Source organism: Melozone crissalis, unplaced genomic scaffold (assembly GCF_028551555.1).
Source record: "Melozone crissalis strain CALT ecotype California unplaced genomic scaffold, PUWL_Pcris_2 ptg000107l_1, whole genome shotgun sequence".
In the NCBI taxonomy this organism is placed as follows: domain Eukaryota; kingdom Metazoa; phylum Chordata; class Aves; order Passeriformes; family Passerellidae; genus Melozone; species Melozone crissalis.
Genome location: NW_026535884.1, coordinates 1,382,309 through 1,490,382, shown reverse-complemented (window position 1 = coordinate 1,490,382; position 108,074 = coordinate 1,382,309). Strand labels below are relative to the sequence as shown.

The following is a 108,074-nucleotide window of genomic DNA, read 5'->3' as shown; positions in this document are numbered from 1 at the left end:
GTTCTTTCAGAAAGCTGTTCCAGTGAAAAAGATTAATTAATATACAGGAGTGGAAATACACAATTACAGTCATTGCAGAACAGCCCCAAACATCCACAGCCAGGTAAATGTGCTTATTCAGTTTGTGGATTCACAAATTGGTGTTCTGTAAAATGAAGTATGTAGTGAAGTTAAAGTAGATGTGGAAAAGGTCAACTGAAGTGACCAAGGCAGTGGAGCATCAAACTTACATGAGTAATATGAAAAGGTGGGACTCAAACTTCAGGCTTAGTGCAATCAAAGCTGAGATACAATCAATCACAAAAGCAACTTGGTTTAAAAAGAAAAAATAAAAAGCAACTCACTGACTTCTATAAGGCAACAGCTAGTGACATTCACTGAAATAAAGAGGCCAGTTCCAAAGTGCTAAAAGTCCTTTACACAGTGCATGATAGCTGTAATCTTTTGCCACAGGTGCTTATGGAGGCAGATTGTACTTGGAAATTCAAAAGAGAGAAGAAATGGTGATATAAGGGAATAACAAAGGCTGAACCAAATTCTTTGACATCCTTAATCCAATGGCAGCTGCACCTGCAGCACCATGATGAATGCAAACAGCAGCTATGGTGTTCCTAACTAATCCAATCCCTTCCTGCAACTGTCAGAGCTGAAATGTTGGGCTCAAGCTCCAGTCTGGCCCAAGAAGGTGTTTTTGTGCCCTTGTGCTCACTCTGAGACAGAAGTCACTGAGCAAGCAATGGGTTTTGTGGTTCCCTTTTTTGATTATTAAGACACACTTTGTCATATTGCTCATTTTCCATTGGCCTGTGCAAACCTGTAGTCAGCACTATTACATTTACAGTTACTGAACAAGCAGCACTGAAGATTTAAAAATAGCAGAACACAGGCCAGTTGGCCACCAAAGAGGTTTGTTTTTAAAGGATATGCAAATCAGTGTCACCCTGATGATTATGAACAATTCTAAAACAAGTAGATTTTAACAATGTTCTAGGAAATAACTGCTGTGCCTCTTTTTTCAGCAGAAAAATAGTTTCTTTTCTTCATTTCTCTTTTTACAGGCTCCACATTGGGCTTAACCCACAGTTCATTTAATAGCCAGATGCTCAGCCAGTTTGGCTTCCATCAGAAGAGGCTGTTTTGTACACTTACTAATGATTTGATGGAGTAAAAAAAAATGAATTGGACTTCAAAACCTAGAAAGAATAGCCTAAAGTACAGTGGATGTCAATTGGTTTTGTTTGCCTTCTATTTTCAGAGCCTGTGTGGCACCTTTTGATCCTAATTCCTCAAGAAACATGAAATCCACAAACTTGAGAGTTATGTTTATGCTAGGGAAAACTGAGATTATTATAATTTGCAACCAAAAGTTGAAGCCTTGAGTAAATGCCAGATGTTGCAAAATATATTACAAAATTTAATGTATTGGAGTAGAGACAACGTGGCTGAGTCTCAAGCTTGACTCAGAATCCTGGCCAGAATTTTCACAGCAAATTGAAGTAACCAGACATAGATCTCAACCCATTCCTTCACACTGGGAAAGCAAACTGTGAAACTTCAGCTGACACCCAGATGTCTTCTAAATTAGGCAGCTTTGATTCAAATTTGTTGTCAGTATGATACTGGGAGACGGGGAAATGGGAGTATTTGATGTCAGCTATAAAGGCCAGCATTTTGGAAGATCCTCTCCTTCGTTAGATGAAATAGGCTCTAACTCCTTGTTTGAATGTGTTTCAGTGTTTTCCAGGAGTTTCCCAATAATCCAAGGCACACTGTGTGTACCCCCCTTGTCACAAATTCAGCCTTAGTGTCACCCTGGATGATTCTGAGTCTCCCCACACCCTCTCTGCGGGCTGTCACTTCTCAGTGGCAGTGGTGGGGTGGTGAAATTCCTTTCCCTCCTCTTCCACAGGCACCAGGACATCATTCCCTGGAAAAGACTCTGTTTCCTGCTCTGGGTAGTGCATTTCCAGCTCCTCTTCTGTGCTCTCCTGGGCATCAAGGGCACTTTCACATCCTTTAACAGCACAGTTCTTGCCACTGGGCACCTCTGAGACAGACCCCACGATAACAGTGTCAGCTTTCATGATGTAGAGTTTTTCTGAGGAAGGAAAAGAGTAGTGCTGAGCATGGTGAGCAGTCATTGCTGCCCCAGAAATGGCTGTTTTTCATGCAACATTTTTATTAGCACTCTGGATGTTTCACATCAAGTAGATTGTGCTTAAACCACTGAGCTAGAGGTGGAGCTACACAAGGAAAACAAAGTGGGAAAGGCAGATGATATTCACAAGGATCTGTTAGAAAAAACAACTAATTGGGATCTAAAGAATCCAAGGTTTTTGCTCCTGCTGTTTCAAGAAACAGCACCATGTAAAAAAAACCTTTGGGTAAAGATCAGCACTGCACAGAAGTTCTGGGTTCTTAGGACCAGCAAAAAAATTAGTGTCTTTCTAAATGAGAGTAAACTACAAAGTTTTCTGAGTCTTGGGTCCAGCTTGTTGTTGTACTCCTTCACAGAAAGCTAAATAAAGTCTTTTCAATGGCTTAATTCAGAAGGATGCTGCACATCAGACAATGTAGGGAGATATCTGGATATGGTAAATCAAATAATCACATTCATCCCAATCCATCACTGTCGTGGTTTGACCGGAAATGGGACATCTGGGATATTTTGTTTTGCTGTGATTACCAATGGGTAATTGGAATTTAAGATGGGCACTTAGTTTGACCAGTGGGACATTTGGATCCGCCTCTTGAGACTACGAACTCAAGGGGTTAAAAGCAGGGCTCTTGGCCTTCGGAGCCCTCTTGGGATTTCCGGCGTGAAGAAGTCTCTCCCCCGGCCCAGTTTCTGGCTGGGCTGGGGGAGGGGAGAGCCACGTGGGCCATCTACGGTAGGCCCGGGTTCGGAGGAAGGGTGGCGGACCCTTGAGCGACCTGTTTATTCCCCCCCCAGAGAATGCAGCCCGTGCTCGAACTCTATATCTTGAAACTTGATATCATGTGCCGGCAGGCAGCACGGCTGGGAGGAGAAAGGGGGGGGGCAGCGGGCAGTCCGGCCGCCTGGCAGAGCTTTAACCCTTCGGGGAATGAAGGCTTCGCAGAACATTGCCTTTCCTGGGAAAGGGACAGGAGTGGAAGATGAAGGAAGAAAATTAGGCCAGTAAGGAGGGTCTGGCAAAGGGAGAAGAGAGATGTTGAAGGAATGGAGGAAGATGGAGTGGCAGTTTTTGCTGGACTCTTTTTTGTTGTATTTCCATGGACTGTTTCCTGGTGAGGCAGAGGCTGTATTGCAGGGGGAAGCGGAGGCTCGGCGTCAAGAGAGTTTGGTTTTGAGACCCCTCGGCCCCAGGGGGTATAGAAGACATGGGGGGGACAGAGGTCCCAGGATTGTGACTGTACTCTGCTTGGAACGAGACGAGGCATTCTTAAAAGGCCCTGAAGGCAGGCCCCTGCCCCATCCCATGCCAGGTGGTGAGAGCACCTCGGCATGGAAAGGAGATGTCACGAGGTAGCAAGATACCGGGCGGATTGCTGATTGTGACAAGAAGTCCGTGGCACAAGGAAGGACTCCGTCTATCCCTTATGAGCTGAAGATTTGATTTTTTTTTTCAAAGGGTGGTGCCAGACCGAGTGTGGATAATTTTTTGGGAAATGTAAATGTGTTTGGGAATTTGGTGGGAGGAGGATAAGGAAGTGTTTCTGTGTAGTTCTCATTCTCCTTGTTTTTTTCCTTGTGTGTGTGTAGGTTAGTAATTGTGTGTGTAGTTTAGTAATTGTGTGTGTAGTTTAGTTAATAAACTTCTCTTTATGTTTAAGTTGGAGCCTGCTTTGCTTATTTCCTGGCCACATCTCACAGCAGATATCAGGTAAAAGGTATATTTATGGGGGCCTTGGCTTTGCCAGGCCTAAACCATAACAATCACTCACAGTAAAAATCAGGAAGGGTGTTTAGGAAGGAAAGGTCAGGGTTTTGTAATATGAAAAATAACCTCAATTAACCTCAAATTGGGTTTGGAAGCACTGCCAGAGTGTCTCAGGTAAGAGTTCACCCCCTGTGAATGAGCTCCTTGCCTGAATTTATCTCCCACCCTGTGCCATGGTCAAAGACTTCATGGGAACACATGGAAGATGCATTTCAATCCATTATTATGAAACCAGAGAAGAAAATTACAGCTAAGTACAATTCTCAGTCAGTATGACAGCATCACCTTCCTGCTGACATATTCAAATTTCTTCTGTAAAATCTGCATATTCCAGAATGAAAAGGAGGAAGAAGGGAATTTTCTGTCAAATTCATAATGAGTAAGACAAAGATGAAAAAAAGAAAGCATTATATTCATACGAATAGGTATTTTTGTGTCAAAGATGTGGACACTGAACTTTACTAATAATCTTGGGATGACAGTATGTGCCATGTTTGAAAATTGGAAAAAAGAAGATGACAAAAGGAAATAAAAGAAAGCAAGACTCACCAATTCTGTTATTTGTGTGGTCTCTGACTCGAGGATCCACAGGGCACTCTGGGGCATTGCCACTGCTTGGTGCCACCTCAGCCACACTCCAGGGAGGACTCTGGGCTTTTTCTGGGCTGGACACCAAGTTATTGTTGGTTTCCAAAGGAAGGGTTCTCTCAATTAACTCCTCCTCTTCCAGCCCACTCTCTGTGGTCAGTATGATCTTCTGCCAATAGAAACAGGAGAGCAGGAGTGGGGTGAGTGTAAAAGCACCTTGGGCATTGCAACAGGTCCACAAGTCAGGATAACAGAATGTCCTTCTTGCAGGAGAAAATTAACTCCTACAAAATCAGGGAGCAAAATTCAGCCTCAACCTGAGGAGTCTCTGCAGATAAAAACTTGATTTTAAAGGTGACAGAAAAAGCAAAAGTTCTTTTTTTGTGTTTGTGGTTTTTGTACCTGATATTTTATACCTGTTTGTGATTTTTATGTCAATGCCTTTAGCATCGATGTCCTTTTTATCCTCTTTTATTTCTTTTATTCAGTCCTCCTGTTTGAGACTCAAAAGTAGACCAGAAGCTGGATTTAAATACTATTAGTGTTTAAAATCTTCAGGAGATTGTGTTTCCTCACTCAAAAATAGCAATGTTCCAAGGCACCCAACAGGTGTGGGAACTTCAAACTCCCTGCCTGACTCAAGACCATATTTCAAAATAGTGTTTCTAAGCTGAATTCACAGATTTCTGATGGCATTTTCAGGAATGTACCTCATTTCCACTGAAGAAAATATGTTTTAGTTACCTTTTGGACTCTGCAAAGACCTATCATGTTCCTATGGAAGAACAGAACAAGCCAGAGGCCAAACTGATTTGACTTCAAAAGGTAATGTCAAATAGAAGACACAAGCTCAGAATACCTAACACATGAAGAATTAATTACAAGCAAGAATTAATTATATACAAGAATTAATTACAAGCAGTTCTTTAAAAGAGGAACCAAAATCTGAGAGAGGGTAAAGGTCCTGCATCACAATTTTCTGGTGGTTCTGATCTTCTTCTGTTTCCACAAAGCTGAGAAAGGAAAAAAAAATTGAAATGTGCACTTTATAAGCCTTGCTCATGTCTGACTCTCTATAGAGGCAAGAATTGAAGCTCCTCACAATTCAGGAATTCACAATTACACACTGAAATTATGACAGCTGATTGCAACCAGAGTGACTGGAAAAAGTCACAGACAGCATCTTATGTGTGTGCAGACAGACAACATTTAAAAGCAAGCTCATTTACAACAACAAAAAAAAATTAACAGTCTGAAGTGTGATTTAGCAGATCTGGGCATGTAAAGATAAAAAGCCTAATAAACTGAGAAGACTCAGAGAATGAAAGTGGCTGTAATTTCACCGACAGAGGGGAAATCAAACAAACAGTGACGATTTCAGCTGCTTTCTGTTGCCATATTGACTGGTGTTTGTCCTGTTCATCTGCAAACTGTGCTGGAACACCTTTGTCCTGAAGGAATGGCAAACCAAACCCTCTGTGCACCCACACCACAGCCATGCCAAACCCTGCAGAGGGACAGAGAAGAAAAGCACAAATCCCATCTGTGGGACTGGAGCAGGAAGATAAAATGGGACTGACACACCAAGTTCTCCCAGAAGGAAGAAAAGTCATCTTCATGCTGTGATTTCAGATCTTGTACCATGGAATGCACCACAAATGGCTGAACACCAAACCAGATCCAGTCACAAGCAAGGTTGGCAGCTGTGGAAGAGGTTTTACAGCAGCTTCTGTCAGCCAGAGAGAAGCTTGATAAGGGATCCATGTTCACCCCTGAAAGAATTTCCTACCAAGGTTGTTGACATAGAAACCAAGAAAGAAAGAAGGATAAATTACAGAAAACTGCAACTGCCTGTTCCAATGAGCACTTTATTTGTCTTTCCTGACCAATGAGTAAAGTGTAAACTTAGTTTTGTAAGAATGTATAAAAAGCATGCAGGCTAGAATAAAAACAGTTTGAAGCCTTTTGAAAATGGAGAGTTGCTTTGTATTGTGACTGTCTCAACTACAATATTATTTAACACCACATTAACCTCAGCTCAAGGCATGAAAATATCAAGTCCTAATCTCATCCCACCTAAATTATTGCATATTGTAGAGGGAAGTCCAAACTAAAAGGCTGGCACTTTTTAGACAGGACATTTGAAAATAACATTATTTACTTTGGCATGGAAAGTGATCTGTTGTGGAATATTGTTCACACTTACTGCACATTTGTTCACGAGATCTGAACCTGCAATGGAAAGAAAAAACATTATCAGAAGAAACATCATAAATATTTTATGAAGTGACGATGATGATGATGATGATGAATGTTAATATATGCTCTAAAAGATCACCTAGCAATGTACTTCCTGAACCACCCTATGTGCATGATGGTTTTCTTAAACCATCTCAGGGCACACTGAAATGAAAACTCAGGTTCATCTCACACTCCTGAGGTGAACCAGCAGCAGGTTCCTGCCAAGACTGTGATATCCTGCTGTCCCCAAAGCCTCTTGAATCACTGTCCCCACACCACAACTGGTACTCATATTATGAAAAAATGAACTGATTAAACTGTCTAGATAAGAAGAATACAAGCTTATTAAAAAGAAAAAAAATTAATGACTTTCTGCTGGATTAACAAGTTTGGTCAGTTCATAAAAATGTCAGAGGATTATTAAGGGGTGGGATTTTATGCACAGTTCCATTAACAGGGAACTCTGAGCAAAGAAGAGAGGTGAGAAGGAGGGAGTGTACAACACTTGCAGCACCATGAAGGTAGATGGGCTCAGCCTTACTAATTTCACCCTGATGTGCAATCACCTTTCTTTGCAGAGCATCAGCTCTGTAATGCTGCACAGTAACAGTTTCTATTGTGCAAGGCAACTGAGGGAGAAAAAATTCCATTTAGAGAAAATTAAGCTGCACACAAGTTTTTAAATTGCATTCCTGAAGGAATGAATATAGAAAGCTGTGCTGTGTGGTGATTAGAATCTGACACGACAGAGAACAGATCTGGCAGTGGCAGAGAGGGGATCAGCTAAATGGGTAAAATGTTTGCACTTTATGGGATCTGGGCAGGTTTTTTTCTGAACAATCTCTCATATTTGACTGACTGAAATCAATCAGGTGTTTTCCAGCACTGACACATCACCCAGCCCTCAGCAGCAGTGGGGACAAAGTGCCATCTGCTGGCACCTGCTCACACCCAGCTCAGGAGCAACAGCACTGGCCTCTGCATGGGACAGCAGCAGGGACATACATGGGACATGAGAAGCTTCCACTTTTTATAAAATTCTATAAAATAAAATCCCACGTTAAGCTATCTATAGTAGATATTTTTGCCCCCAAGAAAGGAGAGGAATGATGAGAAGGACTCCATCTTAGAGAAGGCTAATTAATTACTTTATTATACTATATTAGTCTATATTATATTACACTATATTATATTACATCTAAACTGAATCTGCCAAATGGTCAACTGCACAAAATCTCGTGACTGTTCAGTGACAGTCCTGACACACACACACCCCTGGATCCAGTTGTTCAGTGAATCAAAACACTCACACAGAATCCAATTAAAAATTCCCTTCAGGTAATTGATCAATTCCCTTCAGGTAAGCAATCTCCCACCATGCATTCCACTTGTGAACAAACACAGGCACACTAAATGAGATAAGAATTGTGTTTTCTTTCTCTGAGCTCCAGAGAATGTGAAAACCAGAAATATTCTTGGGAAGAATTGTGCCTTGCTTTTCTCTGTGAAGAGAAATGTGGTGACAACTGTCTATTTATTCTTCAGACACAAGGATGGCCCTGCTGGCCCCTCAGTCACTCACCTGGAGGCTTGAGCACGTATTTGTGTGCGATGACCGAGTGCAGGTGTGCTGGTAAAAGAAACTTTCACTTAGTCCAACTCACCATGGAGCCTGAAGGCTCCAACAGCTTCACCACACCCACAGATCTACAACCAACCTACAAAGGTTCTATATCTTTCTATAAAAGAGGGAATGTGGTTCTGCAGACACACCCCACGTGTAACTGCAGGCAAAGCTACGGGGAGTCAGTGTTAGTAAAAATCACCCTTCCTCTCATGCCCAAAGCCCAGTTCTGTTCCCAGAACCAAAACTACTCACACAACACTTCAGGTATCATTTAATACTAATGTCTGAGATAATAATGCTAATCTGTACTACTAATAATACTGCCACTGTCATCTGGCAATACTAATAGTAACGTCTGAGAGAAGAAACACCAAGTTACCTTTCCCCCTCTTGTACATCACCCACGTGCTTCCCTCCCTAAATTCACAGCTGCATCCACCTTTCATGTTCTCCAACATCCTGCATGAGCAGCTTGCCTTAAACCCTTACCTGGCCTATAGAGAACATTCTCTTCCTCAAAAATTCCCATATTTGAGTTTCCCATCTGCTGTTTGGCAGATGCAGTGTTACAGCTTGAGAAACTCACGCTTTCTCCTGAGGACCAGGATCCTCTTCTTGCAAACCTTCCACTTCCAAAACACCAGCATGGCCCCAAGCAGCACTGCCAGGGAGAAAACCACTGCCCACAGCACCACACCTGCAGCACAGAGAGGGAGCACAGGACAGGCTGAGAAAAGGCAGAGGGAAAGCCCTGAGTAGATCCATGGGTTTGAACACAGGACCATAGACATCAAAATTCAGAGGGGATTTGCAGGAAGTTCCCACATAAAAATTGTGTTTACCAAAGATGCTTCCAAATAAAAAGTGCTGGAGAGAATAAATGTTAAATGAGTAAAGTTAAATGAGTTAAATGAGTTAAAAGAGACTAAATTCTGTGCCTGTGTTACCTCCTGTTGTCATCTCCCCCTTGGCTGAGGTGGGAGCCTGAGCTTTCTCCTCAGGAGTTGAGCTGGGATTTTCAGTTGTTGTGACACTTAGAAGGTCACCACTAGCTGAGGTCGCCAGGTTCTCCTTCATCATCCTCAGGTCAAAGTTCTTTGTTTCATTGCTGAATCTCACGGACAAAGTGCTTGGGGTGAGGTAAGTGGGCAGCTGCTCCAGGCAAACTTGGTCGTGGGTGGCATTTCCTTTCCTTAGGGTGGCTTTGTTCAACTTGGCGCAGCTGGGTGTGAAAAACAACAGGAACAAGGCACACGTGTTTGCCATGTCACAAACATCCCCTTGGTCATTTTTGTACCAACCACAACTATTGCTTTCTGTGTAAAAGTCATTATTCTTCTCATCCCTGTGGCATTAATTCTTGGCCTGTGCAAAGCTGCTGCTCACACAGGTGTGCAATTCCACTGTACTTAGTAACTAAAAATGAGGCAAGCAGGACTCCTTTTTCCTTTCCTTTCCTTGAAATTTCCTTTCCTTGAAATTTCCTTTCCTTTTTCCTTTCCTTTCCTTGAAATTTCCTTTCCTTTCCTTGAAATTTCCTTTACTTGAAATTTCCTTTCCTTTCCTTGACATTTCCTTGAAATTTCATTTCCTTTCCTCTTTAAGAGAGGCCTTCTAACCTCTGCACATGAGCCCACAGTGATTCCCTTGCTTCAAAGATGAATTTGTTTACTTTGCACTGACATACCCTATTTCATCCTTCATTAATTTCACTCAATTAGCCAGTCCCATTAAGGAAGCACAGACTTACTTGGTGTGGGGTTTGCAGATGTCAGTGCTGGAGCTTTGATCAGAGAAGGTCCCAGGAGGGCACTCTTCACAAGTCACATCATTTGTTGCGGTGCCTGAATAAAAATCATGATTTAGAACCAAATAAAACGCATCAGGCCAGGCCTATGGCCAGGAGCAGGACAGGTAAGGTGCACAGGTGGGATTCCTACCCCTGATTTTGACCCCAAAGCCGGGTTTGCAGGCAGAGTGCTGCTGGCAGCGGGAGCAGCTGTACTGCACGGGCACCTGGCAGAACAGGCCGGGCCGGCACTCGCACACGCGGCTGGAGCTGAGGGAGCACGGCTGCGTCTCCACCAGGTCTGGGGACAGCAAACACACACAGGGACAAAACACAGCCATCTTGTGGTGTGATCTGATCAGGGTTTACCTCAGAACCCCGGGTCCCTGCCCTGATAATTCCCTGCCAGGTGTGTCAGTCACCTCTCCTTTCCCCTCCCAGCACTGTCTGTCTGTCCTAGAATTCCTGAAGGGCATTGAGTGATCAGGCAGATCTAGAGGATGCCCTCTACCCCTGGTGGGGGCATTTGGCCATCCAGGTGTCCTTTGTCCCTTGTACCTGGTTGGTGGCTCCCTGCCCCTCTCCCCAGGGTTAAAAGCAACAGCAACCACGGGCTCAGGGAGTTCTGTTGGAGCTGTTACTGGATTCAGAGGCCTGTGGGCCAGAATAAAGCTCTGGATCCAAACCCTCCATCAGAACCAACTCCTTTCCTTCACCGTTGCCTTAAAGCTTCTCCACCAGAGGGAAACCTGAGGAGCAGACCCTGTTAAGAGGGCTCCATCTTCAGCCACCAGAGCTCCTGCAGGCCTGGACTTGTCTCCATGTGCCAACTGCAGCACCCGGCCAGACAAAAGTGTCTCAGGGTGAAACACCACACACCCAGCCAGCCAAAAGTGTCTGTGGGGTCAAACACCACACATCCCACAGCCAAAAGTGTCTGTGGGGTGAAACACCACACATCCAGCTACCCAAAAGTGTCTCAGGGTGAAACACCACACACCCAGCCAGCCAAAAGTGTCTCAGGGTGAAACACCACACACCCAGCTACCCAAAAGTGTCTCTGGGGTGAAACCACCACAGTGCTGCTGTTTGGTCCAGCAGCAAGGGCCAGACAAGCTCAGGCACGTCCCATCTGCAATACTGGTAATTATTCCAGTAGAGCACCTTGCAAGGTGGTCTATTGGAATAAATGTCAATTTTGCTGTGAAAATTCTAAATGAATAAAACACACAAATTAAGTGTAAATAAAATATACAGAGAGAGAATGTAACTGTGAGGCATGTGTGGAGAAAAGCAAACCTTTTGAGCATGACACACAGGCATCACATTGTGGCTTTTTGGATTTATTTCTCAGATACTGATCAGGTCCACATGTCAGGCAGTCTGCTGGATCCTGAGGACATGGTTTCTTTTCAACATAGCCTGGAGGAAAAAAAAAAGCAAAATATACAAGATACCTATCAAAAAAATGGGCAGAAAACCATCCTGAAACATTCTTGTCTGCTTGTTTACCTGTTAGACATTCCCACAGTCTTCTCTTACTTATTTGGTTTCTCTGGGACATTTTTATTTGGTTTCTCTAGGGCATTTTTGCCTTTCCCATTCAAGTGTTAAGGAACAGGTCCAGGACACAATCCCAGCTGGAATGGACTGCTGCAGAATGGGCAGTAACAAGTGATTTGCTGACAGAAAAGGCAACCAAAACTCCATGAGGGCCACTGTCCTGCCACTACCAAGTTCCCAGGGAACTGGGTTTCATGTTTCCTTCTTTTCTTCATTTTATTAAAAGGACTTTTAGAAAAGCTCCTCTTTCTTTGCAGTGAGCAGCTGAGTTAGTAGCAGATTTGAACAGGTTATTGCTTGAAGGAGTAGTGGATGATTGAGGTGGAAAAGGATTCTTATAACTTTTATTGTGGAGGGGCCCAGGACTGACATGGGGATGTAGCAATGAAGAACCAGCAAAGGTGAACTCATTACAACCTGGTGTAAATAACTCATCACAGCCTGGTGTAAATAACTCACTACAGCCTGGTGTAAATAACTCATCACAGCCTGGTGTAAATCAGATCTCTGCTTCTCACCCAACCCCACCATGACATCCCTGATGACAGGAGCTTTGGTATTGAAGAAGAAAAGAGCTTTTCTTGGGACTGTCAAAGTCACATCCCCACCCATCTTTTTCTTTTATTGGGCCATTTTCTCCATCCCTTGCTCTGATTTACATCTCCAACTTCTGAAGGACTCTGGTGGTGTGCCCAGGATGTCCCAGTGGGAATCCTGATGGAACTGGATGCAAATACAAATACTGGATGCAATCAAAGACTAAAACCCTCTGTATTATCAGGACACAAATGCGGGTCAGAAATTTCCTTTCAGAAAAACGAAAGACAAAGCCTTCTGCAAGAAGCTACAGATGGTGGTGAATAAAATACCCACCCACTGAGGGGGTTTTGGCCAGTGGGGCAGTTTCAGACATTTCCAGAGCTCTTGTCTCACCAAGATGTTTCCTGTTGCTGACCTTATGTGCCTCTGAGTCACAGCCAGCCTCTAGCCCAGCAGAATGTGTCCCCTGACAAGGGACTGTTTCCTCCCTCATTTGAGACGCTTTACAAACTGCTGTGACTGTGAGAATAATGTCAGATTTTCCATACCTCCATTTTATATGTTTTTATCTCTGAGAAGAAACTAATTTAGCCTAATTTCACTGTGCTAATTCACACACAGGGGCAAGTGTTGGGAAGGATGAAGGTTTGACAAGAAAATCTCACAGATCTGTGTGCTTGGCAGAAAGATTTTTAAATGTAGAGGCTGGTGAAGGAAGAGAGATGGAAGCAAGTCTGGATATAGAAGAAAAGAACTGCTGAACCAGTCTTACTGGATAATTAATATGTTAGTTAGAAGGGGTTTTTATAACTTAGAGCAAAGGATAAATCCACCCCAAACAAGATGTTTTTACCAAGCAGAAAGATAGCACAGGCAAACAAGCCTGCAATGGTGCAAGTACAAAAAAGTTCTCAGAATTTTCTACTGAAAGAAAACTGGAAAACAACTTCTAGCTTAAACTGTAATGTACTAACTTGTAATGTACTAACTTGTAGTGATTGGAGAATAATAACATGAATATGGTAATTATAGTATTTATGATGGGCTATAGGTAAAAGTTAAGGTATAGATTGGTTCTACTGTGTTAAGATGCCCAGCAAAGAAAAGTATATAATGCATTGTGACCAAAAGAAAAGTATAGAATGCATTGTAACCAAAAGAAAAGTATAGAATGCATTGTGACCAAAACCAAAGGGTCTCCAGGCCTGCCTGCAGTTGGAGCTGACAGCTGTAGGCACAGGCTCTGGATAGAATAAACTGCATTTTGGAGAGCCCCTGGAGTCCCACATCTCTCATTTAGGCTCTTAAGGGAAGTTTGAAATGAATTCTTTGACCCGGCTACTTCAGTGTCAAGTGAAGTGATAAAATCCCACAAAAGTTCTATCACTTTATCTGGTTTGCATGCAGACTGCACAGGAGCAGGAGAGTGGAAAATTGATTCACATCTGGAGCCACGTTAGAGAGTTATTAATGAAGCTGCCCCTTTCTTCAGGGACAAAATACAACTCTGCAGATCCACAGGGGTCCCACTGTCTCCATGAGAAGGGCTCCATATAAATTATATCATTATAAATTGAATTATAAACATACCTGAGGGACACTGGTAACAGCAGTTTTGTGACGTTTCATCATAGATCCAATTCTCTCGTGTGTCACAGGAATGAGATGGAGTTAATGATGTCTAGAAGTTGAAAGAGACAGAAGACACGATTAGAAAACAATTAATTAATTAGAAAACAATTAATTCTATACTAGAGCAGATCCCAATGCCTGTCTCAAGCAATGGTGGTGGCAGATAGTAAGGAAAAGCCCACAGTTTTTTGAAAATTCAAGTATTCCCAAAGCAACTCAATTATTGTCTGCATTTCCTTTAGAAACATTGCAAAATTGCAATGCTAATTGCAGTTAGCAAAAAAAAATTGTCCTAAAAATAAAAAAAAAATAAAATAATTACTGCCCTAAAATTATTTCATGTTAATTGGAGCTAAGGATTTGGTGTAATCCACAGAGGTCACTCCTGTTTGCAGTATCCAAGTTTTCTGTTATTTATGCAGTCACACTGTTTGAATTTAGCAACCTAAGTTTCTATTATAAACCAATAAATTATTTTATTTATCATTAAGAGACAAATCCTGCAAGAGGATTTTGCCTTGAAAAGAATGCAAATACACCCATGATGAAGCCCTTATTCAAATAACTAATCCCACTTCTGTTGTGAGTGAAGGTCTTCAGAAATAACCTTTCATCACTACATAACCAATATTTATTTAGTTTTTTAAAAAAACCCATTAAATAGTTTTGATATTAGCTTACAAAATGAGACCCAACTACAATTTGTAACATAATAAGATTTAGTTTTTGTATGGCTGGGCCGTTACATGCTCTGGGAAATTACAGTGCTACAAGTGTTCTGATGAAAAAATCTGATTTTTGAACTTGGTATCTCCCTTAAGAATCCCCTAAAAATGTTGTTATCTGAAATTCATTTTGAGTATTTACTAGAAGATATGAATAGTGATTGTTTTTGTGGGGGGTGTTGGGGGTTTTTCTGTTAAGAATTGATAAATCCCCTGGAGATTTTCCCACACGATACTGGTAGAGCAGTTAAATATTTCAGAAACTCCACGTCTCACTTTCTGCCAATGAATTTCCCACTGGTCTTTGAAACAATACTTGCTGTCCCTGTGCAGAATCTCATGCCTAACTCATTCCACAGCCTGTTCTCCTATTTAATACACACAAAATATAAAAAATTATGTAATTTCCATCAGAAAACAGGAGCTTTCAGTCAAGGAGGAAATTAACAGAAGAACAAGAAACAGAAACACATCGAAACCATTAAATTTCATCCAAGCCCAGTAAGAGAAGTGAGACCTGTGACCAATCCCTGCACTGTGAGCCCTGGGCTGCCCTACAGGCACATTTTGTGCTTGAGAGGAGCAGGAGTTTCTGCCTGCTCAGCCTGACTCAAACCACCTCCAAAAGGTGCACCTGGTGTTTTCCTGCTCTGAGGAGGAAGCCCCAGACTGGAGGAGGAGGAGGTGATGTCTCCTCATCACGTGTGATATTCATATCCTCTGAAAAATCCCTTCACCCAGGGTTTTTCTCCTGGGAAGCTGAGAAGCCTCAGAGAAAAGGAAAATAATTCTTATTTCATTTGCTTCTCCTGTTGTGCTCATGTGGAATGTGTTTGAAAGTTGTTTTCCCATAGGTAATTGCCTGATTAGACTCCAGTGTGAGTTGTTTTGACTCATTAGCCAATTTCAGAAATAACCTTTCATCACTACATAACCGATATTGTTGTGTTGGGACTCTGGAAAAAGTCACGAGTTTTCATTATTATCTTTTTAGCATTTAATAAGTATCCTTTCTGTATTCTTTAGTATAGTTTAGTATTCTTTATATATAATATAAATAGTATATATATATAAAATACATAAATTATAAACTATAAAATAATATAAAAATATATAACTTTATATACATTATTTTATAGTTTATATTTTTATATATTTATATATAATTAACTTATATTTATTTATATATAAATATATTTTATATAAAAAATATATTTATATATATTTATATATAAAGAATTTATCATTTTAGATATTTATATACAAATATATAAAACATTATTTATAGATATAAATTTTATAAATATATAAATCTAGTATATATAATAAATATATATTTATATATATAAATCTAATATATCTAATATATATTTTATATAAATATAAAATATGTTATCTATAAATATATTTTTTATATATATATAAATAATTTATAATTTTTATATTTATATATTTATATATAAAACATTATTTATAGATAGCATATAAATTTTATAAATGTATAAATATAATATGATATAATATAATATAATATAATATAATATAGTAATAAATTAGCCTTCTAAGAACATGGAGTCAGATGCATCACTCCCTCCTTTGTTGGGGTGCCCTACAAATACAACACTCACCTCTGTGTGCAGGGGAGCCATTGCCACACAGACACTCCCAGAAATGACCAGTCAGTCCTGAGTTACTTTGTGAATTAACTGTTTCTATAAAGAAAATTCAAGAAACAGCACCATCCTGGCTGTGGCTAAGTCAGCCTGGATTAGTTTCTCTGCAAGAGCTGTGGGAAGTCACCACAAATACCCAATTTTTTCTTCCTGGCTCTCCTGAGCAACAACTCTGGCTGCAAATGAAGCTGAATTTTAAACAAGAGTACAAACCCTTGAATTATTGAATTACTAATGCAGCACATAAGCTTACAGCTTATTTAATTGTCTGGCTTGGGGTTTAAATAAAAGAATAGTGTTTGTGTAAAAATCTGAGAGATCTTTTTTAATGTGTGAGAGCCTTTTTTAAAATTTACCATGCCAAGAATATGAAAATCAGGAGTTTAGTATTAGATTCTGCTCCTGGTTCCGTCAATGCACATTCTGATTATGGGTTTGACCTGGTGGTAGTGCAGGGATACATCACTGCACAAACAGGCCTACAAACTCAACAGATTGTGCAGACATACAAATGAGAGTACTCAAATTTATTTTCCCCCTTTCCACAGGAGGGCAGCTCTGCTCTACAGCCACCCACAGCACACAGCTCATCCCTGGCAACTCCACAAATGCTGCTCTCAAGTGTCCAGCTACAGGCACAGCTTTGTACCCACTTGTACTGCTACTGAGCCAAACCCAAGGGGCTCTGCTCTGAAAGGACACCTCTCAATTACTGTGAAAAATGAGTATTTTATCATTGGCTTTTCGCTAATATTAAAATGAATATTATATGTGTTATGTTAGAAAGTTATGCTGTGTTAATTTTCTTAAGTAGTGTGTTGAATATAGTTTAGATTATAACAAAATGTTAAAATAGAAACTGTGCTATGTAAGATTTTTTTTTTAAGAAAGGACTCACACCGAGATAGCGGCCACAGGACACCTGAATCTTTCAGAGAAAGAGAATTTATTGCTCCATTATCAGGAGAAATGAACTTCTTCCTGCCTCGATCAGCTCCTGCCCCGTCAGGATTCAGAGGAAGAAGCTGACACTGCCCAGACAGAATCCTGTGTTTGAGTGGAATTTATGCATCATGGATGAGGTGTATGAATATGCAACAGGCTGTTGCTTTTAAGGGTTAATCCTCTGTTAACGTGGGTCCTTTTTTGGGCTTATTTTGCCCAGAAGGAGGTACCCAGACTGTCTGTAACTCTTTGTTTTTATTGTCTCATATTGTCCTAATCCTAATTGTCCAAATTATTATTACTCTAATTTTATTACTATTTTCATAACTATTTTATTACTATTAACCTTTTAAAATTCTAAAACCAAGTGATTGGCATTTGTCACAATTACCCTATCTCTAAATAAAAAAAAAAAAAAAAAAAAATCCAGCAGAAATTCATTATAACAAATCCCAGCAGGATGTCTGTGACTGGGAAACCACGTTCTGAAGACCCCATCACATCTAATCCATCAGCAAAATGCTTGTAAGTCAGCATCTGCTCAGTAGAGGTGTTTCTTGAGTATAAAAATTAGCATAGATCCTTTCAGTGATAAATAACATTCATGTCAGTGCTCAGCATCAGTCACCATGCCCCCATCCTTGTCATCTTTGTCCCTCCAAATCCTAAAGCTGTTTGACTGCTAACGTGACCTGTAACAGCAACACAATGACGCAAAGTTCTGCTCTTAACTCAGCAGGAAGGTTGGTCCCAGCACTCCCTGAGGGATCAATGAAGAACTATTAGTTTTATTGCAATAACATCTGCTATTGTCATTAGAAGTTAGCCTTCTGTTTGTAAATGTGTATTATTTTAAAAAACCCTTTAACTCTTTAACATTAACCCCAGCACTCCCTTATGAGTCAATGAAGAAATACCAGTTTGATTGCAATAACATCTGCAATTGTCACTAGAACTTAGACTTCCATTTGTAAATATGTATTATAAAAAAACCCTGCAACTCTTTAACATTAACCCCAGCACCTCCCTCCTCTAAGGGGTCAATGAAGAAATACCAGTTTTATTGAAATAACATCTGCAATTGTCATTTGAACTTAGCCTTCTGTTTGTAAATGTGTATTATAAAAAAACCCCTTTAACATTAAAACCCTTTAACCCCAGCACCCCCCTCCTCTAAGGGGTCAATGAAGAAATACCAGTTTTAATGAAATAACATCTGCAATTGTCATTAGAACTTCAACTTCTATTTGTAAATATGTATTATAAAAAAAAACCTTTAACATTCCAAGATCACACACGTTGCAGTAAAGCATGTGGTGGACAGTAGATCTTTGTCCTTCTCTCTTTCTGCTCAAATAAAGGCTTTGGATTCAGCAGGAGCTGGAACACATCTTGTGAAATGCAATTCCTGCCCTGCTTGGGCTGCTCTGGGACAGCAGGCACTGGTTTAGAGCTTTCAGTCACTCAGCAAGTCAACAATTATTTTTTTCTTTTCTGTATGCATCACAGATCAAGGACCAATTAAATAAAGCAAGCATATAGATCAAAAGCATTTGGGTTTTTCAGCACTTGCTTGAGAGATTTTGTTTTTGGAAATAGGCTTTTTACAGCTCTTCTGACTTTCTACCGAAATGTTTGCTATTCCAATTTAAATAATGGAGTTGTAAAAGTGGTGCTGAACTCAGTGGCTACTCTGCAATTCAGTCAGGACAAGGTTTGACTCATTTATTTATGGTTTTTTGAACTCATAGAGAAAAAGTGACTGTGAGGCAGAGTAAGAAATGGGGCTTGCTACAAATGAGCTGTAAGTCAGGAAGAAAGCATATTACGGTAAAAAAGAAAAAAATCTCCCAGCAGTGGCTATTCTAGAACTGACTAATACTGCAGCAAAACAGTTAACTGTCTGTCAAGCCTCTATCCAAATTCTGACAGCACAGAAAAAGCTGATAATCTACAGCTTCAAGTAGTCAAGCTTCATTTGCTTGATAGTAAAGACATTATAACAAGTGAGAGTTCTCTGAATATAAAAAGAAACAAAACCCAAACTGAGGTAAGATGGAACGTGGTTTAGAAATATGACCACTGAACAGTGACTTGCTCACATGAGAAACTATCACTTGTGCTCCATTAGCAGTCCAAGAGCAAATATTGCTGCAGGAGAGGCAGTGCAGGACAGGGCAAAGCCAAATCCTCATCCCAGAAATGTCTGTGAAAATTTTACACTGAGTCTGAATATTGACAATGAGATCAGAAAACCAAATTTTCTCCCCGCCCCATTCATTTTGTGAACAAACCACCCAAAGTGATGTCAAAGAGAAAGAATATCATCTTTTTGTTTCCACTGGCTTTTCTCCTAAAGAAGTCTGCATTCAGTACTGGACAGGCTGATCTGAATCCCTTCCCAAGAATTCCTCAGGGGAGCAGGAATTCCAGACTCCAAACCCACAGAACTCTTATCCCTCTGTACCTCAGGGAGGAGACTGTGCCAGGACAGATAATGTGGGGAAAGTAAACCAAATTTACAATGTGGGAGGGGAATTTACAGCAGAAGACACAAGAGCAAACTCCCACTCCTACCAAAAGAACCAGGGGGATCTTTTTCAAATGTCTCTGAAGAGGGCACAGAACTTGGTTATTTTCAAAGATTTAAGTGGAGTCAGTGCCTTGTAAAGAAATCTGGCAGCCCAAGTGATGTGCTGGATTTTTCAGTTCCCATGTGCTGGCAGGTGTTTTAGGCTAACACATGCTTGTATTTCCACTCTAAGGAAATAAAGTTCATTTCTGACCCAACACTCCATGCAAAACTCACCTGCTTGACCTCACCTGGGCAGCCTCTCTGTGCCTGACCTTTCTGCTCTTTAAATGTGAATTTTTCATTGTCAGCCAGGGAAATCACCTGGATTTCTGCCAGGTGCTGAGGGCTCATTGCCGTGTGAGCCACGGGAGGAGAGGACCAGTGGCAGTGTGTGGGTGGAAGCAAACCCACAAAGAGCTGATAGCATCAGAGCAGGGAGCTGCTGTGCATCTACAGCATCAGCTGAGCACAGCTAGTGGGTTGTGCCTATTTGAAGTGATTTTTGATTCAGAAATAGTAGTGGATTCTTGAGGAAGTCAGTGTTAGTAAGGTAGGGGAGTGTAAAGGAAAAGGTCTATTATTGTTTAGCCTCTACACCTGTCAATTGAGAAATAGTAGTGGATTCCTGAGGAAGTCATGAATGTCAGTAGGGTGGGGGGGTGTAAAGGAAAAGATCTATTATTGTTTAGCCTCTACACCTTTCAATTTGCCTCTCCTGACTTGCAGCAGCCCTCTGACCCAAGCTCTGCAAGGATGTGCCTGTCACCAAGCACACAGGAAAAATAAAACTCCCCAGCCCTATGAGAAATAAAACCCTCCAGCCCTTTCCTCCCTCCCAAGCTCTTTTGTTTCTTTTCATACTCAGAGAACTCTCACTTGTTGATAATGTGCCTGGAGCTGCAGCAGCTCCATCAGAACCAACCAGATGCAGATCCCAGCTCATAACCCACTCTCCTGCCTGCAAAGATCCCAGAGAGGGCAAATTCCCCTGGCTGCTCTGCTTCGTGCCTTTATCTCCTGAGAGCTCTGCTCACCACCTTTAACCCACAGGGCTGCACAAACCCTGCTTCTGTGCCCATCCCACACCCACCTCAAGGGCTCTGCACCCCCAGGTGCCCCAGATTTCACCAGGCAGGCTCCTGGTGTCCCCCTGCCTTACCTGTGGGGATGTCTGGCTGTCCTGGAGCAGCAGCAGCAGCCACAGTCCCAAAGGAAGGCTGCAGGCAGCCATCTGAGGGGGTGTTAGATGTCCCTGGCTGCCAGCACTGCAGGTGACACAGGTGGGTTGTCCCTTCTGGAGGCTGAGACCCTTCCACAGCCCCACCAAGTCATGCTCCTCGCCTGTTCCTTCAGTCCAGAGACATCCCAGCTGCCCAAGGCAAGCAGGCTTTGAGACTCAAATTGAGCTGAGGAAACAATTTAGAAGGAAGGGGGAGGGGGGCTGCCCCAGAAGAGAAAAAGTAAAAATAGAACAAAACAAAACTGCCTCAGTGCCCAGCCCTGGCGCTGTCGGTTTCTGCCAGTCGGTTGTGAGAGCCCAGGTTGTCACCCAGGGCACAGGGCTGGCTGTGCTCAGGCTCCTGAGTAATCTGTGCTGCCCTGAGAGCTCCTCACCACCCCAAAGCCTTGGCCAGGCACTGGTCCAAGCCCTGCCCCAGCCAGCAGCCACTTCTTCAAGAGCTGCAAGCCAGCCCCAAGGAAGTTCCCAGTTAAACACTCTAATTCTTTCAGCACAGTCATTCTACTCCTGTTTGGATGAGTGGGTGCAGAGTCACAACCAACCGTGGTGACTGCTCTAAGATTCAGGCTTTGCACGTTGCCACTTCAAATACCAACACACTGCAGACCTTCCCCTTGAGAAAGCTTCCCTTTCCCCTTGAGAAAGCTTCTCTTTCCTCCAATCCCAGGAGAAACTAATAATTCCTGGTGATGACAATCATCCCTAAGACTGCACTCATCATTTCACTCACTTTCATTTGTTAGTCTGGATGGTTTTTGTTCTGATGCATGGAAATGTTTCAGTTAGTTGAGGATGTCATGAAGCCTCCTTATCTGCCCTAGTATAGTCAAAAGTGAAGGTTAGCCACTTCAAAAAGGCAAAGAGCCTTGAAAACCCTCTGAGGTACACAGGAAAATAATGACAATTTGAATTCTCACACCTCTGGGTTGTTTTTTCTTTGCTTCGCACCCTTATCAACAACAACAAAAGAAATGAGAAAACACTGAAAGTCAGATAAATTATTATTATTTTACTAAAGACCTGCAGCCACCTCACTGCTATACACCACCAAACACCAAAGATGAGCATTCCACAGGGACCCTGTGTAAATATTTTCAACTCACAGCTGCAGCAATTTCAATTACCTCAATTTCTTTCTCCAGAATTCCATCATACAAACCCCAGGAATTTTCAGTCTGATGTCTGTGACACACAGTGCATCTCTTTGCTCTGCCAGGGCACTGCTCAGTTTCTCAGCTCTCTTAGCTACAGAAGCTCTTGGGGTAGATATGCCCTATAGGTCTAGAGACAACTAAGAATTTCAATGCCAAATCTTGATTTTCCTAATTAAGTAATGGGCTAGAACACACCTTAATCTTCTGTAACAATATGCCATTAGGCAATTATCCCAATTTATTAACGCAGTTTCAAATAATATAATAATCAGGACAATTGATGAGATCTGTTTGTATTTTTTCCCTCCCCTCTGTGGTTTTTTTCCTCTTATCAATCCCTATCCAAGCTTTTCTAGCTAAAGGATAACACCAACATCACAGAGAGCCTGGAAGGTTTAAGTTACACTGCTGAATCAAAGTATCTGATGCAACAATTACTGATGTGAGCACAAAAATCTGTGTGTAAAAGACTTTCCCAGAACTGGTACAGGGAGAGTTTTCTGGCCTATTTTCCATAGGAAAACTGAAATGAGCATACCAAGGATTTATATATATATATATATGTCTATTCATTCCTTTTTAGTGAATGATATCAATAATTTTTAACCCATTGGATAACTTAATTCAAATTTGTCTGAGAGGGCAGTGCCATTCAGTTTTACAAAGGTTCATGGAAGAAGGTGATCTTGGATAAAGGGACAAGTGGCTGGTGGCACTCACTGAGGGAAAGGCTCCAGGTGCTCCTGAGAGGAAAAACTCCACTCACACCTCCAAAGTGAAACTGGACTGCCCAGCTGCCATTCTTCCTTGAACTTCTTGATCATTCAGTTCTTTCTTGATTGAACCAGATATTTAAAAGGATAGGAAGTGAAAAGTGCTTATTGCTGCTGCTGGCTTTTCAGAAAGGCTGTTACGTGACAAAATGTTATTACAAGTGTGCAGTAAAAGCAACACAAATAAAGAGGGTGAAGAGGTTGTGCCACAGGAGCATCACAGCCTGTGTGCATTTCCAAGTGAATGCATTTTTTTCAGACTTGGTGTATTTTGATTTCAAATACAACAAAAGGGGCTTTCCAAAAGAAGCCCTATCAGTAACTGGAAGAAGCACCTCCATTTTATAACAAACCCACGCTGCTGTTCTCTACATGGTGGCTCTGTTTCCTAGAAAATAACCTCCTCTGTTAATATGAAAAAACCCCACAAACAGAACAAATAGAAGCAAATAACCAACCCCTCATTCTCTGGCCTTCCATCAAAGGACAATGTCTGTCAGGAAAAAGGGGAAGCCCCTGTGAGCATGCTGTTATTAATTATAATATTTATTTTATATTTGATTACACATATCTGTCTCTGACGCCTGGGTCACTTTTTGCTTTAGGTGTTGAAGGTAGTGATGCCCTCACACAAGCTTTCTTGGCATTTTCTATTTTAATTCAGAAAACCCTGTAAGTCAGGGGTTGTTCAAATGCCACTTGGTACCTGGAGCAAGAGAATGCAGAGACCCAAATAAGCCACAAGGGAAAATCTCCAGCACATGCCCAAAACATCCCTTCAGCAATGTCTAGAGCCTAGCAGCAATGGAATACTCCAGAAGGATCATTGGTACACACACATGTGCTCAAGCAAAAGTACTCATGACATTTTCTAATTTTGAAATAGCTCATGTTGTACTTTTACCATGGTTTCTTCTGCTTTTAAATAGGTATGTTCTGTTAATATATATCTAGCTGAGTATAAGAGGGGAAAAAAAGCCACCAAGAGAAGTGTCATCTCTAAACTTCTGACAGATAAAAGAGACCATGAAATTTAAAAGGATACATGTTAAAATACCTTGCCTAAAATTTGTATTTCAGCGTCTGTCAGTGTTGCTATTCAGAGTGATGCCAAATTGATTTTTGCCTTTATATATTCTCTATATTCTTTACAAATATATTTGTAGCTCTGTAGCCTATTATTGTATTCAAAGCTAGCATTTTACCCACTCTATTAGACAGAAATGAATTCCCTGGGGGCTCCAAGCCCTGGGTATGCAAGGTTTGGCTCTCTGGGAGCCAAGGTTGAAATCAGCTCCCTGAGACACATTTTCATCAAGAAAATTCAGTTCCTATCTAAGAGGGTGGAGGGTTTCACAAAAGGGTAGAAGCAGGGAGGAGTTACTTCATCACTTATGCCTCTAATTGGGGATTCTTGTCAGTTATGGTAATTTGCTAAACAAATAAAAATTGTATCTGCTTTATGTTACATGTGCATCTCTGGCACTTTCCATGGAGTGTTTTGTGCGCTATAAGGATCCTTATAAAGCACAATCTTTATCTATAAGGATATATTTATCTATCTATAAGGATATATCTATCTAATCTATCTATAGGGATAACCTTATATAAAGAATCCCTTATAGGGAACCCCTATCATCACCTAATTCTGTTTCTCTTGTACTTTTACGACCACTGGAACAGCATCAAGAGCATTTTGCCAGCAGTATGCTGACAAAAAAAAATCACCAAATTATTTCCCATTACCAGATGAAATAATGCCAGAGCTCAAAACTTCATGAGGAGCCCCAGGAGCACTAAAGGCAGGGCTGGTTGAGATACAGATTACACACCTTGGGGTGTAAATTAAAAAACAGAAGAGAAATGAAGGCATTTCCTGCAATGAGGAGTGCAGAGAACCTCATGTTTAAGAAGGAAAGCAAGAAATTAAGAAAGCCAAGAATTACTTTCTTGCTGCCTTTCTTGATCTGTTTAGGCATTTTAGCCATGGGAGAGCTCTGTGCCTGGGTGTCCCAGATAGAGACACTGTGGTAACAACACACAGGTCTTGATGATTTTATATATACGGAACTTCTCAGTAAATATATATATATATTAAATATATATACATATAAATATATAATATATCTATAAATTATATAATATATAAATATATTCTATATATCATATAAATATAATATACATTATATATTATTATATATCATATACAAAATATAAAAATATATATCTACATATAATATATAATATAAATGTATAATATGCATTCTGTACTTTATATATTATATATATTATATTTTAAAAATATTTTTATATACTGAACTTCTCAGTAAATATAATATCTAGAAAATATCTATATTATATCTATAATATATAAAATATAAGAATAGATATAATATATAATGTATTATATATTATATATTGTATATTACATATATAATTTTAATTATTTTTAATACATAATACTGAAATTCTCAGTAAATCTTTCCACAGCCACAGAGGACAGAAGGAGGGAGAGCAGCACTGGTGCAATGAGATCTCACCAAGATCCATCACACAGCCCCAAATTGGGGTTTGAACTGGCTGGAGCTGACACAGTATTTGAAATTGCACATGGAAGAAACAGAACCTCATCTATGCCACAGACTGACAAAATTCTGTCCCTCTCTGCCACTCTGGTACTGATATTTATTTGGTGACCCATGCAATTCTCATTCTTAGTATTAAATATTTGTTAATCCATTCAATTATGTGACTTTAATAGATTAAATACACTGCAAGTACTCTTGAGAACATGATCTGAGAGCTGTCTTGGTTAAGCAATGGCTTAAAACAGGGTACCCTCAGGAAAAAAAAATGTTACCATATTAATAATAAATATAACAAGTCTTAATTGGCACTTACACACCTTTACATGTCATTTAGATAAATTTTATGTGGACAAAAAAATCTTATAACTTTGTTTTCATTACCTTAACTAGTACTACTGCCTTACATATAGGGACAAAATAACTAATGTAACAACAAAAAATCTGTATAAAATATCTTTTACTGCCCCATAGTAGCCTCAAAACTAAAGTACATTTTGAGTCAGACTGAAAAATGAGAAGAGCTGACAGAGAATTCTCTTCTGTTAAGAAAGCAGGGGCTTCCATGAAAGAAACCAAAATCATATCACAGAATTACTGTCCACAGGCTGAGAGAGACAGGGAGGGAGAGGGAGGGAGAGAGAAATGACCTCAGATGAGAGATCACACCATGTCTGTACTTTCAGTAATTCTGACTGCAGCTTCTGGAATGGTGGTACAGTTACACATGGTCACTCTCCATAGCAAAAGCTCTTGAAAAAGTAATTTGGAAAAGCACCAAGAGCTCCAATTCTGTGCATTTTAATCCCAAGTGAAAAATAAAAAAGTCTGGGGAACACTGGCCAGGGGGTTAAAACACTGAAGTTGGACTCATCAGTTCCCCACAGTGCCACAGACCTTTTGGGTAGCTCATATCCTTTCTTGGTACTCTGCTTCTCCTCATCTAAAAGCTGAGTTTTAAAGTTTACCTAATAACAGAAACCAGATGAACTTTCCTTTGTGTGCACAAACAAAAGACACTTGGGAAATTTAAATATTTTTTGCAAAAGAATCAAATGGGAAGATTTTCAGGATGTAGTTTTTCCAAATACTGTAAAACTTCTTTTCTTTGACTTATTGAGCATCTCAGCCCTAAAAATTTAGGGTGTTGTTTTCCTCTTCCTGGCAGTTTTGCTCTGGAAGGGAGAAAACCAAATCCTTAGTTTTGGTCAGCCCTTATGCAGGGAGCTGGTGAAATTGAGGCGTTTGACTCCAAAGAGAAAGGGCAGAACTTCTCTTGTGTTTTCAAATTTGAGACACTCTGAAAACAAACCCTTATGGGCTTTGAAAAGACAAGTTCCAAAGAGATAAAAGCCCCCAAAAATCAAAGTTTGTAAATGGTTCAAAAAGCAAGTTCAAGCCACCAGCAGCTGTTTCACCTGGGAGTTCTGGGGAGAGTCACTGCTTGATATGCTGATAACAAAACAGAACACATAAATCAGAAAACTCTTGATATTAATTCTTACTGGCAGCAAGAAACACCCGATCCTGAGACACCACAAAAATTATCTTAGTTGGAGAAGACAAACAAATACTAAAGACTGGTACTGAGAAGTAGGTGGGAGCTGTATTTTAACAGCTGAATTACATTACTTTGTTAAAGCAATCACAAACACATCATTTACTGCATATAATTTGTCTAATTAAGGAAAGCTGGATTTCCCATCTCATGAATCAGTGTTATTTATGCAATACAGTCAGAAAGGGGAACTAAACCACCAGTTTTACTACCAAAACATCAGGCAGAAGAGAACTGACACACAGAGCCAGCCATTAACAGAGTACACAGCTGCCCAGAATAAATCAGCATGTTCCTAAGTGCTAAATATGGGAAAAAATATAAATCCAGGTCAAGGCTACCTCCAGGAACAGCAGACAAGCTATCCCATACTTCTGTGCCTACACAATCAAGTCCAGTTTTGTATTATTTTGAGGCTTAGGAAACTCTTGGCCTCAAAACAATTCAGTATTCCTAACTCACAATCCCAACAAGCCCCACATACCCCCCTCTCTGTTCTCCCTGGAAATGCAGATCCAGCACTGGCTCCAGCACAGAGTCACTGTCCAAGTGCAGAAGCTGCTTTAACACTGGCTGAAATGCAAGTTTCCAAGCGGTAAGAAGATGTGTTCCTTTACAGTGTACCCCCAGGTGCCATCTCAGTCCCCTCTCCTGCATGGAAGCTTCTGTTCTCCAGGATTGTGTAAGGTGCTGCAGGACAAAGGCACCGTGCAAACCTCATTGCTGCAGAACAAAACATTCCTGTACCCACACTTGTTCCAGATTGCAAGGCAAGATTTATTCTATTGCCATCTGTATGGCAGTTGTCTTTTGTCAAGTGAGCAGTTTTCCTTATCTCTTCCACAATCACTCCTCCCTCAGGGGAGACACCTGCTGATAACAGGCTATTAAATGTCACTGCATGGCTGATAAGAACTAGAGCACACCATTGGGAGATGTGAGCCCAGAGGGAGGAGCCAAGCATTCCTACCTGGATATAATCTGGACATTCTGGAACACCAGCACAGCTTCTCCACTGGATTCCCCAGAGGAACAGCAGCTGCCTCTGCCCCTGGATCTTCAGAGGCAGAGACTGCACCTTTCTCCAGGATCCCTGCTCCAGCAGAACCAGCCCTGACACTGCAGGAGGGCTGAGCCACAATTCCAATGGGACTGCTGCCAACAGCCTGACCCACAGCGTGTCAGGTTGGGTTCTGACTCTGGCAGTGTTGGTTTCGTTTACTGCATTGTTTATTTTATCCTTTTATTTTCTTCCCTATTAAAGAATTGTTATTCCTGCTCCCATATTTTTTGCTTAGAGCCCCGTAATTTCAAATTTATAGCAATTCAGAAGAGTTTACATTTTCCATTTCACAGGAGGCTCCTGCCTTCCTTAGCAGACTTTCCAACACTCAAACTGCTCCTCACAGCAAGTTCACCTGTGCAGGTCTGCCCTTTCACCACTCCAGATGCCATGCAGTGGAGATGGGAGGAGAGGAAATGGATTTAAAAGAGAAGCTCCACAAACAGGAGCATTTTCAGGCTGTTTGAGCTTGCAAATGAAGGCAGGGTCACACAGGCCAGAACCAACACACAGAGACAAACATCAGTGAGCATGGGCAGCATCACCACCTTCTTTCATCTGTTTCTAATGGAGGGTCTTAATCACACCTCCAACACTTCCACAGGTGTGAAAGACTGAATGTATTCCCATCTATCAAGAGATATTTTGAATTTGATGTTGGTTCCAACTTGCATCCACCAAAGAGATCTAACATAGGTTACCCAATCTACAGCATTACCTTTTCTCTGTTTATATTGTGGATTAGGCTTGCTGTAATTTACTTCAGGATAAATTAAGGAAATGTTTATGGTGTCTTGAGTTTGAAGGCAAGGTAGCAAAAATGTTGAATTTTCCCTATTTGGTATAAAATTTGGCACCTAGTGTTCTATAGTCACTGGATTCGTTTATTTTTAAATTAGTATTTCCAATAATGGAAATTATGTGACCAATTCCATTCAGTTGACCCTACAGATACATAAACCCAAGTTAAGCCATGCTAAGTCACACTTGCAATATTCCTCTCCTTGTTTAAAAAAGCATTTTCATGCATTTGATTTAATAAATAATGTATTTCATATAAAAGTAAGTGAATGCCAACAAGCTGCACAAACCAAATTCATTCTCTCAAGTTAGCTCCCTAAAATACATCTGAGGCAGGAATTTCTGTTTCAGAAAATTCAAAGCAAACGAGCAGTTTTATTGTTTTCAGACATGGAAAGTAAGATCAGTCTATAAAGTTCAAACAAATCACACTATGTGAAGTAGTTTTGGTACAATTTTAAAATTTTTAAATGGTTTTTTGGTTTATCTCCAGAAAACTTGGAAAAGTAGAGGTAAGCAAAATGTGCAACTATTTTAAGGCATTATCTAGCTCATTGATGAATAAAATCTCAATTTAACTTTTTTTCCCACATTCAAAGTTACTCTGATGTACTACACTCTGTAGCTACACACATTTCATTGAGAATCAACTGAATTTTAAAAATTTTTACAAATCATTGAGGAACTCAAGTTTAACACACTAGAAAACCGTATGTATCACGTTTCAAATATTTGGAAATAAACATATTTGTGTCACTCCACTGACCCAGGCCAATTCCTCACCCTGGCATTTAGAGTTAGTGCTACACTGCTGGTCACTCAGTTGAGGATGCACCAATGATCCTGCACTCATGACTTTATCCAGCCCTGGCTGGGACACTTCATGCAGCTCTCAGCAGCTGTAAAAGGCAAAAAATGCAAAGTGAACTGTGCAAACTCAGACCTGTCTATTGGCTGCTCACATAAGCACATGACTATGAAAACTGGGGAAAATCTGTCCAAAGATTTATTTTTATCCAAACTGCTTTGTTTCTGAGTTGTTTCCATGTGCTGTGCTCATCCCTTCCCAAGGGCAGTCATGATCCAGAGTGTTGAGGGAGTCTGAGCTGAGGGCTGCTGCCTGCTGTCCTGGTTTGCTCTGCTAAACCTCAGGTGTGCCAAGTGAGGCAGTGCAGGATCTTGTCAGTTCTGCCTTCTCCTGACAATCTGGACACTGGATCCTGAAATCCAAATAAAGAGGATATTAATCAAAGAATGCCAAAGGGACTTTTCCCATTTTAATGAAGACCGGTGAGCTGAACAGGCTTTTTTCTGTTACTCAGCTCCATTTACTTTTTTGCCTCTGTGCACACCAGTCAGCAGAAGGAAAACATTTCCCAGTAGTGATAAGGAGATACTCTTCCAGGCATTTTTGTTTGCTCAGCCCTCAATAATCACACCCTTTGGAGATGGAGCAGCAATTTCCATTTGTGCAATTCCCAACTGTCACCACCGTATTTTCTGAAAAAGCCCTTTTTGTATAATTAAATAAATAAATAATTAAAATAAAAAGAAACTGTGTTGAGCTGTCTGGGAAAACTCAGGAGGTTCTTCTGTGTTCAGCTTTGGCTGTGAACTCTGCCCATCTTCAGGATCTGTTCTTCAGCTCAGGTTACAGCCAACGTCTGGTGTCACCATTTGTGGTATTTTCGGGGTTCCCCATGGCAGGAAGGAAATGATGAATCTGACTCCATGTTCTTAAAAGGCTAATTTATTATTTTATGATATTAAAGAATGCTATACTAAACTATACTAAAGAATAGAGAAAGGATACTGAAGGCTTAACAAGATAATAATGAAAACTCGTGACTCTCCAGGGTCCTGACACAGCTGGACTGTGATTGGTCATTAAGTAAAAACAATTCACATGAAACCAATGAAACAATCACTTGTTTGATAAACAATCTCCAACCACATTCCAAAGCAGCAAAACACAGGAGAAGCAAATCAGATAATTATTGTTTTCCTTTTTCTCTGAGGCTTCCCAGCTTCCCAGGAGAAGAATCCTGGCAAAAGGATTTTTCAGAAAATGTGATGGTGACATCCAGCATCTCCTGGGACTCCAGAGGCTGTGCTTACCAGGTGAGGGTAGGGAGAAGGTTTCTCTTCCAGTGAGGCTCTCAGATCCAAACTGCTGAGCACGGTGCTGCTGGAAAGAACCATGTTTTCCCAGCCAGCCAGGCAATGCTGTGAAATAAAATGGGAATGTTTTTCCCTTTTTTATCTATTGTGGCCTGTTATTATTTAGAAGTAGCTTCTGCATAACTGAGTAATTAATCTATTGTTTTTTATATGACTAACAGGAAATAAATGAAATCTCAAACAAAAGAAAACTAAACAGTTTTCTTCCACTTTTCTAAACTGATCTTTCACTCTGAGAACTCAAGCACCTGACCCCTCTGAACCTGTCTCAACTGACTCATCCAGTTCCCTAAACCACAAAACTGAGCTTCCTCCCACCTCTTCCCTGGAAATCTCCAGGCCAGGGCTAGGTTAAATTAACAACACTGCCTGCAGCATTGACTGAAATAGAATACAGGACCAGCAACACAACAGCAGTTTTAAATCCACCCTTGCCACTACTGATTTTGTGAATACTTTATGTAGACACTTGCCTTTCAGACTTATTAATGTCTGTGGAAACAAACACAGGTACTCTTAGCTATGTAAGAGGCCAATGCCTGAAACAAATCAGCCAAATCTCCACGTGGCATTTCCTTTTGTGCAGTGTAAAGCACTGGAAATATGTCATACACCAAGGGATGAACTCAGAACACCCCAAAGGATGTTCTGGCTATCTCACTGATGCTTATCAAAAATTTTAATGGAAACTCTGCCAAGGGAATAAATCCCAGATTCTCTTTCCTTTTGCTATAAAGCAAGGAGAGCTGGGGCTGTGCCTTCAGCAGGAAGGCAGTGACTTACCGAGGACAGTGCAAGGTCATCTGCTGGCTGAAAGCTCCTCCTGCGATGGGCTCGGTACTTGTGGGCTGGCAAAAGGGCCCCCCTGGGAATGCTGACCCTGGAACCACACAAGGGAATCACAGAATCACAGAATGATGAGGTTGGAAGAGACCTCTAAGATCATCAAGTCCCACCCATGCCCTAACACCTCACCTAGACTGTAGCACCCAGTGCCATGTCCAGTCTTTTTTTAAACACATCCAGAGATGGTGATTCTACCACCTCCCTGGGAAGAGCATTCCAGTACTTTGTTATTCTTTTGGTGAAAAATTTCTTCCTAATATTCAACCTACACCTTCCCTGACATAGCTTGAGACTGTGTCCTCTGGCTCTGTCAGAGACCAACCCCACCTGTCCCCAACCTCCCTTCAGGAATTGTAGAGAGCAATAAGGTCACCTCTGAGCCTCCTTTTCTCCAGGCTGAACACCCCCAGCTCCTTCAAACATTCCTCATAGGCCTTGTGTTCCAAGGAAGTAGGAAGCTGTAGGAAGTAACTGCCCACACCTCTGGCACAGGGAATCTGCATGCCCTCCCACTCAGAGTCCAAGGTCTAACCCCAAAGTGAGCCAAGTGAACCATTTTGGATTAGGGCAGTAGACACTTTACATGTACATTCAGATTCTGGATCAAATTCAGACAAAACATGCATTTCTCATTGATTTCAAGACTTATAGGAAAGATCAGTAAAGAGTTTCTAAGCAAGAGATCTCTGCCTTGAAAACAGCAACCTTCTACAGAACTGTTGGGATGCTCTTTTCTCCTACACCTGATCAGATTTTCTTCTCTATTTTTTTCCTTGATTTGTGCACATTACAAAGCAGGAATTCTTATTTACCTGACATGGGTTGGCTCCTTCAGAGTCCCTGGGGGCTGGTGGCTACGTGGGACCTTACACACAGGGCAGGCAGCTTCTGAATCCACAGGGATGGTGAAGAGACGCTCATTTAATCCATAACAGTAAACACCTGCACAGAACAACAAATCTTCATCAGGGTTCTTGTTTGTCACAAGGTCCCTGAACCCAGCCACAAAAGCTGTGTTCTATCACAGCACCACATCTGCACTCTATAAAAAGAGCTGCTTTTCCTGAAATATCTTATACATTTCCTGTCCCCAAGTAAGTTCCTAAAAAGCAAAACCAAAACTTCAACCTCTTCAATTTAGAAACAGAACATCAGCCAATTACAAGAAACCCTAACAAATTAAGATGACACTGAGAGTGGATCCCTAGAAGACTCAAGTATCTTTGGTATCTTTGATTCTGGTTGAAAAGCTGCAGCTGAAAATAACACATTCTTGCTGGTCTTGCATGACGTGGTGCTCTCTCAGGTGAAGAGGTAAAGACTGCTTAGTTCTTTATTCACAGAAATTGAATTAGGAAGAAATATGATCTTACACTTATGAGAACCAATTATCAAATCCAGTTCTTGTTCAGGACCTGTGTAATCCTCGGGCCTACAGAAACACACAAGAAAATCAGTCAGTGACAGAGGGGCTGGCCCTCTGAACAGCACTGCACACATGACTGAGAGGTAAATAAAGACCCTCACAATGTCCTGCTCCAATCAGACTATGCTTATCATTACTACAGGGATTACTAAGGGATTGAACATTGCTGCTTCAGCCCTTCCCCATCCCCACTTACTCCAGGTGCTGCTGGTGAATGCAGGTTTCTCTGTTGGACTGTCGGAACTCCTGCAGCTCAGCAAAGTATTGCTCAGATTTTTCTGTTACTGGAGACTTTGTATCAAGAAGCCCTGAGAATACCAAGGAAAGAGAATGATTTAATGATTTTCAGTGATTTACAAAATTTGGGAAAGTACCAAAGCAAGCCTCACAAGGTACAGTCCAAACAAAATAATGATAATGAGAAGGGCAGATCATGTCAAGCCAGAGATTTACTGTGTGGTTTGGGTCCTTACTGCACTCATTCATTCCAGGTATTTGCTATCCCTTCTGACCTCACCAGGCTTTGCCATTTGCTGCCTGAATTCCCATGATACTGCCACCTCACCTCACCTCTAGTCTGGAGAGGGGCCTCAGACAAAGCTGCAGCCCCTCTGCTGGGACCTGCTCCCTTGGCCCTAGGACAGCAGTTCCATCACACCCCAAAGGGGTCACAGACTGTGTTGTAACTCTAAATATCACCACACCACTCTGAGAGCTTTGCTTCAGAGTTAGGATTCACCTGCAATCCAGTCATAGCCCAGGAAAGGATGGGCAGACCAGCTGCTGACAGGTATGGCATCTTCTTCATGGTCAGGCTGGAAAGTCACACGGCGAGTTTCCTTCTGAAAGAAAACAACTCATAACAACTTCCTAATCACCTGCCAGGACATTCAAAGGCACAGATGAGGAGACAACCAGAAGCTGTTCAGATGGCACAGCTGTGGCTGAGTTTGAGACTGGATTCCACTATGCCTCTACCAGTAATTTGCTCTCCAGCTCTTTGCCTTGTCAATAAATAAAACAGAAAGAGGAGGCAGGGACTTGCCCAAATAAAGCAGGATTTTTCAGAGCTTTAAACAAAATGCTGAGCTGCATCACACATCACCAAAGAGAAGGCAACCTGTGCTGCCATGGAGGATGATCACAGGCAGGGCCTGCCCTTCATGCCCAAGGAGACAAACTGTGGAACAGCAGCACTGCAGCTGCCTGCTCTCCCTCAGCATGGGGATGGCATGTGCAAAAGCCAGACAACACTTCCCAGTGAAGTGTTACAGATTTCTGGTCTTTCAGATCACTGAACAAACTGCCAACAGCCCCTGGCTGCTACAGCTGGGAACAGCTCTGACCCCAAATTTCCAACTCACACAGTGGGAACAGGGGAAGTAACATTCACCCAGCCCTTCCTCCTCATCATTCTGCTGACTCAGGAAAATAAGAAAAGCATTGGTTTAACATGTACCTTCAAGTCTTTGGACTGAGGCATCAGCAAGACTGATTTAGGGCCGTGGGGCTCTCTGATGACCATATGATGCTCACCAGTCTCTTTATTTTGCACTCTGCTCAGTGATGGCCCTGGATGACATTTCTCATGGAAACCACGCAGCAGAGCAGCCTGTTTTCTGTTCTCTCCATGCCCCAGGAAGGAGGATTCTTTCTCTGGACCTCCTTGAGCACCACCATCCCCATCCACTCGGGAGTTTTCTCTGCCACACATGACTGCAGACATTGGCATAACATTCTTCTCTTTCCCAGGAAAGTTGGAATCAAGACCTGCTCCTTCCTGTGTCTTTGCTTGTTGTTGCTGCACCCCTCTGGCACTGCTGCTGTGTTCTGGAGATGAACTGAGGGCTGGGCCAGCTCTGGGTTCCACAGACACCTTTATTCCAGGCTCAGATTTTACTGCATCAGCCCGATTTTCCTCCTGTAAGGACAGACTCTCTTAACACATTATCAACACTCAAGACTACAAACACCTTTTGTAAGAACATTTCACTCACTAAATCAATCTCTCTTTCTAGTCTGTTCACTCCTTTAAATTCCTGCAGGGGAAAAAGAAAAATCCCTATGTTCTGGAGAGTGTAAGAAAGAGATCCAGTGGAAGAGATCCACTTCCAATGGAAGCTTTTCCCTGCTTTTCCCTAAATGCAGCTTTTCCCAATTTCAGGAACCATTGAACTTTCAGCCCTTGTGCTTAGAAGAAACAGAAGGATTTTGTTCCACAACGCTCATTCCTATCTTAGAAGAAGAAACTTGCCTTTCTTAGGCAGGAACTGATCTCCAAACCCAGGAGAAGAGATTGAGACCACAGAGTAAACAATAACCAAAGGACAGCTGCTTTTCTAACAGACTCCATATTCCACATACCACTTTCTAAGAGCTCTTCCAGGTCCAAATGTCTCCTTGAGCACACCAAACCACAGGCAGAGCTGCTGTCTGTCATAAAGGCCCATTTGCTCCCTGAATTTCTAGCACATACCACTCTCCTGGACAAGAGGCTCAATCTCTCAGCAGATGCAGTGCCGTGATGAGATGCTGGAAGGAGCTGCTTTCTGGGAAGTTCTTTTCTCATCTTCTCCTGCTTCACTCTCAGCCTCTGCAGAAGGTCCTGGCTGGCCTGGCGCAGCCTCATCATGAGCTCTACGTCCATCCTACAAAAATATTTTAATGTAAAGCCAGAAGGAGAGTGAACTACATGAATTCACTACATTAAGTGAAGCAGCAGACACACTTTCAGGGGAATTTTCCTAAAAAATACTTACAGCTGTTGAAATGTTGATTCTTGCTCCTGAGAAATCAGCCAGTCTCAAAACTCCTTATGCTCAGAACCAGCACCACAAGATGCTTCTCTGGATAAACTGCCAAATATTTTGCACTCAGAAACTGAGAGCTGACAAAACGAGGAAACTCTGACAGAGGAAACAGTAAACATGAAAAATTCACATCAAAAAGCTCAATAAGAGACATTTAGTTTAGAGGCTGTTATTTAGGACATGCTTATGCAATTCTGCTGTAATGTTCTTTTGAAGCATTGAAATTTATATTGTGATAACACCAGGATGCTTGTAAGTTCAAAGTATAACTAATTAATGTGAATATATCTGCTACATCCAAAAGATATATAGAGTCAAAGCTGTCCTCCATGTTCCCTGGCCAGGAAAGCTCCAAAAGGCTCAACTGTGACACAGGACTACAGTTCAGGCAATTCCAATCCCACAAATTAATTAAATTAAATCCCACAAAGGGATGCCCTTTTATTAGAAGAGGGAGGTGAAAAGGAGTTAATAATCAGATAAATAATAAAGCCTAGTTTGACTGAAAGGCTGTCACACTGTTCAACAGCTTTACAATATCACAAGTGCCTCTAAATTTGCAGAAAGTGGATTTTTAAATAAAACAGCTGCAAACCCTAAACCCAAACTCCCACATTGCTTTTGGCTAGACTGATAAATTATGCTCTCAAGAAGACTTTGTGTTTCTCTGAGACCTTTTGTTCTAAAGGATCCCCAAAACCTTCTGCAAAGCTCATATAATTTGTGTTTGCATCTGCTACCTTGGCAACTGGACATGAGGAATCAAATGCACATGTGATACAACAGCAGTGGGAGGAATCAAGAGCACTGCTAACTATCAACAAACTACAACATCTCTTTGTTACAAAAAATAAGGGAGAGGTGCATTACAAAACATAAAACAGAAATATCAGTGTTGAGGCATTAAATTTGAGACAATTTGAAAAACCAGTCGTTCTCACAGCCTTCACAGGACAAAGCTAATAGATTTGATGAGCATCCACTCATCATTGCTCATCAGAAAGCAAATACTCGGAAAATAACAGTCAAGGGACTTTCTGGAAGGGTTTTACCAGATGAGGTCCGCTCTTGGCATAATCTACAAATCCTTCATGTCCAGCCCCGGGGGCTCAGGTTTATGGATCTGCTGTAATTTGAAATTTTTCTGAAAAGGAGCTTTGCCTCCCGCAGTTAATAAACAACGGTTGTGCGGGGAGCTGAGAACCCTGCGAGGGGGGTGTTTAAACTGCGCGCTGCTTCTGCACAGGTGCGCTGGTTCGAATCTCCCATGCTCACAAGCGAGAGCCCGAGCAATGTAAAATTGTAAAATTGCAAATTTCCCTTTCCTATCCGAGAGGCCGGTCGGGCAGCGGCAGAGATCGGTGAATTCTTCCTTCCCTCCCTCCCCGGCAGTGCGGGCAGCCCGCGGCTCCCGCCCGGCCCTGCGGCCCCGGGGCTGAGGCGTTCAAAGTCCCCGCGCCGGCCCCGCGTTCCCCGGCCCACCTGCGCCGCCCCCGCCGCTCCGGGGCTGCCCGCCCGCTCCGGGAGCCGGGGGATGCCCGCCCAGCTCCAGCCGCCGCCGGGATTCCCGCGGGCGGCCCCGGCGCGGCCGTTCGAGCAGGCGGGCCCGCCCCACGGCTCCCGGCATGCGCGGGGCCTGCCCGGCACGGCCGCGGGCCGCAGGAGGCGGGGTAGGGCTCGGGCAGAGACTGGGCCCGGCCGCGGAGTAGAGACCGGGACGGAGCCTTGATGTGATCCTGAGGGGCTTGCCCGGCTCGGGACAGAGCCCTGGACCGGCCCGGCTGCGGGACGCGGGGTAGAGCTCGGGACAGAGCCCTGGTGCGACCCTGAGGGGCCTGCCCGGCCCGGGACCGAGCCGTGGTGTGGCCCTGAGGGACCTGGCCCGGTTCGGGACAGAGCCTCAGCACGATCCTGCCCCCAACGCTCCTACCCCCGTACCCCCAGCACCCCCTCACAGGCCAAGGAGTTGTTTTTGACAGGAATAGTGGATTTGGCTTTACAAGCTGTGGGTCTGCTGGTAGATAAAACCAGCACTGGAAGATAAAAGAAACAATGGGAAGGATTTCACTTATTGATGAATGGAAAAAGATATTTGCTTTTAAAAATAAACTTTAGGTTTGCTGATAAATGAAATTAGACATTGAGAGATGGAAGAAGCAGTGGGGAAGAAAAACCCAAGTTCTGTAAGAATTAAAAATGAAAAGGGAGGGTTATACATTAGAGAGGAATCGTTGGTATCAGGCATTCTGAGAAGTCTGAACCTCTCAAGTACCTCAGCCAGTGGGGAAAGAGAGAAGGGAAATGTGGCTGGGAAATTGGGATAAAAAGGAGGCTGGGTCCTCCAAATATTGGAGACATCCCATGGGAATGCCCCATGGCCTCTCCCTTTATTGGAATAAAGTCAAAGGACTCCTCTGTCTCCTTTTTGGACATAAACCTCTGGTGTTTGTGGATTAATTTTCCTGACATTTTGAAGCCTCATCACGGGAAATCTGGCCTTCTCTAACTTTGATGTAACTTACCAGCTGAGGATACTGATGCACCAGAGTTTCAGGCCACCAACTCAGTAGTTGCTCACTATTATTTCCAACAATATTCTCAAGAAATCATTGATTCAATACTGACAATTTGAGTGCAACTAAAACTTCCCATCAGGCAATTCAGTACCATTGGTCTCCTTGTTAATTTGCAAAGTAAGAACACAGAAAAAGGTCACAGGTGTCAAAGATGCAATTCAGTAACACAAAGCAGCAAAGCTAAGCATACTGATGTGAGCTGATATGCTTACACTGGGAGACTGTATCACAACATGCAGGACACAGCAGGAGAAATGTTTTTCCAATTCATTTTTATTTTGGTTTCCATTGTTTACAGCACTGTTACAGGACTAACTCATGCAAATTTATCACCTTAAATACAGCAGAGAAAACTCACTGGTAAGAGTATTTCGAAGAGCTCCATCAACATAATACAACAGGAAAAGTAAGTAGCAGCAATAAGATAAAAGTGCATTTAGCTGACCTTCTTTAAATGGGAGTTTGGGGAAGACTGTTTCTAGAATTACCTGTTTTAAGGAATAGTTTAGCATTCTTTATGAATATCAAAAGAGAACAAACTCATGATAGTGTTCATTCCTCCACCACTCTCAGTTAAAGAAGTACAGCTGTAATTTGTTTCAGAGGAATCCAGCCTATAAGCCTGTCTGTTAAAAGTTTGATTCTCGATCACTTGGGCTTCCAGGACAAGGTTACACTCACACATTAGCAGTTTTGCTTCTGAAAAAGTTCAAGTGGTTCTTTCTCCATTCTGTAGGTCAGGCTTCAGCTCTGCAGTGAGAATGCCAACAGCACCTGGTCTGAGCAGCATCACACACACAGCAGCAAAACACTGGGTTCTAGGAAGCCATCAGTCTCTTTTCCCTTCACAGATAAGACACTGGCTTAAAGATCAGCTCATTTATCAGATTTCCCCTGAAGGCCTGAAAAGATAACACTACCTCATCAAAATAAAGCAGTCATGAGCTGCTAAGCAGTAGAACATCATCCTCTGCCTTGACCTGGAATTGACAATGTCCTTTTGTATTGAGGACTCAATAGAACAGAACATGGCTGTGTATGTGACAGCTTGAGAGACCAAAGATTCAAATTTATTCAACCAAGACATGCAGCAGAGTAAGACTAGATGATTCCACTTACTCCAATATACTTCACCACAAGCTCAGAGTACTCACTGCCAAAAGCAAGGAGTTGAATTTCTTTCTTGCTCATTCTCAGATTTTATCAAATCTATGTTCCCATCCTGGTGGATACCTGAGGAACCCAGTCAAGGCAAAAAAACCTTCTGATAGAAAAAGCTTTTCAATTTGAGCTGGAGTCAAAGCTTTCTACTGGAAGGAAAGGTTTGTTTCCTTTCTGCATTTTAGGGATGTTTCACCGCCAGCTCCTACACAATCAAGATACCTCAAGTCTTTCTACAAATCTCAGTACAGCCTTACCTAAGAAGTACTTACTGACATTTCACTATTTTTACTCCCTCAAGTATCAGGCAGCTTCTTTCTGGAAGTTCCATGATATGAAAAACATGTGACTGATCACAGGCACATATATTCATACCTGAGCATGAATGAGAAATCCTAAAGCCATTTTCAAGGGAAAAGTCTGTTTGTCAGTATGAAGAACATCCCACTGCTCAGCAGTTCAGAATTCAGCTGGGACCTGCTCAAGGACAGCCCATATTCTGTGTGTGTGATGCTGGAGAGATACAGGTTGTCACTAACCTCAGGACTACAGGATCTGATTCTGGATTCCTCAGATATTTTGTAGGTAACAGAAAGATGATAACCAACACATGGCAAAATACTGACCTACAAGGAGAGAAAGAAGCTTGCAGTAGAGGAACTTAATCCTACTCAAGCTCCTAAAAATCAGCCAGAATTTCTTCTCTGCCCATTCCTACTGGAAGAGACTCAAGTCCTTACAATTCCCAATTATTAAATTCCAAATGCATCAGAGCAAAACTCAACAATTAATTTCATGTATTTGCAAATAAAGAATGTATTTTAAAAACTAATTTGCTTTAAGCCATTCTTGCCCTGGCATGAACCACAAGAGCCACAACTCCCCCCACCCCAGAGGAGCTGTACTTGCCAGCATGTTCTGATACTTTTAACAGCAGTCAAAAATACCAAATCCTATTGCTGCCCAGACTGTACATCCTGTGGGAACTCTACATGAAGCAACATCTCTTCCAGCGTGTCATCCACATGCTGTTCTTGTGGCCAAACAGTGGTAATGGAATTCCACAGGCCTGCTTCCAGAAAGACAGCTGTGCTTTTCCAAAAAAAACCCCATATTCCTCAACTGAGCTCATCATGCAGTGCTTTACATTGTGTCAACTGGCTTCTCTTTCCTAGTTTTCTTCTTCAACAAGCTGCCAAATTATCAGCACTATCTCCTTCACAGGAACTAGTTCTGTCTTTGCAAACTATTTGTCCATGATGGGAAGTGGGCCAGACTGTTATTAAAGAGCTTTTAAAAGGAAGAAACTAACTCCAAATTCACTAAGCTTACCAAAGCAAAATCTTAATCCCTCCTGCTCCAGAGAACTGGTTTTTGTTCACAGGTTTAAGCATCCTGAGAGCAACAAACCCTTCTATGCAGTGACACTGTGATTTTGTTATGTTCTAGAATAACGGAATGTTAACCTCAGACAAGCCTGTGTGGGCCATAAATGCTTTGTGAAACCACCACCATGTCTGTGTGCGTGGGATCTGTGTTTAGTCAAACAGCTGCTTGGCACACATACTTCAACCTGGGGCTTCAAAAGTTCTGTCTTTATGGAGTCATTTGTTTTACTTCATAAAGATGGGTCAGAATAACTTTTAACCTGATAAACATTTGCTTGATTGCTTTAAATTTGTTTAAAGCAAGATGAAGTACAAGAAAAGCCCCCTGTAAATGTATAAAGCACACACTCCTCCTGAAGTAGCCTGGTCTCACAAGGAAAAAGAAGAGTTATTAACAGGTAGTGTTTGGAGGTGGGACACAGAACAGGGAAGCAGAATCCTACTGTTCACACAGCAACTGGAAACACAGCAATATCCTCTTGCTCATTCCCTTTAGGGAATTCCATCACCCACCATGTTCTCTGCAGTAATTAAGAGAGCACTGAAGGGGAACTGTTGTTTTTCTCTTTTTCTCACACTATCTGCTTTGCTGCAGGTACTGGTGTGTGAACATGTTGAGCTCACTGTCAAGCCAGCCTGCTTTGTTCCTGCAAGGACAGAAAGTTTTGTTAGGTGAATGAAACAGTGAAGGAATTCTTTGTGATTTCTCAAGCCAGTCAGAAAGAAGTGCAACAAGAATGAGTACACAGCAAGGCATGGAGTGCCAGAGGTTCATCCAAAAGGCTGCTGCCATTCCTTTGCAGGTCAAGAATGCTTGCCTGCTGTCAGTCCCTAAGTTTTGAGGTTTAAACAGAGATTTTGGACACAACTTCACATTGGTCTTACTGTGCAGGTAAGGAATGTTTGAAAAAGTCTTCCCAACATCCTCTGCAGGGTAAAGAAAGCAGCAGAAAACGGAGTACAAAGGTGAAGGCAAGACTTTTTGCATCATTTTATAAGGGCCTGAAGGAGCTTGTAGGAGTGGAAGACTGTATGGTTTCATAAATGGGAAGGAACTGTAATCCCAAAAAAATAAAAAACAGGAAGAAAAAGGTGCTTTGTGAGACAGAAGCTTTAAATGACTGTCAAGAGTCCATAGGAAAGTACCTAGTGAAAGGGAACATGACTTGGTAGGGAAAAGTGCTGACACCTGCACATCAAGTGCTATGACTAAGACAGAATGAACTCTAAGCCACAGCTCATACGAACATCCTGGGGCAATCACATGAAAAACAATTATATGGAATAATCAAATCTCACCTGAGCAGTTTTGCTTTGCTCTGCAGTGAATCCAAAACTTCTATTTTTTTATTCATGGCAGAAATTTCTTGCTCAAGATTGTCTCGTGTGACATCCACTTGCTGACACAAATGAGCAAACGTTCCAGCAAGCTCTCTATGAAACAACAAGAGTTGAATGTAATGGAAAGTAAGAGCAAGCAGCACATTCAAGGAATAAATCCCTTTGATGTACAGGGATGATGGTATCGTGATTCAGACACTCTTCCTTACACTTCTGCACAATATGTCAGAGCATTTTGAGACATGGAAGTATATTAATACTAATGCCTAACAGCACCCAAACACTACATATTCAAAATAAAGTAATATTATATATTAACACTAATGCCTAACAGCACCCAAACACTACATATTCAAAATAAAAGTAATATTATTTTAAAACATGTGTCATTATATTTCTGAAAATATGGAATTCAGCACAAATAGAAGGAACAGCACTAAAAAACGCCAAACAGCAGAATTTCCATAAAGTGTTAGCTGAATAGAGGGAACTCACTGCTGGACTTGGTGGCTGCAGTTGGAGCCCGTGTAGCTGACAATGAGCTGCAGTTTCTCCCCAGCATACTCCACAAACTGCCTCTTGAAAGCTCTCTCCTTGGCTTTGGTGGTCCAGGTGAGGCGCTCGTACACATAGAGCAGCCCATAAAGGCCAAAAGAGAGAGCAATGAGTCTCCAACCCACAGCCTTCCAGACCTAAAGAAGCACAAGGATAAAGAAATTACACAATATTACTGATATTCACTCCCAACAATGGTGCAGACAGCATTGCAAAATCAGCTCACTGTACTCACGTGGAAGATCAAAGGAGAAAATAGAAAATCTATGTGTCAATAGCAAATATCTACAGGATTTGGCAGTGCAAGTGCTTTTTACATCAGCGCTCCAATCAAAGTTATAAAATACCACCTAGAATGCACACATACCACACCACCAACCACGATGATCCCCATGGAAGTCCGGGAAGTTAAAGAGGCCAGTCCAGTCACCATGGACACCATGAGTTCTTCCTGGGTCATAGAGCCCTGAGGCAAAGGCGGCAGACTGGGATTTGCTGGTGTTAAAGGGCGCTGAACCTAATTAGAAAAGCAGGGACAAAACAAAATCAAAGAAGAGAATAAAAGGAGGTGAACTACTGCTCTTCCCACCAAAGGAACTTCAGCAGCCATTGAAATAATGAATATCTACCCCAGTCACTCAGTGAGGTATCTACCTGGTCATTATAGCCCATCAAGGCCCGACGACCATTCTTTGGTCCCAAAAATCTGTTCACCAGCATTGTCCATCCCAGAGAGAAATGGAATTCTATGTCCTCCTGGAAGTCAGCACAGAGCTTGTCACAGTTCAGGTCGTAGCTGAGCCTGAAGCACTGCCTGGGAATTAACAGGTCTATCTGGCCCCGCACAGACACTGGGAGGAGGGGTTTTAAGCCATCTACACAGAGAGAAAACAAAAACATGCAAAAAACAGCTCATGAGTTCACAAGAATTAACTTGTCTTGTACTCTATAATCAAGGTGCTTATGGCTTGTTTCATCCTCTACAGTCAGTTTTCTTAGTAAGTTAAATTTTATAAGCCAAGCATGTTGCAAAGTAAGAGATGCATTATCAATTATTATTCAGTTCTTGGTTCTTCAGACCAACCAGAAGGAAATCTTTCGATGAACCTTTCAAAATTCTTATAGGCAGCTGGTGAAGTTTACAGATTAGCAAGACCTTGGAAAACAAAATCTGAAATCCAGTACTTTAGGCACCACGGTCCCATATTCAGACAGGCACCTAGCTCCAAGTAATTTGTATTTAATTTGGATTTGGTTTGAGACTCTTCCAGATTTTGCCACAGTTCCACTCTGTCATGAGGATTACACTGTGACTGTACATATTCATTAGGAAATCACTGCCTAAGCTCAGACACAGAACTAGTCACTGCACACAACAGCATTACTCATCAAGATGGAAACTAAAATGGTGTCAGCTGCACGTCAGCCACTGGATTAATGAGAAACCCAGAACATGTACCTAGGTATTTCAAAATGCAATTCAAGGGAAGAGAAAGGGCAGTACTGCCTGTGGAACTGACCTATCATTTCTTGCTGCACTGTCTGCAGGGAAGTTGTGATAGCACTGGAGCAACGATCTGACATGTTACGGCCCAGGCCTTCCTCGATGTGTTTATGCAGCTCCTGACAAAGAAAGAAAGGTTACTGAGATTAAAATAAACACAGCTAAGATGCAGGCTGAAGGTGCATTAACTAGAGCTTGCTAGTTAAAAAAGACCCTCCCAAAACAGGAGCACACAACCTGTCTGCCCAGTTTTTTAACATTAATATCATACCTCCCCCCATTTTTCAGTGAAAGGGATGAAAAGGCAAATTAAAAAAAATCTCACATAGACTCTAGTTCAGGAAAAGTTCTGTTCAATGTATATAATATCATATATAACACCTATCAATTCATTATAAAAATCTAAAGCTTTAGCTCATATCCTAGCTGGAAGATTGAAACGTCTAACAATGAGCTGGCATAATTACTCAGAGCTAAAAAGGTCTCTTAAATTGCTTAAGCAAACATCACTTACAGTCTTGTACACTTTAAGAACTACTTGAGATGGGTGGAAGTCTGCTTGGTATTCATCTACCAACACTGAGAGCCGTCTGATTTCTTCTGCCATTGCATTTGACACCTAGAGAAACAGGAGAGAAAATGGAGCTTCTGAAAGCTTTTCTCCTCTTCCCATAAGTAACTCCCACATTTTTAGTACTTCAGAGCTTTGTCAGCACTGTGCATTTCCCTCACCATGCTTGTAGCTGTTTCAAACAATCAGTTTTCTGCAGACACTCTTCCTTACCTGCCTCTCCACCTCTTCAGTGATTTGTTTGATTTTCCTCTTGTAGTCTTGAGTAAGGAGCTCCAGCTGTTTGTCAATGAAACCCAGACGATCCTGACGGTCCTCTCGCATTTCCAGACAGTAAACTCTGGTGAAAAAAAAACCCTGTCCATCAAAATGCCAAATAAATGCAGTTTTGATCTATAAATATATTTGAGTTCCAGAAATAAGACAGATTTTCCTGCTCAGTAACAAAGCATGGTAATTTCTGCAACGCATTACACATTCAGGCACAGGACAAAAGCAAGGTCCTTTTCCCAATATTTCCATCATTCACTAGAAGCAACACCACCAATCCATGTCCTTCCTGCTCTCAAACATGCTGGATTCTGCTTTGCATTTCCAACATTCATGTTCCCTCACATTTCTCCCAGAACACAAACTGCAGTTGTGCAAGCACCAGCAGAGTTCTCACCGCTGTTCCTGGGCAGCAACGTGCACGGAGTCCATGATGAGACGAACATCTTCCGCAATCTGCTTCGCTCTCACCGTGTGCTGCTCGAATTTTGTTTTTACTGCTGACTGTGAGATACATTCCTGGACACAAAAAGCAGCCCATGATTTGCAGATACTAACACAATTTCTCCTTCCTGTACAATCTATTTCCAAAGTATGTCCCCACAAGTGCCAGTTTTTCAGGAGTAAAATCGAACCAAAATGTTGGCACATAATACTCACCTCAAACCTTCTCTCGAAGCTTTGAAATTCAAGCATTCTTACTTGAAATCCATCTGCCAATGCTCCACCTGAGAAGGAAGGCACAAAACAACCACTTAAATCTTGAGAAAGCAATCAGATGTTGGACCTCAAGAAATGCTCTTGCTTTACACTGAAGCCAATGTAAAAGTGCTACCAAGTCATCCCTTCTGTTGTGACTGCCTTATTAATAATTTGGCCTACCCCAATTTTATAAATTTTTTTGAAACAAGATACTGTCTATTTTCATCTCTATGAAATGGAAAGTTTCTGCTAGTTTTCCTCACCTCCTTCTGGCATCCCTTGAGCCCTCTGAATCCTGGCATTCAGCACCTCTTTTGCAGACACAAAGAAAATTCGATCCCCTGCCTGGGCTCGGTCCACCACACCCAGCTCATCCACCAGGAAACTGGTGCAGCGCTCCATGTGCTGCCGGCGCACCTGAGTACAGCCAGGAGAGACCATACATGCAGTTAAATCCACATTATCCATCTCTTAAAGGTTACACCAGGCACCCCAATGCCCTCTGCTGGTCTAAGCTACCAAAGAAGCATTGAAGAAAAAAAATTTGTTATTTTATGGAATTTTCCAGAGGTTTTCTAAAGTGATCTAACTTTTGTGAGACTCTTGATTTCTGAGCGTCTATGTTCCCTCGAGTCTCCACACTAAGGTGATAAAAATCCAACCTGTAAAACCATCGCACACAGCACTGATCGTATCCCCAGACCAGAGTCAAAACAGACTCCATAATACCCATGCAAAGAGAAGTAGTTTAAACACATCACAAACCTCTTCCATGTATTCTGGTTCTGAGGCAGATGCATCCCAACGATTATTTAAAATAAATATATTGGGTCGAGACAGACGCTCATTCACCTTGTGAAAGAACTGCTTCTCCTAAGGAAAATGAAACAAAACCTCTTTAAATTAATATGTCAATTATTTTTAACCTATAGCCAAACTCATTGAACAAGTGGACTTGCACATACAGTTTGCATCAGTGTTGATTCAGAATTTGCCACCAGAACAAACACATCAGCATCAAGACAGAATTTGTCAATCCAGCTGTCCAGCTCTGTGGTTACATCAATGCCAGGACTAGAAATAAAGAGAAATGAGATATTACTGCGCTGTGAATACAGCAAAAATAGAACTTAAGAAGTTAGTAAGAGCTTTTCAAAGCATTAATTTCCCATGTCTGAGCTACACTACCCTGAGGTGACAGAGTACAGGCTAAAAGGAAGTAATGACCAAGAAAAACCTCACTGTTAATTACAGCAAGGGACTTTGGTCACTGTCTTAGATTAGAACCCTTGAGGTTTGTTAAATATATTTGAAAACATTTCCATAATTAGCCTGTGATAAGCAGGAAAGGAAAGAAAGCTATTTCTCACCTGTCCATCAGCACCAGGTCGTCCTTTAAGAGGGAACACTTGGAATTGGGCCACATTACACTGACCAGGCTGCCAGCATTCAGATGTTCATCCTGGTGAAGGGCATGAGCCAGCTGGTTCACGGTCTAGGAAGAGATGGAAATAACATTTCCTGTTTGCCAAGACCCACTAACACATTTATCTCCCTTCAAGGCTGCTCACAGACTGAGATAAATAACCTGAGATATAGCCCAAGTTCAAATTATTTTCTCTCTGGAAGGTTTTCCACATAAAATCTTCTTGAGTGTCCTAGAAAAAAGGCAACTGCTAGTGAGAATTTATGAGAGATTTTTCCTGTCAGGAAAGGACACTGAGGAATTACCAGGAAGTCTGTGAATCTGTCAGTTACACAAAGCTCAGAAGTTCCTGAGTCATTGTTCCCTGCTATCTCTAACAAATACAACATATCATCTCTTCCATAAAATGAGCAAGTCTCCATTCTGCAATTTGCTTCCAACATCTAATAAAGACTCGTTCTTCATCTCCACTCCTTTAATGATTAAAATCCTTAACTGTGAATATTTTTTCCCCTTTCCTTTTCTGACATTTCTGAAGAGCTCTTAACCTTAAGTTTAAGGAAACTGTACCTTTACACTCTTCTTTTCCTCTGAACCTTCAGTCAGCAGGAAAGCCTCATGTCCATCTGTCCCTTCCACACGCAAGAAGCAGTTAGTGGTGTGTCCAATTCCTGAAGGGAGCACCTTGTCCCACAGCATGGCATTTATCACAGTGCTCTTCCCATTGCTTGTCCTGCAGTCACATTAAGGACAGGGTTTCAGGCCTCCAAGAGCCAGGTGAGCTCATTTTGATGTTGCAAAAGCAATTTCTCTACAGCCAAGCTGTATCAGAGCCATTAACAATTTAGGTGCCACAGGCAAAAAGACTTTTTTATTTCCCTATTTAAAGAATTCTTCAAATTGAAGAATTATGTGATACAATATTTGTTTCCAATTTACAAGAGCACCTGTATCACGGACATTACAAGCAAAAGCTAAAGCACCAGTGTTTATATAAATATTTTTTACTGGCTGCAATACTCAAATGCTTTACTGAATGGGCAGCAAAGGCAACACAAGCATGTGACTCACCTCCCAAAAAAAGCAACTTTCATGTGTCGTCTTGCCAACACTTCACTGATACCACTGACTTTTGACAGGTAGCCTTTGACTTCCAGTACCTGCTCTTCTGTGGTGACAGGATCAAGCTCTGCATTCTTGTGTGTCTCTAAAATCAAAATAGATCATGTCTCTGAATGCCAGAAGCCATCTGGGTCAGACTGGGTGAAACCCCTCTCTGGGATGGTACCACTTAACATTTATCTGTGTCCCACAGCTTTCATGGGTGTTCCTGACACAGGCAATGACACCCTGAAGCAATTTTACAGTAGCATTTATCCAACTGACTCTTTTGTGTATCTCGTAACTGTTCATGGCCTTGAACAGAACAGCCTAGAGTGCAAACAGACCAGCACCCTTAGAGATAAAATCTGTCTGTGCCTTAAGCTATAAAAGGCCAGCACCCTTAGAGATAAAATCTGTCTGTGCCTTAAGCTGTTAAAGCCAATTACTGGTGTTTGTTACATGTCAGTGGCAATGATGTGTCCAGGCAAGAATAGTGAAAGGATTACAGGCAAAAAATATCTGCTGGGGTTGTGTAATTAATTAAAAATCTCCCAAACATAAAAATTAAGTATAGCCCCCTAACTAGCTCCGTTTCTTAACATGCACATGAACTTGAACTCTACCCAAATTCAACAAAATAATTTTTGCTTTTTCTTCCAAACATGAATGCACAAACAGACATGCATGTATAAATAAACACAGATTTAGCAGTGCTGTTTAACTGACTGAGGGGGCTGGTGTGTGTTTTGGGGAAATAATAAGTAGGTAGAGCTTTGTTACACACTCACAGTCCAAGAACTCAAATTACCTTCTAGGAATGAGGAGCTCTCGTTGATGTATGCAGCCAACTGTTCAAAGATACCATTGATTTTCTTCTTTGCAGTGACAAAATGTTTAAGTGGAGAAGCATTTACCTCAGCCATGTGTCTTTTATCCTTCTTCACTGCAACTATTGAGTTGGAACGAGTAAACAGCAGGGACATTGCGCTACAGGGAAAATCCAGCAAAGAGCAGTGTCACCAAGTGTCACCACCTGTCCAAAGAGTGACAGGACAAAGGGGAAAGGCTTTCCATGTACAGAGGGCAGGGTTAGGTGGGATATTGGGAAGAAATTCCTCCCTGTGAGGATGGTGAGCCCCTGGCAGAGGTTTCACAGAGAGGCTGTGGCTGCCCCATCCCTGGAAGTGCTCAAGGCCAGGCTGGACAGGACGTGATCCACCCTCTGTGCCAGAACATGTCTCTGCCCATAGCAGGGGGTGGACATGGATAATCTTTAAGGTCCCTTCCAACCCAAACCATTCCATGACTCTGTGATGCAACCAAGCATCTTTACAAGAACTAGATAAATATGCATTTTAAGGATTATCTTCTCTCTTTCATAAAGAAATTGTTCCACTTCATCAGGAAAAAAAACCCAAAACTCTTTCTTTTTCCCTTTCAACAAACAGGCTCACAGCCACCACTCCTCCCCATCCTCTGCTTACTTTCAGGATGAGTTACGTTCTCACAAGTCACGCATGGCCAGCTTGAGGCCCTCTCGAAGACAAACGACAGCAGCTTTCCCTGCCTTCTCCCTCGCCCCGGCCGCACTCGGTCCCGCAGCTCCTTCAGCGACGCCGAGCCCAGCCGGTCTCCACCCCTGTGGCAGAGTGAGTGAGGATGACGGACAGAGGGCACCGAGCTCCGCCATCCCGGTGTGCCCGGAGAATGTCCCCGGCTCTGCTCCCCCGCCAGCCCTGTGCGCCTGGAGAATGCTCCCGGCTCCATTCCCTCACCATCCCGGTGTGCCTCAGGGATGCTCTGGGCTCTGCTGCTCCGCCATCGCGGTGTGCCCGGAGAGTGTCCCCGGCTCTTCCCCCGCCATCCCGGTGTGCCTGGACAATGTCCCCGGCTCTGCTCCCCCTCCATCCCGGTGCCCGGAGAATGCCCGGGCTCTGTTTCCCTGCCAGCCCTGTGCGCCTCAGGAATGCCCCCGGCTCTACTCCCCCCGCCATCCCTGTGTGCCTGGACAATGTCCCTGGTTCTGCTCCCCTGCCATCCTGTGTGCCTCAGGAATGCCCCCAGCTCCATTCCCTCACCATCCCTGTGTGCCTCAGGAATGCCCCCAGCTCCATTCCCTCACCATCCCGATGTGCCTCAGGAATGCTCTGGGCCCTGCTCCCTGCCATCCCGGTGTGCCTCAGGGATGCTCTGGGCCCTGCTGCCCCGCTATCCCGGTGCCCGCAGAACGCCTTGGGTTGACGCCCCAGCCGGACGCCGCCTCCCCTCAGCCCTCAGGGGCGGGAGAAACGGGCGGGAAGTGCCCCCCTCGCGCCCCCTCAGAACCCTGCCCCAGCGGGTCCAACACTCACTCGTCCCTGCCCTTATCCCTGTCCCTATCCCCGCTTCTCCAGAGACGGCCCTCGGAGAGTTTGGGCCGGCCTGGAGCAGCTGTCGGGTCCCCTCGGCCCGGCCCCGCCCGTGGCTCACCTTCACCGCCGCTCCCGCACGGCCGCCATGTCACCCCGCGGCGCCGTCGCCCGGGCGGTGCGGAGAGGGGTTTGCGTCATCGCGGCGCGCCGGGCGCGGGGCACGCTGGGAGTTGTAGTTCCGGGCCTGATGGCGGGCGGCGGCCCGGACCCAGCTGAGGAACAGAGCCCACAGACCGGGAAAGGGTCACGGGAAAGGTTTAATGAGAGAACTCGTGCTCAAACCGTACAGCTCGTTATCGCCACCACCGAACCGGCCCGAGGAAACACACAACAAAGTAACAACAACAAAAACAAACAAACAAAAAAAACCACCCAAAAAACAAAAAAAAACCCCCAAAACAAACAAAAAAACCCCCAAAACCCCAAAAACCACATCCCAAAAATAAAAATAAAACAAAAAACAACAACAAAAAACCCAAACAAAACAAACAATCCAAAAAACCCAAAACAAACACCCAGGAAAAAAAACCACAAAAAATCCCCAAAACCAAAGCACTGAAAAAAAAAAAAAAAAAAACAAAACCCAAAAAACCCAAGAACAACAAAAAAACCCCCGAAAAAATCAACAAAAAACAAAGCAAAAAACCCACAAAAACAAAAAACCACCCCCAAAACAAAAAAAACGAACAAACAAACAAAAAAAAAAAAACCAAAAACCACCCCCGAAAAAACCAAACCAAAAAAAAAAAAAACAACAAAAATAAACTACAAAAAAAAACCCCCAAGCTAAACAAAACAAGCTGCTGCAGAATAAATACATAATACACATTTTGGACATCTCTGACATGCTGATCAATCATTTGGTTACAGGCAGTTCTGCATTTCACGTAACACGACTTTAAGTACAATTTTACTTCTCAAATGCTTGCCCCTGCCTGGATTTTTCTCTCCTGGGCACAGGTGAGTGTATGGCCTCAAAACAGACCTAAAAAGCTCAAGGAAAGCAGCTGGGAAATCTGTCTGTCCCCTTCCATGTCTGAAGCTGTTCTGCCCCATTAGAGTGACCCATCCCAGAAGAAGGGCTCTACTCTGATAATCAGGCAGCAGAAGCTGGAGACACACAACTAAAAGGCACATAATTTTTTTTTTTTCCCTAAGGACAATCACTGTATGAATTTATTGCTTGTGAAACACACTATTCTGGCATAATGGTGTCTGATAAGCAGAGCAGGTATCCCACAGGCACAGGCAGAAAAGGGTTCTGCCCCTTCACTCTCTAACCACAGGTCTAGTGTAGATATATTTTTATAACTACTGGCTCACCCCAATCTCTCAGCACTTCCCAAGCACTCATTTCTATCAGCCTTGACCCCATTGGAGAAGCTTCTGCAATGGAGTGTTTTGGTTTTCAATCTCAAATAATAAAAACACTGAATAATTATTTCCTCTAAGAACCAGAGAGCAGCTCTTTCCATCTCAAGTGAACGGACCATCAAAGAAAATTACTAAAACAATCTTTGACAAAAAAAAAATGGAATGAGGCCACCAAAGATCTCTGGGTTATTATCTGGAGACTGATCAGAGCTTTTGGCTATTGTAACATGGTATAGAACAGAAAATTCTGAGAGAAGCCCCCCTGACTGATGGAGCTGTTCCCAGCCTTCCTTTTCTTACATTTAATCTACATATTGATATGACACGAATTTATGTGGGTATGCCTGCTGCTCTTAGCTGGAGAAACAGAAGGTAGGGGAGGTTTTTTTATCTCTTCAGTCCAACCCAGAGGTAAAGCACCATCAGAGGACCTTCCCTTAGCTAACCAGAAGCACCTATGTTGCCACATTGAACTTTGTGATTTGCTTGCAAGGACAGCAAAGAGGTAAGGAATCAGATGATCTTCAGGCTCTTCCAACTCAGCTTCATTTGGTGTAACTGCTATGACTCCTGGAGTCAGCTCCCTGATTGGTTTATATTTGGAATAATGTCCAGGAATTATTGTGTAACATCCAGTCCTGTGTATGTTGTGGATGAAATCAGGTTTCCAGCTTGTAACTTGCCTCCAAAAAGCTGGATTTCCGTTCCAAAAAACCATTTTTTAAAGCCAATGAATCACTGATGAAAGTTCAAGTAAACAGCACTTTCAAGAAACAGTGGATGAGGAGCAGAATCAAAAATGAAGGCACAAAATCTCCTTTGGACTTCTACAGCAATATTCCTAGATATTACCTGCAGTATCAGAGAGTGGAGTCCTCCAGCAGCGGAGTCTTAGAATATCATTAAAAATCACATTAAAAATCATATAAAAATCGAATCCAAATATCTCTGAACAACGCCTCAGGAATTTTCAGCAACATTCCCTGTTTCTACTCAAAGTCAGCGGTGAGCAGGGCCAGGGCCAGGGCAGCAGAGCCCTAGGGGTCGAGGAAGGACACGGCGATGTAGCGGGTGCCCCTGGTGGTGGGCAGCCCCTCGTGGTAGTGCGTCAGGCGGCCGGGGTGCATCAGGCTCCAGCCCTTCCTCGGGGCTCGGATGGAGCAGTTGTAGCGCAGGAAGCGGCAGCCTCCGCCCTGGGGGACACAAGGGACAGTCAGAGACACATCTGCCTCCACCAGAGACACATCAGTGTCCTTCCTGGTGGGACACCAGAGACACATCAGCCTCCACAAGGGACACATCAGCCTCCACCCCGGGGGCACACATGAACCTCCACAAGGGACACCAGAGACACATCAGCCTCTGCCCTGGGGGACACAAGGGACAGTCAGAGACACATCAGCCTCCACCAGAGACACATCGGTGTCCTTCCTGGTGGGACACTAGAGACACATCAGCCTCCACAAGGGACATAAGGGACACATGAACCTCTACAAGGGACACCAGAGACACAGCCTCTGCCCTGGGGGACACAAGGGACACATGAACCTCCACAAGGGACACAAGGGACAGTCAGAGACACATCAGCCTCCACCAGAGACACATCAGTGTCCTCTCTGGGGGGAACATGAGACACATCAGCCTCCGCCCTGGGGGACACAAGGGACACATCCAGAGACCCATCAGCCTCCACCAGGGACACAAGGGACACATGAACCTCCACAAGGGACACCAGAGACACAGCCTCTGCCCTGGGGGGGACACAAGGGACAGTCAGAGACACGTCAGCCTCCGCCCTGGGGGACACAAGGGACACGTGAACCTCCACCAGAGACACATCAGCCTCCTCCCTGGGGGGACACAAGGGACACATCAGGCTCCAGTAGAGACACAGCAGCCTCCTCCCTGGTGGGAACACAACTGACACATCAGCCTCCTCACTGGGGGGAACATGAGACACATCAGACTCCTCCTCCCTGGGGGGACACAAGAGACACATGAACCTCCACAATGGACACATGAGCCTCCACAAGGGACACATCAGCCTCCTCCCTGGTGAGACACAACTGACATGAGCCTCCTGCCTGGGGGGACATAAGAGACACATCAGCCTCCTCCCTGGGGGGACAAAACTGCCACATCAGCCTCCACAAAAGACACATCAGCTTCTTCCCTGGTGGGACACAAGAGACACATCAGCCTCCTCCCTGGTGGGAACACCAGAGACACATCAGCCTCCACGAGAGAACATTAGCCTCCGCAAGAGACACATCAGTCTCCTCCCTGGGGGAACATGAGACACATCAGCTTGGAAAAAGCACCCCAGGGAAGGTGCTTAAAAGTCTCCTGCCATGAAGTATCGCCCTCTTTTTTCCAGGTTGGTGGGGGGGTCACCTGGATGATCTGGTGTCTCCTATCACGGAAATAAAATAGGACTTTGTCCCCATATGGAGAAGAGTGCTTCTTGTGTGGGCTGGGGTCCATAGCAAGCTGGATTGGACCCAAACAGCATCCTATGAATTCTTACAGCCATTAATTGTAATACTTAGTGTAAAGAAGGCTGATGTGGATCAGGGAAGGGTTTGTGTGCAGCCTGATGTGCACCAGGGCAGGGTTTTCAGCTGCTGCAGGTGCTGTGCTGCACTCCTGAAGCCCTGGCAGGCACTCACCTCGTAGTCAATGCCCACCCTGTTCAAGGCAATGTTGATGGTGAAGGTGGAGGCGTCGTGGTGGGGCACCAGGGATGGCTGCTCGTCAGGTTTGTAGCGAACCACAAAGGCCAGCTCAAACTGGGTCTGAGAGAGAAGGACAAAGAGCTCTCTGTTAAAGGGCTGCAGTGGTTTGTGGCTTCTGAGCTGCAGAGCAGGGGGTGACACTGAAACTGCATCCACTGCTAAAGGAGGAAGGCAATTTCTCAATGACATTCTTCTGCCTGATTTTTTTGCCTATCTCCTAATGCACATACTTGGGTCACACTGCAGGGTCAATTCCTCTGTGTTGGGAAATAATGTGTGTATTCCTGGAGGATTCTTGCCACAAAGCTGCAGCTGCAGGAGCTGAGCATGAGTTTTGCTGTTAAGGTGGACATACTGTGGCCTCAGCTCTCTTTACAGAGAGCAGCAAGCACAAGCTTTCCCAAGGATTTTTCCTGGGAAAGCACTGAGAAGCACAGAGAGGAGAAGAGAAAACAATTCTTATCTCTATTCACTACTCCTATTGTTTTTGCACATGTGCAATTGTGTTAGGAAGATTGTTTACCTGAAGGGATCTGGTAATTGGATTCTGGTGATGATTGTTTATATTAATTGGCCTATTAGGTCCAAGCTGTGTCCTGACTGTCTGGAGACAGTCACAGGTTTTTCTTTAGTATCCTTTTAGTATCTCTTTAGTATACTATCTCTCTAATATAGTATAGTATATGTATATATTTAATATATATATACTTGATAGTATATGTATATATACTATTAAGTATAAATACTTAATATATATGTAAGTATAGTATATCTATATAGTAATATATAGTATATATATACTATATATACTTAGTGTATATATATATAGTATATATATACTATATATATTATATAGTATATGTATATATAGTATATATATACTATATACTGTGTGTGTGTGTGTATATATATATATAATATGTATACATTTAATATAGTATAGTATAATGTAATATAATATACTTTTAATAAAGCAGTTGTTCAGCATTCTGAATCAATGATGGAGTGAGCTGCCAATCATTCCCAGATGCTGGGGTTGTCCTGCATACAACAGACATACCTTGGTGTAGTATCCTGGGTACAGCTTCTCTGTGATGGGTGCAATATAGTCCAGAAGAAACTTATACCACTCTCTTTCAAAGCCTATTTGGTTCATGTGTATGTCAATAGTTGGGACATTCTCATATCCTCCTTGTATTCTGCTGTCCTGAAATAGAATCAGCACAAATACCTGTAAAGATGGCAACCTTGGAGTTCAGGAAGGAAAAGTACTTGTTCCTGGTAACTACAATAAATATGGTGTTTGTTTATCAGAATTTGCAGGATGGAAAGCTCATTTCAAACCATAATTAAACCCTAAGGGAAGCAATATTACCATCAGAGAGGCTGAACACTGGAACTTCAGAGGACACTAAAGACGACTCAAGGAAAAATCAGAGTTAGTCAGGAGCAAAATAAAGTATCATCTGTACTTTTCTGGTTTAATTCAGGATCTAATGCCTTCCCACAGGAGGCACTGCTATCACCAGAAATGCACAGAAAATGGTGTAGCCCAGAACTCAAAGGAGATCCTGCTTTTACTTACTGTGTTGTCACCTGTGGACCACTGGCCATAATGTTCCATTTCTTCCACCAGCTCATCACAGGCAGTGTCAGTGAAGATGGGGAACCAGTAAACATCTGGGCAGGGCTGCAGACAGCAGACAGGTGAGAACAGCAGAAACAAGGACAAAAGAAGTTTAAGGCAAAAGAAGTAAGGCTAAAGGAGGAAGTGGAAGGAAACTAAAATATTGAGGATAGAAATTTGTCTTATGATTTATGTGCCCCACTCCCACTTAGTAGAGCCAGAATGATTTGGCTCTAAAAGTATTTCAAGGCCATGTTTTCTATGTTCAACTGCTTATTCCTGAGAATTACAATTATGATGATAAAGCATTGTCCTAAAGTTCATTTCCCATTCTGATGGATAAGAGTGATGTTTTCTTACCATTTCTACCAATTTCCCTTTCAGAGCTGCTGTGTAGTTTTCATGGATGTACTTTTCTCTCCAATCCTGCAATTAGAAGATAAGCAAACCAGTAATTTCTGTGAGGCTCCTGCTTAAAAAGGTAATAAAAGGCCAGGCACTCATGCAAGCAGTATTTCACAGGCTTTGATCCATGTGTTATAAGTCCCAAAATTTTCTCTTCAAACTTTGTGCCTGTGCTCCTCAGCCCACCTGAGAGTCACCATTATTACAAAGCCTGGGCTTCCCACAGTGATGAAACTAATATCAGATTTTCCCACATTGCTGTGCCTTCTGAATGTGCCGGTTATCTCACCTCAGGATTGCTGAATATTTGCCAGAGGTCGTTGTGGAGGTGACTTGTCTGGTAATTCTCCAGGGACAGTATGTGCCCAAACTGATGCTGGTTTGTCAGGTACATAAAGACTCCCTGCAGGATGGAAAGAAATAATAAAGGCCTCACATTTCTGAGAGCCACTGTCAAACCAAGCACTGTTAATTAACTCATTCTTTCTCCTATGTGCTTTGAGTTTTATTTGCACCCTGGATATGACAAACTCTGAAGGGTTACAGAGACAGTAATTCTGCGTCCTGTCAGCCAGGCAGCTGTGAGATTAGGGTCTTCCTTCCTACCCTCTCAATCCCATTTAGGGCAGTCCTGAAAAGGCCTAAGAACCAAAATGTTATCCACATTTAGTGGTCCATGGCTTCAAATGGTTTCACAGTAAGACAGAAATGCCAAGCTGTTCCAAAGTCTGCACTGTACTGACTAGTAAGTTATTTATGCTTAGTGGTCCATGGCTACACAAGGTTTCACAGCAAGACAGAAATGCCATGCTGTTCCAAAATCTGCACTGAACTGACTAGTAAGAGTTATTTACATTTAGTGGTCCATGGCTACACATCATTTCACAGAAATCCCAATCTGTTCCAAAGTCTGCACTGTACTGACCAGTACGAGTTATTTGCATTTAGCGGTCCATGGTTACACATCATTTCACAGCAAGACAGAAATCCCAAACTATTCCAAAATCTGCACTGCACTGACTAGTACCAGTTATTTACATTTAGTGGTCCATGGTTACACATCATTTCACAACAAGACAGAAATCCCAAACTATTCCAAAGTCTGCACTGTACTGACTAGTACCAGTTATTTACATTTAGTGGTCCACGGCTACCCATCATTTCACAGCAAGACAGAAATGCCATGCTGTTTTAAAGTCTGCACTGTACTGACTGGTACGAGTTCACCCTCTCCCTGCCCTGGCAGAGCTGAATGCCTTGAAACTGCTTAATCCTGTCCCCTTGAGGCTGGCAGGCAGCTCTCCCCTGGCAGGCTGTCTCCTGGACTGACCTGGCTGCGAATGTTGTGGCACAGAGCCATGTCAGCATCCAGCTTGCCACTGTGGAACAGATCCCCCTGCTCCAGCTCCGAGCGCAGAGCCCTGCCTTTAACCATGTAAACACTGCTGATGTAGGGAACGTTCCAGAGCCCACTGAAACACAGCAGAAAAAAGTGAGATAGCACTAAGGATGACAGGCAGCACTGCAGCATCAGCCAGGCTTGCCTAAATGAGCCAGCTCAGAACAGTAGGAAGAAATCCATACCAACAGAGATTGGCATTCCAGAAATAAAATCACTTATATTGCAGCTTTTAAGCTGCACCAATTCTAGTACATCAGGAAAGCAATTAATTGCTACTGTGTGTTTTTGCTAGGGATGTAATTAGTGGCTTGAATCTCTTCCCAGAGAGATCAACATATTTTTTGCAGTGATTTAAAGAAACTGAACCAGCCAAAAGTGCATAAGCTGATTTCCAGCATTTACTGGCCTATGAAATAGAGGGTCTCTCTTTTTTATAGGTCAGTAAATAAAAACAATTTATACTGGTCTATAAAAAAGAGGGTCTCTCAAGAATATGAATGAATCAACAACTCAATTTTGTGAATTTTCCATTCAAAGATCACCTGAAAATTGATCTGACAGAGATTAAACAGCACTTTATAGGATTTTAAGAATCACACTAACTATAATTCCCAGGTGGGAAAACATGTCATGAGTAAGATGAGATGATTTCAGCAGTCAGCACTCTCAAACCTTTACTCTGATCATAAGTCTGCCCCAAGTATGTTATTGTCTCTGCTCAGGGGAGAATATAAAGCAACTTCCAAATGGGAGCAGAGACTTCTTTTCCTTTCCTATACACAAAGACGTTTGCACTCTCTGGTTCTTGGACATTAGCTTGATGACAATGTGCTGCAGGAAACTTTACATTTGAGGGATTTTATCACTGAAAAGCTCTCTGCACACTCACACCCTCCTCCTTTGAACAATATCCACATAATCCTCCGAGCGGGCGTAGTATCCATCGGGGCTCAGGGCTCCCCAGAAATTGGACCACAGCTTCTCATGACGGCTTACCAGGGGGGCAATCACCAGCCTGGAGGCATGAAGGAAAAAGGAATTGCAGGACAGGATGTTACCACAGGAAGAAAAGGAAAATATTTACAAACCACAGTACTGTAAGAGATGTTTCCTTCCTCACTTACAGAGCTGCTGTTTTGTTAACTCTGTTGGAATGAAATGCCACGTAAGAAAGGGTAAATATGGTCCCAATCTCTCCTCTAACTACACCAGGTCTGTTAGAATCCAATTTTTTCTAGTGACTATATAAAAAGAAAGCTAAGGATGATTTACATCCCCTGCCTAAAATCCAGGGATTACAAGTACAGTGGAAAAAAAAACCAAAACCAACACATAAGAAGTATTTGGCTAACATCTCTGGCACAGCTCTGCTCTCCTGGTTCCTTAAACATCTCAGGGATGTGCAATGAATTCCTCACGTGAGATGAGCAGTAAACATTGCTCAGAGCAAAGAACTCACTTGTTCTGTTCAATCAGGATCCTCAGAGTCTCTTTGTTCTTCAGAACCACCTCAGCATCCAGGCTAAAGTAATAGTCACAGTCAGGATCCTTCCTGCACAAATCCCTGCAGGCAGAGAAAAGGAAAGTCACACCCTAAATCAGAGGAAGACAAAGGACAAAGCATCAAGAATTCCTTCACCTTGTAGTCTAAATGTCTTCTGGATGCTCAGAGAAGTTTGGTTTAATGTAACAACCCAGAGGGCCAGCATAGTACAAGCACATCAGATTCAGTATCCAATAACAGATACTGAGACACAGGCAAAATCACATTTAGCAAACTAAATGTTCCTTCAGCTCAAAATGAAGGTTTGTAAATAGGAATTGAGGTTCCTATTTACAGCTGGCCCAAATCCACAGCTGAGCTCAAACCTCCTGATCACACACAAGATACTCTCCTACTAGTTCTTAGTTTTGCCACAGCACTTCTCCTCTTCAGATATGGGTGCATACCCTTTGTGCTCTGTGTCTGGGTATATAGATGAGGGCAGGAGATACAGGGTTATCCTTCTGTCAGAGCAAAGGACCAGTGAGAACTTGGTTTCTGAAACTGACCAGTGAGAACTTGGTTTCTGAAACTGGACAAAGTGAGCTGGTATGGAAGCTGATTTTTTCCCCAATATATAAGGGCATCAGAGTTAATGCTAGAAAAACTGAAAGGGTGACTGAGAAAAGAAGAGCAGCCACTTGATAGGGATGATCCTCAGAACAAACTGATGTCTTAATTTGGACACAGGCTGTCTCTGCCAGCTGTCATGTATGGCCTCTTCACTTACATGCCCAGGTTACGTGCCTCAGCATTCTCCACCTCATCATCTGGCCCGATCACTTTGACAGCGAGATATTCTTTGCCATGCTCCTCTACAAAGGAGTCCACCTCCATCAAGTGATGTTCCTCCTATTCCAAAAGTAAGGAAAAACACTTAAGATGGGTTCATCCAGGCCACTCAGCCTCTTGCCTTCAAAATGAGTAGCTGGGCAACAGCCCTTAAGCCCATTTCCATACATTTACAGCTGGGTGGTGTCACTGCAGATAAGCATGCAATCTTGTGGGTGCTATTGCAGACAATAACTGTGATTAAACAGCCTGGAAGCCTAGCCCAAGGCTGCAAAAGTGCCTAGAGTAGAGGACAAGGTGTACATTTTCCCCACATTTTCTAAGACCATCACTTCACTTACATGGTTGTGAATGAAGAGCTGGATTCGCTGCTTTGGGTAATGGAGGTCACGAAGCCGCAAGAAGAACTGGGAGAGGAAAGGGGTGGGCTGCTCGATGAAAATGCCAATCAGAATCATTGGCAGTGCCTCATCCTGCATTCAGGGACAAGAGGAGAGCAGTGGTGGGTGATGTTCAATATCAGACACAGAACTGTAAGATTTGTTTTGAGAGTTTGGAATAAACACTGCAGCCTTACCTTAAACCCCGAAAGGCTCCGCAGACCCTCATCACACACCGTGCAGCCAGTCTCAAATGTCCAAATTTGAGGAATGTAGTTTCCCAGGTAGTTCAGCTGCAGCTGCAAAAGGAAGTTTGCCAGATTATGCATTAGAGGGCAGGAGAGTTTCTTTGTGTGCATCCTCACTGTGGGGTCATATTTGAACTTTGTTTACCTTCTCCATGAACTAAACAATCTGAAAATCCAACTACATGTGGGTCTTTGAACCAGATCCATCTTGCTGCTATGATATTATTATTATTATTATTATTATTATTATTATCATTATTATTATATTGTTTCTCAAATATAAATCTACACAGGGAAAGTCAGTCTATGTGGAGGCAATAACCTGATCCATTGAGCCTAAAGGGTCACTTTGCAACAAACACAGAACAAATCTTTCTCTCAGGACAGTCCACTTACCTTGGTGGGTCCATTTCCATGGATCACCACAGGCAGAGTGTCATATAACAAGTTTCTTGCTCTCACTCGTGCGTTTTCAAACTTCAGAACTATCTCATCTGGAAATGACATTACCATCATGTTAAGGCTTTTATTGATAATTAGAAGCACAATGCCTCATCTATACAGAAAAACTGCTGAAAAATGAGAGTGTGGACAATGGATAACCGTGCACAAGTAGTTTAAGGGCTGCAGAGAAAATCTTTAAAGGAGAAAAATTTTCAGAATGATTCTGTGAAGTAACAGGAGGACGTCTGGGAAGCTGGACAATGACTGGGAATTGCAGAAGCCATACTGAAAGGTTCTTTCAGAACTGGCAGTGAGGAGCAGCTACTGATGACAGGGACAGCAATTGATGGGAGGACTCAGGCCCTTCTCACCTAAGTGTTCTATGCACCTGATGTCTCTCTCTGTCACCCCTCACAAAAGTCCATTTGATCATTGAGGACGTTGAGGACGTTTCCTCAACACAACCATACAGAATCCTTTGGAAAAAGGACTAGCACAGACACAAGCTGCAGTCTGATATAATGAGCACAGGAGCCAAACACTACACTGCCATGATCACTTTTTACTTGACCAGAATAAAGATGAAATAGTGCAAGACTGAAAACATGAGGCAGCATTGATAGGAAAGTAAGTGAATGCCTCTTGCCAGGACTAGCAAAATCAATGAGCAGGTCAGGTCAGAAGCCTGGTACAGCCAGTGAGTGCTCACAGGCATATCTGGCTGCTTCTCACCTCCCCTGGCATTCCAGCATGGCTCTGAAGCAGAAAGGCAGGCAGCCCTAGGCACGCTCTGTGTTATTACTTGCACTGCAAGTCCCTCCCAGTTTCAATCCCCAAGGCTAATGCAATCCGACATGCCTGGAGATCAAAGGGGCTGCGAGGTGTGAGATGAAAAACCTGACCTGTATTCCCTCAAGTGGAGAAGGAATTGCAATGAGAACGTAGCTGGTCTCAATGGAATTGCAAACAAATCCCAGAACTCTGGCACAGACTTTTACTAAAGCTTTTTCTGTGGGGACAGCCATTTCTGAAATACAATCCCTTCAGCCACAACTTTATTTCTGGTGTCAACATGCAAATTGCATTCCAAGGAGAAATTAGCTCCTTCCTTCCATCTCACCTAATGCTCCATTTAGGTTTTGGAAGATCCGGCTTCTGTGGTCTAGAGTGATGTTGATACTTTCCTTTAAAAGAATTAGATAAACAACCTTAATTAGAACACAAAACCCTATGCTCATTGAAGATATATCCCATTCCTATAGTCATTTGTAAACTCTACAAACTCTGAAGCCTTGAACGTTGCCAGATAATCATAATTTTCATTCAAATCTGGGACAATTCACCATTTTCAAGAGCAAGTTAAATATATTCTATTAGGCAAAACTATGCAAACCCCCTCTCCCCCTTTTTTAAAGCTGTTGTGGGTGTGTCAATAAATCTGCATCATATGAATGAAGTAGACTTGCACACAGTCATATAAACCAGAATACAAAAAATACACAGGAATGCCAGACAGAAAAAAACATCTGCTGTGAAAAGTTTCTTGCCTTCCATCCACAGGGCAAGTGTGACCCCCAGGTACCAGTGTCAAACCAGAGGACAGTAAGGTGCAAGATCAGCTTGTGCAATCTTTGTTTTTATCCCCTGCTGGAAGTCACACTCTGATTGAGTGGGACTAAAATGCAGCTCTGACTTAACAGAATCCTGTGTCCCTGCAGGCATCTGTAAGACTGATTACTGGAAAGGACAGCAGGGTGCTAACATCCCCTGTCTGAGTGCCAAGTCAGGGGAATTACTCAGCCCTTGCATGGCACAGGGCCAGAACTGCAGATGAGAAGATTAAAGGGACTGCTCATGTGAAAGTATCACAGGCCATACTCAGATTTGGGGAACTAAAAAAGTTCTAAATTTTCTACCAGCTGTTCTAAATTTTCTACCAGCTTTGCTGGCAAAAAAATTCAAGTGTCTCTCTAGTCTGATAGCAGTTCCCTATTTCAAATGTTCCCTCTTGATTTAATTGCTGTTACAGTTTGAGTTCTCCAGGGACAGACTGGCCTCTGTAATGCCCAGCTGGGCAGGGACACCAGAACCAGAATGACCTGCATGGTCTGGCCAGTGCACCACACAGTGCTGGAATCACAATGCTGCTGCCAGGGTCCATTCCAGGCTTCTGTAGGATGTTATATGGCATTTTCTAAAATGTACTTCAGTGTGTCTAAGCCAGCACTGCACTTTGCAGTTTCACATCCTCTGGGAGGAGGCTGCTTAGTTCCTCCACACTCAATGGCTTTAAACACCAGCACCTACAGATAATGGTATGAACCTCCAGTAAGATTTGTTTTCAGACATCTCTCTTCCCATTCACATTTTATGCTTAAATATAAAAACTGCTAATAACAGAAAATGGGAGTACTGGCTAGAATGCAAATTTTCACAAACCCAGAATCTTGATACACCTACTCTTTTTTGTGGATCCAAGAAGATTTTTGTATAGAAGAGCTGGTCACTGTCATCATCCTCTCCTTTCCAGTCCTCCACAAGCTTCTTCAGGTTTGGAGCATAACCTATGAAGCCTGTGGGAATAAGAATGAGGAGGTGTTTCAACCCAGATGACCAAAAAATAGAAGTACTCCTGTATCCATGCACTTTCACTTCTCTCACATGAAATCTCACTACACCCTGTTGCTGCAGAGACTCATCAACTTTCAGTTTGCTTTGCCACTTCTCCCACAGAGGTCAAGCAGGAGGAGAAAGCTGAAAGCAAGCTCTGTGTCTCACCTCCAGAACCCAGGAAGCGCTTTCCATCTCGCACCTGAGGGTACTTGGCTTCCAGCTTTCTGTCAGGATAGATGTAATTCTCTGCTGAGAAAACCACCTTACTTTTGGCTTGTTTGAACTTCTTCAGCAGTTCTGTGGGGCCTGAAGCAAAGAGCACATCGTAGCTAGAGAGAGACAGACAAAAAAAGGACAAAAGGAAAGGAGTCAGAAAAACATGTCATTGAGAAAAGTTTCTAGAAGCTAATTCTTTGGGAATCCCTTTCTTTTAGTTCTGTTTAACAGTATTACATTTTTGGTAATGCAATTAATTAAAGTGTAGTTTTATTTGTATGCTGGGCACATGAAAAGACACTGAGACTCCAACCCATCCTTTTCTCTCTTTACCTCTCTGGAGACTAATTCTTGGCTCTCAGGATGTGCTGCAGCCTACTTCACCTTATAAAACAAATAACTCTGGTAAGAAAGGCCTGCCCAGTTCCAAAGGAATTGTCTGCTCATTCTCTGCAGATGGAGGCAGCCAAATTCCACTGTGGCAGAATCAGGTACAACACTATCAACTTCATGCAGGAATTGGCATCAGCCTGCTCAGATCAGCCCTTCCCAACTGCCACGGATGCAGCTCTGAGTAATTCCCAAGAAACCACAGAGAATTCAGGGAAAAAAAAAAACAAAACAAAACAAAAAAAAAAAAAAAAAAAAAACCAAAGATCTGGACACACTCTTCAAAAGCAATTGATTTCACAGCTCATTTCTTCTCAGTGAGAACCCATCCAAACCACTGTAAGATTCAGTTCATGGCAAATTCTTTGCAAACCATTACCTTTCCACAAAAAGGATGATCAAATCCTTCTTATCCCCATACTGCTTCAGAGCTGACTTGAGCAGACGAACCTTCTGCCCCCCTCCAGCTGGCTGCTGGTCATCTCCACCCTGCCACTCCTCATCCAGCCCCAGCACCTGCACAGCAACAGGCACAGGGTTACTGTAGTTATTGTATTTGCATTCCCCCTAGATGATAGAAGGAATGATGAATCTGACTCCATGTTCTCAGAAGGCTATTATTTTGTGGTACTATATTAAAGAGGATATTTATCAATTTATGGTACTATATTAAAGAGCTGGTCACTATATTATATGGTATTATATTAAAGAATGCTGAACTAAACTATACTAAAGAATACAGAAAGGATATTTAGAGAAGGCTAATTTATTATTTTATGATACTATATTATATTAAAGAATGCTATACTGAATTATACTAAAGAATACAGAAAGGATCCTTACAGAAGGCTAAAAAGATAATAATGAAAATTCGTGACTCTTCCCAGAGTCCCAACACAGATTGACCCAGATTGGCCAATAAATCAAAATAATTCACAGCAGAATCCAATAAAACAATCTCCAAACACATTCCAAAGCAGCAAAATACAGGAGAATCAAATGAGACAACAACTGTTTTGTTTTTCTCTGAGGCCTCTCAGCTTCCCAGGAGAAAAATCCTGGGAGAAGGGATTTTTCCAGAAAATGTGAATGCCACACAGGGTCACCTCAACAGGGCACTTTCCCAGCAAGGCTCACAGGAAAGAACCAGAACCCACAAACTTAGTGGTTCTGATAACTCCCAGTGCAAATCACAGCAAAAATAACAGCCCCAGGACAAATGGACTAGGTAGAGGCAGCTTTTGATCCAGTCTCTGGGCTGGACAATCTGTGTCACAAGGTAACACAAAGCACTCCTGGCCACAGGGACAGGAGCACACTCTGTACTGTGTGTCCTGGCAGTGCAATGCAAAAGGGCCATGAGCCTCCCTTGAGCAGGAGTTATGGATCTCTCCCCAAGCCAACACTCAGGACAATGCAGAAATGATCCAGTCACAGCACTTTTCAGCCAGCTGAGCAGATGTGTGTCCCCTTTTGAGCTTTTATTTCATCACTGTGGGGCCAAATCTGACCCATTCCACAATTTGAAATTCCCTTTGACCAACTGTCACCAACATTTCTCTTCACAGAGAAAAGCAAGGCACAACTCTTCCTGAGAATATTTCTGGGTTTCACATTCTCTGAACCTCAGAGAAAGGAAAAACAATTCTTATCATTTGCTATGCCAAAGTAGAATGCAAAATGGAGATTGTTTACCCAAAGTGATGGTGTTTTGTTTCCTTGGCCTATCAGGGTGTGTGTGTGTCAGGACTGTTGGCTGACAGTCACAAAATTCTGTACAGTTGTGTGGAGTTGAGTGCTTGGCAGATTCAGTTTAGATGTAATATAATAAAATGTGATACAGTATAGAATAATATAGTATAATAAAGTAATTAATTAGCCTTCTGATAAGATGGAGTCAGATGCATCTTCTCTCCCCCTTGTCAGGGGCAAAAAATATCTACTATATTCAAAAATCTCTTTCCTAGCCTAAGCCAGTCATTAATGGTAATCCTTAGTGCAAAGAAGCCTGATGTGGATCAGGGAAGGGTTTGTGTGGAGCCTGATGTGGATCAGGGCAGGGTTTTCAGGTGCTCCAGGTGCTGTGCTGCACTCCTGAACCCCTGGAAGTTGTGTGGAGTTAAGTACTTGGCAGATTCAGTTTAGATATAATACAATATAATGTAATATAGTATAGAATAATAAAGTAATTAATTAGCCTGATAAGATGGAGTCAGATGCATTATTCCTTCCTTTGTTGGGGATTTCCCTGCAAATTTGATAACTAACCCCCATGGAAGGTGCTAGAAATCACCTGGATTTTGTAGTTGAAGAATTGGGCTGATCTCCTGAAGCGTTGGAATCCCTCAGTCTGCTTGGTGGCCACAGTCAGAACCAGCAGGTTTTCTGCACACAGGGAAAAGCACAAGAGATACTCAATGTGTGTGGTTTTCACAACCTAACTTGACTGTGGGTATAAAATGAGAGATTTTGTAAAGATAAATTTCATTGCCTGAGTTCTGAGCTAAAAAAAAAGAAAATAAAATATATTTAGTGGGGTTTTTGCCCTGCTAGTGAAAGCTACAATTCTCTCACATAGAGTACAAAAGAAATTAAACTTGAAGATAAAAAATAGCACTACTACAAAATGCCCATCTGAAAGTCATCAATTTAATGCAGTTTTGACTTTCTGCTCCCCACAGAGCTGCTTTTTTGTCACTCAGCATTGCCTGGATGCAGGGAAAAGAAAAATTAGACTAAATGGTATTTTTCTCTCTCCATGGCTGCTTCAATTTTCTACTCCATTCCTGAGGCATTTTCCAGTTTTTCATACATATTCAATGTGAATTTAATTGTGCTATAATTTTAATTTACATTCTCCTCCCAAACTTGCTTTTCATTTCCAGTCCCTTAAAAATTATAAAACTTAATCCTGAAGTTCTCTTTCAGAAGTTTCTCTGTGATACCCTGGAATATGATTTTTACGTGGAAGTTCTGCTTTCCTCATTGCAATGATGAAATGTTATACTTCACAGTTTTGCTGAAGCAGGAATTTGTATAGGTTCTGGCAACAGAGCTTAAATGCCAATCCTGGCCATCCGTTTTAAACATCAGAAAATACCAGGAAAACTGAAAGGACATTTTCTTGGCCTCAGCAGGCACTTTTGGAACAATGATTTTTTTCAATGGATGCACCAGATGGATCTCCCTCATGTACCCAAACTGATATTCTGTTTAGTCTTAGAGAGGAAGGATCTAGAAGCTGGAGTTTTAGATGGACCTCACAAAGGCAACAAAAGTGAAAAATAAGTGTAAGACTCCAAGTCAGGAAGAAAGAAGATATCACCAAAGAAATTCCTGAAATCCTTTACCTGCATCAGAATAAAAAAGAGAAGAGAGATTGAGAACAATCAATAGGTGAGGTCTAATTGTATTTATTAGACAACCCTCAAATTCTAGTACATGAGGGGAGAAAGCATATGGTAATAGGAAGGGAAAAGGGAAGGGGAAGAAAAGGAAAGGGGAAAAGGAAAGGGGAAAAGGAAAGGGGAAAAGGAAAGGGGAAAAGGAAAGCAAAGGATCCTGACTGCTGTGCAATTATTTCAGCCCACAATCTCAGGCCTCTCACATTAAATAAATCACTGATTCATTTTCGTGCTGCCATCCCAAAGAAGCCACACGCTGTTTATGACTTGACTGCCAAAAGTTTGCTGGACAGGATGAGTGCTAAAGGCTCACACAGAACAGGAAGCGGTGTCCTGTTTCTACGACAGAAAAGTTCTCCCCATGCAGTTTGTGAGCTCAGAGGAGCACAAAAACCAGCACAAAGAGCACTCTCATCCACAGCAGAATGCCAAATTACAGATTCCTGTGGGGTAGGACACAGAGACACCAAGCTCAGTTTCTGTTCTAATAACTCTGTGCAGTAGCCAGAGCTTTCCATCCCAGGAGACATTCCTCCAGCCCAGCACTGGAAGTTTGTGCTATGTTGCCTCCAACTCCTTCTGCTTTAACTCTTTAGTCTCTTTCCCAAAGATTTTGCTGAACACTCATGCAGCTGATAGATACTTTAAAGGACAGAGCAGTAAACTCTCTCACTTTCAATATCACATGCAAACTTTCCAAAACTCCCTAAGCAGATGGATGCATCCCTGTTTCCCATATCACAGTCAGTTTCCACATGTAGAAAAGCAGCTTGTTCTGCTGAGCCAGGCTCCTGGGCCCAGAGGCTCCCTGGGCCACACTAACAACCAGGAATTGTATAAATACATTTAATAATCGCATGGCTGCAAAATACAAACACACAGTGGTTAACAAAGCAAGCACTGGACCCAGAACCAGGGGAGCTGGACTGTATTGCTGGTTCTGCTATTCAACAAGGAGCTAATCCAGCTATCCCTGTTTTTCCATCTGTAGAATGATAGAAGAGGACATTTATCTCTTTTGTGAAGGTTTTAGAGCTCTATAGATGAAAAGTAAGAACAAAGCACTGGATCAGGAACCTTAATACCAAGATCTCAATGAAATGATTCAGTAAACATCTGAGTTTTTTTAAAGAATGAAAATCAGAGACCAGATGAGTTCAGAAACAAAAAAAAAAAAGAAAATTATTTACTTCTGCCCTAAATCTACAGGGAATGCACAGCTGCAGCTGCATTTCAGGACAAGGAATGAATTTATCCTCAGGCTGTGATTTGGGAAATCTTACTGTGTCACTTCCTGTTAAGACAGTGTCTAAGAAAATAACATTAATATAGGGATCTAATAGAAAAAAAAAAGTGCACAATTTAAAATTGGGTAATATAATCTCTGTATTATATTTACAGAAAAATTTTTAAAAATTCTATCAACTACAAATAACTGTGTTGAGAGCTTTTGCACCGATATAAAAGAACATCCAGGAGAGAAGACAGGTATCATTATTCTCACTTTACTCTGGAGAAGCTGAGGCACAGGAAAGATGAGGCATTTTCTCTTTGAGCCATGCCAAAAGTGATGGTTCAGAAAACAGGTAATTCCAAATTCCTCTTCCTAACCAATTTACCTCATTCTCTTTCCCAGCCCTCAGTTTTATACCTCTAGTGCATTCTAAAACCTTCTTAAAACCATGGAAGATTTGGGATGGGCAAGGAAGGCAGGATAGCACAGAGATTCTTTGTTTTAATTATGCCACTATAGCCAAAGAACTTCCAACACCCCCATAGATGCACACTAACCGTATTAACTAATGTACATAGTTATACCAGAATCTCACTGTGAAGGGAAATATTACACACAACAAGACAAAATCTCCTCCTAATTGCCACTTCTCTAATGAAGACAGAGATAATTATCCAAACCTCTTGGCAGAGTGACAGTGAATGAACCACTCTGTCAGTGCAGCTGACATTCTGAAGCCGCCCTAATCCTGTGCTGTTCTACCAACCACTCTAGAGCTTCTACTGAATGTCTACAGAGGGGAGACACAGACTGATGCTATTTTAGGAGCATCCCTGATCTTGAGTCACAGCGTGGCCAGTCTGGAATCAAACGCTCTCTGGTAATCCAATTCTTGAACCACCTGAGCTCAAAACCACGGAGGGACTGACCCAGGTGGGATGAAGGACCGAGAGTCCCTCACGGGGCTGGAATGATGCTGTCTCACCACAGCCAGAAGCTCCAGGTGCTGCTCACGGTGCCACAGGCTCGGCTTGGGCAGCGCCGGGCAGCCAGGGCAGGAGGCAGCGGCCACAGCGGCACCGGGGCGGCTGTGCCCGTCCATCAGCCGGCTCCCGGTGCTGCCGGTATCCCCCGTGCTACCAATGCCCCCAGTGCTGCCAATCCCTCCCAGTGCTGCCGGTCCCCCCGTGCCCCGAGCAGCCCCCAGTGCTGCCAATCCCTCCCAGTGCTGCCGGTCCCCCCGTGCCCCGAGCAGCCCCCGGTGCTGCCAATCCCTCCCAGTGCTGCCGGTCCCCCCGTGCCCCGAGCATCCTCCCCGTGCTGCCGGTGCCCCCCCAGTGCTGCCAATCTCCCCCGCTGCTGCTGCCGGTGCCCCCCGTACCCCGAGCAGCCCCCAGTGCTGCCAGTCCCCCCCAGTGCTGCCGGTACCCCCCCAGTACCACCAATTCCCCCCATACTGCCAATTCCTCCCCCTGCTGCCGGTATCCCCCCGGTACTACCAGTACCCACCGTGCCCCGAGCAGCCCCCCGTGCTACCAATCCCCTCCCCGTGCTACCAATGCCCCCCAATGCTGCCGGTACCCCCCCCAGTGCTGCCAGCGCCCCCCGTACTACCGGCTCCCAGTGCTGCCAATCCCCCTCAGGCTGCCGGTAACCCCCAGTGCCCCCCAGTGCGGCCAATCTCCCCCGTGCTACCAATCCCCCTCAGTGCTACCAATCTTCCCGGTGCTGCCGGTGCCCCCCAGTGCTGCCAATCCCCCTCAGGCTGCCGGTACCCCCAGTGCTACCAATCCCCCTCAGTGCTGCCAATCCCCCCCAGTGCTACCAATCCCCCCCAGTGCTACCAATCCCCCCCAGTGCTACAAATCCCCCCCAGTGCTACCAATCCCCCTCAGTGCTGCCAATCCCCCTCAGTGCTACCAATCCCCCTCAGTGCTACCAATCTTCCCGGTGCTGCCGGTGCCCCCCAAATGCTGCCGGTGCCCCGAGCCCTCCCCGTACCTTCCTGCGGCGAGGCACGGCCGCCGCCCGGCCCGAGCAGCGCCAGCAGCGCCCCGAGCAGCAGCAGCGCGGCCGGAGGCACCATGGAGGCGGCTTCTCCCCCGCGCACGGACCGGGAGCGGTGCCCGCGGCACGGAGCGCGGCTGCCGGAGCGGTGCCACGCACCAGACCCGCCCGGGAGGAAGCGGGGAGGAGCCGGCTCCTCCTCCCGGGCAGCCCCCGCAGGAGGCGGGAGGGAGCCGGGGCAGGGCCGGGAGATCCTGGAAAGCGAGGGAACAGCGGGATGGGCTCGTGGGTTTGATCCTGGAGCTGCAGCGGATTAAAAATAATAATTTTTTAATCATAAAATACTTATTTTTCTACTTATTTATTCATAAAATAAGGCTTGTTTAATCATAAAATACGTAGTTTATTATTGGCTTTTTGCAAATATTAAAGTGAATATTATACGTGTTCTGTTAGAAAGTAATTGTCTATTAATTCTCTTCAGCAGTGTGTTAAATATAGTTTTAGTTTATAACAAAATGTTAAAATAGGAACTATGCTGTGTAGGATACTTTTTTTAAAGAAAGGACTTGCACCGAGATAGCCGCCACAGGACACCTAAATCTTTCAGAGAAAGAGAATTTATTGCTCCATTATCAGAAGAAATGAACTTCTTCCTGCCTCGCTCAGTCCTGAAGATGCTGTCAGGATTATGAGGAAGAAGTTGACACTGCCCAGACAGAATCCTGTGTTTGAATGGGATTTATGCATCATGTATGAGGTGTATGAATATGCAATAGGCTGTTGCTTTCAAGGGTTAATCCTCTGTTAACGTGGGTCCTTTTTCGGGCTTATTTTGACCAGAAAGAGGTACCCAGACTGTCCATAACTCTTTGACTCTATTGTCTCATATTGTCATAATTCAATTTGTCCAAATTATTATTACTCTAATGATATAACTATTTTTATAACCATTTTATTACTATTAAACTTTTAAAATTTAAAACCCAAGTGATTGGTGTTTTTCACACCAGGGGTGTGGGATCCTATGGGGCCGGGCAGCGGGCAGTGGATGAGCAGAGGGACAAACAGACATTGAGCTGTGGAAACCCAGAGCACTGGGAATATTTCTCTGTCTGTTCTGCGGTGCCCTGACCCCCAGAGGAGCACTGACTTTGACCCTCATTCATAGAAAAAGTTTCCCAGACTTCAAGATTCATTCTGCCCCTGAGAATAAACAAAATATTCCTGTCTTAATAAGTTAAACATCTTAAAATTAACATTTGCTTTATGGTCACTTCTGTACTGCAGTGAATGTAAGGTTTAGATGTAGGGAAACCCTTCTGAGCCTGCAGGATGAGTTACCACTGACACAGATCCTATGTGAGGCCTGTCAGGAAATCATCTCTAAATCAACAGAAATCACAGATATAACAGGGTTCAGGTTAAAAACAAACACAAAACAAGAAGGTATGAGGAAAAAAATCAAGCACATTGGAAGGGTTACACTGTAGCTAACAGAAATTCTCCATGATCCCTCACAGCATCATCCCAAAGAATTCCCATTACTGTTTGTTTGTTCACTGAGAATATTCTTGAGTGTGTTCAAAGCAGTTCCTTCCATTCCTTCTCCCCAGTGCAGGAATTCCCTCATAATTACCAGGCAAACAGAACAGCTGCCATGGTGAGGCCATGAGCATTCCAGGCAACAACCCTAGTTCTCGCTAAGATGATGATTTCAGAAAACTTCCTTTGCAAAGCTGCCAGTTTCCCTAAATCAAAAAACTAAAAAGAACATACTTTCACTTTAGATTTCTTCAGAACTTTGCAGGCTCAGACAAAGCCCATGATAAATCTGTAGGAGCTTCAACAGTTTAAGGCAGGAGCCACAGCATAGATGTTCCCTCCTCCACCTTCAGACCTCAGACTGAGATCTACAACTCAACATGGATTTTTAAAACTGCAAGTTTCTCATTTTAATGAAGTTAAATCTCTCCAGTCTAAAACGAAAGCGGTTTTGCACACTCCAAACCATGAATGCCTCATTGTTTATGCTGCTGTACCCTGGCTGTCTCTGTTTGACAGCTTTGTATTCTGCAGCTATGCCAGCCCAGCAAGCACATTTACCCCTCTTTGTGTGTTTGTGCTGCTCTGTGTGAAAAATGCCAATCACTTGGTTTTTAAAATTTTAAAAGTTGAATAGTAATAAAATGGTTATAAAAATAGTAATATGAGTAATAATAATTTGGACAATTTGGATTAGGATGAGACAATAAAAACAAAGAGTTATGGACAGTCTGGGTACCTCTTTCTGGGCAAAATAAGCCCAAAAAAAGACCCACGTTAACAGAGGATTAACTCTTAAAAGCAACAGCCTGTTGCATATTCATACACCTCATACATGATGCATAAATTCCATTCAAACACAGGATTCTGTCTGGGCAGTGTCAGCTTCTTCCTCTGAATCCTAACGGTGTCGTCCTGCCTGAGTGAGGCAGGGAGAAGTTCATTTCTCCTGATAATGGAGCAATAAATTCTCTTTCTCTGAAAGATTCAGGTGTCCTGTGGCTGCTATCTCACTGTGAGTTCTTTCTTTAAAAGAAGTATCTTACATAGCATAATTTCTACTTTAACATTTTGTTATAACCCAAACTGTATCTAACACACTACTTAAGAGAATTAACACAGCATCACTTTCTAACACAACACATACGACATTCATTTGAATATTTGCAAAAAGCCAATCATAAAACCCGCATTTTTCACATCTGTGTGCTGGCTGCAGCCTGCTGCCTGTCTTTTTAAGCAGAGCCAGCTGCCAATGCAGATGTTCCAGTGAGTACGTGCAACACGTGCTCCAGGGGGAGCAGCAGCTTCCTGAAAGCTGGAAGGGCCAGAGCTCTGCTCTTACAGCAGCCTCAAAGCTGACACCAGCCTATTTTGGTTTTTTTAAGTTCTTCTAAGCCTTCTGATGTTTACATTTTATATATTATATATTTATATGTTATGTATTACATTTTATTTATAATTATATATTTTTATATTTATATATTTCTGCAAATACTTATTATTTTGCATTCTTTTCTGGAGGAAGAGGAATTTGATGGACTGTTGGTTTGTCCAGTGTCATTGGAGAGGTGGCACTGTCACCCTCCAATCCACTGCCACTTTTCAAAATCTGTAAATGTTAGTCAGAAATTAAACATCCTTCTTTTTACCTTGGAGATTCCAGTGTCTGTGTTGTTTTGTGTCCTAAAGTGACACCAGCCCATTGAAACCTGCAGTGAATGTGGTTGCATCCATTGTTTAGGATTCCAGTGCTCTCCCCACCCACCCCCCAAACAGCTCATTTGCAGGAAGAAATCTAGAACGTGTCTCCTCTGTTTCCCTTTTGTGAGCTGGTTCATTGCCTCAAGCTGGTTGAGAATTTCACATTTCACTTCACCTCACAGTGTTTCTGCCTGACTTTCTTGAAACTCGTTTAGTCTTTCGAGCACTGCTCTGGATACAAAGCTTTCCTGTGCACATCTAAGACACCTGAGAAAGTTTGTTCCTCTATTTCCGACACAGTGGGACAGAGTTTGACAGAAAAAAACTTTCTTTCCTGCATAGTCTGTGGTGGCAAGCCACTAAACTGCCACGGGAATCACGGAAAACCCCGCCAGGCCTTTTCGATCGGTGCAGTGACCCGGGGAGGAGACAGAGAACCTCAGCCCTGGGCTGCAGCTGCCCGAGGGCACCCACGGACACCGCAGAGGGAGCTTGACAGGGGTGCCGGGGGGATCCTGGTGCCGGGGATCCGGAGCTGAGGGGGCTCGGAGCCGAGAGGGGTCCCGGTAACGGGAGGGGCCGGGAGCCGGCGGGGCCCGGAGGAAGGGGGGACCTGGAGCCGGGGCCAGTTAGAAACCGGGAGCTGGGAACCCGGGGGTTGGAAGCCGAGGGTTTAGCAGACGGGGTTCTCGGCGGTTCCGGGCTTTGGCAGCCGGGATCCCGGCAGGTCCGGGGGTTTCCAGCCGGGGCTCCCGGCGGTTCCGGGGCCGTTCGCAGTCCGGGTTCCCCTCGGTTCCGGGGCCGTTCTCAGCCGGGATTCCCGGCGGTTCCGGGGCGGTTCCGGGGCCGTTCTCAGCCGGGATCCCGGCAGTTCCGGGGTTCCCAGCGGTTCCGGGGCCGTTCCGGGGCCGGGCCGCGTCTCCCGGCCAAGCGCCCCCTGAGGGCCGGAGGGCGCGGCTGTCGCAAAGCGCCGCCAAGCGCCGCCAATCGCTGCCTGTGGCGCGGCGGCCATGGCGGCCTAGGGCCGGTGCGGCGGGGCCGGGGCCGGGACGGGCTGGGCCGGGGCTCCCCCGCCGCCGCCGCCCATGTGGCTGCAGCAGCGGCTGAAGGGGCTGCCGGGGCTGCTGTCCAGCAGCTGGGCGCGGCGCCTGCTGCTGCTGCTGGTGCTGCTGCTCGTCGCCTACTGGTACCTGGGCGCGGCGCGGGCGCGGGGCGCGGGGCGCGGGGCCGAGCCCTGGGGCCCCGCCGCGCTCTGCCTGCAGAAGGCCTCGGGCGCCTGGCGGGAGCAGACCCAGCGCGGCGATGCGCTGCCGCTGCCTGAGGAGGCGGCCGGCGCCGGCGAGCCCCCGGGGCTGGCGGTGGCCGGGAACGGGTTCCTGCTGCTGGACGTGTCGGCGGGGCGGCTCTGGGTGCGGCCCGCGGGGCCCGCTGCGGGCCCGCCGCTCGCCACCGAGTACCCGGCGCTGGTGCGGCTGAGGGCGCTGGGCGGGCGCGGCGAGGCGCGGGCGGCGCTGGCGGCGCTGCGGGACGGGGCCGTGCGGAGGTTGCGGTGCGTGCAGACCGGGCCCGGCTCCGGGGACTGCGTGACGGTGCGGGAGGAGGTGGTGGCGCACCGGAGCCGGCCGCACCTCTACCTGCAGCGCATCCGCATCGCCAACCCCACCGCGCGGGTGGCCGCCTTCGAGGCCTCGGCTCCCGCCGCCGCCTCCGTGCCGGGCGGGCGCTTCACCACCAGCCTGGAGAAGGTGGAGGAGCGGCAGTTCCTGCTCTCCTCCGGCCGCCTGCTGCTGGCCGGCAGCCCCAAGGTGGTGCTGGTGGTGGTGGCTGCCAAGAAACTCGTGAGCCGGGTGCAGGTCGCGCCCGAGTCGCACTTTGACGAGACCCTGCTGTCCGTGGTGTACACGTCGGAGCCCATCGAGGTGTCCAGGCTGGAGGAGACCTTCAGCAAGCTGAGGGAGGCGGCCAAGAAAGAGATGCTGGAGGTGATGCAGATGGGGGTGGAAGATCTTTTCCAGGAGCACCAGCAGACCTGGTCTGACTTGTTCATTTCAGGTAAGGAAAGTGATGCTCGGCTTCCATGGGGTTGCTTTAGAGAGTGTCTGAAAGCTCCTGGTTGCTGTAAGGTCTCCAGGCTCTGGCCTTTCTGATGGGCTGTGGGATAGTAAAACAATATTTCTGGTTTGGAACCCAGCTTATCTTGAACTGGAGTACACCTGACCAGATATAGAAAGTGATAAAAGAACATTTATAATCATTATTCTGTGTGTGCTGCTTTTCACGGCTTCAGGAACTTAACTGATTTGCCTGAATGTCAGTTGGGAATAAAGTGACCTTTAGTGATAGCATAAAAGGCAGATTCTGCATGGAGGTCAAGAGCCATTCTACAAAGATGCTTTTTCTTAAGATTTTAATGTCTTACATAGAAGAGTAGCTGACCAAATAACGTAGAACTTGTTATTTTATAAAAAAATTTTGTTCTTTTGACAGATCATTCTTGCAGAGTCATGATGACAGGCCTGTAAGGCATCTGTATATTAAATTAGCTTTGTCTTTAGTGGGAGCTTGGCTCTCAAACTGCCGAGTAGCAGAGAGAGTATCTTAGACAAACACAAGGAAACATTTCACTTTTGGTACTATAGGACACGAAACAACATGAGTGCACACACTGCTGCTCTCAAGGTGAAGAAGAAGGGAAGTTTATTTTCTGACTCTAACATTTATAGTTTTATAAAAGTGACAGTGGATTGGAGGGTGACAGGGCCACCTCTCCAATGACACTGGACAAACCAACAGTCCATCAAATTTCTCTTCCTCTATAAAAGAATGCAAAACAATGAGTTATGTACATAAAGTGTGTGAGAAAGTTTGTTACGAGAATGTAAACATCAGAAGGCTTAGAAAATCTTGAAAAATCAATGTGACACACTTTGGTGTTTTATGGATAAAGAACACCATGTTGAACATCAGTGTGCATGTTTGATGTTCTTTTCCTCCTAGTTAATTCCTGATTATTGGTTGCTTTCTTTTGCTGCAGGGATTGAAATGAGGAAGATCACAGATGCACACACCCCATCCAGTGAGACTGTCAACATGACCCTCTACTACGTGCTGTCAACTGTGCCAGCCCCCCTGCTGGATCCTCTCCTTGCTGGTGAGGACAGGGAGAGGATTGAGGCCAGCCTGAACTACGCTGACCACTGCTTCAGTGGCCACGCCACCATGCACGCCCAGAACCTGTGGCCACCCAGGCTGACCAGTGTCACCCAGATCCTGCAGCTCTCAGACCTGTGGAAGCTGACTCTCCAAAAACGGGGCTGCAAGGGCCTTGTGGCAGCCGGAGTGCACGGGCTGATGCAGGGAATGGTGCTCAGCTTTGGGGGTCTGCAGTTCACAGAAAACCACCTTCAGTTCCAGGCTGACCCCGACGTGCTCCATAACAGCTACTCCTTACGTGGCATCCATTACAACAAGGACTTGATCAGTTTAGCTGTTCTCCTGGATGCTGAAGGAAAGCCCTTCTTGCATGTGTCTGTGAAGTTCCAGGAGAAGCCTGTCAGACTGTATGCCTGTGAGGCAGGCTGTATGAACGAGCCCGTGGAGCTCACCTCAGAGGCACGAGGCCACACCTTCCCTGTCATGGTGACCCAACCCATCACACCACTGCTTTATATCTCGACAGATCTGGTCCACTTGCAGGACCTGAGACACACACTCCACCTAAAAGCTATTCTAGCTCATGAGGAGCACATGGCCAAGCAATACCCAGGCTTACCCTTCCTGTTCTGGTTCAGTGTGGCCTCCTTAATTACTTTGTTTCATTTGTTTCTGTTCAAACTCATCTACAACGAGTATTGTGGGCCAGGAGCCAAGCCCCTCTTCAGGAGTAAGGTATAAAACTGCTGCTTTTGGCTGCTGTCCACTGAGTGTTGTCAGCCTGATGTTGTGTCAGCTGTGCCTGGGCAGGCTCTCTCTTGGACTGTGAGGATTTTCAGTCTCTCTTGAAACAAGCAATCTGTGACCTCTTGCAAGGAGGATTAGGGCAGGGATTGGAGCAGTAGGGCTCAGAATCGTTAGAAAAGATAAAAGATAAACTCATCATCTGTCCTTAGACATTTGTGAGGCTGCAGGTGGAGGCAGACACAGCTTTCTGTCCTTTTCCCACACATCAGTGTAGGACATGGCTTGTTTCTAGGCCAGCAGTTGCCATGAGATGATTCTTGTTATCCAGAAAGCACATGAGAGAGCTGCTGTACTTGTCTGTACTGCTGTGTGGAGACCTGCAGACCTGCCTGCTGCTCTGAATGTGTGAGGTGTCCACAACAGGACCCAAAGGCAGGCTGGTGTTGGAGGTGAAGCTGCTGACTTGCTGAGACCCGTGGTAGGTGTTCATATTAGAGACACTGTGCAGCCCTCCATCACACCACACTTACCACCAACATTTTGGGAGGATGCTGAATTGGTGTTTCTCCCAGTCAGACAAAATGCAAAGCTGTGTTAAGGAAAATACTGAGTGCTTTTTACTGTGAGTTGAAGGTTTTGGCTCCAAGCTCTGGAGCCAGAGCTCCAAGCTGATCTTACCTGGGTGTAAAGAATTTCAAGTTGTTCTGAGTTGCCTTGGAAAACTTATTTGCTGTAAAAACTTAGCACAGAATAGACAGTAGATGGTGAGTTCTGCTCTTAGTACTGGGAATTTCTGATTGTGTGTTGATATGAAGTGGAAAGGGTAGACCAGGCTGGATTTGCTGTGTGAGCTAGTTGTGCTGTTCAGAGGCTTCCCTTCTGAGGGCTGAACTGAGTTAAATGTAGGTTTCATTTAGGTAAAAAGGAGATGATAGTTAAACAGCTGTCAGAGGAAAAGTTCCAGCTGTAGAATTGTACTGTTATTCCAAATTATAAAATCAAATTCGATTTTGGATAGCTAAGGCTGAACAAAAGGCATTGAACTGAACCTGACAGCTGGTATGTAAGGGGTCTTTAAAGTGAGCTGGAAGTTTCCCTGTCAGCTCACTGGTTTTGTCATTTTGAGCACTGGAGTTCAAGCCTGATCCCAAGCAGGTCTGAATGCTTTTGATCCAATAAAAGATTGAGTGGGAGGTGCTTGTAGCCAGACAAACTGACCTAGGAAGGGGTAGGATAGAAATGTAAATCAGACAAGTGCAGTTAGAAGCCTCTGATCATGATCAGCACCTCAGTGCAAAGGGAGGAAGGGGTTAGGAGGTGGTGTCAGTTATTGTGTAACACCCCTGAAATGTGTCCTTGGAATTATGTAATTGTGTCCTTTCACTGTTGTCTATCCAGTTGCCTTTGTCATCTCCAAGATTTGCCTTCTGCCTTTACCAGTGCCCTGTTAACCCTTGCTGCAGGTGGCTGTCCCCGACTCTGCCCGCTGAAGTGCCCAGAGGCTGCACAGCCACAGCAGGGCTGACCTGGCTCCTCATCCTCCTGGGCACTGCAGAGCACACAGCTCTGCTGCCTCCTCTCAGCTGGACCTACTTCAAATGAAGGTGATGCAGAACTTCATTCCAGAGACAGGGAAGAGGTGGAAAGCAGCTGGAGCTCAGAATCTGTAGCAGTAAGCAAGGTAGATGGTCTTGAAATAACACCCTTGAATGGGAGCATCCCCTTGTCCAAGTGAACTTAGCCCTGCTTTCAGCCTCCATTTGCACAACACACCTGGCAATACTGCAGCTGAGAACAAGGAGCATTTATTTGAAAGCAACAATCCTTCTGTGCCTTGCTATTACAGGAATCTGAGACTTGGAAGGTGTGGTGATTCAACTGTTTATCCCAGAAGCTTGTGTAACAGATGTGTCCTTTCCCTGTAAGCTGTTCAGTTCCCTAGGAGTAATCTATTTGGTGAAAATACTTGAAGATATACTAAGACCTTGGATATTTTGATCTGTTTGGTTTTGGTTTTTTTTATTTCTACAGAAAAAAATAAAGGATAATGATTCCCTTCTGAGAGTTAACTAGAAAACTTTAGTGTAACTTCCTTTCTGGTACACAGTTTGTAATTTATTGCTTGGGAGGAGGGGGAGTATGTTCATTTTTCCTCCACTTCAGTAACAGTCAATTGAACTGTCAATATCTAACAGTCTTAACTGTCAATAAGTTCTGGTAACAGGTTTTTCAGCCTTTATGACTGTAGAGTGCAAAATCAATTTAATGAAATTGTTTTCTGGATATGCACTTGGAAATGCTGACCTACAGGTTTCCTATTCTAAGCCTATTGAGACTTTGTGCATTGATTTGTTTTGGCTATGGGGGAAGACACCCCACTTTCTAGTGACTTACAGGTTGTTTGGTTTTAAAATACCAAAGCTGTTGTTTCTAAATAAATATCTTTCAGTCTAATCTGACTGCTCAAGTGTGGTTGGGGTTTTTGTTGGGTTTGTGTCTGTTCTCTCCTGCTGTTGCTCCCCACCCAGCTGAGATAAGCAGGGCCTTATGTTACATCTGTGGCCAGTACTGACTGCAAATACAGTGTGGAAAATAATATATAAATGGATATAAGACAATTTGGAAGGCACAACAAGTGGCAAAAACACGCAAGGTAAAGCTCATCTCCATTTTCTTGCTCATTATAACCTTGTTCTGTCCTGAGGAATGAAGGCCAAGCTTTATTTTGAAGAACACAGAAACAATCCCAGAGAACCATCAAGCAGCAGATTTAACAGCCACCCAGCAAATAATATATTTGGCACAGTTGGTGGTCCCAAGATAAAACTGGGTCAGGATTTAACTTCAGATTTTCAGAGGGGTTACTGTCTGGTTGCAGATGAAAAACATCCCTCAGGAAAGCAGATTTCAATGTCTTAAGTTTTCTGCAGAAAATTCAATTTACAAATTAGTACAGCAGAGTTACTGCCCTTCAAGGGAATAAAGATAAGGAAGCAACAGAGTTCATTTAAGTTGTACACAGGTACATTGTGTATTGAGGGAGATATTTTCTATTTGCTTTAACAGAACATACCAGAATCTCCTCTTTCTCACCAGAGTTCCATGAGCTGCTTAGTTTCTGTGAGATATCTGGCATGAAGATGATAAGAGCTTCCAGGGGGCTCTTTCCAAGCCAACATGGTATCAGCTGGAGGCTGAGCCATTTTGATATTTCCTGGCAGAATTGCCAGCAGCCTGACACCCATGGAGCCCAAGGAAAACTGTTCAGGCCTGGAAAAGATGGATAAAGCATGAACAGAACAAAAAACAAAACACAAAACAGCTTTGAGAGTGTCTAATATTAAATATATTAGGATTCCTGTGAGAATTTCCTCCATAACAAAAGAAGTGTTTCAGAATTCCTCCATGAAGAAAGGGGAAAAGAAACAGCATTTCTCTATTTACAGCATGCAAGAGAGCACAAAGTTATATTTGTTTACATTAAATATATTATGATTCCTGAGAGAATTTCCTCCATAACAAAAGAAGTGTTTCAGAATTCCTCCATGAAGAAGAGGAAAAAGAAACAGCATTTCTCTATTTACACTATGCAAGAGAGCAGATTATATTTGTGAAATGCAGAAATGCTTAAAGAACTAAACAAAATTCCACATTTACAAGCACACAACAAACAAAGCAAGTTAAAATAGTAACTGACCATCTGAAATTTATACTTTTAGTTGGAATTCATGAAAATGACAGTGACATGGAAGTTAAACTGAGCACATAATGTAGTTTAGCTTGTAAATTCAAACACTAAGAGCCAACAAATGAATGGAAAAAAATTTCGTATCTCAATTCTGCACTGTTAATCCTGGTTTCTGCTTTTGTCAGATAATAAATACAAGATGCCAGAACAGGGTTTGGTTGATGCAATTTGCAATTCAAAATGCAGCTTCCTCAAGTGCTATTGTCTGGTTAGGAAAATACATTCTTGAGAAGCAGATAAAACAGCAAAGCATTCTATGTTCCTGCCTTCCACATGTGTGCTCCAGGCATCTTTCATCCAGCACAGTATCTACTGCTGAATGGAAGCTCTGGAAATCAGGTTTTATGCTGCTTATTAATCCTGACATTAAACATTAGATTTATTTCAGCATTTTTGAATCCCTTGTTTGGTGTCTGTGTGCAACACAACTCTGGTTGTGAAACTGGCATTATGATACTTGTTTCCATTCTAGTAAGTTGGTTTTCTATGAGTGTCCTGGTTTATGGGATGGAATTTTTTTTCCAAATAACCAATTTTTTTTCCAAATTTATATAATACAAAAATTGTATTATATCAATTTATCTAATCATTCTAAATCCATTCACAAAAGCATTCAAAAATTAAAGAATCTAACATCCCAAATTAAAAAAAATAAAGGTTCCTAGTTAAATGATTTATTTCATAATTAGAATTTTACACCTTAACTAAAACAACTTTACAAAATAAGTCTTTACGTATTAGGTGTTCTAATACTAATATTAATAGTAATACCTTATATACTCTGTTATATTCAACAAATAATGAACAAAACAGTCCAAAAAGTTTTTATCATTCAAGTAAAAAAATTTAAAAATAAAACCACAAAGAGTACACAAAATCTCACAAAAACAGTAAATAAATGTTAAAATCCATAAGGTTAAAGAATTTTTTAAAAATAATTTTAAAAAAGTATGTAAACCTTAAATTAAAGTTTTATTAACATTACAGAAAAATTTCCCATACAAGCAGAAAAGTTTCCCATACAAACAAAAATTTTCCCAAACAATAAATGTAACAAACAACAATAAACCTCTATAAAATTAACTTTAAAATAACAACAAAGTTATTTAATGTATATCTTCAAAAAATTAATATAAATAAAACTCTGTTCTTTGTCTCTTATAAACTAATCTTTGTTTTAACTACCATTACATATATTTTATAAGATTAAATAAAATACTTGTCAATATGTGTTTTCTGTGTGTAATTAACTGAAAATGTAAACTAAAATAATTTTATGTATTACTGTATGAACCCTCCTAAAAGAAACATTTTAGAGAATGGTTGGTGGATGTAAAGGTAACAGAGGATGGAAAATTCCTGTAGTAGAAGTAAAAAGAAATAGCAAAAAGAAAAAAGGGACAAGGGAAAGCATTGATATCTAGTCACTGATCTCAAATGTCAGTAATGAATTAGGACAGTTCTTTTTGTGGCAGCATCTCTGGAGTGGTGTAAATGCTGCTCTTGCCTGTTTTGTCATTTGTGGGTAGAAGTGTTTTGCTCTTCTCATTAGCAAGCTCACAGTGTTTTATCGTTCTGCTCTGGGGGTGCACAGGCTCACTTGCAATGCTGCAGGGAACCCTGTTCTCTTCAGGGAACAAAGGGAAATAGGAAAGGAATGGAGTCTGACTCACCACAGCATACCAGGATTTCAGCTTCTTCATGGACAGCTGTTTCTTTGTATGGCTTGAAGTATTGCTTCAAAGCTTGAAGTTCCACTTCAAAGTGGTTGGAGTCTGGTTTGCTGAAGAAGTCTGGTGTGCTGAAGCACGTTGCAAGTTGATCTGGAAAGAAAATACAGGTTTTCAGTCAGTACAATGTGGTAGATACCATTCAGTTGCACACAAAACAAAACAAAAGCAAACCAAGACCCCAAACCAAAATCAAATCCCAAGGAGTTGTATAATTGTACAAAAACTAAGGTAGGAGGGGAGCCTCTAGATATCAACGAATGCAACCCCAACACATCCAAATCTATCGCTGTCCCAACAGATCAGTCACTTACTGCTGACATATCACCAAGTGTTAGAATAATTAATTTAACATTATCCTTCTGTGGACACCTTGTGATGAAATTTCAAGGCAATGGAAATGCACACAGCTGCTACAGATAATAAGCATCTAATTTAGAATTATTTTTAACCAAGTTGTTTGTATAGCCTGTCTCCAAGGTCCACCTAAATGAGGATTTTATGTACATAGATAATTATTCCACACTGATACAAGTTTTTTATTGATATTGGAATAGCTCTGCATTTAAAGTCATGTGTTCCAGAGATAAAGGACACTGTATAAAATGGCATGGAGCTGAGCCTGCAGCCTCCATCACCAGCAACTGGCACCATGCTTGGAATCCTCTTTGCTGTGTTAGCTCTGGCCTCTGCAGGTACCTGCCCAACTTCTGCTTTAATTTTAAATGATCAAGTTAATTAAAATCTAAAACCAGCTTTCCTTTTCTAGACAAATTGAACATTCTGCTTCAAAGGAAAAAATACAGCAGAGGATGTTCATTACAAGGGTTTCTTGAAAGAATAACTGGGTGCTGTGCTATTGGATATGTTACAGATATTTTTCTAAACCTTCTTTCATCCTGTTTGTGTGTCTTCTACCCTTTGGCTGCGGGGTTCCTTCCTACCCACCTCTTGTGACCAGAGTTGTTGGAGGGGAAAATGCAAGGCCATACAGCTGGCCCTGGCAGGTTGGTGATTCTGTGCTTTCCCTGCAACTGCTGGGGCTGTGCTGCGTCTGCACAGCACAACCGAACTGAGCAAAACCACTTCTTAATTTCCACTTGATGCATCTTGCCTGACACCTTTTGTCTCTTCTGTTCTGATCAATCCTAAACTTCTCAATCTTCTTTAAAAAGCTCTGAATGTGCTGAATTTTGCTGGTAATGTGCAGGTGCACAGTTTGTGGTCACTGGGGGTGGGGCTGCTGCCTGAAAACAGGTGAGCAGCAGCGAAGGCAGTGAGCCATGGAGTGCCCAGGGACTGACAAACCACCCAAGGGAACAGAGGGGTGCAATGCATGGACATGAGGGGGGTAAAAGGTTGGGCTAAAGAGCAAGAATCTTGAAGCTCTCTGATGTGGCATGGTGTTACTGTGTATGGGCAGATGCTTGAAGTGGAATTATGTGGAATGATGTTACTCTGTGTGGGAGAATGCTTAAATCTTCTGAAATTCTGTATTGTGGCCCCACTGACATGGGAGAATGTTTAAATCTTCTGAAATTCTGTATTGTGGCCCCACTGACATGGGAGAATGTTTAAATCTTCTGAAATTCTGTATTGTGGCCCCACTGACACGGGAGAATGTTTAAATCTTCTGAAATTCTGTGTTGTGGCCCTACTGACTGCAGCATGTGCTGTGACAGTCATGCAGGCTCTCTTTTTAAGTCAAGCAGACTCGGGCTATTTAATCAAGATGTATTTTAAAAATCAAGCTTTGGATGACAGGGAAGGAGGGAAAACCTTTCTGTGGCCAGGAGCTGGGAACTCCAAAGCTTTCCACCATCAGCAAGTTGTGTTCTGGGCGCAGGAACAAAGCACGGTGATGAAAAATGAGTAAGTAAAAGCCTGAACCTTACTTGTTTCCTTGATCCCAGGTCTCCCTTCAATACTATGCCAATGGCAAGTGGAGTCACACCTGTGGGGGAACCCTGATTGCTACCAACTGGGTGATGACAGCTGCCCACTGCATCAGGTGAGTAAAATGAACGTAAATCTGACCCAGGAAGCAGCACTTGAGCAGGAAGAGATGAGTGAAAACCATATTAATGTCAGTTCTCCCTTTCCCAGTTGAAAGCTCTGAGTTTTGCATCATATCTTTTGATTAAAAGTCAGGAGAATGACATCTCTTTATTTTCTTAATGTAAAAGGGGAAAAAAACCCCAGAATATATAATTACCTGAAATATATATTCTTCATTTCCATAAACAAACTACAAACATCTTTCTGTTTTCAAGTTGCTATTAAAATTCAGCTGTGTTGCTGTTTCTGTAATATACGTCAGTGAGATCTACAAGTTAACTAATCAATCCACTCCCTGAAGAAATAATCACAAATATTTTGAATATATACCAGTAATTTTCAGTAAACTCTTCATATTGTGTGGAAAACAAATGATCAGGTACAGGAATGTCATGGCATCATCAAAGCTGCTTTCACAAACACAACCCCATTTTGCTCTGGGGTTATTGTAACATTAATTGGTAGCAAATATTATAAATATATAATATGAAACATGAAGGATTGGTTGCACATTGTTATTATAAATCCTGCATATTATATCTGTCACACAGTTATTTATTATTGAAGCTATTTTTAAAAAGTCCAAATTGTTACTGTATTGAAGAATGTGAGCTGAATATTGCAAAGATTAGAGGCACTTTGAGTTTATTAAAGAAGCCTTGAGCAGGAGTTGAGAGGACAGCTCAGAGATTAAATAATTATCAAGTCCAGAACAAAATCTTTGCCCTTAGCAAATCACTGGCTCAGCTCCAGACAAACCTGCCAGTGATGAGAGATTGCAGTCAGGGGTGTTCTCATTGAATCTCCCAGGAGCCAAAGGTGCAGCTGCATAACATAACTGAGTGTTCATCCTTTTCTTGCTCAGCTCTACTATGACCTACAAAGTGCTTATTGGAAAATACAGCCTGTCAGCTACGGAAGCAGGATCAGTTGCAGTTTCTCCATCAAAGATCATTGTCCATAGGAACTGGAATTCAAATAATGTTGCCAATGGGTAAGCTGGTGGAAGGTATTTTTTCAGCTTTTAGGTGGAGGGTAAAAATCAAACTGCCTGAATCCCACCCATCTGGAGTTATGGTAATTAAATTCATGTTTAGAGCCTCCTGTTCATGTCCAGTTTCTACCTTACCCCTCAGAGAATACAAAGCAATTAACAATATTGATTTTTTACTAATTAATAATGTTTCCAGAAGCCATTTTCATGTTCACGCTTGGGTCAGAAGCTGTTACATGCAATGATATCTCTTGTACAATGAAAGGGAATGAAGTATTTTATACAGCACTCTTTGAAGCCCTCCTACCAGCAGCAGATACAGAGTTATGGATCACTAATATCCATGTGGCTGAAGGACCCCTGTGTCCTGCTGCAGGCTAAGGGCAGTAACAAAGAAATCCCCTCAGTTCCAGTCCTTAGACTGGAGTCCTAACATGGTTTTGGTGAAAAAAACTATAAAAGACAGCTCTCTTCCAGTTCTGCAGGGAACAGCCTCCCAGTCCATGAATTTGCCATGAATTGCTTTGGGGTGCAGGAATATTTGCTGTTTGTGCACTGCTCCCTTTGCTCCCTTGCTTCTCTTTGGAATAGGCCTGTGGTGTTGGTGAGGTCCCTAGGATCAGGTGAGAGATGAGAATCTGACTCTATGTTCTCAGAAGGCAGATATTATATCATATTAATATAATATATAAATATTGTATATTATTAATATATAATATTATTATATTATATTATATTATATTATATTATATTATATTATATGTATACTAAAATTATACTAAAGAAAGGGAAAGATACATCAGAATTATCATTCTTGTTAATAATCATTCCCATTATTAACAGAAATGATAATGAAAGCTCGTGACTGACTCCTCAGAGTCTGACACAGCTGGACTGTGATTGGTCATTAATTAAAAACAATTTACATGGAACCAATCAAATATTCACCTGTTGGTAAAGAACCCCCGGCCAGATTCCAAAGCAGCCAAACACAGCAGCAGCAATCAGACAATTATTATTTACGTTTTTCTCTGAGGCTTCTCAGCTTCCCAGGAGAAGCAATCCTGGCAAAGGGATTTTTCAGAAAATACCACGGTGGCATAGGCCAGGTGCTGTGTAACTGCTGAGTACTCAGGCTGCTGTGTTTTAATCCATTTTTCAAACCTTTTCACCTTCCCTTTCTCTCCCCCAATGTGTGCATGTGGCCACAGGTACGACATTGCTCTGATCAAGCTCTCTCAGCACGTCACCCTGAGTGACAAGATCCAGCTGGCCTGCCTGCCCGCTGCCCAGAGCATCCTGTCCTCCAACACTCCCTGCTATGTCACTGGCTGAGGAAGACTGCAGAGTGAGTATTTGGCCATTTGCAAAACCATGAAATAACCAAAAACACCTTTCAGAAGCTCCTCCTCATCTGAGGTTGATGGCAAAGATTGTTAATGGTGCTCAACATCCCCTCAAAACTCAGTGTAGTGAGGTTGTTCATTATATTAGGCCCCACTTCACTCACACATTATGATTTTTCTTTTTGAAATTTATTTTCCTTGTGACAGAGCTGGTAATGCACCTGAGGGGCCTTTATTGAGCTTTTAGGATCTATTGTAATGCAAATGTTAGTAGTGTGCAGACAGGTGCATTTGCTAATCCCAACACACCTGATGAATGCCTGAAGGCACACAAGGGAATAGATGTGAAGTGAAGGAAATCTCAGAGTTGAGCAGAGGTGTCATCTTGGCTCAGGGGCAATTCCTTGAGGGATAAGTAAATTGCAAACTCCTGAAAATAGAGCAGCTCTTTGTTTCTCTAACAATGAGACGTTTTTTAATGGAATGCAAATTTTTAGTGAGTGAAGGTGTATATGAAAGAATGGAGCTAAGGGACACTCATACCTATAACAGCTTCTCCTTTAATATAGCCCCTGTGGAGTGCCTTACCTGGAGTGATGGTACCCAGACACCATTTAGCAGAGCAGTTTTATTCTCCCTTCAGTGCCAGCTGCCACCATGACTCTGTGTTTCTGCTCTCTCTCAGCTAATGGGCCCCTTCCTGACAAGCTGCAGCAAGGCCGTCTGCTGGTGGTGAATTATGCCACCTGCTCCAGCGCTTCCTGGTGGGGAACCACTGTGAAATCCACCATGGTTTGTGCTGGTGGGGATGGAGTTATCTCCAGCTGCAGCGTGAGTCCACTCTCAGGGCTTGGGTTTGGATTATTGAGTTTGGGATCTGTCACAGACATCTTTTCATTAAAATCCTTTTGTTAGGATTTTTCCTGCTGAAGCTGAGAAGTTTCAGCAACAAAGTGTAAACAATGGTTATCTGCTGCTGTGGAATGTAACAGGTATAGATCCATGATTAGTCTCTTGTAGATGTTTGGATTTACTGATCACTCACGGCAGAGCTGCTCTCGCTTTCTGCCGGGACACTGATCTTTGTTATCCATTCTTTTCCATTCTTAGCTTAGCAAGTCTTCTGAGAACTTTTCTTTCTATTCTTTTTAATATAGTTATAATGTAGTACATATATCGTAAAATAATAGATCAAGCCTTCTGAACATGAAGTCAACATTCTCGTCTCTTGTCTCACCCTGAAAACCCCTGTGACCACCATCACAGGGATCCCTGATGAGGGGAGAGAATGATGCATCTGACTCCATCTTATCAGAAGGCTAATTAATTACTTTATTGTGCTGTATTATTCTATATTATATTACATTAAATCTAAACTGAACTTGCTAAGCACTTAACTCTGCACAGAATCTCGTCAGTGACAGTCCTGACTCACGCACACACACCTGGCCCTGACAGGCCAAGGAAACAAAGCACCATCACTTTGGGTAAACAATCTCCATATTGCATCCTACTTTTGCACAAACACAGGCACAGCTAATGATAAGAATTGTTTTTCCATTCTCTGAAGTTCAGAGAACGTGAAACCCAGAAATATCCTGGGGAAGAGTCGCGCCTTGCTTTTCTCTGCGAGGAGAAATGTGCTGACACTGAGCAAACAGGCCTGATGGGAAGGAAAGGTTAACAACCCCACGGAGGAGCTGCTGACACTCTGACTCTGTTCCCCCTCCTGCCAGGGTGACTCTGGTGGCCCGCTGAACTGCCAGAGGGCTGATGGCACCTGGGAAGTGCACGGCATCGTCAGCTTTGGCTCCTCCATCAGCTGCAACTACTACCACAAACCCTCTGTGTTCACCAGGGTCTCTGCCTACAACAGCTGGATCGAGCAGGTGAGCAGCTGCTGCACAAAAACTTAAAAATCAGGGTGACATCCACACACCTGGCTGGGCAGAAATCCTCACTGGGACTTCTGCCCCTGGCTAGGGGAGCTGTGTCACTCCTGATTCAACCATTACCAATTCAAAGTATCTTCCCCTGAAACAGATAAAAATTTTTTTTTCATTTATTCAAATAAGTTTTAGTAGTAGGAATGCATTCTCCCTTTATCCTAGAGCTATATTGTAGTCATAAAAATTTACCATATATTTCAGACACCTGGCTGTGCTGGGGCTCTCTCACTGAGATTTCTGCCCCCGGCTAAGGGAGCAGTGTCACTCCTGATTCAATCATTACCAATTCAAAGTATCCTCCTCTGAAAGAGATATCAAATATTTTTTCACTTATTCAAATAAGTTTTGGTAGTAGGAATGCATTCTCCCTTTATCCTAGAGCTTTGTTGTAAGTCATAAAAATTTACCATATATTTCAGACACCTGGCTGTGCTGGGGCTCTCACTGAGATTTCTGCCCCCTGCTAAGGGAGCTGTGTCTCTCCTGATTCAATAATTCAAAGGATCCTCCTCTGAAACAGATATCAAATTATAAGTTTTGGTAGTAGGAATGGATTCTCCCTTTATCCTAGAGCTTTGTTGCAGTCATAAAGATTGACCATATATTTCAGAAGTGATTGCTCAAATTTGCATTCATCAATGCACTGATTGTTGCAATTGCATCCTAAAGGGTAGAACATGCAGCTCAAGTCTGGAATGTCAAACATCTTTTAATTTAATATGAACTTTAAGAAGCAAAAGTCTTATTTCACTTATTTAAATCCTGTGACTTGGACACAGCACATACTGTTCACGAATTCCTGCAGCTCATGGTCTGATTTTTCAATTGTTTTACATTTTTATAGGTTATGGCAACCAACTAATCCACTGAGACCTGGATGAGAGATACCAAATGACCTTTGATCAAAAAACCCTGTGAAATTACACTTTTACCAATACAGTTATTAAACCAAATGCTAGTTAAATAAACTGCATTTTTCTCATGATAAAAACAAATGTGTCTCTATCATTTTTTCCTGACTGTTGGCAAGCCCAGAGCCCATATCTGAGGATAACACTGGGTATTTTCCCTGTCCTGCTGAGATCTGTTTGGCACGTTGGTTTGTGGCACAGTCCCTGTCCTTGGGGTGGTGTTAGCTTTTTATACTAAGAACTGGGTGTACTTTATTTACAATAATTTTCCAATACCTATAAGAGGAATTGTGGATTTGTCTTTACAAACCAGCTGTGGGTCTGCTGGTAGATAAAACCATCATCTGGAAGCTAAAGGAAACAATGGGAAGGAGTCCACTGATTGATGAATGGAAAAAGATATTTGCTTTTACAAATAAACATCAGGTTTGCTGATAAATGAAATGAGACATTGAAAGATGAAAGAAACAATGGGGAAGAAAAACCCCTAAATTCCATAAGAATTAAAAATGAAAAGGGAGGGTTATACATTAGAGAGAAATCTTTGGTATCAGTTGTTTTGGGAAGTCTGAACCTCTCAAGTACCTCAGCCAATGGAGAAAGAGAGAAGGGAAATGTGGCTGGGAAATTGGGATAAAAAGGAGACTGGGTCCTCCAAAAGTTGGAGAGATCCCAAGGGAATGCCCCATGGCCTCTCCCTTTATTGGAATAAGGCCAGAAAGGGACTCCTCTGTCTCCTTTTTGGACATAAACCTCTGGTGTTTGTGGGTTAATTTTCCTAACCCCTATCACCTGTGTTAGACACTCTGCCTCTGCTCTAAACCAATCCAGAAGTGCCACCATCACAGAAGGAGAAGGAGAAGAAGGAGGACAGGACACGCCCAGATTCCTCCATCTTGCCTCTTGAACCCCCATTTTAAAACCCCAAAATTCTACTTTTTCACCCTGTGACAAATTAACTATAACTCTTCTCAAACTCTTGTGGCTTGTAAATCCTCACACAAAGCTGGTAATTGTTTCCATGGCTTAAAATCAAAGGCACAGGTGTCTGTGACTCCATGCCAAGGTCTCTGAGCCCCCTGCCAGGGTCTGGAATCACCCAGGGCAGCCAGAGGAATATCCTGTGTTCTGACACCCCTCTGCAGAGGGTGGGCAGGGGGAAGGGTCAGAGCATCACCAAAAACACCTGCAGGGGCTCGGGAGGAGGTGCAGGGAGGCACTGCAGGAGCCTGAGGCTGGGGTGGCACTGCTGGAGCTGGGGATGCCCGCAGGGAAGGCAGCAGAGCAGCCCGTGGGTCCCTGCAGGTGAGTGTGATGCTGTTACAGAGAGCTTTTACTCCTGGCATCTCGGATCTAGCAAGGGCAAGCTGTTGTATTTGTACGGCACTGTTATAAATAAATAGTTATTTAGTTGTTGGCGCTGGGTGTTTGGTAATTTGCGCTGTTCACATTATTTGCATCCTATCGCCACACGTTCTTCTCCTTTTCCCCCCGAACAGCCCCTCCAGATGTGGATTCTTACAGCAAGAGCCAGCTCTGAGGGCAGACCTGTCTCCCCCATGGCCCTGCTGTGCCTTTTTTAGTCATTCAGGTGAAGAACTCAGCTCCTTTTTTAGTCATTCAGCTCAGAGTGGGCACTGTGAGCTGCCACGCTGGCACAAACCTTTTGCTTTGTTTCAGAATGCATTGAAATTGTTAAATATCACTGTTAGTGATATATAAAAAAACACAGTTGTGGTTGCAGGAGCTGGAAGAAACACTCTTAAGATCAGACAATGCCACTGGTTTCTTTAAATATTTTTTTTAATTCTTTTTTTTTCAGGTGTTTTCCCTCTTCCAATGCTGGTGGTAGAAAAACAGTTCAAAGGATTTTGACAGCCTGCATGGTGTCTCTCTGCAGCCTCCTCGGGGCCATTTCTTTCGATTTGAGCAACAGCTTGGAAATGTGGAAAACCACATGCAAAGCCCTTGAGGAGCTTGCCTCCTGTGAAAAGCTGTGGGCTGCTCACCTCATCTCTGTCCTGCAGGAGGAGAGGCACAGCTGGCTGCTCCCAGCAGCAGATCATCCCATCCCAGCAAGGAACACATCATCCCATCCTCACCTTTTGGGCAATTTAAACTCCCTCTGCATGGCAAGTGAAGCACAGCTGTACTGTGAGGATTGCCAGTGCAAGGAGGAGAAAATCTCCATCTGCAGGTTTTACACAGCTGCCCTGAGTCACAAATTGAATATATCAGGGGGTGCTGAGGCCAGGCAGGTGCTGTCCAGAGCCATCTCTGAGCTGCTGGAGCGTTTCAGGAGTCGCCATGAGGATGTCCAAGCCATGAGACACAATCCTGACTGGGCAGACACGGTGGCCTTCAAACTCTTGCTCCAAATCAGAGAAGCTGTGCTCAAATCCCAGCCAGTGCCAGCCCCTGTGAGCCTCCAAACCACTCTGCACCAGCACTTTGCCACCCTGAGCTATGCTCTCTTCTCCTCAGAGACTGCACATAAGTGCTGGACAGACAACGTCAATCTGTCCCTGCATTTCACCCATTATGAAGGAATCCCTTCCTTTAGCCCATCCCTGGGTGATTTTGTGTCCCTGGAAGCCACGGCGAGGGGATTGCATCGTGCACAGAGCTGTGTGCTGCAGGAGGGGCAGGGAAAGCTGCTCAGGAAATCCAGGGAAATCCTGTCCACAACCAGCCTCAAGATCAGTCTGCTGGTGGTTGCCTGCCTCATTTACCCCATTGTGCTGGTGTCCTTCAAGCAGATGACAGATTGGATCCACAATTATGCCAGGAACCTCAAGGAAAAGACAGAGGACCTGAAAAGGGAGAGGCGCCTGGCTGAGGACCTCCTGCACCAGATGCTGCCAAAGTCTGTGGCCAAGCAGCTCAGGAAATGCCAAAAGGTTGAGGCAGAAAGCTATGACCAGGTGAGAAAATGCAAAGGATGTTGCCACCAAGGGTAGAAAAGTATTTATTCCCCTAAAACAGCACCTACCTTGTCACAGTTCTGAGCATCCTGGGGCTGCAGCCGGAGTCGGCGTGGATGGAAATCCAAATATTCCCAATGGCTTTTGGAAAGAGCTGTGCAGCCTGCCATGGAGCCTCCAGGCTGGTGGGGAAGGAAGAAGAGTTGAGATTTCCAAATTCATAGCTTTGGACACCAAACATCCTGTACTGGCAAATTGTCCTGGTGTTTAGGAGCCTCCCACAACAGCCAGCACCACTGGATCATGAGCTCATAGGAGAAAGAAATAATCTCCTCCTTATAAAATATCAAGAATAAAAGAATTGCTGCTGTCAGTGTTGAATTTAGCAGCTGTGCCCTGAATCCTCCTGCTACAATAATTGCAATTCTATTCTGTCTTTTTCCCTGGACACCCCCTTACTTTCATATGTGTGCTAAATGTCTGCATTTAATCTGTAGGCATCATTATCAAAACAACAACCTGTAATTGCACAATTAATTATAATCCACAATAGTCATGACATCAAAAGTGCTGAAGCAAGGCAGAGTGAAAAGGTGGCTCCTCCAGATTAATTGGTATTAGCAAGGATGATTTGAGTTTAAACACTGACACAATTCAGACAGCACAGAGAAGAAAATTCTTTGCCAACAGCTGCAGCACACATTTCTCTTCCTCAATTCTATTCTTTCTTTTATATTTGATTGTTTTTTGTGATTTTTTTTCTGTAAATTACTTGATCATGACAAACACCATTTGAAAATGAAACAAAACCCATTTAATACTTTCTAATTCAACAAGAGCGGAGCCAGCAACTGAGATTTTATTTCACAGGGTTCTTTGGTATCTAGTTTTATCCCTATCACAGTTTAAATCACTTTTAAAGGAAAATGAGACCCTACTTCTACAAGAAGTCTCTTGATCGCTACTCACAAGATTCAAAGCATTTGACTTTTAGTCAAATGAGGTATTCACAGAAGTGCAGGTGCTAAGCTTTGGAGATAAGAATAATTTTATCTTTCAAAGTAGTAGAGAAAAATTGAGAGTCAGAACTTGTTAATTTAGGATTGTTTTTACTGAGCTGTGCAAAACTGGTGCAGGCTCTGGCTTAGGCTCAAGATTTCACAAATCCCCAGACTCCTCATGCTCTCCTTCTCCTGTGACAGGTGACCATCTTTTTCTCTGACGTCGTGGGCTTCACAAGCATTGCTGCCTCCTGTACTCCCCTGCAAGTGGTGGAGATGCTCAACAACCTCTACGTCTGCTTTGACACCAGGATTGAGTCTTATGATGTGTACAAGGTGAGTACAAGCCCACAGGAGAGGGATCTGCAAACTGCTGAAATCTTTCTTACTCTGTTTTCTGCTGAGTACCAAATACCCCAGGCCAGGAGTTCAAATCCATGAAACACAAGACCTGCCATCCTACACCACATTTTGGCGAGTGTTGCTTTGATTTTTTAAGTTTTTCTAAGTTTTTTGATGTTTATGTTTTTGTAATTAATTTTCTCACACACTTTATATAAATAACTTATTGTTTTGCATTCTTTTATGGAGGAAAATGAAATCCTTTCTTCTATTCTTTTAGTATAGTTTTAATGTAATATATATCATAAAATAATAAATCAAGCCTTCTGAAACATGGAGTCAGATCCTCATCTCTTCCCTCATCCTAAGACCCCTGTGAACACCGTCACACTTTCCAACTCCCCTGAATATTCCATGATTTTAAAAACATTTTATCCCTATCCTATCAAGCTCAGTGCCTGCCACTTAGTGTCACTGTCCCTTCCTACCAGGTGGAAACCATTGGGGATGCCTACATGGTGGTGAGTGGCCTGCCAGAGAGGAATGGCAGCAGGCACGCCGACGAGATCGCCAAGATGTCCCTGGACCTGGTGGCAGCTGTGAGGCAGGTGGTGATCCCTCACATGCCACGGGGCAGGCTGGAGCTCAGGGCTGGGATCCACACAGGTAACACAGGGCTGGGGTGAGGGCAGCAGGAAAACACAACCGGGCACAGTCAGTTAGAATGTCGTGGCCTGCCAAGCAAATTGTGTCCTGTTTGCCATCTGTATGGCAGTTGTCTTCTGTTAGGTGGGCAGTTTTCCTTATCTCTTCCACAACTGCGGAGACATCTGCTGATAAGAGCTATTTAATGTCCCTCCATGGCTGATAAGAACTGCAGCATCCCACTGGGAGATGTGAGCCCAGAGGGAGGAGCCAAGCATTCCCACCTGGATATAATCTGGAGATTCTGGAACACCAGCACAACTAGATAGATTTCCACTGGATTTCCCAGAGGAACAGCAGCTGCCTCTTCCACTGGATCTTCGGAGGAAGAGACTGCACCTTTCTCCAGGATCCCTGCTCCAGCAGAACCAGCCCTGACACTGCAGGAGGGCTGAGCCACAATTCCAATGGGACTGCTGCCAACAGCCTGACCCACAGGGTGTCAGGTTGGGTTCTGACTTCGTCAGTGCTGTTTTGTTTTACTGCATTGTTTATTTTATCTATTTAGTTTCTTCCCTATTAAAGAACTGTTATTCCCTTCTCCCATATTTTTGCCTGAGAGCCCCTTAATTTCAAATTCATAGCAATCCAGAGGGGGTTTACATTTTCCATTTCAGGGGAGGCTCCTGCCTTCCTTAGCAGACACCTGTCTTTCCAAACCAGGACAATTGGTGGTAATATTACCAGTACTAAATTGCTTCCCACACCTGGTGTTCCAGAATCTCCAGATTATATCCAGGTAGGAATGCTTGGCTCCTCCCTCTGGACAGAGCATTTCCCATTGCTCTTATCAGTCATGCAGTGACATTCAATAGCCCATTCTCAGCAGATGTCTCCCTGGAGGGAAAGAGACATCTGGAGATTGTTGAAGAGATAAGGAGATTGTGGAAGAGATAAGGAAAACTGCCCACTTAGAAGACAACTGCCATCTAGATGGCAAATAGAATACAATTTGCTTGGCAATCCAGGACATTAATCAAATTGAGACTTCTCTCACCAAATGAATGCTGTGCAGCCAGGCCCCAGATGCACAGAATCTCTCAGAGGATGCAGAGTGACTGGCAGAGGCGCTGGCATTTGACACTGCCCTGCACTTACTTCTCACTGCTTCTTACCACTTGCTCCTTTTTGGGGTCTCTCGTGTTTTCCCAGGAGCCTGTGTGGCTGGAGTGGTGGGGTACAAGATGCCTCGTTACTGCCTCTTTGGGGACACTGTGAACACGGCCTCCCGCATGGAATCCACCAGCCTGCGTAAGTGCCTGGGCAGGACCCCCCTCCAGCCAGACCCACACCTGCCCTCTGCACCTCCGGGGCTCTGCAGGGCAAGGGAATCCCCAACACCCTCACATCAGGCACAGCCAAGTGGGAAATAAGGTCTGTGGAGGAGAAGGAGAGTCACTGAGGGCTGAGAATGGCACAGGAACAGGCAGGATTGTAGAAGGAGCAAAGAAGGGTTTATTCAAGAGAACCACACGGTTTTTATAGTGACAGAGGAACAGATGAGAGGCAGGATTGTAGAAAGAGTAAAGAAGGCTTTATTCAAGAGAACTGCATGTTTTTTATGATGACACAGGAACAGGCAAGAAGGTAGGATTGTGTTTTCTCTGGGATCCAGGGAATCATCAATTCCTGCTCTGCTCTGAATCCTAGCACAGAAGATCCACATCAGTTCTGCTACCTACGAAGCCCTTCTCACAGATGATGCCTATGAAATTGAGCTGAGAGGAGAAATTGAAGTCAAGGTAACAGATTTTCTGTAACTTTACAACAATAAAGGCATTTAATGGGATAGGGAGGGGATTATAGGTCTGGCCACTGCTCTTCTGTGAAGAGCACATCAACTTTTAACTGTGTCCCCAAGGTTCTTTAGCTAATTCAATTGGAAGTGGCTGCACAAATACTCCTCAAAGTTGAAGAAAAAGTGTTCTGTGTGCTTTGAAATATGCCTGCTGTGTCTGCACCTGCATGGAACCACAGGAATGTGGCCCAAAGTGTGAGGATTCAGTCAAAGACACAGTCAAACCCTTTAACAAAGTGTTAAAGCTTATTTTAAACCCTTAGCAACACTGCCAGTGACCTGCAAGGCAGTGACCTCTGAGCAGAAGAGATTAGCACTCAAACTGCTCATAAATTATATTATAATTTATAATTTAATTATATTTTATAATTGAATTCATAAATAATATAACAAATATAATAGGTTATAATAATTTTATAAATAAATAATATATAAAAATATATATTTATAGATTATATATATTTTATATATTTATGTAAATAATAAATAATAGTATAAATAAATATTAATGTAATATAAATATAAATAATACAAATAATAAAATATTATATTATATATAATATATAATAGATATTATATGTATTATATATATTATATATATTATATACATTATATATTTTATATATATTATATATAATATCTATATATAATATATAGATATATAATATATAATATATAATATATATTTTATAATATATATTAAAATAATAATTAAATATAAATAACAATATAAATATAAATAATATAACAAATATAGTAAATTATAATAATTTATAATTTATAATTTAAAAACAAATAAAAATAAAAATGTATAAAAATATATAAAATAGATGAAAATTATAATTCTTTCCCTAATCAGCAGCCACTTATGAGAGAAGGAGAGATAACAAATGCAGGACAGGGAGTAGCTCTGGCTATGATGATCCCTGCTCTGCTTCATGTCACATGAAAACAGCTTTTTCTCCTCTCTCTTTTTCTTGTCCAGGGCAAAGGGAAAATGAAAACCTACTGGCTCCTTGGGAACAAGAACTACAGTGTTCAGAATGACAGCCTGGTGTGCCACTGGAACCCAGAAATCTCCAGGAAAAGAAAGATGGGAAGCAGCCAGGGATCTGTCCAACAAGTAAGGAGGTGAACATCTGGCTGGGGGAGATTCCTGGAGAGCAAATCACTCACTGCAGGCTGGGGCTTGTGGAAATTGGATATTTGCCTGCAAGGAGGGGGCTCTGCTGTGTGTGAAACAGCTCTAATGTGTGTAAAACAGCTGTAATGTGTGTGAAACCGCTCTAATGTGTGTGAAACAGCTCTAATGTGTGTAAGACAGCTATAATGTGTGTGAAACAGCTCTAATGTGTGTGAAACAGCTGTAATGTGTGTAAAACAGCTGTAATGTGTGTGAAACAGTGGTAATGTGTGCAAAATAGCTGTAATATGTGTAAAACAGCTGTAATGGGTATGAAATAGATGTAATGTGTGCAAAACAACTCTGCTGTGTGTAAAACAGCTGTAATGGGTGCAAAACAACCATAATGTGTGTAAAACTGCTCTAATGTGTCCAAAATAGCTGTAATGTGTGTAAAACTGCTCCAATATGTGTAAACCAATTCTGCTGTGTGTGAAGCAGCTCCAATGTGTGTAAAACTGCTGTAATGTGCGTGAAACCGCTGTAATGGGTGTAAAACTGCTGTAATGTGTGTAAAACTGCTGTAAGGCGTATAAAACAGCTGTAATGGGTGTAAAACTGCTCTGCTGTGTGTAAAATAGCTATAATGTGTGTAAAACAGCTCTAATGTGTGTAAAAGAGCTCTAATATGTGTAAAACAGCTGTAAGGTGTATAAAACAGCTGTAATGTGTGTGAAACTGCTCCAATGTGTGTAAAACTGCTCCTAATGTGTGTAAAAACTGCTCCAATATGTGTAAACCAATTCTGCTGTGTGTAAAACAGCTCTAATGAGTGCAAACCAGCTGTAATGCGTTTAAAACAGCTGTAATGTGTGTAAAATAGCTGTAATATGTGTAAAACGTCTCTAATGTGTGTTTCTGTCTGCCACAGGCTGCTGTGGGAGCAGCTCCAGCTGCACGGAGCCCTGGGAGTGCCACCCTTGGGGTGAGCCAAAGGCAGAGGAATGGCTTCCATCAGAGCTCCCAGCTCAGCCCCAAGGAAAACCAACTTTCTCTGGGCTCTCCTGCTCTGGGGGAAGGTGACAAAGCTGCCAATTTAGAGCACGGGTCTCATAGTACTGAAACACCATGGATAAACGAGCTTCTTCCAGGTTTTGTAGATGAGATGTGACAGTAGGAGAAGCGACTGGGCTGTCCCAGGTACACACTGATAGTGGAGCCCTGGAAAAAGTTAAAGATAGAATCTAAAATGTTCGGCTTTGTGCTTTCCCAGATCAACTGCACCTGCGTAAGCAGTATGATAAATTATATAATTGTTAGATGTGATGGTTGTTTAGTAATTAAATGTAATCATTACATAACCATAAGAAGAATAGTGAGAAACTATGTTGGAAATTCAGAGAGGGGCTAAATTTATGTATACAATAGAACAATATAAGTTTAATAATTAACATGAAAGTTGTATAACGATAGAGTATAAAAACATGATCATTTCGGATGCATGGTCGGAATCAGATTTGGGTTGAATATACCCCGATTCCCAGAGCTCTTAATAAAAAGCACCGCATATAATCCCCCGTGATTATGTGGTTTTGAACGCTAACAACACAACTCCTTTAAATACTATTCTCCTCTTCCTCCTAGCCAGAATTGGTAGATTTAGCTAGTGGGAATGTAAAACACCTGTAGAAATTTAGGAAGGTGTCTCCAAACAAGGAGAAGCTACTGAAGTGCAGGTGGGGTTCCACCAGGAGCATGACTGGTAGGTAAAATATGTACTTTTGATTATTATTTCAGAGGTACCAATGAAGTGAGGACAGCACTGAATTTCTTCTAGGAAGTTTCTGTAGCACTTTGTTGTTGCAGACATCTTTTATGAAAAATCCTTTCCTTAGGATTTTTCCTCCTGAGAAGCTGAGAAGCCTCAGGAACAAAATGTAAACAATGATTATCTGCTGCTGTGGAATGCAACAGGTGCATCTGTGATTGGACTCATGTGGTTGTTTCTAATTAATGGCCAATCACAGCCCAGCTGGCTCGGACAGAGAGTCTGAGCCACAAACCTTTGTTATCATTCTTTCCTTTTCTATTCTTGGCTAGCCTTCTGATGAAATCCTTTCTTCTATTCTTTTAGTATAGTTTTAGTGTAATATATATCATAAAATAATAAATCAGCCTTCTGAAACATGGAGTCAGATCCTCATCTCTTCCCTCATCCAAGAACCCCTGTGAACACGGTCACACTTGGTCTTCCCAGTTTCTCTCCCCTGCAGTGGAATCTCCTCTCCATACATGTATTTTTTCCATTATCAGTCTCCTGGTGAGGCAAAGATCAGTCCAGCTCTGTAGAAGATGTGAGAGAGAGAAGCTCCTTCTCCCATTAAACTGAAATTTGCCATTCTTTCCTTGCTGGAGGAAGAGGCCTCTAGTGAAGAGCAGTAAATTCCCCTTCCGTGTATGACTCAGAGAAATCAAAGCAAACTGAATTACTTCCCCAATTAGTAACTCTGTGCAGAGTTCATTCATTTGCAAGAGAGCTGCACATCTAATTAACCCCATCCTGCCTGCTGCCTTCTTTTAGCAATTCCAGGAAGAGGGAAAAGCAGCACAAACGTGGGGATAGGGTTTGGTCTGTCTGTTCTTCCAGCTGACAGGTTCAGGTAGAGCAAAAGAGAGATTTAGCATATTAAAGCTCTTTCTAAAGGAGGCACGGCAGTGCTTAATGGTTGCAAAAGGCAACACAAATGAAGGTGTGAATTTCAGAGGAAGTCAAGCTTGAAAAGCTGCAATTCGTCTTGGTTTTAATAATCTCTTGGTCTTTGTTTTTAATATTTTTTTTTTCCCTAAAATAAAGTAGCTTCATGAGTTTCAAAGGAAGTTGGTTGGAGTACAGCTCATGTAAGTTACTCCTTGCAGAGTCAAAGCCAAGAGCTGTTCCTTTAAGTCAGGTCAGGAGTGTGTGTGTGGCTCCAAGCTTGGCCTGAAGCAGGATCTCTGAAGGTTACCTGAAGAACTGTTTGCTTTTGTACAGAAGTAAATAAAATTGGAGGCTGGAGTCCTCATGATAAGTGTAACGTGCATATTTCTGCATGAGAAAGGAAACACAGAACTAACTCCAGCATTGGGGTTTAGTGTTGTTCTAAAAATATATTTGCCAGGTCAAGCAAAAAATATTTCAGGAAAATTCAATGCTTCAATTAACGCAGGACTTTGCATCAATGGCCACAATGGTCACTCCAGGCTTACGGCTTAATAAAACAACCTAATAAAATATTTAACTAATCTCAAGCACCACTTTCCCTCCCAACACCCCAGATCTCAGAACCTGCCTATATGGAATATTTGCATCCATGCAAATACAATTTAATTTCTGTTAGAAGGTATCTGCAAGCACGTGGTTCAGATTTTTCCATTCAGGTAGCTTGGAAGTTGCTCCAATACTTTCACACCAAAGAAAACAATGGTACACCACATTACAGCATGCTGCATCCTGGAAATCCACTTCCAAAACAAACAAAAAACCCAACAAAAACCCCCAAATCCTTCTTTTTAAAGTCAGTCTCTCGAATGCAGGGACATGGGGGTGTTGTATTGCATTAAATTCTTACAATGGAGGTGTTGTGTGTTTTTAAGATGCCTGATGATGATAATACTGGAGATGTATGGAACCTGCACAGGTGTGCTCACATAGATTTAAAAACACAACCCCATGTACTCAAACGTATCTAAATCTGGGTTGGTGTCCAGCATTGACTGAAAGGCTGGAATATTTTCATCTGGTTTCAGTCAGCACTCAGGAAATGGGATCAAATGTGGGAAAAAAAATCCCCAAAAAAAACCAGGATAATGAGAGACAGAAATAAATGTGTTTGAAGATGATTTTCAGCTCAGTGAAGGAAGATGTCTCAGGTGCAGAGATCCCTTCAGAGGCAGGCATGAAAGGAGCCCCATGGGAGAGGGACAGCTGGGCACTGGGGCTCAGACACACAGCAGCCCCAAGCTGCCTCCAATTGTTATGAAAATCCTGGGCCAAGATCAGAAGCAAATTATTTGCATGGAAAATCGAGCCTGTTCTGATCTTCACCTCTTCAGAGGCTTCAGTGTGGATTTTTAAATTAGAAAAAATGTGTGTGCTTGATAGACAGCAATTAGTGCTTATTAACAAAACACTCTTGGTTCAGCTCTGAGCATCCCTTTGGCTTTCTCAGGCAAGAAGGAAGTGATGTGCTCCTTGCTGATGCTTTGATGTGGTGGCTTGCTCCCAAAGATTTTTGTGCTGCTTATGTCTGACAAAAAGCAAGGCTTGGGCTGATGAAGGTTAAGGCTGTACCAGATTGTCCGGCTTAATTCTGAGACTGACTTGAAACATATTCTGGGCTGAAAAACTTGCTCTGAGGGATAACTCAGTGTCTCAAGTTTATTCTGGGGGATTTCAGCCTTCCCAAAGGCACAGAGAAATCCTGCAGGAATAAAGTCTGACAAACACAGACAGCCTCTCAAAAGCTGCATTTCCATAAAGACCAGACGGGATATTTTAGCCATACTGCTGAGACATTGGGAAAGGAATCCATTGCCCGGCTCCTCTGGCCAGATGTGGGAACGCCACAGCTGGATCCGCCCGGGGCAGCAAACTGCGCTCCCCTGAGCGGCCGCCAGGTGGCGCTGCGGGCCCGAACACGGCGGGGAAGGGGAAAGGGAAATAAGGGAAATGAAATAAGGGAAATAAGGGAAATAAGGAAAATAAGGGAACGGGAAAGGGAAAGAGAAATAAGGGAAATAAGTGAAAGATAAATAAAGGAAATGGGGAGGGAAAAGGAAATAAGGGAATGGGAAAGGGAAAGGGAAATAAGGGAATGGGAAAGGGAAAGGTAAAGGGAGAGGGAAATAAGGGAATGGGAAAGGGAAATAATGCAAATAAGGGAAATAAGGGAAATAAGGGAAAGAGAAATAAGGGAAAGGGGAGGGAAAGGGAAATAAGGAAAGGGAAAGGGAAAGGGAAAGGGAAAGGAAAGGGGAAAAGGAAAAGGGAAGTGGAAGTGAAAGGGAAAGAGAAAGGGAAAGGGAATGGGAAAGGGAAATAAGGGAAAGGGAATGGGGAAGGGAAATAAGGGAAAGGGAAAGGAAGGGGAAAGGGAAATAAGGGAAAGGGAAAGGGAAAGGGAAAGGGAAAGGGAAAGGAAAAGGAAAAGGAAAAGGAAAAGGAAAAGGCCCCAGAAGAGCTGCAGGCACGCACAGCCACAGCCAGGGAAAGGCAAAGGGAACACCACTGAGCCATCACAGCATTTTCCTCTCAAGATGAAGGATAGAGAAGCTAAAAGGCCAAAACAAGTCTTTGTTGACAAGACAAATGGGAATGGGCACTTGAAACCAGAGAGCAGGGGGAAAAAAGGAGGAAAATTGAAAAGATGAAATAGAAAACAGTGCATACATGTTCTGGAGTATTTATCAGCTTCTAGCTGGTCCTTATTCCCAAACCCATTAGTAAGCTACCTAACCTGCAAGCTCTGCTCCTTCTCAGGGCATTAAGAAGCTGGCTAATAAAAATGAGAGGAGGATGGGAATCTGGAAACAAAACCAGCTCATTGAAATCAATCAGTTTGACAAAATTCTTGCCAGTGACATTTCAAAGATCCCGTATAATCCTGCTAGAGCAGAGAGCAAATGTTAGGCAGCCTGCGCCAGAGCTGGGGTAATTCAGGTGCTCACCCAGCGTGGATCAGTCCCATTCCCCAGGCCCCTTCTGTGCTTTCACCACCGTGCTGGTGTGCTCCCAGCTCCCGTGGGACGCTCAGCACACGCAGCCCTGCTGCCACGTCTCTTTTCATCCCTTGAAGCCAAACTGGGGCCAGGGTTTGACCCTCGGAGCACCCAGTAACACCAACCACTTTTAAATCACCTTGTGTGAGCCAGCACTGCCTGAGCCCTGAGCTGCACGGGGGCAAGCTGGGCAGCTGCTGAGGCTCAGAGCCTCCCACCCTGCAGGGCTGGGCCACCTCACAGAGACCCTGGGATCAGCCTCAGGACACGCTGCTCTGCTGCTCTTTGCTTGAACTGCTGCTCAGAAAAGGCCCCATGCATCTGGTGGGATCCCCAAGGACTTTTTGCCTTTTTCTATTTATTCTTTAAGTCTTAATGAACTGGAGATCACAGGGGGTCCATCACCTGATCAATTGATCTGCAGGGACAAGGAGTTGCTTAATCACCAGGTCTGGGTTTGGGTGATGTTTTGTAATTGTACAGAAAAGTCCGCATTGCAGCTCTGTGGGATCAGTTATTGGGTTAAAAGGGAAAATAATCCAAGTGTCAGCTCTTAATTGGAAAGTTGAGATTTAAAAGCCCTTGTACCAAGAGATTGTTGGCCATTTTGTGCCTTCTAATGAAAAGCTGCCCAACTCACAGCAGTGAGACTGTTTCACTGATAAGAAATAATAAACACCTGAGTGTGAACATGAACTGCTGTCTCAGTGCCTTCAGTCCAGACCCAGAGAAACTCAGGATGGGTCTGACAGTGCGACAGCATTTTTTGGCACAGGCTCCTGCTCCTTCCCACAGCTCTGGACCCTACGGATGAGGGATTTTGTTTTTAAGCTCTCAAGTGCATGCACAAGGCAGGAGAGAGTAAGAACTTATTTCAGGAAGGCGTTTGTGGCGGGCAGGTTAAAATTAGACCATTTGTTCCTAAAAAGTCTGTGTGGGACGATGAGGACCTGGCAGGAGGCTCTCCAGAGGGGAATGTGACACAGGAAGAGCCTCTGTGGTGATGTCACCTGGGTAATGCATGGAAGGGTCCTGGGAAGCTCGGGGATGGAGCCCTGGAGCTTGTTCAGAATGAAGCAAAGTGAAAATTTTCCAGGATAGAAATCCATTTTAATTTAGGTGAAATGTACATTTTTGAGTCGAGTCTGTGGTTAGAAATCGTAGTTATTTAGCCAGGCTGCAAGGCCTAAGCTCAGTGAAGTTACTTCAGCTAAGGACAGAGATAAAGGGGAGGAGACAGAAGATGGTAGAGAGAGACAGGGAATGCTGTACGGGCAACCTGACCTCGGAATTCTTTCTGATAAAAAGGAACTAGTGGTAAAAGTCACACAAAACCCATAAAAATGAATATGTATGAACCTATTGTGAAACTGTATGCATATGTATTTGGGAGGGGGATAAAAGGAGACCTGAAGTTCTCAGAGGTACGCGTGCCTTTTGAGGAGAGTTTTCTCCGCATGCATCCGGCGCCGTAATAAAACATACCAAGCTTTACAACTTTTATAAAGTTGTGAGGTTTCTTCTTTTCTCGGCAAAACAAGGCTCAGGGATGGAGCCCTGGAGCTCGTTCAGGCTCAGGGATGGAGCCCTGGAGCTTGTTCAAGGCACTCTGTATCTGGGGGCAGCGAGAGAGGAGCAGGGTGAGAGGCAGATGTGTGGACAGGAGCCACCACCCACGCTCCCAGATAAGGGAATCTGGGGCCAGGACACACAGATCTGCTATTCCTGCACTATTGTGAGTGGCTCTTCAGCAAAGCATCAGCCTCCTCTTCCTGTCATGCCCCCTCCTCTCAGTGCTCCAGGAATTCCTGCCTTCTGAGCTGTCTGCCTTCCACACATGGCTCAGCAACTATTGCATTGCTGGGAGTGTCCTGACAAAGGCAGGAATGATGAATTGGGGTCCATGCTCTCAGAAGGCTGATTTATTACTTTATGATACTGTATTATACTAAAGAATATTATACTAAAGAATACAGAAAGGATATTTACAGAATGCTAAAAAGATACTAATGAAAACTCGTGACTCTTTCCAGAGTCCTGACACAGCTTGGCCCGAATTGGCCAATGAGTTAAACAATTCACACCAGAATTTAATTAAATAATCACCTGTGGGTAAACAACCTCCAAACACATTCCACATGTGAGCACAACACAGGAGAAGCAAATGAGACAATATTGTTTTCCTTTTCTCTGAGGCTTCTCAGCTTCCCAGGAGAAAAATCCTGGGTGAAGGGATTTTTTCAGAGAATGTGAATGCCACAAACATCAGTTGTGCTTCAGATCTCAGGTTGGCCGGATCATTAGGGAATAAATTGGTGGGCAGCAGGCCTAGAAAAGCTCAGCCTGAAGGGTTGGGAGGTTTCCTTTCCTTTCCTCAGTGAAGGTTCTTGCTCTGATGCTAAGCTAAGGAGTGACAGATCAAGCTCTCAGATCTGCACAAGCAGAGATCTGTTCTGAG

The 108,074-nt window shown here is 43.2% G+C and overlaps 6 protein-coding genes across 7 annotated transcripts; 2 read left to right on the top strand and 4 right to left on the bottom strand.

Moving 5' to 3' along the window:
* Positions 1 to 1,853: 1,853 nt before the first annotated feature.
* On the bottom strand, positions 1,854 to 21,052 carry TNFRSF8 (TNF receptor superfamily member 8). The gene is made up of 11 exons (XM_054291966.1): positions 20,981 to 21,052; positions 13,862 to 13,952; positions 11,468 to 11,590; positions 10,320 to 10,469; positions 10,130 to 10,223; positions 9,327 to 9,601; positions 8,966 to 9,076; positions 8,335 to 8,382; positions 6,718 to 6,743; positions 4,473 to 4,680; positions 1,854 to 2,098 (listed from the first exon to the last, which is right to left on the bottom strand). Exons 1-11 carry the CDS (start codon positions 21,050 to 21,052, stop codon positions 1,854 to 1,856), a joined length of 1,443 nt encoding a protein of 480 aa, XP_054147941.1.
* An 8,330-nt stretch (positions 21,053 to 29,382) lies between these two features.
* Positions 29,383 to 36,325, bottom strand: MIIP (migration and invasion inhibitory protein). The gene is made up of 10 exons (XM_054291965.1): positions 36,208 to 36,325; positions 35,925 to 36,096; positions 34,908 to 35,369; positions 34,188 to 34,290; positions 33,645 to 33,756; positions 33,396 to 33,454; positions 32,835 to 32,964; positions 31,960 to 32,056; positions 31,114 to 31,221; positions 29,383 to 30,215 (listed from the first exon to the last, which is right to left on the bottom strand). Exons 2-10 carry the CDS (start codon positions 36,093 to 36,095, stop codon positions 30,144 to 30,146), a joined length of 1,314 nt encoding a protein of 437 aa, XP_054147940.1. The 5' UTR covers position 36,096; positions 36,208 to 36,325; the 3' UTR covers positions 29,383 to 30,143.
* A 2,764-nt stretch (positions 36,326 to 39,089) lies between these two features.
* Positions 39,090 to 51,383, bottom strand: MFN2 (mitofusin 2). Of its 2 annotated transcripts, none has more exons than XM_054291961.1 (19): positions 51,326 to 51,383; positions 50,341 to 50,495; positions 49,665 to 49,843; positions 48,824 to 48,959; positions 48,323 to 48,485; positions 47,697 to 47,821; positions 47,292 to 47,400; positions 47,092 to 47,199; positions 46,590 to 46,743; positions 46,285 to 46,352; positions 46,022 to 46,143; positions 45,568 to 45,694; positions 45,298 to 45,402; positions 44,800 to 44,902; positions 43,934 to 44,154; positions 43,647 to 43,796; positions 43,220 to 43,416; positions 42,683 to 42,817; positions 39,090 to 42,030 (listed from the first exon to the last, which is right to left on the bottom strand). In XM_054291961.1, the coding sequence occupies exons 3-19, from the start codon at positions 49,837 to 49,839 to the stop codon at positions 41,961 to 41,963; spliced, it is 2,268 nt and encodes a 755-aa protein (XP_054147936.1). In that variant the 5' UTR covers positions 49,840 to 49,843; positions 50,341 to 50,495; positions 51,326 to 51,383; the 3' UTR covers positions 39,090 to 41,960. The 2 variants fall into 2 exon arrangements, with proteins under 2 accessions (XP_054147936.1, XP_054147937.1); XM_054291962.1 differs by lacking the exon at positions 51,326 to 51,383 and adding an exon at positions 51,208 to 51,228.
* A 1,445-nt stretch (positions 51,384 to 52,828) lies between these two features.
* Positions 52,829 to 68,422, bottom strand: PLOD1 (procollagen-lysine,2-oxoglutarate 5-dioxygenase 1). The gene is made up of 19 exons (XM_054291852.1): positions 68,401 to 68,422; positions 67,730 to 67,821; positions 65,816 to 65,952; positions 64,996 to 65,159; positions 64,678 to 64,790; positions 63,338 to 63,401; positions 62,170 to 62,267; positions 61,723 to 61,824; positions 61,487 to 61,618; positions 61,084 to 61,205; positions 60,270 to 60,374; positions 59,700 to 59,825; positions 58,739 to 58,880; positions 57,698 to 57,811; positions 57,364 to 57,429; positions 56,962 to 57,066; positions 56,437 to 56,583; positions 55,311 to 55,436; positions 52,829 to 53,834 (listed from the first exon to the last, which is right to left on the bottom strand). The coding sequence occupies exons 1-19, from the start codon at positions 68,420 to 68,422 to the stop codon at positions 53,679 to 53,681; spliced, it is 2,133 nt and encodes a 710-aa protein (XP_054147827.1). The 3' UTR covers positions 52,829 to 53,678.
* A 7,964-nt stretch (positions 68,423 to 76,386) lies between these two features.
* On the top strand, positions 76,387 to 79,528 carry KIAA2013 (KIAA2013 ortholog). Its single transcript, XM_054292143.1, has 2 exons — positions 76,387 to 77,382; positions 78,365 to 79,528. Exons 1-2 carry the CDS (start codon positions 76,416 to 76,418, stop codon positions 79,222 to 79,224), a joined length of 1,827 nt encoding a protein of 608 aa, XP_054148118.1. The 5' UTR covers positions 76,387 to 76,415; the 3' UTR covers positions 79,225 to 79,528.
* Positions 79,529 to 85,360: 5,832 nt separating this feature from the next.
* Positions 85,361 to 91,917, top strand: LOC128947729 (chymotrypsin-like elastase family member 2A). Its single transcript, XM_054292144.1, is given in 8 exon segments — positions 85,361 to 85,403; positions 85,627 to 85,715; positions 86,622 to 86,719; positions 87,632 to 87,760; positions 88,972 to 89,108; positions 89,792 to 89,937; positions 90,843 to 90,995; positions 91,900 to 91,917. Coding segments are annotated over 8 exon segments (813 nt in total).
* Positions 91,918 to 108,074: the final 16,157 nt, after the last annotated feature.

Coding starts and splice junctions, on each gene's coding strand:
- TNFRSF8 (XM_054291966.1), bottom strand. CDS start 21,052: ATGGCTGCCTGCAGCCTTCCTTTGGGACTGTGGCTGCTGCTGCTGCTC. Junction 13,953..20,980: donor ACAGCCAGACATCCCCACAG/GTAAGGCAGGGG, acceptor TTCAACTTCTAG/ACATCATTAACTCCATCTCA. Junction 8,383..8,965: donor CCTGGTCCTCAGGAGAAAGC/GTGAGTTTCTCA, acceptor TTCTTTTACCAG/CACACCTGCACTCGGTCATC.
- MIIP (XM_054291965.1), bottom strand. CDS start 36,095: ATGGACGTAGAGCTCATGATGAGGCTGCGCCAGGCCAGCCAGGACCTT. Junction 35,370..35,924: donor GCCTCTTGTCCAGGAGAGTG/GTATGTGCTAGA, acceptor CTGTCCTTACAG/GAGGAAAATCGGGCTGATGC. Junction 34,291..34,907: donor CTCAGTCCAAAGACTTGAAG/GTACATGTTAAA, acceptor GTTTTCTTTCAG/AAGGAAACTCGCCGTGTGAC.
- MFN2 (XM_054291961.1), bottom strand. CDS start 49,839: ATGTCCCTGCTGTTTACTCGTTCCAACTCAATAGTTGCAGTGAAGAAG. Junction 48,486..48,823: donor AAAGTTGCTTTTTTTGGGAG/GTGAGTCACATG, acceptor ATGTGACTGCAG/GACAAGCAATGGGAAGAGCA. Junction 44,903..45,297: donor TTCTTAAAGTGTACAAGACT/GTAAGTGATGTT, acceptor TTTCTTTGTCAG/GAGCTGCATAAACACATCGA.
- PLOD1 (XM_054291852.1), bottom strand. CDS start 68,422: ATGAGGAAAGCAGAACTTCCAC. Junction 61,619..61,722: donor GGAGCCTTTCGGGGTTTAAG/GTAAGGCTGCAG, acceptor CCCTGAATGCAG/GATGAGGCACTGCCAATGAT. Junction 59,826..60,269: donor ATCCTGATTGAACAGAACAA/GTGAGTTCTTTG, acceptor TCATGCCTCCAG/GCTGGTGATTGCCCCCCTGG.
- KIAA2013 (XM_054292143.1), top strand. CDS start 76,416: ATGTGGCTGCAGCAGCGGCTGAAGGGGCTGCCGGGGCTGCTGTCCAGC. Junction 77,383..78,364: donor GTCTGACTTGTTCATTTCAG/GTAAGGAAAGTG, acceptor CTTTTGCTGCAG/GGATTGAAATGAGGAAGATC.